At 49.8% G+C, this 113,788-nt stretch overlaps 2 protein-coding genes and 1 long non-coding RNA gene across 11 annotated transcripts; 1 reads left to right on the forward strand and 2 right to left on the reverse strand.

Annotated features, from left to right (window-relative positions):
• Positions 1-19,798: 19,798 nt before the first annotated feature.
• Positions 19,799-66,321, reverse strand: CRHR2 (corticotropin releasing hormone receptor 2). Of its 7 annotated transcripts, none has more exons than XM_057504629.1 (14): positions 66,124-66,321; positions 56,499-56,592; positions 48,853-48,978; positions 35,034-35,119; positions 33,513-33,622; positions 33,095-33,212; positions 31,110-31,263; positions 30,537-30,597; positions 28,926-28,998; positions 23,130-23,215; positions 22,812-22,947; positions 22,325-22,366; positions 22,005-22,144; positions 19,799-20,903 (listed from the first exon to the last, which is right to left on the reverse strand). In XM_057504629.1, exons 1-14 carry the CDS (start codon positions 66,208-66,210, stop codon positions 20,888-20,890), a joined length of 1,329 nt encoding a protein of 442 aa, XP_057360612.1. In that variant the 5' UTR covers positions 66,211-66,321; the 3' UTR covers positions 19,799-20,887. The 7 variants fall into 7 exon arrangements, with proteins under 7 accessions (XP_057360612.1, XP_036753286.1, XP_036753291.1 ...); XM_036897391.2 differs by lacking the exon at positions 22,005-22,144 and adding an exon at positions 28,032-28,094 and having other exon boundaries at positions 66,124-66,319; XM_036897396.2 differs by lacking the exon at positions 22,005-22,144 and having other exon boundaries at positions 33,513-33,619; positions 66,124-66,318.
• A 78-nt stretch (positions 66,322-66,399) lies between these two features.
• Positions 66,400-103,657, forward strand: LOC118918498 (uncharacterized). Of its 3 annotated transcripts, none has more exons than XR_008998523.1 (4): positions 66,400-66,584; positions 93,691-94,048; positions 100,603-100,724; positions 101,914-103,657. It is a non-coding gene; the product is annotated as an uncharacterized LOC118918498 (long non-coding RNA). The 3 variants fall into 3 exon arrangements; XR_008998522.1 differs by lacking the exon at positions 66,400-66,584 and adding an exon at positions 73,231-73,335; XR_005027162.2 differs by lacking the exons at positions 66,400-66,584; positions 93,691-94,048 and adding an exon at positions 73,231-73,335 and having other exon boundaries at positions 101,914-103,655.
• Positions 95,494-101,064, reverse strand: INMT (indolethylamine N-methyltransferase). Its single transcript, XM_036897397.2, has 3 exons — positions 100,821-101,064; positions 99,162-99,369; positions 95,494-96,172 (listed from the first exon to the last, which is right to left on the reverse strand). The coding sequence occupies exons 1-3, from the start codon at positions 100,972-100,974 to the stop codon at positions 95,743-95,745; spliced, it is 792 nt and encodes a 263-aa protein (XP_036753292.1). The 5' UTR covers positions 100,975-101,064; the 3' UTR covers positions 95,494-95,742.
• Positions 103,658-113,788: the final 10,131 nt, after the last annotated feature.

Below are 113,788 nucleotides of genomic sequence, written 5' to 3' on the forward strand. Positions count from 1 at the left end.
ATCAGTAAGTGAATGGATGAATAATTTTGCTGTGCCTCAAAATTCACCTCTTGTTGCCTCTTCAATAATTCTGGGTTATTGGGCTGCCTCTAAGCAGTAATTGTATTAAGATCATGTGGATGGAATTAATGTCTCTTGCAGAAACTGGAATGTAAGTCAGGAGCTTGGCCAGGAATTGCCTGAGAGCAGTCTGCGGCCCCACCCTCCTGCCCAGGAACTCCTCTGCTGGTGACCTGCGAGTCTCCCAGCTAGATGGCATATCTTCCTTTCATGTGAAAGGACACCTTTTTTTTTAACCTGTTGCAACAGTAAAACATGTTAAGGCAGCAGTTCTCAACCCTGGCTGCACACTAAAATCACTTAAGCTTTAAGAAATACTCATGGCTGTGTCCCCCCTCAAACTGATTTGATGAGTTTCTCCAGACTGGACCTGGGCATCAGGATTATTTTGAAAACATCTTAGGTGAACCACTGGTATAACACGCCCTCAGCTCAAGCTGTAAGGAGCCTGAACCCAACCTGCCACCACCTGCCAAGTGGAGAAGGGTCTGCTGAGGGAAGGGTTTTTTTGGACAGTAAGAGATCAAGTTGTCAATGCCAAAGTTTCCAGAAAAGATTAATTTTTATTGGGCATTATTTTCGTGTTACTCTTCTGAGATGACTGTAAAGTAAATGTGCTCTCACACACCCTAAGCATTTCTACAGTGTGTCTCCTGCTTCCCTTGTGTGGTGTTGGGGGATGAGTTCCTCTTCTCTGCCCAGTAGCACAGCCTGCTCTGCTTCCTCAGAGACTTCAGTGACGTTGTAGCACTGTGTTTATAGGCAGAAAGACACATCTGTTGGGTGCCTACATGTGTCAGGCTGTTTATTAAAAGGCCTCCTATGTATTATCTGTTTTCACCCTTACAGTGACTTAAATATATCATTATTGTCCTTTTACATAAAAGGAAAAGAAAGCCGAGTGTTTTTAGGTTCACTCAGCTAGTAGAGGGCAGAACCAGTTTTGAACCAAGTTCAAAGTAAATGATCACATCACACTATGCTACCATCTGTGTTTTCCTAGCTTCTGCCTTTTGTAACTAGGGATGAAGGTGACTTCAGAAAGAGGGCTTTGAAGGGTCTAGAAAATCTTCCCGTTAAAAAGAGAAGTGCTGCAGGATATCCAGCCTCAGTGAATGAGGCAATCCCCATGTTCTCTGATAGCAGTGGGATCTTACTTTCTCAAATGTAGGGAAAGCTTGAGCTCTCACAATCAAAAAGGCTGACCTTGAGCTGAGAGTCATCTGAATTACTCAGAATCTTGGAGTTGGCTTGTGGCTAACTGGACAGGCACTTCTGTGTTTTAAGGGATGGGGACTGGAGAAGACTGCTAACTTACTTCCTGTCCTTGTCAATATCCTAACTGTGCCTGCCTGAGCCACACTCAATCACTTACTCTACAGTTTACAAGGAAATTATTACTGGTATATAACTTTGCCCTACAACTCAAAACCTTTCCTCTTGTCCCACACTGGAGTTTGTCAAAGCAGATTCACAGCCAGGTTAGGGAGTCTACTTATATCAGCCATGAGTTACTTCAAGAGAAGCTATGTCTATGGATCTCTCCTTCAGGAGGGTGTTACTAACACTAGAGAGGAAGATGAGAGGGCGCAAGAAGACTATTCATAGGTCCCTTGTTAGGCTGTAGAACTGTTTCTGACTCCACACACCAGTTTCTGTCCTCAACCACTGATTTTGCTTAATGCCCTATTTCTTCCTTTTCTCTCCTTTCCTCTTATCCCTTCTCTCCTCCCCTCTCCTCTTCAGCCTTGGGTCATCTTCCTGATTTAATCTCTTGTCCATTATGCAATATTAGCTCGTTTCGGGTATTTTCCACAAGGCACATGCAGTTTTTACTTGGCATCAGGAGGTTTTTTTCAGAGCACACCTATTTGCCTTGAAACCTAGATTTACCAAAACCATTTAGGCATCATTTGTGAAGCCATTTAAGAGTTTCCTACCCAGACTAGAGCATGTGCCAGAGAAGAGCACGGTCTGGGCAGCTAGGGCAAACCTGTATGCAGCTGTATGTAGTATGCACAGTTCTGCAGGCGCACTGAGAGATCTGTTACAAAGGAACCACAGGGCCCTTGCTTGGAGCGGGGAACGTGAGCTGTCACTTGAGTTCATTTGGTCCTTTTGCTACTCTCCTTGAGGGCTGGTTTCCTTTTCTGAAGGCTGCTTGAATAGAATGATTTTGGTGTTAAGTAAGTCTGTCCATAAACAGCTGACTAATATGTCTTTCCCCCTCATTCTTTGGAGTTACCATCAGCTGGTTGAGAGGGAAGCTCCTGTTCTTTGCCTGACTTCTCTGTACTTGTTGATAGTTGGATTCAGAATCTGCAACCATTTTCCTGCCCAGCGTCTTTTCCTGCTGGTGTCATAATAGTTTGGAGGCTGACATGTACACGTGACACTACAGGTGGTGGTACCTTGGGAAATTTGTGTAATCAAAACTGATAATCCTTTACCATTAAAGAAACTGAGATGTTCTTATTTAAAAAGAAAGAAAGAAAGAAGATAAACCTCCATCAGCAGAGCTTCAGCCTATGGATCTGTGTTGGGCTCACTAGAGTGACTTGCTCTTGCATTATGTGAAAAAGGCTGATGAACAAGCCATTTCTGGCTTGATTTTTTTTTTTTTTTTTAATGAAATCTAAGGCCACTCCAAGTTGGCCAGAAAGGAAATTGCAGAACGATAGCCCTGGGCACTGGTTGGAGAAGCCTCAATCCTGGGTTGTGTGAGATTGGAGTTCAAAAAGTAAGGGGTCTGTTTGATCTAGCAAATGTGCACTGGCTGTCTATTCTGTGGGAGCCCCAATTCTGTGTATTATGTGTTGTGCGTGGGGGCAGTGTAGTTGAGATGACCTGTAGGGGATTCCTCAGAGGGGGTTGTCACTCCTTTTAGAGTGTTCTCTACTATTGCACCATTGTAAATTTTCTTGCCACATGAATTTCTGAACCCATTGCTCTCCTGAAAAGGGTTTCCCTTTGAGAATGTGAACTTCAAAGAACCTTGTATCTAGTGAGACAATTAAACAAGCAGGTGTGGGGCTTGAATGCAAGCAGTGGGATTTCAGTTTCCCTGGGTGATCTTGCTGGATGTGGGGGGGTGGGGCTGGAAACTCTGTGCAGGAAATAAAGTGGATCCCAGTTCTGACTCTTCTAGAATCTAGCTGTGATAGCCCTGTTCTAACCCTCCCAGCCTCTGTCCCAGGCCCCATCCCAAGCCTGAACCTAATGAAGTTTCACGAGCTTGAAGCTGGGAAGAGGGAGCCCTTCCTTCTCTTTGGGAGCCAAAGCTCTTTGCCCCCTTCTTTCAACGTCCAGGACTTGGTGCACAAGTGGAATTTTTCCAGCCATTTTCTGCATTTGTTAGGTCTCAAAGCTCAGTCACCAACAATTAATGCAAAAGCAGTTATGCCACATAAAACAATTTAGGCTAATTAGAACTTTTTCTTGGCTCTTCAAAGCCCACTGTTCTGCATCTGAGTGTGAGTTAATTGATAGTGAGATTAAACAGTGAGATTGTGGGAAACAAATAAAACTTCTGATGAGTTTAAAAAAAATATTAACAATCTTTTTAAAATTGAGACCAGACCTTCCATTTTTCTTTCTTTTTTTTTTAATTGACAGATCGTTACTACACAATCTTATATTGGTTTCAAATATACAGTAGAGTGGTTCAACAGTTACCCATATTATTAAATCCTCACCCCCACTAGTACAGTTACTATCTGTCAACATAGGTAGATGTTACAGAATCATTGCATATATTTTCCATGCTGTACTGTCCCTGTGACCAACTTATATTATGATTGACAATTTCTGTGCCCCTTTTCCCCCTCATTCTCCCCAGCCAGCCACCCCAGCCCTTCCCCCATGGTAGCCACCAGTCACTTCTCAGTGTCTGAGTCTACTATTTTGATTCATTCTGTTTTGCTTGTTTTTATATTCCACAAATAAGTGAAATCATATGGTATTTGTCTTTCTCCACCTGGCTTATTTCCCTTAGCATAATACCCTCTAGATCCATTCATGTTGTTGCAAATGGAGGGATTTCTTTCTTTTTTATGGCTGAATAATACTCCATCGTTCATATGTACCACATCTTTTTTATCCATTCATCTACTGATGGGCACTTTATCTTGGCTACTGTAAATAATGCAGCAATAAACAGGAGTGCATATATCTTTTTTTTTTTTTTTTAATTATTTTTTATTGAAGGGTAGTTGACACACAGTATTACATTACATGAGTTTCAAGTGTACAACACAGTGGTAGAACATTTATATACATAATTCTAGGTTCCAGCTATCACCCTACCAAGCTGTTACAATATCTTGACTATATTCCTTATGCTATACCTTACATCCCGGTTACTAATTTATTTTACCATTGGAAGTCTGTCCTTTTTTTTTTTTTTGTGAGGGCATCTCTCATATTTATTGATCAAATGGTTGTTAATGACAATAAAATTCTGTATAGGGGAGTCAATGCTCAATGCACAATCATTATTCCACCCCAAGCCTAATTTTTGTCAGTCTCCAATCTTCTGAGGCATAACAAACAAGTTTTTACATGTAGAACAAATTCTTACATAATGAATAAGTTACATAGTGAACAGTACAAGGGCAGTCATCACAGAAACTTTCGGTTTTGCTCATGCATTATGAACTATAAACAGTCAGTTCAAATATGAATACTCATTTGGTTTTTATACTTGATTTATATGTGGATACCACATTTCTCTCTTTATTATTATTATTTTTAATAAAATGCTGAAGTGGTAGGTAGATACAAGATAAAGGTAGAAAACATAGTTTAGTGTTGTAAGAGAGCACATGTAGATGATCAGGTGTGTGCCTGTAGACTATGTGTTAATCCAAGCTAGACCAGGGCAATAAAACATCCACGTATGCAGAAGATTTCTCTCAGAACGGGGGGGTGAGGTTCTAAGCCTCACCTCTGTTGATCCCCAATTTCTCACCTGATGGCCCCCCTGCGACTGTGCCTGTCTTAGGTTGTTCCTCCCTTGAGGAATCTTACCCGTCTCTGGCTAACCAGTCATCTTCCGGGGCCATACAGGGAAATGTGAAGTTGGTAAGTGAGAGAGAAGCCTTATTGTTTGAAAAAGTTAGCTTTTTACTTCTTTGCATATTTATGCCCTGTGGCTTCTATGCCCAGCATTTGTCTTGAGGTATCTTTACCACTTGGAAGAATTATGATACTCGGTAAATTTGATATGAGGCACGAATTCTATGTAAGGGTTGTAATTAGGAAGGAAGAAGAAAAGCTATAGAAGTAGCAGGCGGAAGAAAACATGGGAAGATTGATTATTTCTTTGATATATCTTCTTGTAGAGTAACTTCAGCATGTATAGGTTTTAAGCTACTACTTAAATTGCACACACACATTAACATAATAGGAGTATAGTTACATAACCAAAGCATATCTGTAATTACCAGCCATCTGCAGTGAAACCAAGAAAACCAGTTAGGCACCTTAGGCATTTGTGAAAACTTATCTATGATATGGTGGATATTGTCCAACTGAACTTGAACAGTCTGAGAGAAATCAGACAAATTAAAACAACCCATTCCTGGGGACTGTTCACATGCCATATGTTCTTTTAACAGTAAATAGTTTGTAGTTGTAAGACTTTGGAGCGCTACAATTTGCACTTCTCCAAATTCTTGGTTGAGTTCCAACAGTATAGATCCAGTCCAATTTTGTTGTTTTACTGTATGCACAGGCCAGCTTAGATATCTCCTTCCTCATTCCCATGGCAGGTCCAGGAACTGGTGGGATGAGTGCATCTACAGCTGTAGCAGTGCGTGGATCTTTGTTGGGGTTTTTTGATGATCATCTTCTGGCATGAGTCTTCCAGAGGGTGCAGATGTTGGAAGTTCTTTTTCATATCGTATCTTAGTTCATTTTCGGGGTAGCCCAATTAGGCTTTGATCCTCTGTATAAACACAAACAGACCCTTTGCCTACACTTTTATATGCCCTTTATACCCTTGTGTAGAACTCGTTGGAGGTTACCACACAGGAACTGCCCTTTTTTTTTTTTTTTTTTTTTGCTATCACTAATCTACACTTACATGACGAATATTATGTTTACTAGGCTCTCCCCTATACCAGGTCTCCCCTATAAACCCCTTTACAGTCACTGTCCATCAGCATAGTAAAATGTTGTAGAATCACTACTTGCCTTCTCTGTGTTGTACAGCCCTCCCTTTTCTCCTACCCCCCCATGCATGTTAATCTTAATACCCCCCTACTTCTCCCCCCCTTATCCCTCCCTACCCACCCATCCTCCCCAGTCCCTTTCCCTTTGGTACCTGTTAGTCCATTCTTGAGTTCTGTGATTCTGCTGCTGTTTTGTTCCTTCAGTTTTTCCTTTGTTCTTATATTCCACAGATAAGTGAAATCATTTGGTATTTCTCTTTCTCCGCTTGGCTTGTTTCACTGAGCATAATACCCTCCAGCTCCATCCATGTTGCTGCAAATGATTGGATTTGCCCTTTTCTTATAGCTGAGTAGTATTCCATTGTGTATATGTACCACATCTTCTTTATCCATTCATCTATTGATGGACATTTAGGTTGCTTCCAATTCTTGGCTATTGTAAATAGTGCTGCAATAAACATAGGGGTGCATCTGTCTTTCTCAAACTTGATTGCTGCATTCTTAGGGTAAATTCCTAGGAGTGGAATTCCTGGGTCAAATGGTAAGTCTGTTTTGAGCATTTTGATGTACCTCCATACTGCTTTCCACAATGGTTGAACTAACTTACATTCCCACCAGCAGTGTAGGAGGGTTCCCCTTTGTCCACAGCCTCGCCAACATTTGTTGTTGTTTGTCTTTTGGAGGGCAGCCATCCTTACTGGTGTGAGGTGATACCTCATTGTAGTTTTAATTTGCATTTCTCTGATAATTAGCGATGTGGAGCATCTTTTCATGTGTCTGTTGGCCATCTGTATTTCTTTTTTGGAGAACTGTCTGTTCAGTTCCTCTGCCCATTTTTTAATTGGGTTATTTGTTTTTTGTTTGTTGAGGCGTGAGAGCTCCTTATATATTCTGGACGTCAAGCCTTTATCGGATGTGTCATTTTCAAATATATTCTCCCATACTGTAGGGATCCTTCTTGTTCTATTGATGGTGTCTTTTGCTGTACAGAAGCTTTTCAGCTTAATATAGTCCCACTTACTCATTTTTGCTGTTGTTTTCCTTGCCCGGGGAGATATGTTCAAGAAGAGGTCACTCATGTTTATGTCTAAGAGGTTTTCGCCTATGTTTTCTTCCAAGAGTTTAATGGTTTCATGGCTTACATTCAGGTCTTTGATCCATTTTGAGTTTACTTTTGTATATGGGGTTAGACAATGGTCCAGTTTCATTCTCCTACATGTAGCTGTCCAGTTTTGCCAGCACCACCTGTTGAAGAGACTGTCATTTCGCCATTGTATGTCCATGGCTCCTTTATCAAATATTAATTGACCATATATGTCTGGGTTAATGTCTGGATTCTCTAGTCTGTTCCATTGGTCTGTGGCTCTGTTCTTGTGCCAGTACCAAATTGTCTTGATTACTATGGCTTTATAGTAGAGCTTGAAATTGGGGAGTGAGATCCCCCCTACTTTATTCTTCTTTCTCAGGATTGCTTTGGCTATTCGGGGTCTTTGGTGTTTCCATATGAATTTTTGAATTATTTGTTCCAGTTCATTGAAGAATGTTGCTGGTAGTTTCATAGGGATTGCATCAAATCTGTATATTGCTTTGGGCAGGATGGCCATTTTAACGATATTAATTCTTCCTAGCCACGAGCATGGGATGAGTTTCCATCTGTTAGTGTCCCCTTTAATTTCTCTTAAGAGTGACTTGTAGTTTTCAGAGTATAAGTCTTTCACTTCTTTGGTTAGGTTTATTCCTAGGTATTTTATTTTTTTTGATGCAATTGTGAATGGAGTTGTTTTCCTGATTTCTCTTTCTGTTGGTTCATTGTTAGTATATAGGAAAGCCACAGATTTCTGTGTGTTGATTTTGTATCCTGCAACTTTGCTGTATTCCGATATCAGTTCTAGTAGTTTTGGGGTGGAGTCTTTAGGGTTTTTTATGTACAGTATCATGTCATCTGCAAATAGTGACAGTTTAACTTCTTCTTTACCAATCTGGATTCCTTGTATTTCTTTATTTTGTCTGATTGCCGTGGCTAGGACCTCCAGTACTATGTTAAATAACAGTGGAGAGAGTGGGCATCCCTGTCTAGTTCCCGATCTCAGAGGAAATGCTTTCAGCTTCTCGCTGTTCAATATAATGTTGGCTGTGGGTTTATCATAGATGGCCTTTATTATGTTGAGGTACTTGCCCTCTATTCCCATTTTGCTGAGAGTTTTTAACATGAATGGATGTTGAACTTTGTCAAATGCTTTTTCAGCATCTATGGAGATGATCATGTGGTTTTTGTCTTTCTTTTTGTTGATGTGGTGGATGATGTTGATGGACTTTCGAATGTTGTACCATCCTTGCATCCCTGGAATGAATCCCACTTGGTCATGGTGTATGATCCTTTTGATGTATTTTTGAATTCGGTTTGCTAATATTTTGTTGAGTATTTTTGCATCTACGTTCATCAGGGATATTGGTCTGTAGTTTTCTTTTTGGTGGGGTCTTTGCCTGGTTTTGGTATTAGGGTGATGTTAGCTTCATAGAATGAGTTTGGGAGTATCCCCTCCTCCTCTATTTTTTGGAAAACTTTAAGGTGAATGGGTATTATGTCTTCCCTGTATGTCTGATAAAATTCCGAGGTAAATCCATCTGGCCCGGGGGTTTTGTTCTTTGGTAGTTTTTTGATTACCTCTTCAATTTCGTTGCTGGTAATTGGTCTGTTTAGATTTTCTGTTTCTTCCTGGGTCAATCTTGGAAGGTTATATTTTTCTAGGAAGTTGTCCATTTCTCCTAGGTTTCCCAGCTTGTTAGCATATAGGTTTTCATAGTATTCTCCAATAATTCTTTGCATTTCCGTGGGGTCCGTCGTGATTTTTCCTTTCTCGTTTCTGATACTGTTGATTTGTGTTGACTCTCTTTTCTTCTTAATAAGTCTGGCTAGAGGCTTATCTATTTTGTTTATTTTCTCGAAGAACCAGCTCTTGGTTTCATTGATTTTTGCTATTGTTTTATTCTTCTCAATTTTATTTATTTCTTCTCTGATCTTTATTATGTCCCTCCTTCTGCTGACCTTAGGCCTCATCTGTTCTTCTTTTTCCAATTTCGATAATTGTGACATTAGACCATTCATTTGGGATTGCTCTTCCTTTTTTAAATATGCTTGGATTGCTATATACTTTCCTCTTAAGACTGCTTTTGCTGTGTCCCACAGAAGTTGGGGCTTAGTGTTGTTGTTGTCATTTGTTTCCATATATTGCTGGATCTCCATTTTGATTTGGTCATTGATCCATTGATTATTTAGGAGCGTGTTGTTAAGCCTCCATGTGTTCGTGAGCCTCTTTGCTTTCTTTGTACAGTTTATTTCTAGTTTTATGCCTTTGTGGTCTGAAAAGTTGGTTGGTAGGATTTCAATCTTTTGGAATTTTCTGAGGCTCTTTTTGTGGCCTAGTATGTGGTCTATTCTGGAGAATGTTCCATGTGCACTTGAGAAGAATGTATATCCCGCTGCTTTTGGATGTAGAGTTCTATAGATGTCTATTAGGTCCATCTGCTCTACTGTGTTGTTCAGTGCTTCCGTGTCCTTACTTATTTTCTGCCCAGTGGATCTATCCTTTGGGGTGAGTGGTGTGTTGAAGTCTCCTAGAATGAATGCATTGCAGTCTATATCCCCCTTTAGTTCTGTTAGTATTTGTTTCACATATGCCGGTGCTCCTGTGTTGGGTGCATATATATTTAGAATGGTTATATCCTCTTGTTTGACTGAGCCCTTTATCATTATGTAGTGTCCTTCTTTATCTCTTGTTACTTTCTTTGTTTTGAAGTCTATTTTGTCTGATATTAGTACTGCAACCCCTGCTTTCTTCTCACTGTTGTTTGCTTGAAATATGTTTTTCCATCCCTTGACTTTTAGTCTGTACATGTCTTTGGGTTTGAGGTGAGTTTCTTGTAAGCAGCATATAGATGGGTCTTGCTTTTTTATCCATTCTGTTACTCTGTGTCTTTTGATTGGTGCATTCAACCCATTAACATTTAGGGTGACTATTGAAAGATATGTACTTATTGCCATTGCAGGCTTTAAATTCGTGGTTACCAAAGGTTCAAGGTTAGCCTCTTTAGTATCTTACTGCCTAACTTAGCTCGCTTATTGAGCTGTTATATACACTGTCTGGAGATTCTTTTCTTCTCTCCCTTCTTGTTCCTCCTCCTCGATTCTTCATATGTTGGGTGTTTTGTGCTGTGCTCTTTCTAGGAGTGCTCCCATCTAGAGCAGTCCCTGTAAGATGTTCTGTAGAGGTGGTTTGTGGAAAGCAAATTCCCTCAGCTTTTGTTTGTCTGGGAATTGTTTAATCCCACCGTCATATTTGAATGATAGTCGTGCTGGATACAGTATCCTTGGTTCAAGGCCCTTCTGTTTCATTGTATTAAATATATCATGCCATTCTCTTCTGGCCTGTAGGGTTTCTGTTGAGAAATCTGATGTTAGCCTGATGGGTTTCCCTTTATAGGTGACCTTTTTCTCTCTAGCTGCCTTTAACACTCTTTCCTTGTCCTTGATCTTTGCCATTTTAATTATTATGTGTCTTGGTGTTGCCCTTCATGGATCCTTTCTGTTGGGGGTTCTGTGTATTTCCGTGGTCTGTTTGATTACTTCCTCCCCCAGTGTGGGGAAGTTTTCAGCAATTATTTCTTCTAAGATACTTTCCATCTCTTTGCCTCTCTCTTCTTCTTCTGGGACCCCTATAATACGGATATTGCTCCTTTTAGATTGGTCACACAGTTCTCTTAATATTGTTTCATTCCTGGAGATCCTTTTGTCTCTCTCTATGTCAGCTTCTATGCGTTCCTGTTCTCTGATTTCAATTCCATCAATGGCCTCTTGCATTCTATCCATTCTGCTTATAAACCCTTCCAGAGTTTGTTTCATTTCTGCGATCTCCTTTCTGGCATCTGTGATCTCTTTCCGGACTTCATCCCATTTTTCTTGCGTGTTTCTCTGCATCTCTGTCAGCATGTTTATGATTCTTATTTTGAATTCTTTGTCAGGAAGACTGGTTAGGTCTGTCTCCTTCTCTGGTGTTGTCTCTGTGATCTTTGTCTGCCTGTAGCTTTGCCTTTTCATGGTGATAGGAATAGTCTGCAGAACTGGGACGAGTGACGGCTGGAAGGACTTCCTTTCTTGTTGGTTTGTGGCCCTCCTCTCCTGGGAGAACAGCGGCCTCTAGTGGCTTGTGCTGCGCAGCTGCGCGCAGACAGGGTTTCTGCTTCCTGCCCGGCTGCTATGGAGTTAATCTCCGCTGTTGCTGTGGGCGTGGCCTGGCTCGGGCAGCTACTCCAAAATGGTGGAGTCGCGTTGGAGCAGGAGCTGCTGGGAGGCTATTTATCTCCGTAAGGGGTCTCCCTGCTCCCTGCAGCCCAGGGGTTAGGGTGCCCAGAGATCCCGGATTCCCTACCTCTGGATTAAGTGGCCCGCCCTGCCCCTTTAAGACTTCCAAAAAGCACCCGCCAAAACAAAACAACGACCACAAAAAAAAACAAGAAAAAAAAATTTTTTTAATAAAAAAAAAAAAAATTTTAATTAAAAAAAAAAAAGGTGGTCGTTCGTTTTTCTTTATTCTCCGGTGCCAGCCTCAGGCCTCTGCTCACCGGTCTTTCTGCCCTGTTTCCCTAATATTGGGGTCCCTGTCCCTTTAAGACTTCCAAAAAGCGCTCGCCAAAACAAAGCAGCAAAAAAGCAAAAAAAAAAAAAAAAAAATGGTCGCGCGCTTTTCTTATGTCCTCTGTCGCCCAGCCTCCAGTGCCTGCTCACTGTTCTTGCTGCCCTGTTTTCCCAGTATCGAGGGCCCTGCACTCTGTCCCGGATGGCTGGGGCTGGGTGTTCGGCAGCCCTGGGCTCCGTCTCCCTCCCGCTCTGCCTGCTCTTCTCCCGCCGGGAGCTGGGGGGAGGGGCGCTCGGCTCCCGCGGGGCCGGGGCTTGTATCTTACCCCCTTCGCGAGGCGCTGGGTTCTCTCAGGTCCGGATGTGGTCTGGATATTGTCCTGTGTCCTCTGGTCTTTATTCTAGGAAGGGTTGTCTTTGTTATATTTTCATAGATATATGTTGTTTTGGGAGGAGATTTCCGCTGCTCTACTCACGCCGCCATCTTCCGCCCCACCTCCATATATCTTTTTGAATCAGGGATTTCTTTTCTTCAGGTAAATTCCTAGAAGTGGAATTACTGGATCGAATGGTATTTCTATTTTTAGCTTTCTGAGGAACCTCCATACTGCTTCCATTTTTCTGAAATAATTCTGAAGCAAGCTTGCAAACTGGTAGACTCCTTTGACCTGTCCTCTTGGTTAGAAACGCCTCAGTGCCATCAATGCCAGCACTGACTTGTCTTTCTCTTAACATGCTACATACAGGCTATCAACTCCATTTTTACTTGATCGATATGCAAAATCAGGCTACCATCTTGGTTCAAGACACCACCATCTCCCACCTGGTTTATTGCAAAACTCCTATCTGAATTCTTTGCTTGTACCCTTGCCTTTCACAATTTTTGACCCAGCAGCCAGCGATCCCATTAGTCCTAGAAACTCAATGACTTTCTTGCCACTTTTTTTTTTTTTTGAGAACACTCAAGAATAACACCCATGTGATGTCTCCTATGCCCCTTCCCTGCCAACCACACACACACACAGGGGCCTTTTTCTTTTTTCTGTTACTGCGTAACTAAAAGCAGGAGCTTGGTGTGTGCCATTCTGTGTCTGCGGAGCTCCCGCACCCTCCTGATCCTCCCAGATGCTCCCTCACTTCCTTCGGGACTGTCCTCAACAGCTTGGGAGCCCACCCCCACCCACTTTATCAGCATGGAGCCGCTCCCTCCTCCCCTCACACACCCTCACGCATGCACACATACATGCACGCGCACACACACACACACATACACACACACACATCGAAAGCCCATTCCTTGCTGGCTTCCTCAAGTTAGCCCTTGACACTTTATCGCATTATATACTTCTTTATCCTGTTTAACTTTCAGCCTCCCCATCAGAATGGAACTTCCGTGAGGACAAGGACTAGGGCTGTTCCAGTGATGGTTCTATCCTCCATGGTGCTCACTAGGTGCTCAGGAAATATTTGAAAGACTTATGAATGAATCTTCTCCAGGGCAACACCCACAGGCAGTATTTTGGTGTAAAAACTGGCTTACTTTGAAATGATTACTCCCTGATATACATACATACCTCAACCCTTGGCTCAAAGCTCATGTTCCCACTCTGCAAAAGCCTGGAGGCTGCTGAATACTCAGCCAGAGACAGGTTCTCAAACTTAGACTTGTAGTGGCCTTTGTAGAGGAAACAAAATCTCAAAACCCCCTGGAGAGCATTAGGGAATCCCCATTTTGAGAAACTTGGGCTAATGTTTTATACTATTAAACTTTTTCAGCTGACACTATGAAAAAGTTGTTTTAACATAAAATATTTTAAGATTACTAAATGTTTACAATTGTCACAAGATTTTAAGATTATAACTAAAATGAAATTAGTACATTTAAAAATTCTTATAAAACTTTAAAGCTCTGAAAAGAGGTTCCAGGCAGAGAATCTCTGGAAGTCAAAGCCTTTAAGGGAAAAGCGTTCCCAGGTCTGGGTGAGGCTCCCTAAAAGGAACCAGTAGCTCATGATAGCTCCCTTTCTGTTTTTCCTTTTTAAACAGAGTTTTTCCATCTTGCAGGATTTTTATAAGGACTAAATGAGAAAGCACATGGACGAGCTTTAGGTGCAGTCCATTCTGTAGAAGCATGAGTGTCCATTTCTTTCCTTTCTCCCTCCAAATTCAATGGGCTGATACACTGGGTCTACTACTTACACTGGTTTGCACACTGTCTTGTTTCATTCCACTGTGATTGAGTAGAAGGCCCCTTGAGCACTCTCATCTAGAAAACTGCTTCCTACCCCTGGGTGCTGAGAGCAAAGTGTTCAAGGGACTAAGATTGTGTAAATCCACTGGTTTTCACCCTTCAGACCCAGCCTTAGACAGTAGGTGAGTCACCACTGAGGAGTTCTTGGCCCCCCGGGAATGGAGTCACCCCCTCCTCCAGTGGGCACGGTGGGGGCCCAGCGGGAGGTATGGCTGCTAGCATGCAAAGGGCCTCGTGTGCCAGTGCCTCCTAGGGCCCTCCTGTGTGAAAACCACTCTTGGAGCTCATTGAAAGTGCAAGTCCACACCTCCTGGGATTGTGCTCAGGAGGTCTGGAATGGGCTCAGAAACCTATGCAGCTTAAAATATCTCAGTGCTTCTAATACACAGGCACGCTTGAGTACCCCACCTTAGGGAATTCTTATTAGCTGAATTGGAGTATTTTAAATGTATCCTGAGGTGGGAGCTTTAAACTTGGGTCCATGGTTCCTTTGAGGATTTCTATAAACACATCATGCATCATTTAACACATTGTATTTTTGTATTCTACACACTTATATTTTTCTGGGGAAAAGAATCCATCAGATTTCTAAGAAAGGACCTCTTTCAACCCCTTCCTTCAGATATAAGGACCTTACATTCATGTCTGCAATGTTGAGGGTGTGGAGGGGAGCCCAGAATCTGTTTTCAAGCCCAGGAATGAAATGGATATGAAGACACAGGGCTGGGGAGTTCATTTGCTTAGGAACTAGAGGCACAGACCGTGTTGTGCACACTTTGGAAAGCCCCGAAAGGACTAGGTATTTGGGCTGAGCTGGAAGAAGAAAAGAAGGCAACTGCAGGGTTGCTCATGGGCCACAAGCCTTCCCTAGAGGCATGGGGACCAGAACTGGGGAGACAGGAAAAAACAGTAAGTCTTTGAATAATCTCTGCCTTCTTGGGCACAGGGGCCTCCACGGGGATCCATGGTACTGGATGGTTTATTGCAGTTGGGCCTCGGGGAGCCAGAGGAAACCTTACTTGCTGCCCTGATGAGCTAATTAAGAGGCACAATTAATTACTTTGTTGTTTTCAGAGCAGAGGCGGAGGGACAGTTTTTTTCCGAAGCTAGAAGCAGCTCCCGCCTGCCCCTCCCTGCTCACTCATTTGTCCAACAAGCAGTTACAAGACCAGTCTCGGGGCTTAGCTTTGCAAGGTCCCTGTTACTCGGGTTTCTTTCCAAAGTGCGAAAGCTAACCTTCGGAAGTTTCTGTGGATCTGGTTTTCATCATTCACTTATCCAGGCAGCATTTAAGGGCCCTGACTGTGTACTCAGACAAATGTGGGGTTTAAGGAGGGTGATCACAGAGTTTATTATCCAAACCAGGACACTTGTGAGAACGAGGAGGGTGCTTTTGATTACAGCAGGGTGGCAAGCAGGCCTGCCCATCTTGCCTAAGGAATGCTGATGGACAGGCTCACCCTCCACCAGTAGGAAGTCAGGACCCATCAAGGTGTGGGCCCTGGCAGGAGAGTCTTGGAAGAATGTGACTCTCCTCCAAGTTTCTGTCTACATGCAAAGTGGAGAGGCATGGATGCCCTCAGTCTGGGCCTGGCCTTCGGGCTCTGTTGGTGGTGAGCTATGGAGAATGGATTTTCCTTCTGTGCAAATTAAATAGATCTCTGGGAATCTTTGTGCCTCTGGTCAGTCTTGCTAGTATTGGACCCTAGTGTGTGAGGTGACCAGCTCCCAGTGAAACAAATAGGAAAGGCCAGCTTATTCAGTGAATGTTTCTAGAGCTCCTCCTAGGTGCAGAGCTCTTGCTACAGGCATGAGGAACAGCAATTCCCAGCCTAGTGGTGGAGCCTGGCAAGGATTGCTGAGGGAGCTCCCAGAGGGGACAGCTCCAACTGGTGTTGGTAGGAAGGCTTCCTGAAAGAGAGGCTTCTTAAGCTAGGTCCTAGAATAGACAGGATTCGCCAGATGGAGGCCACTGTGATGGGTCTCTGGTAGAGGAGGCATGAAGCTCTAAGCAAAGAAATCCCTACTAAGAATATCTGGAGGAAACTCAGTCAACATGGGGCAGTGACCCTTCGCCATTCCTCCTGCCAGTTAACACCATTAAATGGGGCCACCCCCTCAGGAGAATTAGTGGCATCTTAGGGGCAGAGCCTGGAAGCCATACTGAATGTATTGATGAACACACTTACATGTTGTAAACTTGCAAATTTTCATGCTGCCTTTCCTTAGAGGTTTCCAGAAAGGCAGTCACTCACTTTCATTTTCTACAGTACACAAATCTGTGTGTGTGTGTTTTGGAAAGAAGAAACAAGAAATGTCTTCTTGCTTAGTGGCTCCCACACCAGACGACAACTGAATTACCTGGGAGGCTGTTAAAAGTGCAGATTCCTAGAACCCCCCCAGTCTGGAAATAAAGGTCCCCAAAGTCTGCTCTCCAGGAGCAGCCCCTCTGGTTCCGATGAGACACCGGCTGTGTTTGCCCTAGCAAGCTCCCCAGCTGAACGCTGCCCTGGGGAAGTACTCCCCTTGCCCCTTGCAGCCCGCAGGTGTGCCTGCATGACAGCCTCATGGGAAGGGGAAATGTGTTCTGGGTTCGCTGGTCACCTCTCTGCCCCATGACAGCCTTCTCCTCCAGCTGCCTCACTATGCATATGCCCATCTGCCCACGAGGCTCTGAAGATGCTCAGAAGTAAGAGCAGGGAAACTGGGCTCCTTTCCCAGGGTTGTCTGCTCTGCTGAAGCCCAGGAGGTCCCGGGCCTGGCCATGGGGAGCAGGAAAGGGGAGGGCAGCTGAGGTTCCTGTGTCCCCTAAACCTTGTCTGGCCTGGTGCCACCCTGGGCATGGGCTCAGAGATGTAGAGAAAGCAGGGGCCGAGGAAGGTGCCCACTGCGGAAGCAGTCAGTCCTCAAGCCTGACCCTCTTCTCCCCACCAGGCCAGAGAAATGGATGCTGACAGCTACCTAGGTGCAGAGGCAGAGCCCATATCCTTTCTCCTGCTTTTACCTTGTACCGTTTGGGAGTTGTTTCTTTGCAATTAGATTTTGAGTTTTTTGAAACAGGAACCTTACCTTATTGATCATGTTATTTCCACACCTGTCACACAGTGGTGCTCAGTAAATGGGGAATGACCAACTGGTGGATATGTGCATGTCTAGTGTCTGGGCCCACCTTTGGTGTCCCTTGGAGTTTGTGTCCATCTGGGCGCCCCCTGTGGCTCCAGGAGGGTCTGCCTCAGGTCTGTGAGCCTTTGTGGGGGTCTCCATCTCTACAAGTCCACATGTTGGTGGGCAGTTTCAGCTAGTCTTAACTCCACCTTAAGTCCATTTTCTTTTCAGCTACCATTTAGCCTTCTCCACAGGAAAGCAGGGGTCTGGAAGCTTCAGCCCTCAGGTCGCACTTCCACCACAGACGCTTCCAGCAGGGAGATGTCATCCTTGCCTTTCACGTGAACCTTGCAGCGCCCCACAGATGCTCTATCACAGGCTGCGCCTGCTGGCATACTTGTCATTTACTGGCTCATACCCCAGCAGGCACTTTATGGCCCCATTTTGATGCTGGGGTCCGGGCTCTGCCTGTATTTTCTCACTAGGAGTGGGGCCAGGAGGCTAGTGTGAGGGAGACCACTGTGGTCTCACGCCTTCTCCGGCTTTATAAGTCAGGGGATGAAAGTTAAACAAGCATCCTAGGGACCTGGTGCTGTCACCGGCTGAAGAGGAAAGTCTGCTCATGAGGCCACCTTCCAGGAAGGCCAGCTCAGAAGGCTGCCTACACTGGAGAGACACTAACAGGGACTGGCTTGGCTGTGAGGAATAGGTGCCTAATGAAGTTAACAAGTGGGGGACCCAGAGATATGGCCTAATGGTGGCGTTGCAAGGCCAGAGCTCAGCGGGTGCCATGACCCGAGGCCCCAGGAATGAGGGGAGACAGGGTCAGTGCAGGTGCGCAAGGGGGGACCTCCTCCGAACTAGAGAGAGCAGGTCACACTGCTTGCTGATAAAGGGTTAGGGCCTTCGATGCTCTTCGGGGTAGGCCCTCCAGGGAACAGGGCCCGCGGGATAGGAAGCCGGGTGCTGCACATGAGGAGCAGCGACGAGAGCCCTGAACTTCTCCCTGAGTTGCTGTGGAGGACCGAGTTCTGCTGCAGCCACTCTGATGAACGCTCAGTCTCTTCCGGTGGGCAGAGCTCTCCTAGCGCCTTTTGGGGCCAAGCCACTTGTAGCTCCTTGCCTACAAGAACCCCAGGGTGCTGATGGAAGCAGCCACTGCACCCCTCTGTGTGCGCAGGAAGACCTTCCCAAACATACAAGAGCTGTGTGACTCAGGAAAGCAGAAAGTCAGAGCACCCCACCCAGTGCCAGCTGGCACCCCGCTGCCTGTGGTGAAAAGCTGAATGCATGCGTGCCTGGGGCAACAAGCCCTTGGCAAGTCTGATAGTTGTTGTTGTTTTTTCAGCCACATTTAAAGAGAACTTAATTGAGTGGCCAGATGAGAGATCACTTTTGATGATAGATCACTACACAATTTTTGGCATACATCTCAGAAGGAGTTCAGAGAATTGAGTGACATCTACTTATTTATATGACATCTAATTATGTATGTGAAAAGGCTTCTCAGCATGTAGAGCTATAAAAATGAAAAAAAGAAATGATGCTGAGTCCTGATTCATTCTAGCAAGAAATATTCATCCATGGATTCATCAACAATTAAATTCCTATCCATTCATTAAGCTATGTTTTCAGTAAGTTTTCCTTTTTAGGCTTAACAATTATTTATGAAAACTTTTAGTGTCTGTGGTATTATTGAATTGTCTGCTATATTTTATACCAAAAATAGCTGTAATAACTCAATCCAAGTAATATAAAAAAAACCTCTCAGACTCTTTGGTCATAGGAAATTAAATATTTCTATTTCAATTTCTGAGTATATTTTTTGTGGCAGTGAAGTGTGCTAAGGTGAGCAGAAAAAAGACTTTCAGCCATAAAAATACTGCATTAGTATAAAATTGTATAAGGGAAATGGAAAGAAGATACAAGTTCAAAGAGAAAAGGGACAATGTAAAATTTCCAACTGTTGAAGAAGAGCTGGTTAGTGTGTTTTTTTTAAATAGATGAGGGTGGATATTAAATCACTCTGTGTTTGGATTCTGTATGATGTATTTTAGAGTTGTGGCAGTTTTATTTTAAAATGTAAATATTTACCAAATGCCAGAAATCACATCTCTTGCAAGTTTCAAAATGTATGTAAAAAATATTAGATGTCAACTTAGAAACGAGCAAGATGGGATACATAATTTTTTAAAAAATTGGTGGAGGGAGTCTCTAGAGCAAAAGGCCTGTTGAACTCTGGCCTAATGGCTGCTCCCCCACAGCCTCCCATCCTTTCCCGGGAACTTCCTCATGGTTGCTGCTCATGGACACTGCAGGGCCTTGTCTGCACTTCCCCCAGATTCCAGAGACTTGGTGTGCTGGGTGAGCTGTACCTCTCCTCCATGCCCAATAAAGCTGCCCTCGGTTGGGAAGTAGGGGCAGATAGTGTCCTGGGGAATAAGGGACAGACCTGCTGGTGTGGAGTTCAGAAAAGGAGAACCAGCCTCAGGCCAAGGCCAGCCAGAGTCTCTCCGCTGATCCGTGGCCCACAGCACCCTTCCAGGTGTCTGGTCAACTTGACCTGAGAGGAGGCCATTTCCACAGAGGCATGGTTTATTTCACAGAGAGCAGAGATGCTGTTGCTGAAAGGGAAGCTGAAGCCCAGGCTGAGGTGGGGGCTGGGGCACTAGTTCCAGTTACCAAAGACATACTTTGGTTTCCACTATTCCAACCCTTGCTTCTCCCAGCCTCCCCCATGCTTCTCCTCCTGTTTCATCCTGCAATATGTATCTGCTTGGCTTAAGAGCATATGGGCACACTGGCCACCTCTTCCTCCCCACCTGCCCTTTCCCAAGGCCCCAATCTGTGGACTAGGCTGAGAAGAGGTCTCCCAGGAGAGAAAGCAGCATCCTTCCCAGGGCCCCAGGGGCAGGAGGATGGCTGGGGTGGGGTGAGGGATGGCTTGGTCAGGGGTGGAGTGTAGTTGAGGCTACAGGTAAGATGTAGGTCAGGGCTCTAGGCGACAGCCCCTGGGATGAAGCCCACCAGAGTAATCCTTTCCAGGAACAGCAGAGGACAGCACTGAGTGTGGGGGCAGAAGGCAGGGAGCAGGGCCAACCATCACCTACACCTGGTGGAAGGCCTGCACCTTGAGAGGCAGAGGAGCCCCGGGGCAGCCATGAACTGTGTGACTTGGGCAGGCCCCTCCTGGCTCCAGGCCTCAATTTCCTCATCTGTGAATGGGGCTACAGTGAGGATCCAGCCAGAAAAACTGGTGGGGGAGAATGCTTGAAGATGGATGATTGGCTCTTCTGGTGGAGGGGGTCCTGTGACCCCACTCTGCTCCCTCTTGCACTGAGACTTGGGGCCCAGCCAGCCCTGGTTCCTGAGAGCCCCCTGTGCTGCTGCGCAGCCCCTCCTGCTGGACTGGTGAGCTGGGCTCTCCCCTCCTTTCTGCTCCCACCAGGGCCCGTGAGGCAAGGAGAACCCAGAGAAAGGCGCGGGAGATCAGAAAGCTGTCCTGGCGGCAGAGTGATGCACACGTGGGGCGCCTGGGGGCTCACACAGCAGCTGTCTGCTTAACACTGTGGAAGCTGATCCGCGTGGGCGACGTGGGGATGGACATGGCTCCGGCCACTGGCACTCGGAGGGAGTGATGGTCCTGCCAGCGGTGCCACCTCTTTCTCACGGCAGAGCGCACCTGCAGGGGCGACAGAGGCTTAGCTGGGGCTGAATGGGCCAATCCTGGGACAGTCCTCTCTCTCTTGCTGTCCTTGCAGGGCATTAAGGGAGGCTGGGGTGTCCTCCCAACTGCTACCCTCACACCCAGGGCTTATCTGGTTCCAAAACTGGGGTCCTTCCCTTGATGCTGTTAGCTCTGGAAGCTGCTGCCTACTCTCTGGGGCCCCTCCTTCCTCACCCCTCTTCTTGAGAAGCTCCCTGCACACTTCCTTGGGATGCTCTGCCTTCCCAGGCTGAGCTGCTGTGCCACCGAATGCCTGTGGCAGGACTGGAGCACCAGCTTCCTGGATCTGCTCCTGCACTCTCCCAGGCACCTGCTGCAGTGTGTGCTCCACTCGGCACACTTGGCCACCTCCCTCCCTGCTGAAAGGCCTTCTCTGGCCTCCTAGGCAGCCAGGACCTTTCCCACCTCCTGACAGACCCCGCCTCATTTGCCAGAGCATGAACTGCTGAAATAGAAAGCTAACAGTTCTGTTTTAAAGTCTGATCATCACAGGTGCCATTTTATTCTCATTTGTACTCAACAGAGGAAATTTTCTCCTAAATGGATCATGTCCCCCACATGCTAACCTAGAATGTGGCCGAACAGAAGAAATGCCCCATAAGCGTTCATTGTCTGCTTGCTCTAGTGGCTCCTCTCCCTGCTCTCCAGCCCATTCCAGTCTCCACTGTTGGACTTTCCCGTCTGGGCTCTGCTTTCACTGTCACAGACCTAGGAGCGCAGAGACACCCTGCAACAGGCAGCTGAAGTGGCCTCAGGGTGGCACTGGCATTCCTCTGGAGTGCTTGCAAGCTCTCAGGCCCTGGGAACTGTGTCTGCTCTTTGCTGCAGAGCCCACTATGTGTCCTTACCCCACATGGGCCTGAACTGGCTACTCGGGCTCTGGGCCTTCTGAGTTAGCAGGCTTCATCTGGTGCCTTAGTCCGGGAAGCCCACCCCCTGTGTGGTCTTATCTGTGGTGGGGGCATGTGCCGGTGTCTTTTCTGCTCCCTGGGTCCATCAGGCCTGGATGCACACTCCCACGGGACTTGCGCCTAGAAAGCTTCCTTCTGCTGGCACCTGTGTTCTGGCCTCTTTCTCCTGCAGCCTGGGCTCCCCTCCTCATCCATCTTTCCAAGGGATTTGTGGAGTGCTGGATTCTTGCATTTGGCGTGCATTGTTGACCTTCTAAATTGGCTCGAGCCCCTCAGGTGGGATTCCTGTTCCCCAAAAGCTGAGTGGTTTCCCTGGCCTTCCCCTCCCGTCTCCCTTCTCAGGGCACAGCTGAGCAGAGCCAGGACTTGGGTGCTCCTGGAAGGCTGGGCAGCCCCATGCATGCATGCATGTGGAGTGGGGTCCACAGGCCTCAGAGCCCAGGCCTCCCAGGGCTGGTCTCATACCTCTCCATTGAAGAAGCAGTAGAAGACAGACACAAAGAAACCCTGCAAAGGAAGGAGGGAGTGGTCAGCGATCTTCCAAGTGAGCTGCTCTGCCTCCCCAAGGGATGGAATGTGGGCAGGATGGCTGGGGAACATGGACCCAGGACCCCAGAGGCTCAGGGCTAGGTAGGGCCCCAGCCCTCATGGTGCAAGTGTGCCAGACAGGGTCCACGTGAGTGACAGGCTGCCATGAGTCCTCAGAACAGGTGCTGGGCTAGTGTAGGTGAGGGTGACTGGGACCCAGCTGAGGGGTGGGCTCACCTGGGCTCTGGGGTGTGGGTAGTAGGGGCCAGGGTTCAGGCTCAGCATGCGCATGCACTTGTATTTCAGTGTGTGTGTAAGGGATCCACGTTCGTGCCAGTCCTGTGTGTGAACTCTTTGTGGAGACGCGGGCGTGAGTGCTCCAGCCCAGGAGAGCCCGTAGCCCCCACCCAGCCATGTGCCCCACCTGGAACGACTGCAGGAAGGAGTTGAAGTAGATGAACACAATCTGCGACAGGTCATCCTCCCCAGGGTTGACGAAGAAGAGCATGTAGGTGACGCCCAGAAGGGGTAGGAGAACCAGGGTGGCCTTCACTGCCTTCCTGCCGGGCGAGAGGGACAGGACCAGTCTGAGCCACGCTGCAGGTGGGCCTCACCCAGGTGGCGTTTCTTCGGCAAGCCTGAGCCTCCCAGGGTGAAGACTCACCCATCCTGGAGGCAGGGGAATGGCCCAGATGGCCTCCTTATTTTTCCACCGCCGGGGACCAAAGCACCCCTCACTTACCTATACTGGATCGCTTCCGATGTGGTGGACGCTCGTAATTTTGTCATTAGGATCCTGACGATGTTGAATAGAAATACAAAATTGATCTGGAGAGAGGGAGGTGGGTGGAAGCAGGGAGCGTGAGGTGGGGATGAGTGAGGAGGCAGCCACCTCCTATGACCCACTGAGAATCCTGTCCCAGGCACACACCTGTTCCTCCCGTCACCCCCAGAACCTTCTGTGTCCCAAGGCCTCTGCTCCTCTCTTGTCGAGGCAGGCAGGCACCCCACATGCTCAGTGCCCTGTCACCTGAGGGCTCCACCCTAGCCCTGGTGGAGGAAAAGCAGCCTTAGATTCAGTGGGCAGGAGCACAAGGGCCACTCTCTGGGGTCACGACTCCTCAGAAAGTCCCTGAGCCCCTGCCCCAGGCAGGGAAGCCACAGGAGCTGAGGTTCAGCCTGAGCACCTTCCCTTCCCTGTCACAGGGACCCTACGTGTCAACTGAGGGTCTCCTGAGGCCCTTCTGACAAAGAGGAGAGCCTGCCCTGCAAAGTGGACCTGGCAGGAGGCAGTGATTAGTAACTGCTGCCTAAAGAGTGATTAACCTTTCACCATCCCTCCCCTGCTCCCAGAAAACTCCAGAACCTTTGCAGACATGCCTGAGGCAATGAAGATGAATGGGCTGCTGGGATGACTCCGAAGCTCCTGGAAGGACCTCATGTATCTTCATTCTGAGCCTTCTCTCACCTTCAGAGCCCACTGCACCCAGTCACCCCCTAGGGCCTGCCTGTGTGGCGCCTGAGTCAGCCTCATGCTGGGTCTCTGGGGGCCTGAAAGTGTCCTGTTCATGTGTCACCCAGTCTATGTGGTTGTGCACTGCCTCCAAACACTGGGCATAGCTGCGGGGCTGTTCTCTGTGCTGGTGTGCATGTGTGTGCCTCAGGCTGTGGTCATGCCTGTGTGTCTCCTCATCCATCTCCACGTGTTGAGAAGACAGAAAAGTGAGTGTGTGTACACCTGACACACTAGGAATTTCTCCCAAGAATGTGCCCGTGAGCCACAGGAAGATACACATGAGCCCAGGGGTGTCTACTGGCTCACATGTGTGCCCACGTGTAAGGATGTGTGTGTCCTGGATCCCAGGCTGGGAGTGGAGGGACGCAGCAGACCTCATGGGACAGACATCCCTGTGGCCTCTGGGTGACCCCTAAGCTTGAGAATGCTCTGGGGGCCTGAGAGGTCAGACTCCTCTTCAGCCCCAGGCTTCTACTCTCCTGCGCACAGCAGCCTAACGAGCCCGGGCCAGTGGTGGGATAGGAGACCTCAGCCCGGGCTGCCCATGGCCTGCTGCACCTGCTTCCTCTTAAGGCTTATCTAATTTCTAGCTCCTTGGGTCATGAGGTCACCATAACACACAGGTCAATCCTAATTTTCTCATACAAGTGACGCAAAACACCTGACCTTTTCTGATTCTTCCTGACATCTCTGGGAGTAGAGGCTGTTGGAACCAAAATACATTCTCAATTCTGCTGCATTGCCCTGCATTAAATCTTATTCACCCATCATCCATCAACCCACTAACCAATTCATTCAATTATCCATCCACCCATCCAAATTTATTCACCTTATCCATTCAACAGTTCATCTACCCACACACCTACTCACCTATTTATTTAATGTCTAACTTCATCCATCCATCTAAATAACCATCTACTCAACAATCCATTTATCAATTTATCTGCCTACTTACCCACTCACCCATTTATTTGTTGGGTAACACACATATGGCCACCTATCCATCCATCCATCTATCCAGTCAATAGCAACTGGCAGCTCAGGCCCCACCCCAACCCCACCTAGCACATTAGCTCCTCAGGGGAGCCAGCTTCAATCCCAGTGAGGCTCTGTGGGCCAAGTGCCCCACCCTGGTTAAAGCCCAGGCCTGGCAGGTGGTGGCAGGCATCAGGCCACGGTGCGATCTGACTAGGGGTCAGGATGTTATAGTTGCTACCAGGAGAGACATGAGAGGCCTAGTGTTTCTGAACGTGGGTCTGGTGCTCACACCATTCCAGCTTTTGTTCTAAGTACTTTGTGACTGTTCCTTAAGCAGCAGCCTTCTGAGGTAGGTAGGATCATTATCCCCATTTTACAGATGCACAAACTGAGGTTCCAATAGGCTACATCACTTGCCCATGTCACAGAAGCAGGAGGCATTTGTGTCAGGATTTAAACCAAGGCAGCTGGCCTCAAAATACTTCTCCTGACCCCTGTATCATGCTGCTGCTCCTACAGGGTTAATGAAACTTGGGCCAGATGGAAGGAACCAGAGGGAAGGCACTGTTCATACTACCAGTGGTGGGTGATTGGAGCTCAGGACAGCCCATCAGCACAGGATCGGAACCTGTGGCTCCAGGTGCCGGGAGCAAATGCTGGAGGCAGGGCCCTAGAGCTGCCAGCATGTGTGTGACCCCCATGAAGTACCACCTGGTGCTATAGATGGGAAACGGAGGCTCCAAGAGGACAAAGAGCTCCCTCAGGGCCACGCCACAAACCCCAGGTGGCTCCAATCACTGCATGTTCCACCACGCCACACAGCACATGCCCCCTACCCCCAGGGTGAGAAAACAGACCCAGTTCACGGGTTCTTGACCTCCAGCGCATCGGTACCATGAGCCCTCCCCCACCCCGAGAGGGTGCTTGCTAAGTCATGGTGCTCAGGCGTGGTGCTGGGTCCCAAACCTTCACCACAGGCAGGTGGAGAGGAGGACTAACATCTCTCCCTCCTTGGCTTCAGACACAGCTCCTCCTGTCCTTTTAACGCAGGCTGGGAGGGGAGGCCCTAGACCTTGGGACTGTCCTCTGCCCAGGTATCAAGCAGGGTTATTGGGGTGCTGCCAGTTCACCTTAGGTCCCTCCTCTCGCCCCTCCCTTGCTCTCAGCTTCTAGTACTGCCTGTTCACCATGTCCACTAACATGGCCAGCCTGCCTGTCCCACTTGGGTCTGTGGATCCCAGTGATGTGTCTCCATGGAGCCCCACAAAATGGAACTGAGGGTGCCCCATAGCAGTCTGGTGACCAGACTGCTTCACAGCTCTTGGAAGCATGGTCCTCAGTGGGCACCTCAGTTTTCTCCTGTTGTCATTTTCTATGCTGGTAAAGACTCAAAGGCCCAAATCCTGAGCCCTGCCAGGTGCAGGACTGTGGCTGGGCCACAGAGAAAGCCAGACAACACACAGCTCTGATTGGCAGGTCCCCTAGACACCATGGTTCTCTGACTAGCGTGTGCACATCAAAGGCACCTGGGGTGCTTGTTCCAAATGCAGGTCTTGGGGCCACCCCAAACATTCCTAGTGGCAGGTAGGAGCCCTGGAATCTGCATTTGGAACAGGGGCAACTGGGATGCTGCTGGGAGGAGCGCTGAGCAAGGAGACACCATCCATGGAATAAAGAGCCAAGGCTTTGGCCCCGCAGCCCTGATGAACCACATCGTATATGCCCAGCCTGTGTCCCCTGGGCCCCTGCATTTGCTTGTACTTGCCGGGGACAATTTCCAGCATTTGCTTGTACTTGCCGGGGACAATTTCCAGCCTGAGGCTTTCTCTGGTGACAGGGAAGATAGCTCAGTTCAAAAACAGGGGGCCTGGAAATGTGGGGATTTCACAGGGAACCTCCGCTAATGAGACTGGAAGTGTGTGGATAAGTAGCCCAGCTTTCCAACACTCTGCAGGCACCTCTGAGAGTCTCCCACGTGGTTGCCTCCTCGAGAGCCTGCTCCTCCCCTCGCCCTGTGTTGGCCTCCTCCCTTCCTTGTCTTCCGCTCCCGCCCTTCCCTGTGCTTTCCGGAACCACCTCCAGACCAACGCCTAGCGCCAAGTCCTTGTCCCGTGGCTCTCAAATTGGCTGTTTCACTTGGCATTTGAGTGGCCTTGGGCAAGTTGCTTAATTAACCTTGCTGAGCTTCTGCTTCCTCACCCATCCAATGCGGATATCCAGAGTGCATTGTGGAAGGTCAGCACAGGTCAAAATACTTATGGAGAGCACCGAGCCCCGTACCTGCGCCAGAGCAGAGCGCAGTAAATGCCGCGAGCCTTTCCCATGACAACGGCGACAGCAGCCTCCTGCAAACTGAACCAGATACCTCACTTCCCGGAACCCAGAACTACACGCATGTCTTGCAGTGGCAGAAGTGCAGCCGAGGACCGCTGGGGGAGGGCAGGGGTGGCAGGGACACCGAGCACGTACCCCCAACGGGATGGCAGACAGGTGGGTGACCTGTCCCTGAATCTCAGTTCAGCTAGCTGTTAGTGTGAGAGTGGGCAGGCTGATTCATCTCAGTTTCTTCACCTACAAAATGGGGAGCATAACCCCTACTTCCAGGTACCAAGGACGTGAGGATTGGGAGCAAGTAATGAAGATAGAGCTTCTGGAAAGGCTCAGCCTGAAACCTGGAAGCCCTGTCAGTGCAAATAGCTGGGTGTGGGCTGCGCACTAAGGAAAGACAAGCAGGGTCCTCCAGTTGAGAGGTAGGGTGGAACCAGAGAAGGGAGCGTGGAATAAGGGGCCGGGAGTCGGGTCTTGACAGCCAGACCTCCTTGCCTGTCTCTCTTTTCCATTCATTTCCTCACTGCTGTCCCACATCCTTGCAGAAGGGACTTGCTCCCTACTATCCCTGGTTTCCCATTCAGGCCAGCCTTCCTTGCCGGGGTCCAAGGCTCAACACAATCCCTAACCCTGCAGGGTGGGCTGGTGGCAGCTGGGGATGGATCTCATGGGCCCTCTGTCCATGCTGGGGGGTGGGTGAGTCACTGCAGCTGGGACTCCAAGGACAGTCGTTCCCCCCCACTGACTGCAGACAAGGACTGGCTTCTGACTCTGAAATACATGGCGCCCTAATGGTGAAATTTCAGGCAGTGGGTAGAAAACCTTTCTAGTCATCTCTGGTTCATATACATCAAGGACATTCCAAAGATGAGGGTCAAGTGAATCCTGAAGAAGTCACAAAAAGGAGAGTCAGGGAATAAAAGAGATAAACCATAATTGTTTCCAAGGTGTATCAGAGAACCCCTCATTAGGCACCTGGTGTGTGCAAGAGGGGGATGGCGCCCTCTCTCAGTTCCCACAAGGAGCGGGTGGCCCTTTAAGGAAGCTGGTGCATACCAGCAGAAATTACTGAGCCTGAAATAAGTCTTACGTAAATGCCAATTTCTTATGGGGCATTTTTGTGTGTCTCTTTTTAAAAAATGTATGATATATAATGGGTTCGTTTTTGCAGAATGCAGCCTCTACTTAACTCTACCTTAATTAGAGCTCGTTGTGGATTAAAGATGGGGAGGCAATTATACCTTAGATACGAATACATTTGGCAAAGGGCGGAGAGCTGGACAAGGAACAATTGCTCATTACACTTCATTCTGGTACCACGGCTCCAAGCTGGGGGCGGTGGGCTGGGCCCGGAGGGGGATCACTAGGGGTGGATGGGCATGCAAGTCTGGGCTGAACAGATGCTTGCACACCCTTCTTTTGCCACCAGCTGCCCCTTTGCTTGGCTGTCTCAGCATTGTGCCTGGCAAGGGGACATCAGACATGGGAGGAACTAGAAATCTGCCCATCGGACCCATTCTCCACCCAGAGACAGAACCTGAGGGCCGGAGTGGTGATGGTGTTGCAGTAGGGCATGGAGTGTGAAGGGAGAGCTGGAAGGGGGTGCCAGCCAGTAGGTGTCTTGTACAGAGTGCATGCAGGGTCCTCCCCAGGCCTCATCCTTCCCTACCTCCCAGTGCCCAGCCCTGTTCCAGGTCCCAGAGAGGGAGGACCTACCAAGAGCACAAGGATGATGGGGCCCTGATAGATGTAGTCCACCAGGTCACCAGGCTCCTTGCCAAACCAGCATCTGCAAAAATGAAGGGGCTCTAAGCGGCCTGCTGAGCCAGAACCTGGGGGCCACTACAGTTCTTGGACCCAGGGTCCTCTGGATAACTCTCCCTGAGACCCTATCTCCATGGCTGCACCTTCCCTAAAAGGCTTGGGGACAGCTCCAGCTGCACTCACCACCCTGGCTTACCCCTGGGCTGCCTTTTGCCCTACATGGAGAGTCTGGTCTTGCCAGCTGGACTGAGGACAAACCCTGGCTCTCCTCCTCCTCCTCGCTCCCCAATCCACCCCAGACTACAGGGCCCAGGGCTGGGCGTGCAGGAGGCTCATCAATGAAGGGAGAGTCAGCTCCCACTGGTTGGCCCAGGGCCCAACCACCTGGCACTACCTGTTCCTACATTGCTTGGAACCCACTGCTCCGTGTGCCAGGCACTCAGCTGCATAAAGCAGCAGATGTGGAAGTGGGAGGCTTTTCCCAGCCTGAACCCTGGCCTTTCTCCAAGTTGAGGCTTATTCACCCAGCAAAGGGAGCTCCTGTTACCAGAGTCTTGGGTGCTCTTGTGGGATGCTGGTGGGCTGGCGAGGCTTCTGCGTCTGGGGAAAGAGCTGGGCCAGGACCCAGTCTGGCTCTGTCAGCACCTCCTACTACACTTCATGAGGGCCACCTAGGCTTCTGGACATTGTGGAAATCCTGTGCCCTCTGCAGCCTCAGAGGCCATCCAGTGCACCCACCTCAGACAGGCATCTGTCCTGCTGCCTCCCGGCACTAGACTCTCTGGTCTTTGCTTGAATGCCCCCATTGACAGGAAGCTCACTACCTCCCAAGGCAGCCCTCTTATTCTTGCAAAGCCTTTATTGTTAGGAGCTCTTCCTAATGTTGAGCTCCCGGAATGCATCCATTCCTACTCTCCACCAAATCCCATTTGTTTTCTCCAGCTCAGAGACCCCTGGCAGATTTGCATACAGAAACTGACGTTCTACAGTTCCTTTTTCTCTCAGATGGTGGCACCCAAGTTCTCAGCCACTCCTTGGCTGATCTGTGGCCAGATTTGCCAACATCTGGGTCATAGCTTAGTATATCAAAGTCTCTGGTGCAGGGAGTGTTCCAGGACAGAACACTGCACCCCAGGCAGAAACTGGGTGCCTGAATAAAACAAGCGCCCACTGCCCTGGCCTGGGGGTCTGTGAAAGGCTCATTAACACAGCCTTGGATGTGCTGTGAGCTGAAAGCCTCAAGTCCTTGGCCTCCTCCATATACCCCAGGCTGGACCTGCCACATTAAACTCTGAGGAGGAAGCCTTACCAAAGGCTAAATGGGTCATGCCTTCGAGCACTTAAAGGAACAATGATTCCTAACTCAGTTCACGAAGCTTAACTCAGTTCACAAAGCTGACTTGACACCTACCACAGGAGACCTGAGGGCTGGCGATATTTTTCAGTTTAAGGATGATCATAAAGTGAATTTGTCCTTGCACAGATGCTCTGTGGCTTGGCTGGGGTCCGTGTCTGACCTGACCTAATATCCATCAACCCCCATGGCTGTTTTGTCCTACTTACTGTTCATTCTCAAAATAGAGTTTGCTGATGGCCCAGGCGGTGATGATTGGGCAGGGGACACCTGAAAGAGTATGGACATGGGCTGCAGTGGACAGCCAGATAGACAGGGTACCCTCTGGGAGAACACAGGGTGGGGTGAACACAAGGGACCTGGATCCCGTTTCCAGTCATCCAATGGCTGGCCATCCATGACTGCAAGGCCCCTGTCCCTGGGCCCCGTCTCCACCCCTCCCCCATGCTCTGCATCCCCTCCAAGCAGTCAGAGAGATGAGGGGACAGTGTGATTTTACAAGATTTTTTTGATAGGGAAGTGGAGGTGGCCAATTTCTTTTCTGAAGCCAAATACAAAGGTCTTTGGATTGGCCATGTCAAGCAAGGAACAGAGGGCTACTGTGGGATGTCCTTTAGGAGAGACTATCTGATTCTTCCTCAGGCATATGGACTGCATGTTAGGACTATCCTTGGGATGGCAGGTAGAATTGAGGATCTGCCCTTGGACCTGAAAGGAGGCAACATTATCAATAGCGCAGGGGGCTCCCTGTTAGGCCCCACTGGACCCCTTGGGACCCTCACACCATCCAATGAAGAGGAAGAGCCACTTGGGCAGGCGCTCAGTGGAGTAGGTCATGACAACGGCCGTGTGCAGGTAGCAGCCCTCCACGAACATCCAGAAGAAGTTGGTCACCACGAAGTAGTTGAAGATGGTGGTGATGCAGCGGCACCAGACCTGCAGGGGCGGGCGGCGGTCAGAGGCTGCCAGGGGCCAGGGCCCATGTGCAAGGCATGGGCCCTGAGGAAGGGAATGCCATTTTAGTGGGTTCATGCACATGGCATCAAACACCCTCGAGTCTCATTCTGGGACGTTTCATCCTTCCTCACCCTCGTTCAGTGGTTCGGACTAAGTTAAGGTGCCAGTCTTCACGGGTCCCAGTGTGCCTGTGACTTCTCCTCAGCTCTTTCTAATCTCCCTTTTCAATAGAGAGAGAGAGTCTGGCTCTGAGCTTTCTGCAGGCAGAGACTAGAACTGAACAACAATGTTGTTCACATTGTCATTTTTCTGAGGGTCACCTTCAATCCACAGCAAGTCAAACTGGTTTCCATTTAACGATGGAATATGCAATGTCATGTAGAAAAAAAGTGGTGAGTCAATTAAAAGAATACTGTTATATAAATTATAGCACTGGGTCTTAGAAGGTAAGCTGCAGCCATGGAGGTGATTCTCCAAAACCTCTTATTTTGAGGGATTCTGGGCTTAACACGGTCATTACTGGTGCTGAGACAGATTCACCAACTCTGGCCTCTGGCATGTCGCTGCACCTTGCTGACCATGACATGGAGAAAATGGTAATGCCGACTGCAGGGTGGTTAAAGGAGATGAAGGATGGCAAAGGCAGGCACCAAGAAGTGAATGTTGTTGGGGAGTTTCTCCCTGTCCCCCGGAGCAGGGTTACCCTCTCAAGCACCCTGCAGAAGGGAGATGGGATTTGGGCAGAGGAAAAGCCCACCCAGAGCCACAGTGAGTCACAGCCAGGGCTCAGGCCTCCAGGCCAGAGCGCTTTTCAACAGATCCCACAAGGCCATCTTTCCCAGGGGTTTGTCCCCAGGGAACCCACAGAACTGAGGCTAGGACACAGGGCATGGTGGTCAGCGGAGCCGTGTTGCTGAGGAGCTACCAGCCCCCGTGCACAGCCCACTCCCTCTCTAGCTCTGGTAGCCCTCACTGTCAGGTAACCCCCCCTGCCCAGCTGAGCACTGCCCCTGTGGCCTTCCCCATGCTCCCAGCTCTGATCTTGGACCCCACGTGGTTGTCTCTCTCCTCTGTTCTGATAAAGTCCTGCTGAGGTGGGAAGCTAAAGATTCCCTCCTCCCAACCCTGCTTTTTCTCCAAGTTAAGCAATGCCTTATCAGTACAAACCAATTTGGGGCTGCAGAACCCCCAAAACTGGATTGAACTCAGTTGGTGCTGATGCTGGGTGTCTGCTCAGGTCCAAACATCCAAAGAAGATGTATTGGCAAGTCTCTAATGGTGTGCCAAAGAACTCTGTGTGGGGCTCCATTCCAGTCTTGGGTTTTACAATGACCTGGACACAGTACAACAGCAGTTGATACAAATCCAGGATGAGGGCAGCTACCATGTGGGATGGCCTGCTCAAGAGTCTGCTGGCCCAAATGTACGGGCATCACTACAGGGTCACCTAACCACTCTGAGCCTCAATTTCCATATCTGTATAATGGGAAAATAATCTCTACAGGTCTCTCATTGGAATTAAGTGAGATGATCTCAACAGATTAATTTCAGCGTCATCTTCTCTGAATTCACAAGATGGGAATGCAAGAGGATTAACTAAAGTCTAGTATTAGGTTTGCACTACTCCCAAGATCCCCGTCGGGCAGGCCTCCCCTGATCCCCCAGCCCTGACACTGCAGGGATAATGATTGGGGTGGAGGTGAACTCAGGTTCAGGTATGTACCTGAGGATCAGTAAAGAGAGGTGGGTGTCTTCTAGAACCCAGAGCCTCCCCCACCCCCGGACCAGCCCCAAGCCTCTGCCCAGTGACCTCATTACTCTCATGCACTTCATGATCGATGAGCTGTAGCAGGAACCACATGACATTTCGCAGGATAAAGGTGGTGATGAGGTTCCAGTGAATCACATTCCGCAGGCAGCGAATGCTCCTGTGGGAAGACCAGGTAGGGATCAGCTGGGACAGGGTCCCTTGAGGCCAGGTAGGGACTCAGCCTGGGGTGAGGGTAGGGCTGTACCAGGAGCCCAACTCCCACTTGTGGAGGCCACAGTGGGTCTCTCAGAGCCAGACCCCTTTCTGTCCTGCATGCCTGCCAATGGGCAGTGCCCTGGCACCTCCCCAAACCCCCATTGTCCACTGGCCTGGAGTGGAGGTGACAGTGTCTGGGAGAGGTGAAGGGGCCACTGTGGGAGCAGGGGCAAGGAAAAAGCAGGGGGTGGGGGAGACTCACCGCAGGGTCAGGAAAAGTAGGAAGGCAGCCACCAGGGCTGCCACAGAAACACAGTGACCCAGGTAGTTGACAAAGAGGGCAACACGGTAGTGCAGGTCGTACTCCCTCTGCTGGACAGACAGATGGACACACAGGCAGACGGAGGCAGGGGGCAAGTGGAGAGGCTGGGTGTGCTAGTGATGGCCACCCTGCGTGTTCTGACCTTGGGGACAGAGTGGCTCCAGGCGTTATCACCACGCCTGGCTCCTAGAGCTCGATCCTATTCACTCTGTGTGTGGGGGGGGGGTTGGTATAAATGGCTGTGGCCAGGCCTCCTACCATGCAATTTTAGGGCAGATTTGGATACAGTGTATTTTGAGATATGCCAGAGATGTGGGTATACAGATTTTATTTTCTTTTAACTTTGCCCTGAGAGCTGCCACACCTGTGTTTAATCTCAGCTCAGACCCTAGCTGGCTGAGCGACTCAGGGTGAGTTGATACATATATCGGGGCTTCAGTTCTGACATCTTACAGTGGAGCCAACCTGCCCTCTGCCTCAGAAGCAAAGACCTATGGGGAGTCTGGGGCACCTTGGGATCACTCTGCCCTGGGTGCAGCAATGAGGGGGTGCATTGTCTATAGAGAACTTAAAAACAACATTAAAACCATATAAAAAGCAGTCTGCTTTTTATTATTGCCACGTGCTTGCAATTCTCACAGAGGCAGTGATAAAATACCCCTTCCTGCCAGAGCAAATGATTCCCCAGCCCACCCCTACTTTGGTTTGCCACTGCTTGGAGGAGGCTGTCAGATGGAGGGTGAGGACAGAGGTCTGGGAGGAACCTCTGTCTTTCCCTCGTGACTGGTCCTGCCTGCCACTCTTACGGCCTCACTGCAGACCTGCTCTGGCTCACATTTTATAGAATCACTATCTCAGGGTAGACACATATTTTTCCTCTGAAGTTGAGCTCCCTTTGGGAAATGTTCCAGCCCCACTGGAAGCTGTAGTAGGTGAATGAGGAAGGAGATGGAGGGGGGACGTATCATTCTGGGTCAGAACAAGGCGTAGTTCTAACGGCACCACAGGCAGAATGGAAATCCAATTCTAGGACAGGGGGCAGGCGAGGTAAGAGTGGGACCCAGCTCCCCAGGGCTGCCCTGTTGGAGGTTGCCCTTGTTTCCACGTGGAGTCACAGAATCAGAACGACAGATGGGTAAACTGAGGCCCAGAGGAAGAAGGAGGTCACAGAGTCCATGGGGGCACTGCTTACATGTTCATTCCCTTCTTGTGTCTTGTGCCGCCTGGGTTGGGTCTGTTGCCAACCTGAGCTCTCCTGAAGGTGGTGCTCTGTGTCCACCTTCTCTACCCCACCACTGGGTCACTGGGCACAGGAAGGAAATGGGGGCAGGGGCAAAGAGGTACAGAAGGAGTGCTTGGGTGGCACAAGGACTGATCCTACCACCCTTGGGATCCTCTGTACTCAACCTGAGTCCTAATGTTTACATGAGGACCAGGGTCAGGCAGGTGGGGGCCACTCACCTTATCATCCAAAATGGGCTCACACTGTGAGTAGTTGATCCGTGAAGCCCACGTCCCATTCTCCAAGCACTCTCTGTAGGCATTCCCTACAAAAGACACCAACCACCGAGAGGCAGGTCACTCCCCTCCTCAAGAACACTCTCTGGCACCCTGGTGCTCCCAAGATAAGGTCCATACTTGTCAGTCTCTCTAGGCCAGGAAATATAACATGTATCTGAAAGTTCACATGGAAATCATTTATGTGAAAATTGAACAAAAGGCCTACTACACATAGTAGCTGAAAGGCATGATAAAACCCATTTTTGATACAATCTTTGACGAACATTTCACACACATTCTTCAAGTTTGGTTTGAAACTGAACCCAATTTTGAGACCCTGGGTTGTGGCTGAAGACTCACTGCTTTCAGCATACCAAACAATTCAATCCTTCTCTCAATCACTTTGTGCTTATGAGATAGATATTTCTTCCCACCAGTACCAGCATTTCCATTTTAACGACAGCTAGCATTTACAAAGTAACTGTTTACCACACATCAGATCCTCTATTTTATATATGCTTGTCCATTTAATCCTCATAACAACCCCATGAAGTAGGTACTAATATTAACCCATTTTACAGAGGAGGAAACTGAGGCACAAAGAGATTTAACCTACTTTCCAAAGATGTCAAAATGAGAAGAGGGAGAGCCAGGATTCAAACCCACACATCATGGCTTCAGGTTTTGTGTTCTTAACCCCTAGGCCACTGAGTAGTGGTACACAGGAATGAGGGGAATTTGGGGAAATTTATGCTGCTGACCTTGAGCTACAGTTGCCTGGGAGACCACATGTGATAGCTCTAAATGTTTGAGAACTGGCTTCCATATTAAAGTTGGAATGTGATGTGTGAAAAGACATTTCAGAGCATCACTGTCTGATGTGCAAAAATGGAAGTTTTAGTGAAGGTCAAAGAATGCCATTCTTACCTTTCTTTTCATCCTAGCTTGCTTGTCGAAGTCTAGCTCCTAAGCCACCCCCTAGGTAGCCCACCCTCCCCCTGAAGTCAGGGAGAACCGCTCCCATCTGAGAAAGCCAAAGCCCTGTGGTGGCTCCGCTCTTCACTGCACCATTAACATATATCTTACCTCCCCAACTTGATTGCAGATTCTCAGGGTGAGCCCCTGGGGGTGATTTGTACTAAGGTTCTGCTGTCTGGCTAACGGACAGTTGCTTGTGGATTTTTCTTTTGGGTTGATGTTACATAGACAATATAAAGCTAATTAAAACAAACAGCTCACAGAGTACAGAGTTACAGAGTTCGGGAGGCATACTTAAGGCTGTGTATGGAAGCAGTGAGTTCTGAAATAATTAGGTTACTTTAAAAATCTACTTCCGTTGAAATGACAGTGAGTTAAAAGCAACAGAATTATTAAGAAGCACTTGCTGAGGAGCAGAAACAATGGGGGAGATCCTATTAGCTTAATTGTTTTTTAATTTGGTGCTCTGAGCTCATAGGTCTTTCAGATTCAGGGTTGTCACTGGCCTATCCCTGCCTCTCAGGCCCATCATCATGAGGCCTGCCCCTGGGAGGGACTGGGCCTTGTCACCAGTCAGCCAGGCCAGTGCTGGTCTGAGGCCAGTTCTGACCCCAATGTGAGGACCCCACTCCTTACCCCTAATCATGGCACTATACTCCCCCGTTGGGTTTTCTCTCTCCTCAGGATTGTTTCACTACGTAAGACTTGTGTGTTAAGAACATTTGACACATGGGATCAATGGTGTTCCTGAACTAAAGGACAGGGTGTGGGGTGAAGCAAAAAGTACCCACGTAAAGGTATCTTGGGAAGGGTAGGTCCTTTTATAAAATAAACAATCTTATATTGATAGGGGTTTAGAGTTCCTCTCAGCAGGCCTGTGTGAGATGAGGCAGACCCTAGTCCTGGTTGTGGTTCAAAGGGCAGAAAACCTTTTTATCTTCTAAGGATGTGTTCATAGTTATCCAGCTTTCCTGAAGTTCAGTGTTAAGGCCTTTCCTCCAGAAATGTCTCCTTGATTGCTCCCGTCTCATGGATTTCTCTCTCCTGAAGCCCTCACCCCCGGACTCCTGAAAGCCTGAGCTTCACACTCCAACTCTTGCTCATGACCTGGCCTGAGTTGTCCAGACATGACTGTCTTCTCTCTAATCAGTGTGGGGCTCCCCAAGTACAGGACCTCAGAATACCTATTTCCCAAGTTTGATATCTCATAGTGGTACCAACCATGAGGCAGGCTTGCGGATGAGAGGGAGTCAGAACACAAAGATTGCAAATGTGAGACCTTGTTACATCAATGCCCTTGGGGTACAAGTTCTGTGGATTCTCTCTCCTCATTTTCTTCTTTTGGAGTCTACAACCCTTCTGCCTGTCCCTCTGCCTTCTCTCTAGTTGTCTTGCCTGTGCTGGCACAACGGCCTTCTGTCTTGCCTCCCTGCCTCTTCTCTTGACCACTCTACTCTCTCTATCCTTCACCCTAAATGCCCAAGTGATTGAATAAAGCCAAACTTTCTTGGAGTGACATTCAAGGCCCTCAACACTTGGGCCCCAGTCTAACTTCCTAACCCATCCCACCACTCTACACGGCAGGTGTCACTTGCACTAGCAGATACCAGCTCTATGCTGAACCACCCTTTGAAGTACCCTCCTCACTCTCACCCATTGCTCACAGACAAACTCCTGCCTTTTATTTTATTTATTTTTTATTTTTTTATTATTATTATTTTTATTGAAGGGTAGTTGACACACAGTATTACATTAGTTTCAGGTGTACAACACAGTGATTCAACATTTATATACATGATAATTCTAGGTACCAGCTATCACCATACCAAGTTGTTACAATATTTTGACTATATTCCTTATGCTATACATTACATCCCGGTTACTTATTTATTTTACAATTGGAAGTGTGTTTATATATATATATATATATATACATATATATATATATATATATTTTGTGTGTGTGTGAGGGCTTCTCTCATATTTATTGATCAAATGGTTGTTAACAACAAAAAAATTCTGTATAGGGGGGTCAGTGCTCAATGCACAATCATTAATCCACCCCAAGCCTAATTTTCGTCAGTCTCCAATCTTCTGATGCATAACAAACAACAAACTCCTGCCTTTTAAACTCCAGCTCAAATGCCACCTCCTCCTGGAGGCTTCCCCAACACTGTAGGTTTTTAAGCAATCTCTTCTTTTCTGCTAAACATCTCCCCTATATCTTGTCTCCTCTTAGAACAGGCCTTGACACTCCATTGCGCTTGAACCACAGCAACACATGCACTTCGTATCACAACACAGACACACACATATTAGTGATCTAGTTTCACAAAGCAAAATCTATTTTGACCATAGCTATGTTTTTTATTAGATTCTAATTAATTCTATTTATTTCATACACAAATGCTGGTCATGTCCCACTAAATTGAGTTCACAATCCTCTTATAAAAAATTTGAAAAACAAAAATCTATTTTAGAGCACTTACTATAATTCACTATGGACTTCATCTCTTCAGACCTGATCCTTTTTTTTACTTTGCTCCTGAACTTAAGCTCCCTGGAGACAGACGAGTAGGCAGAGACCCAGTTGGAGTCACCAGGTCCCTTCTCAGGAGTGAGCCATCGAGTACACGTGGGATGAATCAAATTGACTCAGATGAGCTGAAACCTTGCAAAGCAGGGTCTGAGGCCTGAGATGTGGTGGTGGGATGGTTCCAGTCATGCCTGGGGATGAAATTCAGGCTATAGACACTGGGTACCAGAGGACTGGAAGACAGATGGTCCCAGCTGTCCAGGGGAGCTGGCTAATGAGGATGCAGAGCCCTCAGGCACAGCTCTGGACATGAGAGAGTAAGATACAAAGAGGTCCCCATTCAGAAACCATGGAATTCTGAGGGCAGGTGGCCAGGCTAGAATCATGGGGATGGATGCAGTGAGGTGGGTGCCTGTTACCATAGCAACACAGGTGCCCCTGCCAAAGATCGATGCTGATGGTGTGCAGTGTGGCCTGCCATGGGCATTAGGGTCTGGAAGATGTGGGCAGGGTCTTCTCTTTCAGGGCTCTGTGGCCCGGGAAGCTTGGTCCCTTCCCCATCAGTGTTCCAGGACTCTTCCCCCAGAGAGACACTGGCTTGTGGGAAGTCCCCATTACAATGGGCTCTCCCTCTTTTAGATGTGGACATTTTCAAAAATAAGAGTTATTGGTTCAGGGAGTTACCTGAGGGATTCAAAAGCCTAGCTGAGAGAAGATGGGGCTCTATATTCTAGATGTAGTATTGCCTCTGGATGGCTAAGTGACTTAGCTACATCCCTTCCCTCTTAGCCTCAGTTTCCCCTCTCAGAAAAGGTAAACTGTTTCTCAGTGATGCTATTGGCATCTCAGGTGGGTCAAATATTTGTTGTGCAGGACTTTTCAATGCACTAAATGCCAGCAGTACCCTTAAGCCATTGTGATAATCCAAACATGCCTAGTGTTCCCTAGGTTGGCATTTCTATCTCTGATTGTCTAGTTGACAAGGTACGGGAGACAGGTCATGCGAAACAGAGAGCATGAGGGACCATATTTGGTGGTAGTTATAGGGAAAGGAGTGCAAGGGGTAAGTTGGACATGCGGAGTGAGTGGGACAGAGGGAAGGGCAGCACCATGGTCATTGGCTATATGAAAAAAAAGGACAAGAAGTGAGGATGTGAAGGTGCAAGCAGAGAGGTGAGAAGGACTAGAAGCAACATTTACTGAAGGAAGGAGGCCACTGTGTGGAACAGGAACTTTCAGGACCACGGACAGCAGAATACTATTCCCCATTCCCTGCCCTACATGCAGAGGGGGAACCCTGGAGAGCTACAGCTCTTCTACCTCCAAGTGCTTCCAGGACTGCTTGGGGGTTTGGTTGCTCACTTCTAGTCATGCTAGGTCAGGACTGTTCTCTCACTGACCCCTCTAAAGGGGTCATGCTTGCCCAGCTAGCCCAGGGGGCAAGGCCTTTACCCTCTCCTCTGGCCCTTTCTTAAGGGCTACACAGAGCTGAGTACACAGGGGCTAAGGATGGACCAAGTTTTTGCTGTTGTCTTGTTACTGCAGAACTCTGAGCGATGATGAGAGGGCCAAGAGGGTAGTCTGCCACCCTAGGAGCCAATCTACACAGCAAATGTAAAATAGTCACACATGCAGGAGGCATCTAGGGTCTTGTGCACATGCCATAGGAAGGCTGAGTCCCACTGCCAGGACTGCTGGCACTGTAAGTCCACCCCCATGAGGTGTAAGCGTGTCAGTCTAAAACAGCAAGCCTGTGATCAGCATCCTCCAGATCCCAGGCAAGAAAGCCTCAACTTTCCCAGGAAACACAGCACACTGGAAACTGAGGCAGCAGGCATCTTCTTGGGAATTTAAGAGAGGGAGGCAACTTCTCCCTCATTTGATCTGGAGGGGTTCAAACAGGGAGGGTGATGTGGTGGGGGTCACCTAGAAACAAAGAGTCAGAACTAGATGTCTCTTCCCTGGGACACACTTCTCATGGGAGACCCTGGAGTCTGTTTCTGGAAGGGAGAGGCTCCCCTTGCTGCAATGGGCTCCATAAGATGCAGCCAGCTGTGCTCCGTCGGCAGTATCTTAGCCACTTAGCATCCAGATCCCCAGAGCAGAAAATGCCCAGGGAGCCAGATATCCCACCTCAGTACCCTTACTGCCCTTCCCAGGAGTCAGGCTACTACAGACACAGCCATCTCCTTCCTGTTTCGTTTGGGACCTTGATGGGAAATCTTCGAACTTCACGTTGGGTCACCTTTCTTACCTTTTGTGGGAAAACTCTCCACTAGCTGGACTGGGCAGTGAAGCTGTGGGGCATGACTAATTTTTGTTACCTCCAGTCAAGAGACCATATGAGGAAGTGTGGCATAGTCATGGTGCCAACAGTACAGGTCCCCTGAGCTTCTCAAACCAGGCCCGAGCCAACCCTCCCACCTTGTGTAGATACTGCTGCAGCTGACTAAGGCTGGCTCACTCTGGGGCCCAGTTTGAACATTTCCTGACTTGGTCTGATCATAGCATGTTGGTGGTAAGGGTGGTTAACAGCTGGCAATGATCGCTCAGGCCCAGAACCAGGCTGATCTGGAAGGAGTGCTGGGTCGAGAGACTGAGAATCGGCCATCAACAACCCAATCACCATGTTGGGAAGGCCCTCCCCGGGGTCACCTGACTGTGAGATCTTGGATGAGCAATCCCAACAGTCCATTCTGGATCTCCAAAAACCGTCACCTCCCTATTTCCAAAGGACTTTTCACCCATGACACCCTTCCACACTTGAGTAGGCATGGCAGGGGTAAATGTCCATCTTTAGGAAAGACAGTGGGGAAACTGAGTCAGGGAGCCACAGAGCAGTTTAATGGAGACCACACTGGGTCCGTGAAAAAGGGAAGGGATGTGACTGGAATCCAGCTCATTGTGTGAGATCACTGCCCTCCCCTGGGGAAGTGCAAGTGGGGAGAGGTGTCCAGCTCCAGCACCAGCCTCTATTGTATAGGGTTCCTTCTTTGCTGTCATCCCTAGCAACACTCAATGGCCTTGTCGCCATGACACCAGCGTGCAGTCTGCAGAGGGAGGCAGGGAGGAAAAGGCCAGTGGGGAGGACCCCTGAGGCAGAGGATGCTGTGGGAAGGAGGAACCTCAGAAGAAGAGGGCCATGAGAACTCATCAAGCTCACCCTTCATGTAGTATAGAGAAACTGAGGCCAAAAGAGGAGAAAAACCTGCCCAAACATGAGAAAAGCACTCCGTGGCTCAGCCAGAATTAAAACTGGCTCTCAACCATAGCTTCTGTGAGGCAATGTGAGGCGAAGACACCTATGGTGGGTAGGACCCAGCGTCTTCCCTTCAAGAGTGGCAGCCCTCCGAGGGACCAAGGGCTACCTCTCTCCAGAGGCCTTCGTTGTTCAGACCCTGTAGTGCAGACAGCTGCCACCTCCCAAGAGGCCAGGCTGTGGTGGCTCATGGAAGGCCATACCACCGGAAGGAGGAAAACCGTTGTTGGCCCGAGAAGGACTCTCACAGACACGACCCCAGGGACAAAACTGCTGCTTGCGGGCTGCAGGCCATCCTCTGCTCCCCTTGATGACGACACCCTGGCTGTCCCCAGGAGCCTGAGAAGCATTGTGACAGGGCCGCACAGGGTCGTGTGTTTTCCATTCCTTTCACACAGGTAAGGAAGCCGAGGCCCGGATGAGGGGGGCCTCCCCATCAGGAATCACTGCACAGCCAGGACTTAGGCTGGGCCTCCTGAATCTGAGCCTGGGGTCCTCCTGCTCTCCCTCACCCCAGCCCCAACCACCATGGGTGCTGTGAAAGAGAGCCCTGCAGACTCTGGAGCACCTGGCAGAGGTGGGTAGGCCGCACTTGGGGCCTTTGCGGTGCTCCCCAAGAGTCACTGCGGCTGGGGCTCTGCTGTGACGGCTCCAGACTCTGCTGTGGTTGCTGGGGGTGAGAAGGGAGTGGGCAGGGAAGGATGCTCCAGCCTCTGACTTACTGAGAAGAAGGGAGGAGAGAGAAAAGGCAAGGTCAAAGTTCACAGCCAGCCTGGATTTAGATTTAGATGGTACATCCTGAAAATCAAGCTGCCTCCTTCCAGAATGTTCTGGCCTTGCACCCTGGGGTTCTGAGCAAGCAGCCAGGGGCTCTAAAGCCATCCAAATGGAGGCCCATTCTCTGGTGTGGAATTCAAAGCCTCCATGATTCAGGCCTGTTCTCTGTACCTGCCTCTCCTCTCCATGTCTGTTCCCACTCTCGCTTCCAGCTGGCACATAATTTGCCCACTTTTTCAAGGCTCTTTGCAACAACACTACACCCATGAAGCCGTCCCAACTTGCTTTCCCCTCCTTTTGGGATCAACTTCCTCCCATGTGATCCTACAGCCGTGGCTGTGCTATTTCACTTAAGGGCAAAGTCAGTCTGTCTCTTTCTCTCACAGGAGCCCCTGGAAGGCAGGCTCAGGTATTCTGCCTCTTTGCATAGCTCCTTTCCACTGGGGAGAGGGCAAAAGACCCACAAAACCACGAACAGGTGAGCCTGGAGGAAAAGGACCATTAAGTGGCTAGAGGATTCCTGGACAGGGAGGGAGGGAAGATCAGGGGATAGTTGTTGCCTTTGTTCCTCCCTAGGATGAAGGGTTCCTAGGCACAGGGACAGCTAAGTCTTCACCACTATGCTTCTCGGCTGCCTAGACCCCAAGCATGCAAGGGTGGAGAAATGGGAGAGCAAGGGCCAAGGGCTCCCAGAGCCAGCAAAGGCCAGTCAGGGCCCCGGCTTTCTGTGGGACCTGAGCCAAGTGCCTTTTCCTCTCTGGGCCAGTCATTTCGCACCCTTAGGCAGCAGGGGAGGGCAGGCTGGGCTCAGCACAGAAGGCCCTGCGTCTGGGAAGCTCTGGGGTGTGTGACGGCCAGAGGGCAACCACTTCTCTTCCTTCCTTCTCCTCTTAACCAAACCCTCAGTGATGGCTATGGGTGTCCCACTTTCCCTCTCTCCCCGTGGGAAACAGTTCTCACACACAGGGTTACTCCTGGCTGCTGGGCCTTAGGGATCAGAGTATGATCAGGTTTCACTGGGCGCTGAGAAGGCAGACCTGAATTTCTGGATTCACAGCACCCACTTCCTCAGCCCAGAGGCCAGGGTCTATCTAGAACCCTACGAGAAGTTGTATCCCTGCACCAGGCTTGTCTTCAACAAACATGACGGCCCCACTGTTCGAAGAACCACTCCCACCCCTCCAGGAAGCCTTCCTGCAATGCTCCCGTGCTCAGCAGGCCCCTCCTTCCAATCCCTGACTGTTGATGTAAGCAGCCTGGTCTTTAAGCAGCCTGGGACTCTCTGAGGGCAGGGCACCTTCCCTGTCACCCCTGTGCTCTCAGGGCTTGAGAGGGATTCCTGCACAAGCAGGCAGACCCAGTGGGAAGATCCCTCTTCAGGGAGACCACTCAGTTTGTTTCCGTTTTAACCAGTGCTTCAGCATGTGTCTGGGTTCTGTAAAGTGGGGACCTTTAGCCCTCCTCATGGGGTTGGGTGAGGTGGGATGTCTTTTCTTCCCCTGTCCTGGCAGATGCCTCAGTACAGATGTGCCTGGCTGTTCCCAACAGGACATCAGGGGAGCCTGAGATCAAGGAGGCTGAGGCTGAGCTACACTCAGAGGGGACACAAAGCAGGACCCTCCTTTGCAGCCGTAAAGACCACAGGAACAGGCGACAGGGGGTGCCAGAGTAGGGCAGGTAGAATGAGGGATGGGAGGAGGGAGAGACAGAGGATTTGGGAAGCGGGGAAGGAGGGAGGATGTGGGGGGATATGGAATGAGACTGAGGGAGAAAGATGCAGGGACGGAGGGAAGGAGAGAGAAGTACAGATAGCAAACAGGAGAAAAACTGAAGACAGAGACATAAACATAGAAAGAGACAGAGAAAATATACCCAGAGACAGAGACAGAACCAAACATAGACAGAAATAGAAACAGAAAGACACACACACACACACACAGAGATGGGCTCAGAAGAGTCCCTGTAGAACAGTGGGAGGTGGAAGGGAAATGGAATACAGGGCCCACCTCTGGCCAACCATTTCTAGCTAATCCATTTCCCTTCTTTCTACAGACAGGGAGATGGTGGCTCAGGAAGGGGGTGACACTGGCCCCAGGTTATACTGTGTATGGACATTATGATAGTTTTGCATGGCCCAGTGCTGAGCCTGCTTCTCGTATGGGCTTGAGGAAACCTAGGGCAGGCAGAGGTCATCTCCTGCTACAGAGCTGAAACACCAGGTCCTCACCTTCCAGGCTCCCTGGTGGCAGAGCTGGAGTGTGTGACCTAGGGTGCACCCTCTCCACCCCGCCACCCCAACAACATCAGATGCATCTGCCCTGAGCGAATTAGTGAGTTGTGGGCCACAAAATGGAGATGGGGGAAAGCTTCCTGAGAGCCATGACAGGAAGCTTAAGGCCCCAGGGCAGTGATCGCAGCAGGGACCAGGGAGAGTGAGGGTCCTCTTGCTGGGCCAGCTCTGCCCTGAGTTCTTGGCTAGGGGCCCCAAATCTGGTTTTCCAGCCCACTCAGTAAATCCATAGCCTCCCCAATATCCTTTCAATAAATTTCTTCTCTGTTTAACCCAGCAAAATTACTTTCTGGGAGGCAACAGAGGCTGAGTTAGAATTCCTGTTCTGTTACAAGCTGTGTAATTTCAGGAAAGTCTCTTAACTTCTCCGTGCCTCAGTTACCCACATGTAATCTGAGGATAATACTGTATCTCCATCATTGGGTGAGTGTAGGGTTTAATGAGTTAACATAGGTCAAACAACAGCACAGACACTAGGAACCTGGGCCACTGAAGTGGCAGCATAGGTGGTGGGGAGAACCCTGGAGGGAACTCAGACACATGGATGCTTAACTTGGTTCTGCCATGGACTAGCCTGTGTGACTGTGGACAAGTTCCTTCCCTTCTCTGGGCTGCTGCTGCATCTGGAAATAGTCTCTGAATGAAAATAATCAAGAGTCCAATGGGGCCTCTGAAAATTCCTATCTGTGGCTTCACATCTGAATTCCCCAAAGCCTTGTATGCAGCCCAAGGCACCCTCCTGGGCTCTTCTCCATCCAGCCAACTGTGTTCTGTGCATTCCCACTCAGATGTCACTCTAGCTCCTCCCGACCAACATATCTCCACCTGTCCTCAGCATTTTCCCAGTGTCATCTCTGACTCCACTCCCTTCCTGGGCCCACCCCAGTCTTGCCAATTTCAAATGCCCAAGGTCTCTTGCATCCATCCCTTCCCTGCTCTGCAGCCTCCACTTGAACTGGGTCAGCTGCAGTAGCCTCTGAACTCTTCCTCTTGTCCCCAGAGTCTCTAGGCCCAAAGCTGAGGTCTCCTGCTCACAAGCTCCCCCGGCCCCCTCTTGCAGAGGTGAAGTCTTTTGTGATACCCTGCATCATCTGACCAACATCCACCCATCTCTGTTTATTTCTCCTATTACTGTGCTCCATGCAATACTCACCCCTTCCAGGGCACAGAGCATGGTCCCATCTCCTTCCTTATACCTATCACACCGTCATCTGCTAAAATCCCACCTGTGTCCAGAAGTCCAGCTCAGAGGGCTAAGCCCTCCCTGGTCCCCCAGGGCAGAGGCATGAGTCTTTTTTCTGTCTCTCTGAGCTCTCCTCACAAACTCTCAGGGAGGCAGTACTGACCCACAGTTGAGAGTGAGGTCTGTGGATTTCCCTGGCTGCACTGGTGCATAGGAACTGATTATAATCTTGTAAAGTTACTTCATGTCTCTGAACCTCAGTTTTCTCATCTGCAATATGGGCAAAAAGTACATATCTCAGGGCGTCTCAGGGAGGTGGGGATGAGTGGGGTCATGTGTGCAAAGCTCTCTTGGTGGTAGCTAGCACCTGGAAAATGACCCACACTTGGTAGCTTTGTGGCAGATTCTCTGTGCTCAGCTGAATGAAGTGAAAGTTTCCTGGGACTAATGTCTAAGCTACTGTCCCCTCCGGGAGGGCAGCGCCTGTCCTCTAAATAATGAGGCTTCAGTGGGGGGTTGGCTGTAGCACAACAAAATTGGGCAGGAAGAGGAGCCAGGACCTTCCTCCTCTTCCTCCAGGCTTCCTGTAGGAGCTGTGTCCTTCTTTCTAAAGGAAGGATCCCACTGGAAAGGCAAACAGAGCAGGAGGAAGCAGCGGCCAGGAGGCAGCGGAGGAGAGAGATCAGTCCCCACCTTTCCATTAGCAGCCTCTTCTCTTCCCCCCTCAGCTGGCAGAACAGGTTAATGGCAATGCTCCCTGTGCCCCATGCTTCTCCCCATCCCCAACAGTTAGAGGGAGGGCAGCATTTTCGTTCAAATGAATGAACTTGCTCATTACATACCGGGGCGAACTGGCACGAAATGAGCTTGGCGGCACCCTGTCCTTTTTACAGTTTCTCATTTGACACGAAGTGAGTAGTCTGGCATGCGCTCTGGCACCAACTTGGGAAGTCTTCCCTGCCTCCCTTTCCCCCTTTCCTCCCCATCCTTCTTTTGTTCCAGTCCCCTTGTATTCCTCATCAGGGCATTTATCACTTTGTATTCCTTTTGTCTTTTGCAATTGTGAGTGAGGGCCTCAATGACAGTACAGGGGCTGGCATATAGTAGCTGTTTAATAAATTGGTTAAAGAAATTCTGTGCTCAGCTTGGCCAAGAGGAGACCCAGGCACTACCCTTGGTTGCTCCAGGCTAGTTGGGGAGAACAGGAGACAGCCCAGGCTCGGGTAGGACACAGCCAAGCTCCCTCAGGTCCACAGTCTGCAGGATTGAGATGCCTCATCACCTCATTTAGCCCTTAGTCTCCATGCGTGGTCTGAACCAGGAACGTGATCTCTACTGCCCCACCTGCACAGCTCACAGCATCCTAGAAATGCAATTTTCTAATCAGAGGACTGCGAAAGAGCAGGAAAACCATTCCTCCTGCTTGCACACCTTCTGGGGCGAGGACCTCACTTCCTCCTAGGTCTGTTTTAGCCATGGATAGGAAGCATGTCCTCAGATGATGCGGAAATCTTCCACAGCAGCTCCACTACCTCTCCCACTCCCTTCCATCAGGAGCACCTCTGCTGTCGGACTCCTGGGAGTACAGCAGCTCTCCAGGTCACCAGAGCCCTCTGATGGTGCAGACAAGGGAGTGCCGCTTAGCATCATGTGCAGGCACTGCTGTCTGGCCCTCTAATCATCTCTCAGTGAAGGCTTTAGCCTCTGAGAGCTTGGACAGGCATGCGTACATATGTGAGAGCTGATGGGGCACCTCTATCACCGTTCAGACACAGGCATTCAGAGAGAGGTTGCTATGATGTTTCTAGGATGTGGGGCTTCAGACAAATAGCCCCTCCACGCTTCCCAGGTCTTGGGAGGCTCTCTGCTGGTGGGCTTGGGCTGGAGATATTAGTGACCAGTCAGGGCGGGCCAGTGATTACTGCATCCTGCAGCCTCGCTCCTATCAGACCTTGCACAGGGCACAGACTCGGGCACCCCCACTCCCAGAGCCTGTACTGAATTGCTGCACCTGGATGCTGTGTGACTCCAGCAGCCTCTGCTGCCAGTCTTGCTCTGAGTGTCAAGCCAGCCAGTGATTTGCCAGCAGGAAGGAGGGCACAGGCTGTTCTCCCTGGGAGGTGCGGGGTAGTCCTGATTCAGACAGCATACATTACCTGGGTAGCAGGAGTAATGCTGCGCAGAGTCCTGACTCACAGTCGGAGGGCCAGCCCAGGGACATCCAGGTGGGGACAGAGAGGACACCCCACACTCTGCCTCAGAAGCACCAACGCACTGCATGCTTCCCCCAGCACAAGCGCTCACCCCATCTTTCTTGCTTCCTGCTCCCCTTATCTTAGGTAGTAAAGAGTTCGATAACCGCACCCATCCTAGGTGTTGGGAACTTAGCATATGCGTCCCCGCAACGCCCCCCACCGCCCACTAAACAAAGAGAATGAGGGAACTTCAGGCACCCAGAATATATAAGGTGGGAGGGAGGTTAGTCCTCAAAGGGAGGAAATATTTCCTTCTCCCCTTTCTGGGCTCTCGAAGCACCACGGGAATCGTGGGCAAACACTGTTTTACCAAGGTCTGAAGCTACGGTGGGTAGGGACCAGGGGAGCGCTCCAAAATAAAAGGTCTTTAACGTCTGCAGTGTGACGGTGCCGCGGCCCTCGGCTGCCCTCCGACGCCGGGTCTGGAGCCCTCCCCACTCCCTAAACCGTTCTCCCGGGAGGCGGGCGCAGAGCCCGCGGCGTAGAGTCGCGGGGCACTCACGGGTCGTGTTGTACTTGACGCCGTTGAAGTACTCGGGGCACGGCCTGTCCACCAGGGCTCCGGCTGCGCTCTGGGGCCAGCACGTCCCGATCTGGTCCAGGGTCGTGTTGCAGTAGGAGTCGGGACCTGGCGGCGGGGGATAGGAGCGGGGCTCAGCTGGGTTGCCGCGGGCGCGGGGCGCTCGCAGCGCGGGGCCCTGGGCGCACCTGGCGGGCCAGCCAAGGAGCGCGCGCCGCCCTGACCCGCTCGCCTCCGCCTACCCTCGGGGACCGGGGGCAGCCCCCAGCCGTCCGGGAGCAGCTCTCCGGCCAGCGCCAGGCTGCAGTTGGCCTCCAGCAGGCTGTGAAGCAGTGCGGCGTCCATCGCGCCGCGAGGGAGTGTGACTGCGCGCGGGGGCTGCGAGGGGCGAGGTGTGAGCGAGCGCGTCCGAGAGCGCGGGGTCCCGGTCCTGCCCCCCAGCCCCGACCTGCCGGGCAGGCTCCAGGAGCTGCGCCCGACACCCCGGAGCCGCGGGGTCCGGACCTTCGCTGAGAGAAGCTGCGGGGCGCGCGGAGCCGCGGGTCCACCCGCTCGGTCGCGGCCAATGGCGGCGCCAGGGGGCGGGGCCGGGCGGCTCCCCTGGGCCCGGCCTGGAGTCGCCTTCTCAGGCCCGGGCACGGTCCAGAGGAGGGCGGCGGGGATGGAGAGCGTGCAGGCGCCTGGAGGGCGGAACACCCGTAATCGCAGGCCCAGGGCTGCAGAGGGCAAGAAGGCGCGCCTGCCCCGCACTCCACCCCTGCCGGCCCTAGGAACCCACAGCAGCTCGCTAACCTCTAAGAGCCGGGATTGCGGGCCCGCCGCCCGAGTTCTTTCAGCCTGACCGAGGACTCTGGAGAAGTGCTGCGGAGGTAGGGGAGTCCCCGTGCATATCTGCGCTCTAGAAAGTCCCCGTGACCTCTGGGAAGTGGATTGGAGGGCTTCTAGGGGAGCAAGGAGGCCTCCGAAGGGCCGAGAGCAAGTGGCCTGAGTGGGTGACGACCTGGACCAGGCCGTGGGAACTGGGATGGAGAGGATACTTCAGATGAGAACAAGCCCCGGTGAGGAGGGACTGGAGAGGAGTGTGAATGGCTGGCTTCCGGAGGGAGCCAGTAAGGCAGAGTTAACCAGGTCTCCTGTTCGGGTGACTGGAGGGTTAGTATTGCCGTTTAATTAAATGGGGAAGTCCAGGGTAGAAGCTGGTTCAAATTATCTGGAGAACTTCCAACACCTAGGTCTTAGTGCCCTGACTTTCAGACAGAATAAAATGGGAAGTGAGAACCTGTCTGCCTTCCTCCTGGCTTGGGCAGGGCCACCTGTGTGTGTGCGCGCGCATGTATGTGGATAGGAGATTTGGCCACAGAGCAAGTGTGGAGGAGCTACAAACCTTCATATGGTATTTGCCCAGGCCCCCTCAGGACTGCCAACCCCATAACCCATCATGGCTCCACTGTCAGAGTACTCAGGGTGGGTCAGCTGCTCATGCCTGCTGAGTGGGGCATCTGGGCTCGGGAGACAGGGCTAGGGTATGGCACGCCCCAATTTGGGCTGGTTCTGGTTGCCTGTCTCTACTCTCCCTGCATGTTATCCCAGTTGTTGCCTTCTCCTCTGGGGCTGTTTTTCCTTCACTGAAATGTTCTCTGAGGCCCCTCCCAGTCCTGAGTCTTTAGGTCTAGATCTATGAGGCATGAGATGCAAAGGCTGAGGAAGATGTGCATGCATGTATGTGTCATGTGTGTCTATCTTTAGAGGTCAGGGAGACCTGGGATCCAGTTCTGTCCCTTCTTGCCAGCCTCCACTGGGAACAGAGCTGCCCAGGAAGGCTGAGACCACCATGGGGCAGCACCAAGCCCTGAAGAGGGAGAGAAGAGGCAGGCTAGGGTACCTTTGTGTGCTCCAGTCTCACCAGCCCCAGATTAACTGTTGTCACTGCCCAGGCCCAGCCAGAGAGCCACAGAGCACTGAGACCAGGGATGAGCTCTGGAATCACTTCAAGGCCAGCTGACTGGCAAGTGCAGGGTGCAGACCAGCCAGCCAGGTCTGTCCTCTGCCTCCTGAATGGACAACTGAAGCCCTTGGCTCAGCTCTGGCTAGCTGTAGAAGCAAGGTCCCTTGGTGTCCATAATTAACCAGTGCCAGGAGCAGGGGAGGTTAAGTTGAGGCCCAACCCCAGTCTCAGTCCTGAGTCCCAATCCCAAACCTAGGCAGAGCCCTGTCCCCAGTCCCAGGCTCTGAAGTGTGGCTGGCAGGGTCAGCCCATGTCTTCACTGGGAAATAGTCTCATTCATGCACCAAGGTGGACTCTGGACACAATGATCACAGCACAGGGGAAAAGGGGAAAATCAAGTTAAGTTATTAACTTGCTATCACCAGAGCCACTGCCAAGGGGAAGCAGCTATCTCAGGGGCTGGTGAGGGCCCGAGGACTGGAGGCCAAGGACTTCTTGTCTCACGTGCAGCTTTTTGCAGAATAGAAGACTGGCCTGGGTGACCTGGATTGCTCTTAATTGAGAGAGCACATGTAATAACGGTTCCTCTGGGAAATGACCATTTCGGTGGCACAGCTGAAAGCTGCTCTGCATCTTGACTGGACATTCAGGGCCTGAGCACAGACCCACAGACCCAAGGTCCCCTGGTTTCCAGAATGCAGGACCATTTCTTCAGGGATCTTATTACTACAGGCATGATTGTCTGTTACTCTAGATGTAACACAGAGGAAACTGAAAAAGGTAGAAGCTTTAGAACAAATTGATTTTACAGCTCACCTTAGTGTTTGCAAGTAGGTAAATGCAGAAGACATTGTAAAGAGCTAAAAATTTCCTCAATTAGATTGGATCCAACTACAATAAAAAGAAGTCTGCCCCTTTTTGCTAAGGAAGCAGAGGTGGACAGGAGACCCCTGGGATGGAGGTGGGCTCCCAGGCCCGGCACTGGGAGAGAGATATTTGGGACAGTCTCTGTGCCCCCAGGCTGGTGGAACACATTGCAGATAAGTTCAGGGATGTGTGACAGGTGTCTAGGGAAGATACCTCTGTGTCATGAGCAGCTTGGGGTGAGGCGGGAGCCTGTGATGTCAGCTGTCATGGCGGTGGACAGATCCAGGAAAGCTCAGACTCACATCACGGTCCTCCAGTGCACAGTGGAGACACACATGGTGTCTCATACAGTCACATGTCTTCACAGCATCACACATTCTCTCATTCATCCTACCACCCACCAAACGTCAGCTGGAAAACAGGATTTAAGGGAACAGAGTCTATGTTGGCATCTCTGAGGGGCTGTGTCTGACCAGACTAAACAGACAGGGAGTATGCAAGCTGGGACAAGGCTATGGGGCTTACTGGGATTTACAAGAGGGCTGCTGAAGGCACGGAGGCATGGGAGAGGCCAGGACATGCCCCACTCTTGCCCTGAGGCACAAGGGACAGTGCCCCCTGGCCAGACACTCCCTCCCAACCACCCTACTCCACCTGGGCACAGGAGAGATGGCAGTTATCTTCAGGTCAAACCATGGGACCAGGAAGGGCACTCAGTAACCTTCCAATCTCATGTTCTCATTTATAGATGGGCAAAGGGATGCCCAGAGAAGGAAAAGGCATTTCCCCCTCCAACTCTTCCCAGGCTGTCCTCATCTCTGCCACAGGCCAGCTGGGGCACCCTGTCTACTCCACTGGGCAGATGAAGTGACTTTTCTATAATTAAGATCCTATCATGTCTAATATGGGTAAATGTAGTAACCACAATATTTTTTCATGTGAAACCTTCGTAAGAGTGTATATCAATCATACCTTAATAAAAAATTAAAAAAAAAAAGATCCTATCATGCCTTCTCACAAGAGGCTCCCCATTACCCTCAGGATGGAGGCCAGTTCTTCAGCACTGCAAAGAACATTCTTCAAGATTGTCTATCCCCATTCTCTCCTTCCTGCTCAACTTGAGATAACCTTTGGAAGAACTTTCATTCCCTGGAGTCATTCAATACCACTGTACCTTTACATGTGCTATTCCCTCTGCTGGGAACACCCTCACTGCTCTATATTCCAGTTAGCCTAGCTGGTTCTCACTCGTCCTTCCAATATTCTGTTCTGTTCTCACCTTCTTTGTCTTGTCTGGGTTGGTGGCCCTCCTCGGAGCCCCTATCTGCTGGGGCTGGTCTACATCATACCAAGGTTGTTAGTTCTCTACTGTCTCCTCTACCAGCCTGCGAGTCCCCAAGGGCAGGGCTGGTCGTGTTTACTAACCAGTCCCCAGCACCCACCAGAGTGCTCCAGGCTTGTGCTCAGGGAGTCATGAATGCAAGAACAGGTGCCTTGGCAGCAGCCCTGCCTCAGAGGCCAAGGCTCTCTTTCCATTGGACCAGCTCTAGGGTATGTGTGTATGTGTGTGTGTTTGTTGGACTCGGGGAGTTATTAGAAGGGATTCTGAATCTACTTGGACCCTTATATTGCCTATGGATGGAATAAATACTATGCCTTACAGTATTTGCCTTATTAGATGCCTCTGTGATGCATAAAACATAAAAGAATCCATTTAAAGCCTGTCTGCATTCTCTGGTAATTAGGTGTGTTTTTCCTTTATTTGGGCCTCAGAAGCATGCAATTCATGACCCTTTGTCATCATTAGCCCATACATGGCCTAACTTTATTTTATTTCAGTCTTTTCTTCTATGGAAGTTTGTACGTAGTAAATATAATGAATCTACCACCCAATACAAAATAGATCATTACCAATCACTTACGTATTAATCTATATACTTCTTCTCCACAGGGGGAACATGCTTTTGAATATTTCATTTCTTATCCCCTTGCTCTTTGTTTTCTCAGTTTTATCACATATATGTATCTTTAAACAACAGATTGTTTGGTTTTACTTGTTTTTGAGCTTTATGGTAGTTATTATTCATTTTCTTAATCAGTGGACACTAAAAAGGAAATCACTCCAGTGGGGGGACCTGAGAAACTATTCCGGAAGCCCATCCAAGGGCACCATAATGGCCTGCACATCCCAGCTCGGGGGTACAGTTAAGGAAGGATGATGTGTCCCCCCAGTGGCATGCCAGGCCACATCACCATCCACGTGGTAGCTGGATATTTAATGACATGGGGAAGTGTTCACTCTGAGTTATAAGAGGAAAAAGAAGGTTGCAAAGCTGTGGACAGTTTTGTGAAAAAACAAAAATGAAAAAACATGAGGCTCTATGAATTGATAAACTCTTGGGTGCTATAAACAAACATTTCTGTGTTGGGGGGAGCCCTCTTGCACTGTTGGCAGGGATGTAAACTGGTGCAGCCACTATGGAAAGCAGGATGGGGACTCCTCAAAAAACTGAAAATAGAAATACCACATGCTTCAGTAGTTCCACTTCTGGAAGGAAGGAAATGAAAGAAATGAAAACATGAATTTGAAAAGAAACATGCACCCTATGTTTACTGCCCCATTATTTACAATAGCCAAAATATGGAAGCAACCTATTTATGAAGATAAATGGATAGAGACGATGTGGTACATATATGCAATAGAATATTATTCAGCCATAAAAAAGAACACAATCTTGTCATTTGTAGCAACATGGATGGGATCTTGAGGGCATTATAAGTGAAAGAAGTTAGACAGAGAAAGAAATAATGCATGATCTCACTTACATGTGGAGTTAAAAAAACAAAACAAACATTAAAAAACAAAAACAGAAACAGACTCATAAATATAGAAAACAAATTGGTGGTTGCCACAGGGGAGGAGGGAGAGGGGATGGATGAAATAGGTGAAGGGGATGAAGCAATACAAACTTCAAGTTATAAAACAAATAAGTCCATAGGGAATATAGTCAATAATATTGTAATAACATTGTTTAGTGACTGGTGGTAACTATACTTATTGTGGTGAGCATTTCATAATGTATATAATTGTTTAATTACTATGTTGTACACTTGAAACTATGTAATATTGTATGTCAACTATACTTGAATTAAAACAAAACAAAACAAAAATTCTCCAGTTGTGGGAAAACAAGTACTTGTCATCTTCTTTGATTCTTAAAACTGTTTTTCCCATATGTAAAACACATATTCTATTTGAAAGCAGGTAAATATTACAAGTTAACAGAGAAGGTCTTGTGTTTGCAGAAGTGGAGACCCTCCCGCCTAGACTCAGAGGAGGGGAGGGTGGAGTACCATCTGCCAACGTCACCGGGAAGGCAGGGGTCTGCGGCACTTCCTGGAGGGTTGGGGAGAGGAGGACAGGCAGAAGGCGGGGGGTCTGCTGATAAACTGGTGTTGCCACCAACTGCAGAGAGCTCCAATGAGGAGAAGGCTGGAGCTTTCCTGAAATGGTGGCTCTGTTTCCTGCCTGGTAGCTACTCAGCATGGCCCATGAGAGGTGTCTCCATGGTTTCTTGTTCAATATGCACAGTAAGGCTCTGAGGTCAACTTAGACTCATTTCTAACAGATGGGGAAACTAAGGCTCAGATGGTGTTAGGGGCTGAATTGTTAAAAATCCATATTTTGAGGTCCTACTCCCCAATATCTCAGAATGTGACTTTATTTGGAGATAGGTCATTAAGTTAAAATGAAGTCATGAATTCGGGCGGGCCCTAATCCAATGTGACTGGGGTCCTTTAAGAAGAGGAGATGAGGACAGACACATACAAGTAAGACCACATGAAGACACAGGGAGAGGACAGTCATCTGCAAGCCAAGGAGAGAGGTCTTAGAAGGAACCAACTCTGTTCATGCCTTGATCTTGGACCTTTAGGCTCCAGAATCATGAGAAAGTAAGTCTGCTGTTTAAGCCACCCAGTTCGTGGGATTTTCTGGCAGCCCTAGCAGACTGATACAGATGGATTAGGTGACTTATCAAGGTCCAGCTGCTACTAGGTAGAGGAGCTAGGATCCAGACTCGAGTCTGACCCCAAGACCTGAGCTCTTCACCACCCCCACTGAAAGGAGGGCGGGGACCAAGGCTTTCCCCTTCAGGACCTCACCTGGGCTGCATTTGGTGCCGGGTTCCACTGCTGGCCAGCACCCTTATCTCCTTGTACTTTGGCAGCAGCTCCAGATCCCAGCAGCACACCCCAGCCCTCCTCCTTCCCTGCTGCTTCTGCGGGTGCAGCCCTGGGGGCCAGGATGCTAGACGAGGCCCCCGGGGACATCTCTCCAGAGCCTGGGAGAATGTGATGTTTGGAGATATGCTGTGGCTGACTCTGACTCTGAATCAGCTGCTGGAAAACTGAGGGGTCTGAACTCAGGGGCCTTGCTGTTGCTTCGCGGGTCCTTACCAGGAGCTGACACCTGTAGCCACGGCAACCAGGGAATGTGTTTTACACCTTCTGCTGGTCTTGCTCGAGTTTGAAAGCAGGGGGATGCCCCCTCCTCAGGCTCTTGAATGCAGCCCAGCCAGCTTCCTTTGGGTGTAGACGTAGGGAGCTGTAGGACTCTCAGCCGAGCCCTTCATCATCAGTGAGGAGCCTGAGCCCCAAGGCCCAAGGCTAGATAGAGCCAGGACCAGAGGCCAACCACTGCCCGCCACCCCACTTGGCTGGGGCTGGCCCAGGATAACTGTTTGCGCTCCCAAGCCCTGGGGCCCAGCCTCATCTCCTGGGGTCTACTGCAGGGTGGCGGCAGGGGGCTGCTTACCGGAGAGGTTGGTGAGGGTGGTGACTGCATGGCAGTACTGCTCCAGCAGTGCCCACAGGGGCTGGTCTCTGGGTGCTTGGCCTGGCCCGGCAGCCTGGGAGGTAGAAAGGGTGAGCATTAGGGGTCAATCCCTGGCTAGCCATCAACAGCACATGTCCGTTTCCCCTGTCCTCTTCTGTTACTCATCCCTTACACCTCGTACCGCTACCATACAGAAGGCATGATGACTGTGCACTAAGGAGGGTGTGTTATCATGAGTCATAAGAAATACATATTTGGTCATTCATAGGACCAAATATATGTTTCCCAGGTATTTTTGGTCTTCATCCACAGTTCCTGAAAACACTGCAGAGTGTTTTCACTTAAGGTGAAACTTAAAGGTGAAATGGGTGTTTGGTAGTGTTAATGAGAAACTTTTGGACCCCACCCAAGGGCAAGGCTGGAGGTTGTATCAGCCAATGGCCAATAAATTAGTCAGTCATGACCACGCAATGAAGCCCTCACAAAACCCCGGAGAAGAGCTTATTGCTTCTCCCAGATCCTGCTTCCCTGTTGGAGAGTGATCCGTGCCTGGGGAGCCAGAGCTCCTCCACGTGCCACCCAGCCAGGCCCCGAGCTTCAGGATAGAAGCTCCTTTACTGGAGACCTTGCCCTATTGTATCTCTTCATCTGGCTGTTAACTTGTATCCTTTACGGTATCCTTTATTAAACTGGTAAACATTAAGTGTTTTCCTGAGTTCTGTGAGCCACTCTAGCAAATTAATTGAACCTAAGGAGGGGGTTTTGTGGGAACCTTCAATCTGTAGCCAGCAGATCAGAAGTCCAGGTTAACTGCCTGGGGCTTGGGATTGGCATCTGGAGTTGGGGGTGGAGGGCAGTCTTGTAGCACGGAGCTCTTAACTGGGGAATCTGGTGCTGTTTCTGGGCCGACAGCATCAGAATTGAGTTGAGTTCTCAGACACCTTGCTGGTGTTTGAGAATTGCTTGGTGGTGTGTGTGTGGGGAGACCCCCATCCTCCCAACACTTTTGAATCAGGTCTGGGAACCCGAAAGGAGTTATAATACTGTTATACTGCCGTGTAACACTGTTATATAGAAGAAACACCATCACAGAGGGGAATGCCATGCCACACACTGGACAGCAGCCTGGCCAGGCCTGGAACCCCGAAAAGGCCTTAGAAGTGGTCACTGCATCTTGACTGCCAAGGTGGGAATCTGCTTTGTCCACCTCTCGTCCACTAAAGTTCTCCTCCTCAAGATGCGACATGCCCCATCTCCTTCTGTCAATAAAGCCAGGGGCAGGGTTTCCATCAGCTGTTCATTTATCCAACAAATATTTGTAAAATGCCTATTGTGTGTCTGCCTTGGTTGGGAGACCAAATGGATGTCCTTGGGGTGGTCACGGGCCAGGTAGGCTCCGCAGACTTAGAAGATGCAGAAAGGAAGTGAGGAGAGTGGATCATTTATTTAGGTTTGTTTCCTGGTCCCTTAGGTGAGCAGGCAGTTACAAGAATGGGTGTTAGCTTAATACTTGAGAGGGATACCTAACCTGGACTTGGGAAGACAGGGAAGGTCTCTGGAAGAGTGGCACTTTGGTGGCAAACAGAAAGATAGCAGGGCAAAAGGAAGGTATGACTGTTCCACAGGGCACCCAGCAGGGAACAGATGTGGTTGTTGCAACAATGGCAATTCCACCCAAAAGACAAAACCCACCCATGTTCACATCTGAAAAAATCATGGAGTGAGTGCAGGACATGGAGGGGTTAAAGTGGATGTGGTTATCTCTGCTCTTGAGGAAATCACCTCTGGTGGGTAAGATGGATGGTGACTAACTTGTTAGAATGTCTACAATTTGCCGAGGAGGAATGGGGTAGCATCATCACAGAGGAGGTCTTCCTGATGTGGGCTTTGAAGGTTCAGTAAGAGTGTTTGCCCAGCTAATAAGGGTGGTGCCAGTAAGGACATCATAGTACAGTGTGTGCAAAGGCAGAGAGGCTGGTAAATGCACGGTGTGAGACTGAACCAGTGTAACGCATAATAAAATTCTAACTCTTGTCCCCTATTCCTCCTAAGGGTACCATTTTTCCTACTGTGTTTGTGCATGTGTGTATGCATTTTGCTTCCGTTCCAACCCTGACATTCCTGATTCTGGGACTCTAGAAGTCATTGCCCTATTAGTGGGCAGCCCCTCCCCTCTTCCCTGCCTGTCAGATGTTCCCTCCCAGCAACTGGGTCAATGTTTGCCCCAGGATGTCCCCAGGGCCAGAGCCTGACAGCCCTCAAATATCACATTCCCGTTGCTGTATCAGGCTCAGTCCATTTCCTGTGCCGGGGCTGGTGGCCACACACTTAGCTTTCCCACACTGGTCTGGAGTTCCTCACTAACGACCCTGCCTGGTCAGCTAGGAGAGTGCTGCCCGCTGCTCCCTGGAGAGGAGCAGTTACAGGCACCACCATGCCTGGGGTCTGCCAACTCTCTCTCGTAAGGCTGGGTATGGAAGGACATGCTGGGGAGCAGGGGCATGTGTAATATGTGGGTGTTCAGTGTGTGTGCAAGGTGTATGTGTGTGAGGTGTGCATTATGTCTGTGTAGCATGTGTGGTTGCGTGTGTGAGTGGTGTGTGTGTGTGTGTCAGGGGTGGTTCAGGGAATCCTCTGCCTGGACTCAGGCACTGTGAGGCTGTCCTTGAATCAGATGCTGTGGTTTGGGGCTGTGGCTGAGCCTCCTTGCTGAGCAAAGCACTGGGGCCCAGGTTGCTATGCTCAGAACTAATTTGTGCTATTTGCACCTGGGCAAAATGGGCGAGCAGATAGGAGGTGGTTTTCGAGTCATTCCCAGGCCTAGTCTCCTTCTCTAACTGCATTGGTCTGATAAGCTGGCACAGCTAGGGATGTTCATTCTCTTGAAGGGGCCAATTGGGTGGATTTCACTCAGTTCAAACCCACAACACACCCTAGAGATGCCTATTTGGTGCAGAGCTGCTGATGTTGCTGGTGGGTAGTCAGGGAGAACGGAGAAGAGGCCGCTACCCTGAGACCTCACATGATGGGCCAGGGAAAGCTGAGACGCGGCCCTGAGGGGTTACACACTAAGGCTGCGTGATAAGCTCTCAAGGCCAGCAGATTGCAAACATTCAGTGTTCAGGGCTCTGGGTTGCTGATTCTTGGCTCTGTGTCCAAGTTACTTTGCTTCTCTGAGCCTTGCTCTCCTCATCTTCAAAACGGAGATAATACAAACCCTGTAGGGTTTTGGTGTGCATTAAACAAATTACTGTATGTCAAGAGCTTGGCATGTAGAAGGCATGTGTTGAATGGTAGCCCTTGCCAAGGACTTTAGGAGGGGTCCAGTTAGGGAGCTCAGATTTGGAAGAGTTCACATGCTGCTGTGGGGAGCTCAAGCCCTTCTCCTCCAGGAAAGCTTCCTAGAAACCCCATCCTCCTTCCCTTGCTCTCCAGCTAGTGTGGACCACCCCCCACACCCCGCCTCAACCTCAGCACCCCTCCAGTGGACACTGGGCTCCTGAGGACACAGCCCGTACCGCCTCACTGGTCTCACCCCTCAGCAGTGCTGCAAGAGCGCTGGGTGAGGAAACTGAAGGCCCCATGGAGGACTGGACATTGCGGCAGAGCCCAAAGGGACAGACGGACTTGGTCTGAGGTAGGGTGACAGGTAAGAAGAGCAGAAAGGGATCCTAGGGGCAGGAGCTAAGAAGCAAAGCCTCAGAGGCAGGAAAGCACAGGGCCTGCTCAGATAGCAGGGAGCCTCAGATTTAGGGGTACCAGTAAGAGGGTCCCACAGGGAGGAGACAGGTAGGAAGGACAGGTGCTTTGATGTGAAGTCAGCACTTACTACATGCCCAGTCAGAGCTCCAAGTGCTTTACAAACTGCTCATCTAATCCTCACAGCAGCTTGTAAAGTAACTGTGAATAACCTCATTTTATAGATGAGGCAGCAGAGGCTCAGAGAGGCAAAGTCACCTCCTGAGGTCACACAGCAGGCAGGGGGCTGAGGTAGGATTGGTCAGACAGTCGGGCAGATTATGGCTTGTTCTGGGTCCTAGCTGAGGAAGTGAAAGCCTGTGGCCCACAGATGCTGAGAGGACCCTAGCCCCAAACAGGGTGGCCAAGGGGCCAGAAGGCTGCTCAAGTAAGAAGCCACTCTCACCAGTAGAGTGTGGGCCTGTCTCCGCACCAGTGGAGAGCTGGGTCACAAATGAAGTGAACGCTGACCCAGCAAGCTGGGAAGGGAGTTGCACAAGACAGATGAGAATTTTGGATTCTATTTCTTATTCTGAGGCCCCTGGAGACTCCATTATGCTCTCTCTCTCTCTTTTTTTTTTTTTCGGTATCATTAATCTACAATTACATGAGGAACATTATGTTTACTAGGCTCCCCCCTTCACCAAGTCCCCCGGACATACCCCTTCACAGTCACTGTCCATCAGTGTAGTAAGATGCTGTAAAATCACTACTTGTCTTCTCTGTGTTGTAGAGCCTGCCCTGTACCCCCCACAAACATTATACATGCTAATCGTAATGCCCCCTTTCTTTTTCCCCGCCCTTATCCCTCCCTTCCCACCTGTCCTCCCCAGTCCCTTTCCCTTTGGTAACTGTTAGTCCATTCGTGGGTTCTGTGATTCTGCTGCATTATGCTCTTCTGTGCAGTGGACAACTTGGGCTTCTGTACTGATCACTTCTTGGCTGTCCTAGGGGAAGAGAGCTGTCCCCCATCTCTCACCCATGGCCCATAAAACCACAGGTTGCTAGAGCTCAGGGCCCACATCTCTCTGATTCCTATCTGTGACTCCAGTTCCCAGTCCAGAGCCTGGTACATAGCAGGTGCTCGATAAATGTTTGCTGGCTAGCTGGCTGGCTGAGACCACAGCCACCTCAGCCAGGTAGAGCTGAACCCATACCTCTATTTCTGGGAGCTCAGGTTCTGGGCTTTTCCTGCTTGTCAGATTTCTCTCTCTCTGAGTTATCACTTTGAGGCCAGCCTGGGTCCTGGTTCCAGCTTCTGTGTGCCTGGAATTGGAAGCCCTCACCTTAGAAGAGGGCAGGGGAGGAGGCAGCAAGTCAGAGCCAAGAGGCCAGTGGCTCTTCCACCGCCTTGGGGCCTGTCCAGGCAGAACCTGTGCCCAAGGGCCAGCCAGGTCTCAAAGGTGCCATCTCCCTGGAGCCAGGGGGTCTGGCCTCACTGAGTGCTCCCTCATGGCCTGGCAACAAAGCTTCCTCTAAATTTAGCCCTTGGTCTAAGCCTTGGAGATTTACGGGACCACAGTTCCTGTGGCTGGGCTGCCATCACCAGAGGGAATGGGATGAGCACCCTTTCTGTCCAAGGTCAGAGAGGACGCCTCTGGGAGGGAGAGGATTCCTTCGCACTGTTGTCTTTCATTCACTGGTTTCACTGGGCCTGAGCAAGGGCTAGAGGAGGAAAAATTCAGGCCCTGCCTTAGGGGAAGGAGGAGGGGGAGAAGAGGGGAGACAGGGAAGGATGGGGAGGAGGGAGAAGAGGAGGAGACAGAGTTTGGGTCCTGAGCAGGCACAGAGGAGGCAGTACCAGAGCTGAGGCTGGTGGAGGTAGAGGGTGGAGGATTGGATGTCATATGAGGGAAGTAGGTGATGGTTTTCTGGAGCGTCTGGGAGCAGATTCCTGTGGGGGGAGACTTTAGAAATCTGGTTCTAACTTATCAGGACCCCGAATGAGGGTCCCAAGAGCTGGCAGACCCTCCCATCTCTGAGGTTCCAGCACGTTCCTCTTCCTAAGATGCCCCTCTCTCCCATGTAGTCCTAATATAGCCACCAGCTTGCCTGAAGAAATGGTTCTCTCTCACCTCTGAAAGCCTGCGGCTCTTCTGTCTCTCTCCCCTTACCTGCGCCAAGCCCTGGGCCCTGTATATAGGTGTCCAGGGGTAAGAGGATGGGAGAAGGGGGCCAGGGAGGGAGAGAGGAAGGGAAGTACCATGGCCCAGTAAAGGGAGAGGGAGCTGGTCAGCAGGAGATCCTGACACAGGTCACTAGGCTTAAAATTACCTACCTAATTACAACTCACATAACATCCAGTTTGCCTAAAAGTCACCCCTTTCTGATTTGTTTCAGCATCTGAGCGTCCTAATTTAATTTTTGTAAAGGAAAGGAAGGGAATCTGCAGTCAGGCTGCCTGATTTGTATGCTTGCCCTGCCACTATCAGATGAGTGACCTGAGCTTGCCTTAGTTTCCTCATCGGTGAAATGGGGATAACGATGGTCTTATCTGCTAGGGTCATTGTGAAGCTTTAAATAGGTCATGCATATCAGTGCTCAGAACAGTGCCAGCCCTGGTAAGCCCTATGCAGATGATAAATAGAACAAACAACATAAGCTTATTGAATAATCTGTCCTTCCCTCTGGCAGATTTGAAGAGACATCTTAAAAAAATTAGAATCTTGAATGAAGTGACTTTAGGCAAACTGGCAGAGAAGTCCTAATAATGGTTAGAAATAGATAAAGTAGAAAATGACAGCTAAGAGGATACAGTAATTTGTTAAGTGTTATGAATTTGAGAGTTACTGGGAACACAAATTAAGTAAGCAGTGCCCTCAGACAAATCGGTTATTTAAAAAATACTCAAACATCAACAAAGCAGCAGAAACAGACTACATTAGCTGATCAGGTTGGAAAACACTCAGAAAGTAATTGCATTTGGGGGAAAAGTTATTTGATGAATTAATGTCTGGCAAGTGGCCCTTGAGCCCTTGCCCCTGCCCTGCAGACCCTGGGTGTGTGTGGGAGTGTGTGTGCAGCGCCCTGGCCTTGGTCTTGGGGATGCCTGTGGTTAGGGAGGGTTCAGGCTTCAGGATGTAGGGGCTTCTCTTTGCTGAGCCTTCACAGGACAGATGGCCCCACCAGAAGCCAGGGCTCAAGGCAAGAGGCCTCAGGTGTGCTGTCCCTAAGACCCTGTCAGGGGATGCATATCAGTGCTCAGGCTGCCCAGAGGTCCAAGGGGCTGGACCTGGCCAAGAGGGGCTGGTATACTACTGGGGTCTCAAAGAGGGGAGCCAACTAGATCAAAAGGTTAGAACTGAGGTTTTTGAAACCCAGCAGCCGTATTACTCAGCCGCACCAACCTTTCAGTCTGGAAATAACTGTTGCACCTTCCTGGTGTTCTAGGAAAGCACTAATCCACGGTGCCTGGTGCACAAGATAGGCTTCCTGATTACAATGCTGCCTCCTGAGGCAGTTCCCAGAAGCCTCAGAGGGCAGCCGGGTAGCACAGGGGAAAAGCTGGGCTCGTCCAGGCTCGAGTGGTGTGGGCGGGGCCAGGGCTAGAACTTTCACGTGCAAACCGGGTCAGGCCCCTCCCCTACTTAGTGGCTCTCTGGGCCTTGCGTTGGAAATCAGATCTCACCAGGAGTCACTGTGCCCCCTCCGCCCCCCACCCCCACCCCCGCAGCCTCACACCAGCTCTTCTCAGGGTTGGGGCTCAGGGCCTTCCCCTTCTTGCTCTCCCTTCAGCCTTCTAGGACTGTCTCATCTCCACCCTGTTATCCTGAACAGACATCTCCCCTACCCTTGTCAGAGGCTCTCCACACCTTTTTCTTAGTTCCAGCAACTGAGAGTTTGTAAATACACGCTTAATTCTTTGCCATTATTTTTTCCCGGCCAGTATCTTCTTCTAGGCTATCAACACCATAGGGTGGAAGCCATGGGCTGGTATTTCCACCCTTGTGTCCTCACCATGCGTGGTCCTCCTTAAATACTGGTTGAATACATGGAAGCCAGGCCCCTCCTGGATCACCTTTCATCCCCACTCCACCGCTGGCTCTGGGTCTCATATTGTCTTTTTAATGTAAGCAAAAAAAATCTCAGAATATTGGACAAGGACCCAGAAATGAATTCTGTTACCACGAAGACCCAGAGCAAGGAAGCCTTTTGGGCCAGAGAGACCACCAAGGCTTAGTTCCTCTTAACTGGTTCCATGCCTGTCTCAGGCTGAGGTCTTCCAGGGAGCTCAGGGCAGGGCCAGGGCTGACTCTGAGAGGAGTGCAGACTGTTGCCTCTGAGTTTCTGGGTTCTGATATCCCAGAACCCAGGATACCCTCCAAGAGACCCCTCCACGTGACCTGGCTGACACTGTGGGGTGTGAGAGGGAGGGGTGTGCCAATGAACCCCCACAACTTCCACCCACCCCAACAGAGCCTGCAATGCCATTAAAAGGGCTTGGCCACTGTCTGCCCACTGGGGCACTGAGCCCATGCTGCACGGTGTCCACCCCTTGCCATCCCCGTGCTTCCCACCAGAACTCCTTGGAGGGCAGGGCCCCTGGTGTCATCATGCTTTATCTTTAGTGCCTGGCACAAAACCATAGTTGAATTTACTGAGCACTTACTCAGTGCCAGGCAGGGGGCTAAGAGCTTTACTTTTATTATTTCAATTATTACTTATGACAACTGTGTTCTATAAGCACCAATGTCATCCTCATTTGACCAATGCACAAACCGAAGTTCAGAAATTCTGAGTAGCCTAAGGTCGCACACTAAGCAGCAGAGCAGGGAGTTTAATCAGGTCTATCTGCAGAGCCACTCCGCCCATCAGTGGGTGCTTGCTACCTTTCTGTTGAATGAATGAATCCTCTGTGTATATACAGGAATATTGACACCCAGGAAACGATTCCCAAGACTGGCCTTTCCCAGAACAGGAAAGGACCAGGCCTCCTGATTTCAGCCTCACTCTGTCACCTGCACTGTGCGGCTGCCGGGCCCCTCTTGGCCCTCTGAATCCTTTTAATGTCATGGCTCTTTATGAGATACAGCTGAGGACAGGTCATCCTCCCTCTCTGAGCCTCAGTTTCTCCATCTGTAAAATGGGGAGAAAGATTCCTCCATATCTGTTCTGGGACTCACTCCCTCCAACCTCACCCCTTCTTGCTCAGCTCTTTCTGTGTAGCCCCTCTTCTTTCCTCCACCCCAGCTACTACCCGCAGACCCCGACTCTGGCCAAAGGGCATAGGGGAGGGGCTGCGGGAGGGCGCCTACAACTCTGAGAAACCCTTAGCAAGGGTGGTGGTCCCAGTACTGCCTCTGCCCAGTCGCTCATTTGAAAAGGGCAGGGCTGGGGGTGGGGGCTAGCTGGTTCCAGGCACTGGGAGGAGGGTGGGAACAGGGCTGCAGGAGATGGGGGCAGCTCTCTGGTGGTCTGTTGGGAGAAAGGCCCAGAACTGGGGTGGGGGAGGAAGGAACTGGTGGCTCCTGCACAGGAGATGGATTGGAGACAGAACAGATAGGGGATAGGGGATTTCCGGACCCGAGGAAAGGCACGTCCTGGGCACGAGGGCGTCACCCAGAAGGAGCTGCTCATCCACAAGGATCTCCCTGTCCCATCCTAGCTGGTGTTAGTTCATCTCCCCTCCATCTGCTCACCTCATCCAGGCAGCGGATCTCCATCCCGTCATCTGACACAGGGATTCCCCAGCCCCACCCCGGCCAAGCCCTGAGACCTCCCCCACCCACTCAACCCAGCTGGACCGAGTGAGTCCGGGCCCAGTAACAGCACTGAGGTTCGCCCCCACCCGCCAAGTCAGAAACCACGGAGCTGCCGGCTCCTGCGCGCCCCACCCTGAGACCCGACTCCCACTCTCCGGACTTACTTTGAGCAGCTGCGGGAGGAGGCAGAGCAGCCAGAAGAGCGGGTGTGGGACGTGCGGGAGGCGCGGGGGTACCGCGGGACGTCCCATGGCCGCGGTGGCCGGGCACCAGAGCGCACCTCCGCAGCGCGGCGGTCCCGCCCCGCCTGCCCCTCCTCCAGCTGGAGCCCAGCCGGCCCCCTCCCTCCCCTCCGCCGGTGGCCAAGGTAGGGCCCCGGACAGGGGGTGCTCTCCTCCTCACCCTCAGGCGCCGGTGACACCGCCCACAGCCCGCCCCGCTCCAGGTTATTTACAGCGGATCCTGGGGAGCCTCTTCTGCCCCAGCAGCCCCGAGGCAAACTCCCTCCAACCTGCTTAGAAGGGGTTAATGTCTTATCTAGCCCTACACCTTTGCCTGGGTTGGAGCTATCCACTTTAGGCACCGAGGAAATGAGAAAGCGAGGAGAGGGCCTCCAGTAGGCTGGGTGGGTCTCATGGTTTATTCTAATGATCTGGTGAGCTTTTACCAGGCGCCAGTACCTATAGGGGCAATTTAAATTTGAATATGGAGCCTGGATTAAATAATAGTACTGTTCCTGTCCTGTATTTGCCAGTTTTGTTAACTGCACTGTGTTGTGGGTAGGTAGGAGAATGTTCTTGTTCTAGCAAGTACACAGCAGGGAGGTCCACACTAAATGGGCTTCGTGTTTCTAACATTTTCAAGTGGTTCAGAAATAAATACAGGTTCACAGAACAATAAAGCAAATGGGGCAAAATGTCAATAATCAGTAAATGTGGATGATGGGTATATGGCTATGCTTTGGATCATTCTTCCAACTTTTTAAATTTGAAGTAAAATGCTAAAAAAGATATTTAAAAAATCAGACAAGGAGAACAAATGCAGCAAAATCAGGCCCCGCCCAGAGATTCTGATTACATAGGGTGGGGCGGGGTCCAGGCTTTGGTGCATTTGGATGACTTGCGCAGGAGCCCTAGGGCTGGTCCAGCAGTGCAGGCTTTGGATGAGGACTGGTCCACCCTGGGGCGGGGTCAGGGCTCAGGGGCCACTAAAGCGGCCTCTAGAACTGTGCTAACAAGCTGGCCTGGTGTCCGGAGTTTAAAAGCTTAAGCAGCAGTTTCAGTCCCCTTAGGATCTGAAGAGAAAGCATCTGAGGAATGCGATTAGTGGGCACTGAGCTTTTCCCGTAGGTGCAGCCTTGGTGGGGGTGCAGACAAGGTGAGGACAGGCCCTGGAGAGCTCAGCCTGTTCAAGAAACTCAGACACCCTGTGTTCACTCTGAGCTCTCTGCCTGGGATACTTTTCTGACCCCTAGGTCCCCTTCCCCTCCACCTCTTCCTCCAGGTAGTCTTTCCTGACTGCACCAGCTCCCATGTCACACCCTCCCCAGAAATCTCACAGGCCTGAGTCTGAACCCGTGACTCTTCCTCCGTGTGGACTCTAACTGCCCCTTGGATGAGAGAGGTGGGTTTCCAACCACTTGGTGGGGACTGGACAGGGGGTGTGGGGTGTTGGGGAGAGGCACTTCCTGAGGGCAGAGCTTCCCCCTCCACACCCACCGCCCTTTCTGTTTCTTTCCACTTCCCTCCTCTGTTGCACTGTGCCTAGCTGCAAGGAAATCTTTACGGGAAAAGCTGAGGAAGAGTTGACCCAGTCTCCCTGATTTAAACAGCTGGAGACAGGGAGACCTTTACTCCAGATGAAGGAGTCAGTATGAGCAGAAGCAAGGGGCTATGCAAGTACAGGCTGGCCCGACAGGGGGTCTTGCTGGGGTGAGGACAGGGTAGGGGCAGGGAGTACAGGACAGGCTGGAAGGAAGCTAGGTCCACTCTAGTTCTAGAAGGGTGTGCAGTGCAGGCAAATAGGTGGTGTTCGACCTGATTCCTCCCTGGCAGGGCATTCTTATGCTTCCTGATAGATCCCTCCCCCAACCTGGAATGCTCTTAGGAGAACTGCTTATACACAGACTGGTTAAAAACAAACAACAATAAGAATTCATACAAAGCCCTTGAGTGTCTGGGATGTCCTCTGCACAGCCCTTCTCAACTTTCCGAGGCTGCTGGTGGTAGAAGAAAGCTTGCCTACTGTGATCTGGGCAGGCTCATACAAAATTGTTACTTAGAAGCTTGGTGTTCCTAAGGGCAGACTCCAAGGGCTGATGAGCCTTCTTCTTTTTGAAATGCCTTCAAGGTCCCTTTTGATTATGGGAGACAAATTCAGGGTGGTTTAAAAGGGAAGTGAGTGCTTTGCTTTGTGAAGTAAAATGGGTAAAATTCCTAGATTTAGGTTGGCATTCAAGATAAAGGAGGGGTACAAAGGCTTGGACCTGGGCTGGGGTTTGTCCCAGATTCTGGGAGAGAAAAGAGGGGACAAGGACTGCAGGGCTGGCCAGGTCCAAGGAGAAATGGGCTGAAAGGGCTTTCCTGAGGTGTGAATGAACATCAGTGAGCAGTCTTCACTATCCCTGCACCTTAGAAAAAGTCCACTGTGCTTGACAGTCTGTGTCCTGGTGCCTGGGGAATGAGGAGGAGGTATGTACCCATGTGAGGATAAAGGGCTGGAGAAGGCAGCTGCAGGCAGTGGCAGGGGTGCTGGACATTGTTTTGTCCATAATGGTCTTGTCCTTCTAAGAAATGCTCCATCCTCCACTCCAGTGTTTGTATCATCTTTTTAAAAAATTTTTTATCTTACTTCTGTAAGAGACCTTTTAGGTTTTTTTCCGTAATTTCATCCTCCCCCCATGAAATTTTAATACCACAGACATTCCGTATATCAAGTATGTACTCTGGTTCTTTGAAAGGCCACAAACCATTGTAATATCTAAGACAACTAACTACCTGCCAAAAACTGCTTCCTGCCTCCTTGAGAGTGCATGCTCTACTCCAATCATGTGATTTGATTGGCAGTGGGCTGCTGTGGGTCGGCCCAGTGCAATCTACCAGGCTGGGTAGGTGAGAGGGCCTCACCCCACTAGCTGGTTGGAACAGAACAGTAGATCTGAACTGGTTTAATCAGGGTCTTCCCCTGGGACTTTTTTAATTTTGGTGTCATTAATATACAATCACATGAGCAACATTGTGGTTACTAGATTCTCCCCATTATCAAGTCCCCACCACATACCGCATTACAGTCACTGTCCATCAGCATAGTAAGATGCTGTAGAGTCACCACTTGTCTTCTCTGTATTGCACAGCCCTGCCTGTGCCTCCCCCCACATTATACATGCTAATCGTAATGCCCCCTTTCTTCCCCCACCCCCTTATCCATCCCTTCCACCCATCCTCCCCAGTCCCTTTCCCTTTGGTAACTGTTAGTCCATTCTTGGGTTCTGTGAGTCTGCTACTATTTTGTTCCTTCAGTTTTTGCTTTGTTCTTATACTCTGCAGATGAGTGAAATCATTTGATACTTGTCTTCCTCTGCCTGGCTTATTTCACTGAGCATAATACCCTCCAGCTCCATCTATGTTTTTGCAAATGGGAGGATTTGTTTTCTTCTTATGGCTGAATAATATTCCATTGTGTATATGCACCACATCTTCTTCAACCACTCGTCTACTGATGGACACTTAGGTTGCTTCCATTTCTTGGCTATTGTAAACAGTGCTGTGATAAACATAGGGGTGCATATGTCTTTTTGAAACTGGGCTCCTGCATTCTTAGGGTAAATTCCTAGGAGTGGAATTCCTGGGTCAAATGGTACTTATATTTTTAGTTTTTTGAGGAACCTCCATACTGCTTTCCACAATAGTTGAACTAATTTACATTCCCACCAGCAGTGTAGGAGGGTTCCCCTTTCCCCACATCCTTGCCAACATTTGTTGTTGTTTGTCTTTTGGATGTTGGCCATCCTAACTGGTGTGAGGTGATATCTCATTGTGGTTTTAATTTGCATTTCTCTGATGTTAGCAATGTGGAGCATCTTTTCATGTGCCTGTTGGCCATCTGAATTTCTTCTTTGGAGAAGTGTCTGTTCAGATCCTCTGCCCATTTTTTAATCAGATTATTTGCTTTTTGTTTGTTAAGGTGTGTGAGCTCTTTATGTATTTTGGATGTCAACCCCTTATTGGATATATCATTTATGAATATATCCTTCCATACTGTAGGATGCCTTTTTATTACACTAATGGTGTCCTTTGCTGTACAGAAGCTTTTTAGTTTGATACAGTCCCACTTGTTTATTTTTTCTTTTGTTTCCCTTGCCCAGGTAGATACGTTCATGAAAAAGTTGCTCATGTTTATATTCAAGAAAGTTTTGCCTATGTTTTCTTCTAAGAATTTTATGGTTTCATGACTTACATTCAGGTCTTTGATCCATTTCGAGTTTGCTTTTGTGTATGGAGTTAGACAGTAATCCAGTTTCATTCTCTTACAGGTAGCTGTCCAGTTTTGCCAACACCAGCTGTTGAAGAGGCTGTCATTTCCCCATTGTATGTCCATGGCTCCTTTATTGTATATTAATTGACCATATATGCTTGGGTTAATATTTGGACTCTCTATTCTATTCCACTGGTCTATGGGTCTGTTCTTGTGCCAGTACCAAATTGTTTTGATTACTGTGGCTTTGTAGTAGAACTTGAAGTTGGGAAGTGAGATCTCCCCTGCTTTACTCTTCCTTCTCAGGATTGCTTTAGCTATTCAGGGTCTTTTGTGGTTCCATATGAAATTTAGAACTATTTGTTCCAGTTCATTGAAGAATGCTATTGGTATTTTGATAGGGTTTGCATTGAATCTATAGATTTCTTTAGGCAGGATGGCCATTTTGACAATATTAATTCTTCCTACCCAAGAGCATGGGATGAATTTCCATTTATGGCCTTTATTATGTTGAGGTACTTGCCCTCTATACCCAGTCCAGAAGGGGGTCTGAGGGAAAGGCAGGGCCTGCACCACCAAGGGGACATTAGCCAGACTCTATCTCCTCCTTTTTGGGGCCACCACAGCAATCCCACTTCTCATCTAGGGCTGAGACTGCTCAGACCACATACCGCAGCTCCCTGCCCACCTTATGCAGGCAACATCTTGTCCCCTAGCTTTATGCAGCCATCACCTTATTTTAGCCATGGTCACACCAATTTAGCTTTAGACTGCTTTTGCAATGCAATTTCAGAAAACAATTTTATGACACTGCTGAAAGAACAGGCATTGATTTTGCTCATTTTTATTTTTGTTTTTTTCCTGTGGTTCTGTGGGATATTGCTTTGATCTCTCTCTCTTTCTTTTCCTCCAAAATCCTGGCTCACAGAGGCCAGGTCTAAGTATGAGTTATGATCAGCTCTGCTGTCACTAGTCTCTAAAGAAAAACAAGTCGTCATGTTTGATTAATAGGGATTAAGTGAGCTCTGGCAGAGTTTTTACCTGCTCATGAAGGAACCTTGAACTTTGTGCCTAGGGAACAGCTGTGGGGTTTGTATTTTCAGGAGGAGTTGGGGCTCCAGTGCAGAGTGGCATTCAGTGCCTGGCTCCTGTCTGTCATGTCTGTGGTTTCACAGCTGTCCTTCTCTCTCCCCCAATCCCCTGTGCAGGCTCCTCCCGGGAGCAGGTGCCATGGGCTGGGCTGGGCCGAAACCCACAGAAGGGATCCAGAGGGCGGTGTGGGGCAGGCCCCTGCTGTGCCCTGGGGAAGTTGCCTATGGGGCCCCCTGAACACCTGCTCTAGTGCTTGTTGTGGCTGCTATGATGTCTCCCTCCATCCCCTTTTTCTCCTCCGTTTACCTGCCTGTGAAATGAAACATAACACCTACCATGGAGAGACACTGTGAGGGTTGTGCGAGAGCAACCAGTTTGTGAGAGAAAATCATCAGGGTCATTTTGTTCCTCCCAGGTCAAAGTCAGTGAACACTGGGGGCCCCCTATGTTGGGGACCCTATGCCAGGCACAACCATGGGTGCCTTGAGTGGCATAGTGTCTGTTTTAAAATTTATTTATTTATGATTTTCAATTTGAGGTGCAATTAACATATAACTATATTGGTTTCAGGTGTACAGCATAGTGATTCAGTATTTGTACACATTGTGAAACAATCACCACAAGAAGTCTTGTTAACTTCCATCACCTTACATAGCTACAAAAACAACTTTTTTCCATGTAATGATACCATTTAAGATAGATTCTCTTAGCAACTTTCAAACCTGCAATACAGTATTGACCTTGATCACCATGCTGTACGTTACAGCCCCGGGGCTTACTTATTTTATAACTGGTTGCTTGTACCTTTTGACTCCCTTCGCCCATTTCTCTCACTTCCCAACCACTGTCCCTGGCAGCCACCACCCTTAGAACTGAGCAGGTTCTAAACAAATGTCTGTCAAGTAAACAAATGAATGGGGATGACATTGGGGCAAGGGGCTTGGAGTGGTCCAGGACAGATCAGAGGGATCTGAGAAGCCCCTGGCACAGTGGGTAGAATCTAGATGGTTCCATCCAAGTTAACCTTTCTGGGACTCCTACAGGAGCACTGGGCTGGAAGGCAGAAGATAATCCTCACTATGAATTCAAGGTGATTTATTGAGCACCTATTAAGTGCAAGGTGCAGGGAGAGAAGATGCAGCAGCTGTTCTAGTGTGTTGGGGGAAGCAGACTAGTGAACAGGCAAGGACTCTAAGGACAAGTGAGTATGGGTCACCAATGCCACCCAGCCATCAGTGGCATGGAGGATGAGCTGAGCTCAGCTGGGTGAGGGTGAAGGTGTGGAGGCTGGCAAGCAGAGGCATTCAAGGTGGAGAGTGGACCTCCCAGAGGTGAGCAAGAATGAGATAAGCTGGGGAACACGTGGGAGTCCGTGGAGATGGAGACGATCATGGTCGGGTGGCAGGGGCACTGCTGAGGTGCCAGGGCCTGTGTCGCTGGGTAAGGCAGCGACTGGCAGGATTCATTAGCGGTGGGGATGACGTGGTCACACTGGCCTTGTAGGAAGCACTGGGTGGAGAAGGGCTGGGCTGGGACATGCCCAGAGGTTGTGTGGGTAAGAAGGAGATGTGGCCTGAGTTCTCATTCTGGTGCTGCTCCTCAGAGCACATCAGAGCTGGAAGGAACCTCGGCAGCCACTTAGTTCCCATTCCTATTTTACAGGCAAGAAGCTGAGGCACAGTGAGGCCCGATGCCTTGCCCCTGGTGGGGGCCACCCCGGGACAGCCCGCTCTCTTGCCCCCTCTGCCTGCAGGGTGAGATGAACCGAGGACACATGTCCCGTCTTCCTGACCAGACTGCCTCCTCATGAGGTGACTTGAGGGTCCCTGAGAGGGCAGCAGCCTGAGACACAGGCTAATAAAAGGTTGGCAGGGCCTGGATTCAGCCTTTTGGCAAAGGTCAGATCCCGTGGCTGGGCAGCTTGGGAGTCATCTGACTGAACCTGGGAATGTGAGTGAATGTGGGGACAAGGCCAAGGCTGGGCACTGCCAGCTGGCAAGGCAGGGAGGTGCCTTTGCTAATGGAGTCCCCTTGGGCCACGGGAGGACAAGGAGTGAGTCAGAGGAAACCAAATTTGAACCCCAGGTCTACCTGACTGCTCTCCTGGAGGCCCACAGGCCTGGGAGTCTGTCCTCTGCCTTACTCAGTTGGCCCCAAGCCTGGACTCGGAGAGAGGGGTCCAGTCCTGCTGCATGACTTAGCAGCTGGCAGCCCAGGGGGAAAAGCTTCATCCTATGGGCCTCAGGCTTCCCATCTGCTGAGTGGGGGCATAAGGATCATCTCTGTGGCCAGGCTGCCTTACATTCCCCCTCGTTATGGAAGGAGCTGGTGAAGTTTGCATTCCCAGGGGTGTGGCCTCCCTTTCAGGGTTCCCAGGTTCTGTTTTAGCCACTCCAGGGTCTCCTGGGCAGACACTCTGATACCACCCTGGCCTGGTGGTGCGTGGCAGCTCTGCTTTGCTCTCTGAGCCCCAGCCAGCCTGTCAGTGTCATGGGGTAGAATCCATTTCCTTCCACTCTGATCACCTCTTCTCCTCAGTCCTCAGCTGTTCTTGGAACAAGTCAAGGCCCTGAAGGGTACAAATTAGGGGACATGGAAGTTATGACAGCTAAAAACTAGCACTTCCTGATTCACCTTCCTGAGATGTACAGAAATCATCAACAGTGCTGAAGGCTAGATATAAGCCAGGAACAAGGAAACATTTAATCCAAGCTCAATGAAGGATTCAGGGCCACTCTATGCCCTCCTTTCCAGCCAACATGCCTTGGCCTATGGAGATGGGGGAAGCTGGGTCCTGACTGTGTGAGGGCTGCTTCCCCCTTGACCTCTCATCCATATCTCTTTCCATGTGACGACAGCTGTCCTCTGAGATTTCGCTCAAGTTGGTATAAGCACGCTATCCCACGTCCCCTGGGAGGCTCAGTGACCTCTGGGCAGTTACGTATTCCAGGGAGCTCATGTTCTCATGGTCGCCTCTGCTCAGAATCCCAGCTTTGGCTGGCCTCTTGTTCCCACTCTTGCCCTCTGTCTCTGACTTGCAAAGGCACACGTGGATTTTCCCCCAGCCCCTGACCACGGAGTGGAGTGCAGCTGCTCCTGCCGTGTGGAAGCTCTGCCACAGATGCTCCTGCCCCGTGCTGGGAAGCTAAGATGTGCTGCTCCGAGCCGGCCACACCTGGGTCTACGCCTCTGACCTCGCTCTGCCAGGCCGCTGCCCGGCTTGCCCAAGCTTGGGGGACAGACTATGTCAAGGCCAGCACATTGCTGACTGTGCGGGCCACTGAGTGCCCTGCAGTCCGCTGGGAAAGAGGGAGGGAGAACAGTCTCCTCCTGCCTGTTTTCCTCTGTCAGGGCCCCACAGCAGGGTACTCCTGGGTTTGTTAATGGGACAGCTCCTGTAGTGATGATAGAGGTGGAGTCGAGATGGTTCAAATAATGACCACTGTGGCACATTCAGGCCTCTTCTTTCCTTTGGCCTCTGGCTCGCTGTGACTTTCCCTCAAGAGTCTCAGAGTACCCCTGCCATTTCGCTTTTGCCTGTGTTAGGGTTCGCCAGAGAAACGGAGACAGTAGGAGATGTATATACACAGAGAAGTTTATTTTCAGGAATTGGCTCATGCAGTTGTGGGGCCTGGCAAGTCTGGAATCCTGGCAGGTTGGAATTTCAGGTAGGAGTTGATGTTGCAGCCTGGACTGTGAAATCTGCAGGGAAGGCCAGGTGGGCTGGAAACTCTGGCAGGGTTTCCATGAGGGAGTCCAAGGCCAAATGCCTGCCTCTTTGGGAAATCTGTCTTTCTTCTTAAGAACTTCAACTGATTGGATGAGGCCCACTCACACTACAGCATGTAGTCTGCTATTTTCAAAGACACTGATATTAATGTCAGTCACATCGAAAAAATACCTCCGCAGGAACATCTTGATAGGTGTTTCACCAAGGAACTGGGCACCATAACCTAACCACGCCGATGTATAACGCTGACTGTGACACAGCCCAATACCTGTTTATCTCATATGCCTGTGTGTGTGAACCCTTAGTGTGGGCTTGGTTTTGAGTTTTTCTGGGAGTCTCCTAGACCACATGTAAATACTCACTGCTGCCATTGTGGGTAGAGGTACAGAAATCACACCCCAGCCAGCTTCTGCACAGTCCCACAGGCATCAGAGAGGAGAGCCAACCCTCCTGGCATTGGTGGAGGCCGTGCTGTGTAGACGGCTTTGCAGATGAGCTGCGGCTGGCATTTCACCTGCGTGTCTTCCCAGCAAGCTTGCTTCTGTGGTCAGTTGATAGGAGTTAGTCCGCTCACTGATCCGTTTGGTGGGCTCAGCCCTGTGTCTGCTCTTCTCAGGGAGGATGGGAAGAGGTGAGCCAGGCCAGTCAGGGGCATAAGAGTTTGTGGGAGGAGAAGCAAAGGAAAAATCCAGACTGCATTCTCAGGGAAGCTGAGTCCCTTGCAATCAGGGAACCGTCCAGCCTGTAAGCTTAGTGAGGAGGGTTGGGAGGCTGTGGGACTGGGACAGTCAACGAAGGGGAGGAGACAGGAGCCAAAGATGAGTACATATAGATGGTGGAGGGAAGAAGGGAAAGAAGTCATTCCTGTTGCGTTGCATTCAGGGAAGGTTATCACACCATTCTCAGCAGGAAGCATGTTGAATGAGGAAATGGAATCCCACACTTACACCCTTGCCTTCGGCATTTCCGAATAGCGGCCTTTGTGAGTTACCTGGCATCATAATAATAACAGCTAATGCCTATGTGGCCTTGTTCCCTGCTAGGCATAATTCTAATCCCTTTACATATACTATATGGACTTACATAATCTTCATAAAATCTTCATAAATCTTGCTGTTGTCTAGGTTTCAGGGTTGAAGAAACTGAAGCATAGAGAGAATTATGTAATAGGCTCAAGGTCACAGAGCCAATAAGTGGTGGACTCAAATTGAACCCAAGCCGCCTGGGTCAGGAGGCCATGATCATAACTACCATGCTAGGTGTCTTCTGCAGAGAGGACCCCCTAAGGTCAACAGGTCCTTACAAATACCACTCTTGTTTTCTCAGGGTTTGCTACAAAATGAGAATATGGGCTCTCCTGTCACCTACCCACCCACCAAATTTCAGAGCTCACCTGGGAATCAACCCCCTGCCCCTGTGGCCAGTCTTGCTGGAAGGCTGTGAAGGGAGAGTCAGAATTTCACTCAAAGGCTTTTTCTTTCCTTAAGAAAGACAGGGCTCTCAAACTGAGCACTGGAGCCACTATTTGGTGATAAAAGGTGGTATTTGTGCAGAGAAGTGCATCTCCTTGCACAGCTGATGAATGTCCTTTTTGGCATGTAAATAGAATGTTGACCCAGGAAATCCAAGTTGTCTTGCATTTCCCTTGACTTCTCAGGAAGAAGGTGAAATTGATTTGTGAACATAACATAAATACCATCACAGCTGTCTCCGAATACTGATTCTGCACAGGGTCTTACATGCACATAGTAGGTGCTCAATAGAAATTGACTGAAGCCAGACTGTCTGGTCCAGTGTATTCTAGCTACATGACCTTGGGTGAGTTACTTCAGTTCTCTGGGTCACAATTCTCTTTGTAAAGTGGAGCTCAGAATAGTACCTATTAGAGTGCCTACCTCCTCAGATTGCTCTGAGATGGCATGGCTTAATCAAGGCAGAGTGGTTAGTTCACTGCACACTGGCTTAATCAAGGCAGAGTGGTTAGTTTAGCTACTGGTGTGACAGGCTTTACATGGGAAAGTAAATGAGAAATATGGTCAGGATGGAGGAGATCACTCTGGCCACCCTGCTTCTGACGATCCGAGCCAGAAGTGACAAGGTTCTTTTAAAAATGTTTGTATTGTGATAAACGTCAATCAATAATGACTTTAGAGAACAATTTAGTTTAATTCCCCTCATTTTAGATGTGGAAACTGAGGTCCAGAGAGGGGAAGGGTTTGCTCAGACCCCTGTCAGAGCTGGGACTTAAGTCCGTCTAAGTGAGAGGCTGCATTGCTTCTCCTAATTCATTTCTCTGTCCATGGCTGTGACCTGATCATGGGTCTGGATGTCACAGAATCAACAGACGGCCTTTGGGAAAAGGCAAACACAACTCAGGTTAGCAAGTTTGGCACTGGATTCACCTGGGGAGGGACAGCAGCCATCAGCTTAATCACATGTTAGCTGTGTGACTCTTGAACTGGGGAATTTTTTCCAAGAGGGTCTCACCACGGTTTCCATCCAGCCATCGATGGCTGAATCTGTGGGGCAATAAGCATTTTTCAGATCACTGGAACCACAGTGATGACATTGCAGAGCTGAGATGCCTTGCTGCCCAGTTCACAGGGAGAGAAAAGCGACACCCAGAGAAATATTATTTGCCCCTTAGCTAGTTGATGACAGATTTAAAACCAGCACTCAGAACTACTGGCTTCCTAATCAGGCATCTAACTGCAAGGAAACAGTGTTTTTCTCAATGAGCTTACTCTTAGTGATTTTCCCAGTAGTAGTACTTTTTTTTTATTAAGGTAGTATTGATATACAATCTTATGAAGGTTTCACATGAGCAACATTGTGGTTACAACATTCACCATATTATTGAGTCCCCCCCTACATCCATTGCAGTCACTTTCCATCAGTGTGGTAAGATGCTACAGAATCATTACTTGTCTTCTCTGGGGTATACTGCATTCCCCATGACCCACCTACATTATGTGTGTTAATCACAATGCCTCTTCATCCCCTTCTCTCTCCCTCCCCCCACCCCCACCTTCCCCTATCCCTTCCCTTTAGTAACAGGTAGTCTCTTCTTGGAAGTCTATGAGCCTGCTGCTGTTTTGTTCCTTCAGTTTTGCTTTGTTGCTATATTCCTCAAATGAGTGAAATCATTTGGTACTTGTCTTTCTTCACCTGGCTTATTTTTTCTGAGCATAATACCCTCTAGCTTCATCTATGTTGTTGCAAATGGGGGGATTTGTTTTCTTCTTATGGCTGAATAGTATTCCATTGTGTATATGTACCACATCTTCTTTATCCATTCATCTACTGATGGACAATTCCATATCTTGGCTATTGTAAATAGTGCTGTGATAAACATAGGGGTGCATATGTCTGTTTGAATCAGGGATCTTGTTTTCTTTGAGTAAATTCCTAGGAGTGCAATTCCTAGGTCAAATGGTATTTCTATTTTTCTTTTTTTGAGGAACCTCCATATTGTTTTCCACATGGTTGAACTAATTTACATTTGACCAGTGGTGTGGGAGGGTTACCAGTAGCCCTGTTCTAAAAAATATTTCAGAAAACCCTCCAAATCTGACCCTTACAAAGACAGACCCTGTAGACATGGAAAAGAGGATTTGCTGCTCATCCAGATTTGAGAATTGTAGACATACAGAGAGGTAAGATTGCTGATTCCTCAGGGGAAGGTAGGGTTAAGCTATTGGTCATCTTTGTCTGGCTGTGACTGACCCTGAGAGGTAACCGGGGGCTCTTGCCTAAGGCTACTCAGAGAGGTGTCTGTGGATGCTTCGTCAGTTTGTGTTTGTGAACTTTTGGCTACTAGTGTGCAATATGTGCAGAAATTGAGAGTAAGCATATGGAAGCTTTTATGGCAATTGAGAGAGCAGTTTTATGCTTGCTGAATTTAATAAGAAAAAGGTGAACATTTACTTTGTGTATATTAATGGTTTATTTCATTTTTTCTATAAATCTATTTTTATTGTATTTCTCAAAAGTGTTCATCTACAATTGATTGACTATAAGAAGGAGAAAATATCAGTCCTTCAACTAGGTGAAGTATAAGGAGCTCCACTGCCTGGTCTGTTCCCCAGAGATTCTGATGGAATTGGTCAGGGCAGCAGCCTAGGCACTGGGTGGTTTCAGAGCCTCCTGGGAGGTTCTGAGCTAGGACAAGACCACTGCTGCCCCAGAACAGCATCAGCATTACTGGGCTCTTAGAAATGTAAACTCCCAGCCCCACCCAGACCTTCTGAATAAGAAAGTTAGCGTGGTTTTTCAGTCTCTGAGGTTCTGATGCACTGAGTTTGGGAACTGCTGCCTTTGCCTAAGTTCCTGAAAGTCAAGGTCTGTTCACCTCCCAAGATGTGCACACACTGACTCGGTGAACATGCAGATCGGAAGCTCAAACACATCCTCCACCCGACCCTTCCCCTCCCCAGCCCCATGCACATGCCCCCCCTCCCCCCCCCGGGGTTTAAGGCTGAAGAGGAGGGCAGAGATCCACTTTTACATGCATGGGGAAGACAGCTTCTCTCTTCCCCTTTCTCTTCGAAGAGAAATTCAGCATTGCCTATTTTTTACTTCATCATCACTCATTTATTCATTTATTCCACCATTGTTGAGCCAGAACGTTTTGATCTCTCTGGGCACAGGTGCAGTGTGGGTGCTGGGTTACAGATTGGAAAGGCAGATAAGGATGGCAGAAACTGGACGTGGGGTGGGTGGGGGACCTTCCTCATCCCAGTCTGGCCCTGCCTCTCTGTGCAACCCTGGCAAGTCACGCTCCTGCTCTTCTCTATGAAACGGATGAAGTTTGGACCAGATGAACTCTGAGGGCCTTCCAGCTCCAGGAACAGGCTTCTAAAGGAGGGCAGGGTGCTGAGGGGGAGTGCTAGGCCCATAGGCACATAGGGAGTTCTCATTCATTATTGGATGGGCAGGAAGTGGATGAATGAACTAATAAAAATATGCAAATGAACAGGTGAATCAACAAGGGGACATGCAGATGAATAGGAAGTCTTCCTGGGGAGTAGGAGATGCGGTAGTGTCCACGTCTGTGTATACGTGCATGTCTGTGTATGCATGCACGTGGTACTGAGGCTTGAGTCATGGGGACATGTCAAGTCCTACATCTTTGCTGTTCTGATCTCTGGCCCCATAGCCTCACAGGCAGAGCAACCAGGACTCATCAGCCTTAAAAGCCAGAGCACAGGGGAGGTGGGGGCAGGACACACCCTCTGGGGTTATCCAATCCCATTTCCTGTCTGGGCCAGAAGGTCCCCACAGAGCTCCCCAGCGGCTGGGCACCTAGCATTTGCTTGGACAGCTCCTCCTCCTCAGCATCACGCAGGTCTCACCAGTCTTTAGAGGGGGGTCCCTCCTTTAGGCGGCCTTCCTAGGCCATTCCAGCCCCCAGGGATCTCCCCACTCCTGTGCTCCCACAACCGCCCACATCTGAGCCTCAGATGCCAGCCTTTGCTCTCTTCACAGCCTGGACTCTTCTCAGCTGCCCACAACAACTTAGAAGTGCCTGTGGGCATTTATAAATACCTATTTTAAAAATTATGTTTAATAACATAAGAAACACCCAAATACATTAGCATTATTAGAGGGATTGAAAATAAGAAGGATAAACACTCCCTTGGCCCTCCCAATACCATCAGCCTTCCCAGAGAACACTTTATCAGTTTCCCGACCTCCTTTTCACACCTTAAAATTCGCATTTACAGTGAATTTGTGTATTTCTGTTTTTCGTGAGGTGGTTCACACAAGTATCATACTGTACGAGGCCCTTTCACATTAACAATATGTCTTAGAGGGCTTTTGGTGCCAGAAATTTTGTGCCGTGTGTCACTTATGTAAGTCATCTCCGCTGTGGCATAAATGTGGAATAAAATGCCATGTATGGGAACAGCTGCCCTGTGTACCAGAGCTGGGTACACTGCTCTTGTTGGAGGTGTGGTTCATTTCCAGAGTTTCACAGCTGTTGACAATGCTGCAGAGAACACTTCTGCACATGCCTCTTTGTGTAACATGTGCAAGTATTTCCCTGGGGTACAGACTCAGAAGTGGGACTGCTGCATTGGAAGGTGCAAACATTTTCTATTTTAATAGATGCTGCAGAGCTGCCCTCCAGACTGCTTGCTTGCCAGCACCTGAGACCCCTCGACACCTGTCGACAGCAGTTTTGATTAATCTTCATTTGCCAACCTGATAAACAGGAAGGTGCATCTCATTCTCGCTTTAATTTGCATTTCCCTGATTACTCATGAGGCTGAGCATATTTTCATATGGTTGGACCATTTGTAGAGAAAATGCTCATTGAACGAGTAGAGTCTTAGTAAAGATACTGCTAAAGAAGGAGAAGAATAATGTGGCTCAGAGAAAGTTCTGTGAGGTTCCAGATCACTGGACTGGTCTGGGAACAATGCTCACAGGGCCTGGGTGGGGTGCAGAATGAGTGAGGTATTTCTGACACTTAGAACAATAGAGTCACACAGCCAATCTGAGACAAGGCTTAGCCTGAACCCAAGGCCTCCTCAGCTCATGGGGTCTCACCCAAATGGGGTGTCCATCACTCCCAGAACTGTCACTACCTGAGCTCAGGAGATGGGAGTGGCCTTTTGCTGCAGTTTTTTTCAGTTATCTATTCTTGTGTGACAGACTACCCCAAAATATAATGGTTCCAACAACAATCATTTGTTTACTCATGCTTCTGCAACTGGGCGAGGGCCCGATGGAGCCCCCTCTGCTGGGGCTGGAACATTGAAGAAGGCTTCTTCTCCACATGCCCAGAGCCTGGGCGAGGATGGCTGGACCAGCTGGGCCCTGGATGGCAGGCATCTCTCTGGGCCCTCTCCAAATGGCTTAGCTCAGGCTTCCTCCCAGCATGGTGGTTTCAGGGAAGTAATGTTTTTTTATGTGGCAGAATACACAAGGAGAAGCTGCCCAGTCTTCTTAATGCCTGTACCTCAAAGCCCTAAAATATCACTGATGCCTCATTCCACTGGCTAAACCAGTCACAGGGCCGTGGGAGGGGAAATAGACTTCATCTGTTGGTGGGGAGAGGCAAGGCCCATTGCAAAAGTGCTTGTGGGCTGGGGGAGATTGCTGTGGCCTCTGGAAACACAACCTACGACACAATTGAAATCCTCTCAAAACAGATTGAGAAAAAAGAGAATTTACTATAAAGGACACGAGGTATTTCAGAGAACTCTAGGCCAGGAAATTCAGTGGAGGAAAGGTCTGTATTGGGAAACCCCACCAAAAATGTAAGTTGCCTCCCCCAGCCTCCCTGAGTGCACCACCGTCTCTCCACCCCAACACCAGCTTTCTCTGCTTTTCTATGTTCATGGACCCTGTGAGGGTGTCCCAGGGTAGCACCTACACCCTCCAGGCCCTCACCTACCCCAGGTTTTTATGAGTCCAGCTGGCCCAGCCCAGCCAGGTTTTCTCCCCTATGTGGAAGATGAGGCTCAGAGACTTTGAATGTGTTGCTAGCACCAGTAAGTGGCAGGGCCAGGTTCTGAACCCGGAAACTACCACCTGACTCCAGTTCCAAGGCTCTTTCTGGGCTTCCCCTCTGCTCCGCCCACACCCCTGTCAATCTCAGACCTGTGGGAGCTGTGCGGGGATTGGCCCTGACAGCCAGGCCTCCTCCCAGTCAGCAGCCTCCTCTGCTCCCTGCTTGGAGGGGGCGGCGTCCTGCCACGCAGGGTGCGTGGGGGCCACTCCGGGTGTAGTTCATCTAGAGTGAAGGGCTTCAAGCACCCCAGCGGGCTTCCTGCCTTCCCCCTTGAGCTCCAGTGTGGGCTGAGAATGCAGAATTTCGGAGAAGTGCAGAAGGGGCAGGCAGTAATGTTCATTTCTGAGCCTGCTCACTGAAAGCAATCCATCCTTGCCACAGCTTTGATGAGAAGGCTCCTTATACCTCCTCCGGGTCTGGCTGCCTGACTTGGGTGGGACTTCCCAGGGCTACCTCTGTCCTCACACCCTCCCCCAATGCAAAAATCTGGTTTGTGGCCTCAGGATCACATATACCACCTTCTTGCCCTACCCAGGGACTGACCTGCTTCAGGAAACCCCTGTGTGCTCCAGATCCCCAGCCCCTCTTCTCTGCAGGGTCCTTGGCTATTATCCACCCACAGCTTGGAATATCCCCCTCCCCCACTACACCCAAGCATATTCTTCCCACAACCAAGGCTCAAGGCAAAGTCCACCTCCTCCACAATGCCTTCTTCAGGCTCCCCTAAGAACTATTTCTACCTCTGTTTAGACAGTTATCGTCTCCTTGCACCTTGGATCACTGGGATTTTGGACATAAGCAGTAAGACCTGGCACATCCCCATGACACTTATTTAGTCATTCAACTACTGTTCATTGAGTGCCTTCTCCGTGCCAGGTACCGCTGTAGCACTGGGGAACAGAAGGGATGCAGATCAGATCGCTGCCCTCACAGGTCTGGGATTCTGTTGTGGGAGGCAGGAGACAAACAGGATGATTAAGTCAAGTGGGAAGTAAGTCACACAGAGATGGGTGCCACAGGGTGCACTGGGCAGGGGAGGAAGATCAGAGAGCCATAGATGGGACCAGATGGTACAATTTAAAAGGGGGTGAGGGAAGGCCTCCCTGAGAAGGGAACATTTGAGCAGACTTTAAGGAGGTGAGGGAGTGAGCCATGAGATTCTCTGGGAAAGAGCCTGGCAGGGAGCGGGTGCCAAGGGCCTAAGGCAGGAACATGCCTGCCATATCTGAGGCATGCTGTGGCAAGAGCAGAGCGATCACGGGGAGAGAGGAAGAAGATGGGGCCAGAAAGGAAATCAGGCAAGGTCACACGAGGTCCTATGGTTTATCATAAGGCCATTGGCTTTTATGCTGAGTGAGATAGGGTTACTGAAAGGTTGCCACTGTAGTCTTACAATTACAAATAAGGAACAGTGCATGGTAAGTGGACAAGAAATTAATCATTTATAGTAATAGCCAGTGGTATTATTTTTTAGGTCTTTTTATATGCCAAGCACTGTGTTAGCACTATACATAAGTAATCTCATTTAATTCTTGCAACCACCCCTTGAGTTGAAACTCTCATTATCCACATTTTACAAATGAGCAACTCGAGGCTCAGGGAGGTTTAATAACTTTCCCAGCATCACCCAGCTAGCAGGTCCTACAGTAGTGATTTCAATCCAGGCTGGCTCCTGAGGCCACACTCTGGACCATGTCTTACACTGCCTTAAACTAATGAGCAGGTGTTCATGGACTCCCTCCCAGCTCTCATGCTGTTCTGTTCAGTTTCAAGATGAGAGCATATAACACATGTCCTGACCCTACTCAGAATATTTCAGATGAGTGCCCATCCCGCCATCCTTCCATCTAACTGCTCTTCATGCCTTTCTCCATCCTTCCCTCCGTCCCTCCCTCCATCTATTCATCCCACATTCAGCACTCATTGAAGCTTCCTAGGTGCTCAGGCCCCATTGGACCAGCGGTCCTCAGTTGTTTTCTGTTGTCATTTTCTTACTTAGTGGAGCAAGGCAGCAGGAACTGGAGATGAGCCTCAAATTCCACAGTAGCTCTACTCTAACCAGCTCTGGGACCTCTCTGGGGCTCTGTTCTCTGCCTGTTGCCAGCGGGGCTCAGCCCTGTCGTTGCCCCCCACTCTGAGGTTCTGTGGGGGAGGGGGCTGCTCATTCGTGGCAGGTGAACTCTGACCCGTGTTGCTTCTGCCACCTGCAGGTTGGGGGTGGGAAGGACACCAGCTTCTTAGTGGTTCAGGCTCCTTCTGGAGGCCCAGGTAGGGGTGGCACTTTGTTTTGTTCCACAAAGAGCTTTTTGTTCTGCCCTCTGCTTGGAAAACCACGCTCCCCTTCCCTTCTGTCTTCCCTTCGTGTGAGCCCTTGGTGGGGACATCCATTGCCACAGAAACCAGCCCCAGTGTGGACTGGAGCTTCCTTTCCACTCCTTTTCCCCCATCCCCAGCCCTACGCTGGGAGCTGGGCCCTGCACTGGGGCCGATGTGGACAAGAGGCTGCCCACTGAGGAAGAGACGGGCCCTGGGTAGCCTCTAGCCTCTGGGGACAGAATGATGGATTTGAGAAGGAGGAGAGGTGGCCCTGACCTCACAGCCGGGCTTACATTTCTCTGTCTTGGAGAAGTCTGATACGAGACAGTAAGGAAGGGTAGTACACTTGGCTGTGGCCTGAGTGGCTGTGTCCCCCCGAGTTCATACAGTGAAGCCCTTGGCCCTGGTGTGATGGTGTTAGGAGATGGCCTTCTGGAGGTGCTTAGATTCAGATGAGCCATGAGCTCCTATCATGGCACTGGTATCTGATGGCTGCTGACGGGTGATAAATTTGGAACTTCAGATGGGTTCTCAGCTATCTAGAAGCAGGGTTTCACCTGGTGTCTGTTGGTATTTTTATGTTGCATAACGTAATTCCACCTGAAATGTGCATAGCCATTTTTTTTTCTTTTTGAAGCCCTGTTACATTGTTACACCATGCCCAACTGTTTGATGCCAGCACCTCTTCTTGCAGCAGAGATCAGCCAAAGCTCTCCTCCTATTCCCCAAATGTAAGCTGAGGTTTCCGGAGGCTTGAGACCCACAGAGTAGCCCATAGAGAGTCCCCCACCCCCAACAGAAGCATGACTGATGAATGGGGGCCTCACTGTCCATATAACCCCCTTTCCCACTGGGCCCAGAGTGTGAGAGCACAGCTGCCCTGGAGTGGCCTATTAGCATAACCACACTCTGGTCCACAGGCATCTTCAAGACGCCTGGCAGCTCACTGGCAGCCTGAGAGCCGGAGTCAGGCAAATCGCTGGATTTGGTTTATTTGCAGATGAATATCCCTCCCCAGAGGTAGGAGGAGAGGGAGTGCACAGTCTCTTTTTAATTACTCCAGGCATTATTTACAAAGCCCTCTGGGGTGAGGGCTGGGCCTGAGGGGGATTCTGATCTCCAGCGGGTATCCACTTGTCTGCTCTTGGACTTGCCCAAGACCTAAGTTTGGCCCAGGCTGAGCCCAACCGCTTCCTGCGGGTTCTGCCTCCCTTCGTCTTTGCAGGGAAGGTGAGTGAAGGGCTTCAGGGGCACACTAGGCCCTCAGGGTCTGTCCTGCAGCGCAGTTCTCTAGGCTGGAAATTGCACAGGGCACTGCTGATAGGTATTTCCTTCCGTGGCAGCAGGGGGCAGCTTGGGGAAGCAGGAGGCACTTCTGAAAGGCAGACAAGATCTGCCTGCAGGACTCTGCCTCCTGCACCCCAGTCCTTACCCAGACCCAGCACCGTCCAGGGAAAGAGAGCACCCCTTGCCTGTGCGCCTGGCCCAGCAGCCTCTCTTAATCCTCACAAGACACGAGGGGAGCGATTTTTATGATCTGATTCAAACCCAGGTCTGTTTTGTCTGTCTTTCTGTGTAGCTAGGCAGACTCAGGAAATCAGCTTCCTGGCCCCTGCAGAGCGTCATCTGAGCACCAGGCACGTGGGTCAACTGCACTCACCACCACCCCTTCCCCCTTTGTGGGTGTGATGGTGCAGCCAGGTGGAATCCCAGCCTGCCACTTACTTACTGGGTGGCCCTAGGCAGGTTGCTTCACCTCTCTGAGCTTCAGCTCCCACATCTGTAAATGGGGATACTTTGAACCATTCAGCAGTTATTTATTAAGCACCTATTATGTGCCAGGCATTGTACTGGATGTTGGGGAAGGTCTCAGTCTTGCCCTGTGGCCCCACTGCTCCAGCCTTCAGTACCTGGCCCTCCTGCCATCCTTTGCACATACCCACTTCTCCTGCCAGAGCCTTGGATGAGAACAAAGACTTCCTTTGTGTGGGAGAAGCACTGAGGTGGAGAGGAGGAGACCTCAGGCCCCGGAAGGAGATCCCATGCAACATGTCCCTTTGACCACCTGCATATCAGGGAGGGCCTGGCATCCACGGCCCCGCAGCTGAGGAGAGGTCAGCTGGGCCTGGAATCCAGGGTTCCTGGCCGCTGGCTAAAACTCTGCTGTGCATGGTTTCCACCAAGCCTCACGCCCTGGGGCTGCTCCCTCCTCGGTGTCCCAGCTTTTTCCATCCATGAATTGGGTGGCCGACTCCACGCTCTTCAAGGGCCTGCCTGCCCCGGGACTCCCCTAGCCTGCCATCTCCTGGGAAGGGCCAAAGTGGGCAGGTGCATCCATGGTGCCCTCTTTCCAGTGACTTTAGCGTCCCCATCACACCTTCCCACCCCCACCTCCACAGCAAGGTAGTCACATCTGAAAGTCAAACGGCTGGGCTCTCTTACTGGGGTTCCAGAAGCTTTCTGCCTTTGCTGCTGCGGTAGAAAAGATTTGCTTCTCTGCGGTGTTGAAGGAACAACAAACAGTTAATGCCTTTTGAGGTCTAAAATGGCCATTATATCTCCAGGGGAGAGGTAGGGCGGGTGTTTTGCTGGCCCGCAGAATTGACAGCCAACATCTTTCTCAGATCCAGAAGTTATTATTACAAAGAAAGACACATTGCTTTCTTTTCAGTGTATTGGGTCATCTAACAGCAGCAGGAAACGGATTTCTCACTTAATTACAGATGTGCACTCTCTCGTCTGTAGCCATGCTGGTCCATGGGGTGTCAGCTGGGCTAGCCTCTGCATAGCAGCATCTGCATAGTATTTCCAGGCCACGTGCCCCTGGGAATGCCCCCATGCTCCCTTCCTGCTGCACACAAGTCTTGCCTGCTTACCCAGGCCCAGGCCAGTCCTTGCCACCTCCATCAGAAAGTTTTCCATGTTCCTAAGAACATGCCCCTCCCTCCTCCACAGACAGGGGAGCATCTCACCCTGACTGGCTCCTGGCACCCCCTTTCCCAAGGAAGAGGCATCAGGAGTCCTGGCATGAGAGACCCTGTTTATTTAGATCTATTCTGCTTCTCCACCTCCCATCCGCTGAGCTTGCACCCACCAGCTGCCCAGACTCCCTGATCCAGGCATGGCACTCCCACCCCACTTCCAGCTAGCTGCCTTGGATCACACTGGCCCCCCTGCCAGGACTGTCAGCCCCTCCCCACTGCCCCTCCCCGCGCCCTCACCCCCTTGCCCAGCACCTCTCTGCACTCAGCTGGCATCTGGCTGTGCTGATGGTTTGTGAAGCCCTCACTCATATGGCTGGCAGTTGACTTGGTGTCGGCTGGGCAGTAAGCTTGACATGGTGCTCAGTATCCAGAGGGCCTCCTGGGCTTTTCCACATGCTAGCAGCAGACTTCCCAAGAGCAGCAAAGAGGAAATAAGTTCCAGTGTACAAGCATTGTTTTGAAAAAATAGACTTAATTTTTTAGAGCAGCTTTAGGTTCACAGTGAAATTGAACAGAAAGCACAGAGAATTCCCATATGCCCCTTACATTTCCACAGCCTCCTCCACTATCAGCACCCCCGCCAGAGGAGTACCTTTGTTGTGATCAATGAATCTATATCGATTCATCATTATTACCCGAAGTCCACAGTTTGCATCACAGTTCACTCTTGGCTTTGTGCATTCTGTGGATTTCGACAAATCTATGTAATGACATGCATCTACCATTATAGTATCAGACAGAGTAGTTTCACTGCCCTGAAAATCCTGTGCTCATCGTGTTTATCCCTCCCTTTCCCCAACCCCAGCAAATACTGATCCTTTTACTGTCTCCGTAGTTTTGACTTTTCCAGAATGCCATACAGCGGAACCATACAGTATGCAGACTTTCAGATTGGCTTCTTTCATTTCTTGATGTGATTTAAGTTTCCTCCCTGTCTGTCGTGGCTTGAGGGATCATTATTTTTTAGCGCTGAATGCCATGCTATTGTCTGGACGTACCACTTTCTATGCACTGAGGTTCTCTCCAGGGACACTCTGCCGCTGGGGGAGGGGTAAGTCAGGGAGTATCACACTGCCCTCACCTCACAGAGATGCCAAAACGGGTGTTTAAGGATCCCTGGGAACCATTTACGATGAGAACAGGTTGGTGAGTGGCTCACTCCTTTGGGCAGTCAGCATTTGTCAGACACCCCCTGTGTGGCAGGCCCTGCACGTGGTGAAGACCTACTGTGCCCCAAAGGGCTTGTTGGCTGGAAGAGAAGGTGGAAACAGGCACAAAGTGGTGGACACAGAGGCCAGGGGCCAGTCAGGAAACCATCATAGAACTGAGGTGAAGATCATACAGCTGGAGCTGGGGCAGCAATGGGGAATGGAAACAGCTGCATGGATTTGAGACTGTTTAGGGGGTGACTTCAAGAGGCCTGTGTGAGACAGGGTGGGCATCAAGGGTGCGAGAGGGAGGAGCGTGTGGGGGTGAGGGTATGGACCCAAGTGTGGGATTTCTCACCCAGATGGGACCGTGGGAGGGAGAGCAGTATGGGGGATGGGGAGTTTGCCTTTGGACTTGCTAAGTTAGACAAGCCACAGGCCAGGCAGGGGGAGGCAGCTGGACACTGTGGTCAGGAGGGCAGGGGAGCAAGTTGGGCCAAAATACAGTTACTCTATGGATGACTTTCTAGAAGCAATAAGTGATTCTTGGATGCTGTCAATGACATATTAGTAGAGGCAGAATATGGAGATCTGTCCTTGATGATCCAGAAGGCCTTTAATTAGGGGTCATTAGTCTCTACTTGAACCACTTTACTGTGTTCCTTGAGCTCCCTTCTGCAATTAGTGCGGTGCCCAGGCTGGGGAACGTGGGTGGCAGGCACCCCCTCTGTACTCTCCTTATCCACACTGTGTTTAGATCAGCAGCACAGGCACCACCTGGGATCAGGTTAGAAATGCAGATTCTCAGCCCACCTCAGACCTAACAAACCAGAATCTGCATTTTTAATAGACCCCCAAGTGGTTCCTGGGCTAAATAACATTTCAGAGGCACTAGCCACAGCCCCTAGTACTCAGTCTTGGCTACACGTTTAAATTGCCAGGAGAACCTTCTGAAATACTGCGGCCCAGGTACCCCCAAGAAGGCTTCGAATACAGTTGGGTGGGGTAACTCCAGCTGTGTGATCTAATACATCCAGGCTGCAGGATGTTTACAGTTCCCTGGGGGATTCTAATGCATATCCAGAATGAGAACTCAGGCCCAAGCCCCTTGTGTAGCCTTCAATGTCACACTGGAGCTTGGAGTGTTAAAAGTGAGTGACTTTGGGAAGAAGAACCAAGATGGCAGCGTGAGTAGAGCAGCAGAAATCTCCCCAAACCACATATATTTTTGAAAATACAACAAATACAACTAATCCTAAAAGAGAGACCAGAAGACACAGGACAACAGCCAGACTACATCAACACGTGTGAGAGCCCAGCACCTGGTGAAAGGGGTAAGATACAACCCCCGGCCTGGCGGGACCCGAGCACGCTTCCCCCCAGCTCCCAGCGGGAGGGAGAGGGAGCCCAGGACTGCTAAACACCCAGCCCCAGCCATCCACACCAGAGCGCAGACACAGTGCGTGCGTGGGGTGCTGGAAACTAGGGAAACAGGACAGTAAGACCTGTGAGTGGGTCCCCGCAGCTGGCGCACCTGGGACAAAGAAAAGCGACTGCTTTTTGAAAGTCTTAAAGGGACAGGGACCCCACAGCTGGACGAAAGTGCCCCAGGACACTTAGCCCAGCAGCTGGGAATCACGGAAAACTCTGGGCACCCGAACCCCCGCAGCACAGCGCAGAGGCCCCTTACTGCGATAAACAGCCTCCCACCTGTTCCCCCTCCAACGGGGCTCCGCCATATTGGAGAAGCAGCCTGAGGCAGGCCACGCCCACAGCAACTGCAACGCTAAACTCCATAGTGGCCAGGCAAGAATCAGAGGCCCCGTCTACACGCAGCTGCCCAGCACAAGCCACTAGAGGCCGCGGTTCTCCCAGGAGAGGAAGGCCACAAACTGGCAAGAAGGGACTTTCTCTTACACAACACACGCGCTAGCTCCCCACAAATATATCTATCACCATGAAAAGGCAGAAGAAATTGATACAGACCAAGATCACAGAGGCAAACCCTGAGAAGGAGATAGACCTAACCAGTCTTCCTGAAAAAGAATTAAAAATAAAGCTCATAACCATGATGATGGAGCTGCAGAGAAATATGCAAGAGCTAAGGGATGAAGTCCGGAAGGAGATTACAGAACTGAAACAATCTCTGGTCTGGAAGGATTTATAAGCAGAATGGATAAGATGCAAGAGGCCATGGATGGAATAGAAACCAGAGAACAGGAACGCATAGAAGCTGACACAGAGAGAGACAAAAGGATCTCCAGGAATGAAACAATATTAAGAGAACTGTGTGACCAATCCAAAAGGAACAATATCTGCATTATAGGGGTACCAGAAGAAGAACAGAGAGAGAAAGGGATAGAAAGTGTCTTTGAAGAAATAATTGCTGAAAACTTCCCCAAACTGGGGGAGGAAATAATCAATCAGACCACAGAAGTGTACAGAACTCCCAACAGAAAGGACCCAAGGAGGACAACACCAAGACACATAATAATGAAAATGGCAAAGATCAAGGACAAGGACAGAGTTTTAAAGGCAGCTAGAGAGAGGAAAAAGGTCACCTACAAAGGGAAACCCATCAGGCTATCATCAGACTTCTCAACAGAAACAATACAGGCCAGAAGAAAATGGCATGATATATTTAATGCAATGAAAGAGAAGGGCCTTGAACCAAGAATACTGTATCCAGCATGACTATCATTTAAATATGAAGGAGGGATTAAACAATTCCCAGAAAAGCAAAAGTTGAGGGAATTTGCCTCCCACAAACCACCTCTACAGGGTATTTTAGAGGGACTGCTCTAGATGGGAGCACTCCTAAGACTAAATAGATGTCACCAGAGAAAATAAAATCACAGCAAAGAAAGCAGACCAACCAAATACTAACTAAAGGCAAAAAAATAAAATCAACTACCCATAAAAGCAGTTAAAGGAAGCACAAAAGAGCACAGAATTAAACAACCAACATATAAAGAATGGAAGAGGAGGAATAAGAAGGGAGAAAAATAAAGAATGACCAGACAGTGTTTAAAATAGCTCAATAAGTGAGTTAAGTTAGACAGTAAGATACTAAAGAAGCTAACCTTGAACCTTTGGCAACCATGAATCTAAAGCCTGCAATGGCAATAAGTACATATCTTTCAATAATCACCCTAAATGTAAATGGACTGAATGCACCAATCAAAAGACCCAGAATAATAGAATGGATGAAAAAGCAAGACCCATCTCTATGCTGCTTACAAGAGACTCACCTCAAACCCAAAGACTATAGGAATAAAGAAAGACTGAAGGAACAAAACAGCAGCAGAATCATAGAATCTAAGAATGGACTAACAGTTACCAAAGGGAAAGGGACTGGGGAGAAAGGGAGGGAAGGGAGGGATAAGGGTGGGGAAAAAGAAAGGGGGCATTATGATTATCATGTATAATGTGGAGGGGGGCATGGGGAGGGCTGTGCAACACAGAGAAGACAAGTAGTGATTCTACAGCATCTTACTATGCTGATGGACAGTACAGTAATGGGGTTTGTGGGGAGGATTTGGTGAAGGGGGGACCCTAGTAAACATAATATTCTTCATGTAATTGTAGATTAATGACAACAAAATTAATTAATTAATTAATTAATAAAAAAAGTGAGTGACTTTGTAGAAGTCACTTTGTATCTTTTGGGGCCTCAAGTTGTAAATCTGCAACAGAAACCACCCTGTATCCCCTGCCTGTTAGGAGCTTGGAGAAGGGCAGGGGATGTGGGAAGGCTGCATGGCCAGGAAGAGCTGGCTGGCAGGCATCTATGTGTCTCAACTATGTCCAGGCTCAGCAGCAGCAAGCCTCCCCAGGGGTACCTATTCTCGTGGAGCATCCTGGGGGGCTGCTGAGGTGAGGAGTCTGTGGGATACCCCAAGTCTTTGCCCCAGGGGTGTTCCATCTTGGGGAGAAGACTGTCAAAGACCAGAGGGAAGCAAGCCCACTGTGCCCAGGGCACCAGAAGGGGATGGGGCCCTCCTCCCCCTCTCACCAGGAGAAAGGGGCCAGAGAAGTCAGGTCTGTCAACTCCAAGATGTGCCCAGGAGCCCCATTAATTCAGCGGAAAGTCAGAATTCAAGATGCCTCCCTCACTGCCTTGCTGCTCAAAGGGTGGCCCTTGGACTAGAAGCATTAGTGTCACTTGGAAGCTTGTTGGGATTCAGGCCGGCAGGTCCAGAACTCAGTTGAACATGCTCCCCAGGTGATTCACATGCATATTATTTTGGAAAGCATTGGTCTCCCAGGCCCTAGCTGAAATGCAGTGTCCGGGACCCACAGACATAGGAAGGGTCTGGGTCCAAGCGTTTCCAGGCTTCTCTGGGTGGGCGGGTTCATGATCTCTCTGTTGGGTGAGGCCTGCTGAACCTCAACAGGCCAAAGGTGGCAGGATTGAGTTTTCTTTCATAAGGAGGCCTCTGACATCTCTCCCTGTATCTCTGCAGGCAGCTGTCTGTCCTGTACTGCCATCTGGTGGCTATAGGAAGCCATTGCCATCTCACAGCTCCTCATCTCTGCAGCCAGGATCCCAAGACCAAGCTGATGATGGAAGAAGGAAGACTTGCCTGTCTCTGACTTCTGACATAAGGTTCAGGGACCACAAGAACACAATGGAAGCAGTTTGGAAAGCACTTGACTTTAGCATAGTAGCAAATGGAGGCTTCCCTTTTTTCTGTGCGAGGGGTCCTGGCTCAGCTCTTCTCCCCATCACAGCCCTTTCCTGCACACCTGTTTGGAAGCTGTTCAGAACTGGAACATGGGTTGGAGAAGACATACAGGGTTCATTGTAGCAAGGACATGCAGGTAGGAGGTCGCTAGTCTGGTTCAGGGAGCCCTGTGGGGTGGCTGCAGGACATGAGGCAGCAGCTGGTTTGTGGATGGTCTTGTGGGCTGCTGTGTGTTGGGACCTTATCCTGCCAGCCAAAGCTTCAACAGGGTAGAGGCATGACTGCATTTGCTTTGGGAGGCTGCTTGGTGGAGGATGGACTGGGTTTGGGACACTGAGGATGTACTCAGTGAGGGGCCTATGTCACAGTGCAGAGAGCATTAGGGGCTTCATGTGAGCCAGGCTTAGGTGGAGAAAGGCTGATGACTCTCCCACATCCCAGAGAAAAGATGTCACCCTAGGGCTGGGAGCTGACTAGAATGTGAGCTGACTGGCTGTGCGGGAAAGGAGGTCTTGAGATACATATGGCCTTGTAAGGTTCTTCTAGGGTCGTGTTCCGAGGCCTTCCCAAAGGTCTGAGAGCCCACGTTTTTGGCCACTTGGATGGAGCAGCCTGACTGCCTGCCCTGCCTCGTCTGTGTTAGCCGACCACTCCCTAAGGCTTTATTGCCCACCAGGCCCACAGTTACCTGGACTCACAGGTACTCTGGGGGACCACATTGGAGGCTCTAGTTCTCCTAAGTCCAGGATGGCTGGGCTCATGGGATGACCTCAGGAAGGAAGAATAAGGGACATGGAGTCCACAGGCTGGGGCAGGCCCCTGCCTCCCTCTGGAGCTTGCAGGTGCTACCTTGCACCCTGCTCCCTGGAAGCTCCATCTCCCCTGAGGTCCATCATAACCTGGACCCAGGCTCCAGCTCTGGCTCTGCAGCTGACTCACTGAGCCACTGGGAGCCAGTCATCTCTCCTTCCAGACCTCAGTGTTCTCACCCAAGGAGAAATAGGAATTCGGCCTCAAAATCATCTAGATCTTGCATATACCTTTGGGCTTTGAGAACCTGAGGTCCTATTCCTCCGGCAGAAGAGCCAGGCTGCTCAGAACTGATCTCACCCTCCAGCCAGTGGCATGTCTGGGTCCGTTGGAGATGCTCTTGGAGCCTCCTTCCTAGCCCCTCAGCTGCTGGCTCAGCTCCCAGGGACCAGCACCGGTGCTGGCAAGTCCGCCTGGGGTTCTCTTCCCGCTGAGCATGAACAGGGAGGCTGAAGATGCTGGCCAAATAATGCCCGTGGGGCAGCCCTCAATCATGACGGCGGGAGTTGGTAGACAAATGCCTCTGCTAACCGGGTGGGGTGCCTCTGAGGAGTGTGCCTGTCCCCCCAGGCTCCCAGAACAGCTGAGGTCCGGTTTCCCACGGTGTTAATGAGCTTGCTGACACACCTTTTATTGCCTGCCTGCCCTCCCTGCTTCCCTTCCCATGTTCTCATTGGCATTTTCTGGGACCACCTTTTGTATATAAACTACTTGCACTCAAATCCTTGTCTCGGGGTCTGCTTCTGGTGGAACTCAAAAATCAGGACAATATACATCTGAGCTGCTTTATTTTCCTCATCTTTAGTGCAGAATGAACAAGAAAGGCGGGTGACGGGTGACAGACTTCTGGGCCATGCTCAGGGGAGACCCTTGCTTTTCATCTGTGAATTTGGGACAAAGTAGTAAGACTGAAGGGTAGGGATCAGGCTCCATTTGCATTTAGGGGGCTGTGGAATGACACTCTAGAGATGCTGATCCGCACTTCCTCTCTGGTGCAGGCGCTCCTTTGCCAGGCAGGCCTCAGGCACTGCGGCCTTTGCGGGCTACCACAAAGCAGATACCATCACTGGTACACAAGGCCTTCGAGTAGCTGTTGGGGCAGTAGTCGCACTTCAGTACCTGGCAACCGGCCTCTTCCACGGCCTTCTCTACTGTCTCCTTCTCCAGGTAGAGCCCAAAGAAATTCTTGGAGCCCACCATGTAGCTCTCGGCATGCAGGACCACCACGGTGACCAGGTGCCCGCCTGGCTTCAGCAGGCTGACCAGGCCCTGCACAGCTGCCCGGTAAGTGTCCACATCAGGACATGCGCTCTCCAAGGCCAACAGGGACAGCACGCAGTCAGCTGGTGGCACCTGGGCTGTCCCCAGGGGATGTGGCTTGGTCACATCGCACCTCAGCAGCCGCGTGACTGTACTTCGGAGCCGGGCCTCCTTCTCCTGCCACCTGCTCCTTTGGAAAGCGTCATACAGGTGATGATTAAAATCATGACAACAGGTCACCACCCTAGCTGCCATCTAGGCTGCTTCCTGTTGACAACGCTCCTATTTTAACCTGTTCAGTAACTCTTTGAGGGAGATATGATTTCTGCCATTACACAGATGAGGAAGTTGAGTGATTGGCTCAAGGCTACACAGCTGGTAGGTGACTGTGAATTTGATATTTGATTACTCCAGCCCCTTCTTCCTCTTCTTCCTCCACCTTCTTCCTTTTCTTCTTTTCAATAATTCAAAATAATTCAATTTTTAGTATATTGCATTATAGATTTTTTTAAGTTGTAAAATATATATGACAAAAATATTTGCCACTTAAATCACTTTTAAGTGGACAATTCAGTGGCATTAATTGCATTCACAATGTTGTGCAACCATCACTGTGGCCTGCTTACACAGTGTCTTGTCGCCCCGCATAGAAGCTGTGTGCCTGTTAAGGAACACCCCCCATTCTTCGTCCCTGTGCCTTGACTTTTCAACCATGCTTCTCTCCGACATGCGGCTCCTGCCATGTCACTTCCTCCTCTAGTGACCACGAGACTCATGGCACAGCCTGCACACCTTCACGTGGCTCTCCGGGGGTGTGGACTGGCCGCCTCCCTGACTCCCGACTCTCCTCTTCAGTCTGCCCCATGCACTGGGCCCCTCCTCTGGATCCCCTGACACACAGCCAGCTCTCTCCTCTGGCTGGGTCTTTGCCCATGCTGGCCCTCTCTCTGACACTCTCCTCCAGATCTTCACGTCCTTTCTCCCTCACTTCACCCAGGAAGCTGCTCTGAGGGCTTCTCCTTGGAAAGGCCTTCTCTTCCCATCTGCCATGGACTGAATTGTGGTCCCCCCACTGCCGCCTCCATTCATATAGTGAAGCCCTAACTCCCAGAGTGATGTCTGGAGGTGTAGCCTTTGCGAGGCAGGGAGGGTTGCCTGAGCTCATGAGGGTGGGGTCCTTTTAAAATAAGAGGAGCCAGAGAGCTTGCTGTCCTCCAGTGAGGCCGCAGCCAGAGGCAGCTGTCTACAAGCCAGGAGGGGGGTCCTCACCAGACCCTGGCTGTGCCGGCACCCTGACCTCAGGTTTCTGGCCTCCAGAACTGTGAGAAATCAATGGCTGTTGTTTCAGCCACCCTGGCTACGCACTGCGATATAATGAGTCATAAGAAAAACATATTTCGTCATTCAGAGGACCAAATATGTGTTGCCCAGGTATATCTGGTCTTTATCCAGTTTCTGAAAACACTGCAGAGACTTAAAGGTGAAATGGGTGCCTTGTCGTGTTAAAGAGAAACTTTTGGACTGGCGGGGAGGTTGAATCAGCCAATGGCCAATAATCTAGTCAATCATGACTAGGCAGAGAAGCCTTCACAAAACCCCCTGAGAAGAGGTTTTTTCCTCTTTCTCTCTCTCTGCTCTGCCTGCCCTTCTTGGTTGGATTCTGCTTCTTGGTCGGAGAGAGCTTCTATGCCTGGGGAACCAGAATGCCTCCACATGCCACTGAGCCAGGCCCCAAGTTCCACCAGGATAGATGCTCCTTTATTCAGGACCTTGCCCTATGTGTCTCTTCATCAGGCTGTTAACATGTATCTGTTTTGGTATCTTTATTAAACTGGTAACCATACGTGTTTTACTGAGTTCTGTGAGTTGCTCTAGCAAATTAATCAATCCCAAGGGGGAGGTCCTCCAATCTGTAGCCAGTAGGTCAGAAGCACAGGGAACTGCTTGGGGCTTGGGACCAAATCTGGAGTCGGGGGTGGAGGGCAATTCTGTGGGATGGAGCCCTGAACCTGGGGAATCTGGTGCTGTCTCTGGGCTGATAGCATCAGAACTGAGTTCTCGGACACCCTGATGGTGTTTGGGAATTGCTTGGTGGCGTGTGTGTGTGGGAAGATCCCCCTACCATGCACACACATGCACTGGAATTGGTCTGGAAACCCGTAAAAGGGTACTGCTATTATGCTGTGTACGATGCTACTACTATTGTTATACATATGAAAGAACACCCACAGGCAACAAAAGCAGACTGATTTCCCCCTACCTAACAGCACTGCTGCCTCTCCCTAGGCCCCCAGCCAGCTGAAGATTTTCTCAGAAAAAGTGTCATATCTGAATTTCTTTATCTAGTTGTTTATTGATGTCTTAACTACTAGAAAGTGAGCTCCATGGGGGGGAGACTGTCTTGTTCACTATGGTGTCTCCAGTACCTAAGAGGACAGAACCCTCCGTGCGCTCTGTGGGACGGAGGGCAGGAGGCAGTGAAGCTGTGGCTGGGCCACCGTGGAGCCCCCCGTGCTCAGAGCCCCTCCAGCCCTGCCCCACTTGGCGCTTCCCCACCTGGAACTGGGTCAGGCCCCCAGGGCCCAGTGGCAGGGATCTTAAACCCTGGTCACTCTTCAGATCTGGGCTTCAGTATCCTCAACTGTGGAATGAGGGCCAGAATCCTGCTTGTCCCCCCTGGGGCTCCAGTAGATGCAATTGCTCTCTGTGAACTGGCTGGGAGGAGGTCTGAGGGGGGTCAAAGTCTGTGGGGCATGGCAGCAGTGCTGAGGGGACCAGTGTGGGGGGATTCCCTGAAGCCCACATCCTTCCATGATAAGTGCCTCTCCAATATTAGAGTAAAAGAGAAGGTGAACCACTACTTTTCAGAGGAAAGTGATCTATGTGGGCTGGAGCAATCATGGGAGGCTTCTAGGAGGAGGTGGAATTGAAGCTTGTTCGGCAGCATGGGCGGGATACAAAGAAGTGGAGAAAGAGCAGAGCAACAGAAGCGAAGAACACAGGCAGCTCTAAAGCTCGAGGCAGGACTCATTCAAAGGTGAAGGTGGGTAGGGGCTAATGAGACCCAAGTGGGGCGGGAAGAAGGTAGGGAGATGGCAGATGAAGCAGGTCGGTGGGCTCATGCTCTCTTGGTAGGAGTGGGGAGACCTCGTCTGGGGAGGGCGGTGGCCTGTAGGTACCTGTCTCCTTCCAGCTCACACACGTATTGCACCACTGGGGACCAGTCGTAGGCTCCTGGCTCCTTCTTCAGCCACCTCTCCAGCTCCCGGAGGTTCTGCTCAGTGTAGTCTGTGGCGATGATTTCTCGGAAGGCCTCACAGGCAGAGAGCAGCTGGTAGATGGTGGGGCCTGTGCCAATGTCGATCAGGATGTCGCCCCCCACTCCTCCTGTAGGAGACAACATCAGCCAGATCTGTGGTGGGGGTCACCCCAACTCCATGCCCAGTCATGGTACATGGAGAAGACCCCTAGGCTCCACCCTTCCCCACAACTTGCCATCTGTGGGGGTGGGGTGACACCCAGGAGAACTGGCCCTGCCTTTGGGTAGCCCCCAGGCTGCGGGGGTAGACCAGGCTCACACACCTGGGGTTCAGGTGGGTGACAGCTGGAGGGTGGGGTACAGCCAAGAACATATCAAGCCCTTCTTGCTCCCCAGGGGTTGCTCCCCAGGGGCCTGGTAGGTCAAGTTCTGTACATCTGGGCAGGTTTTAGGGTGCCTTCCCAGTAGGAACTGGTTTATTTTCACCAGTGTTCTGACCCTGGATTTGAAGCAATGGGGAAGTGACACACCTTGTACAGAGGACAGGGTCTTGGCTGAGGGCTGAGACTGGAGCCAGTGGGTTCGTATCTGGCTTGGCCAATCAGGGAAGGCAAAGGAAAATGAAGCTGCGTTGCGCGGAGGGATCTTGGCCTCAGAGTAACACTAAGCGCACTGCCCTCTTCTCCTTGCTTCTTGCCTCCCGCATCTTCATTAAAACCCACCTGTCCAATTTTTCAAGGCCTGTGCCAATATCTCCATTGCAGGAAGTCTTCTCAGAGTTCTCTGTGAGCATTAAGCTTTCTTGCCTCTGTACTTCCGTGAAGGCTGCTTTATAAATAAACCTTTCTTGGCACCGATCACATAACTAGGCAAGCTTCACTGTGTAACTGAGTAACCCCTCCAGTTGTACAGCACACTCCCTGCTCAGCTGTGCACAGATCCTTGAACTGGTCTTTAGCCTTGCTGTGCTGCCAACTGGCTGTCTGACCTGAGCTGGGCACCTCTCCCTCCCCTGCCTCAGTCTCCCCTTGTGTGCACTCAGGACCTTGGTGATAATCTCTGTCAGTTTACCTAAATCTGATGCCTCGGAGCAGGGATTTATAAACTGAGCTCTGTGGTTTGGCTTTGGGTATCCATGAACTCTTCCAATTTTGTGTAAAATATTATATATGTGTGTACAAGAGCTTTCATGAGATTTTCAGTGGGATTCATGAGCCTGGAAAGGCTGCAAAGCCCGGCTTTAAGGCCACCGCAGGGGAGGCAGGCAGAGACAGGCAGGTGCCCACAGTGTGCTCATGCTGTTCTGTGGTTTCCTCCCTGGATGAGCCCCCCAGGCTGAGAATTACCTTTCTGTTTTGCAGGTCAAGAAATGGATGCTGACTGTCACAGACTCAAGACCAGCTTTTGGGCCTCCAAAGCCAGTGCTCCACCAAGCAGAGGTCCACGGGGGTCTACAGGTGGGGCTGCCTTTGCATCATTCTTGGTGAGCAGTGGCCCAGAAGTGGTTTCCTGCCACCACCCAGCAACTCTTCCTGTCAGGTGCAGCCCTGTACCCCTGAGAGGGAGACCAGCCACTCACCTGAAGAGAAGGTTTGGAAGAGGTTTTGCAGGTTAAATTTGAGGACTTCATTTTCATCCACGGTGTTTGAGTCAAAGGAATAGTAGGTCTTTAAGTAGTCCCGAGGGTTGAATTCTTTCTCATAGTCCTTTCCTGCGTACAGCTTTTTCTCCATTTTGGATGAGGACCCCGCTGTGTCTCCCCAGGCCAGCAGCCTTCCTGTATCTGTCCCTGCTCTCCCAGCCTCTCCCCACCGGGAGTTTCATAACCTCCACAGACCAGGCCCTCCTCAGGGAGGAGCTTGGCTCGCACACCAGTGGCACCAGATCATGGAGTTAGCTCTGCTGGCTGGCGTTTATCTGGCTGCTCATTACCAGGAACGTGGGAATACAGCACTGGAATGTGCTCTCGGGTATTCCCGAGGCTCGGGTCCTGGGAGGTGATGTCCTGAGTGTGGGTGCTGCTGGGGGCAGGGAGAGGGAAAGAATGAAACAGAGGGACAGGGACACAGAAAACACAGAGCAGGACAGGTGAGCAAGAAGAACGACAGAGACAAAGAGACCAAGTGTCTATAACAGGTCAAGGGTGCTCCCCTGTGGGGTTTGGTGGGAGAATGAGAACCAGAGTGGAAAGAATCTATGGGTGAGGAAACAGGATTTGGAGATTGCTCAGCTTTCCTAACCAAGGTCCGTGACTATGCTTGGGAAACAGTTTGTCTTGGATTTGGTTGAGCCTTCCCGGCGTTTCCAATCCTGTTTGCTCTCCCCGTTTGCTTTAGTTAATCCTTTTATTTATTTAGGCAAAGTAAACAGGCTGGGCCCCTGAAAATCCTGAGAGGCCTCTGTTCGGTCAAACCATTTGAAGACTGTTGCCATATATAAAACGTGATTTGGTGTGTGGTGTGAGATGAGGCTCTGCATGGCTGCTCACAACTCACCAGACAAAAGTCTTGTTTATACGTTCAAGTTCTTCTTCTGGATTTGTTTCTTCACTCCGTACGGCCAGTGGGAATAACGATAACTCAGGTATCAGAGAGCATGGAACACTGAGATGGCAGTTTTCCTAATCCTGAGAAGGGGATTAATCCTGTTTTTGTCTTCTGTTTTCTGGACAGGTACCTTGACATTTGCTCATTTGCTTGGAGTTAAGGCAGAAGTCTCCTGGCCTAGAAATCTCCTGGAGCTATTCTGAAGTCACAATATAAGGACTGAAGCTGCTCTGCATGGAGTGCTGTTGACCTGATGAAGGCCAACTTCAGGACAGTGGTTCTCAGCCGGGGGCACTTTGCTTCCCAGGGAATATCTGACTGTGTCTGGATACGTTTGGGTTGTCACGTGGGAATTGGGTGCCACTGACATCCAGTGGGTAGAGGCCAGGGATGCTGCTAGGTGCCCTGGAATGCACAGTTCAGCCCCCTTGCCCCACTAAAGAATTTTTTGCCCTGAAATGTCAATGGTGCTGAGGTTGGAAAATGTTTCCTTAGCATTTATCCATAAAAGACTTGACTTTAGCAGATTCCGCTAGCTCTGTGAAGACCCCTGGCCAGGCCAGAGTCAGGAGGCATGTTGACAGGGAGAGGCTGGAATGTGTGGAGATGTCACTGAGGCCAGAGAGTAGAAGATCTGGAATGCCAGGGGGTTTGGATTCATCCCTCTGGGCAGCAGGAGGCACTGGACACCCTGATTTGCAGTGGTCCTCTGTCCATCCAAGGATGGCCAGTGGCAGCAGGAGAAATGGTTTTGGAAAGAGTGATTTCCTGTCATCTTGCTGCGCAGACTCCTGGATGCCCACATCCCACTGCAGGGGCCCTGGATATCCCTGGGACCATATGTAGATATTCACAGCTCAATTCTGTAAGTGTTAATGGGCTGCTGTCTTGGGTATCTTCCATGTGTCCCTCAATACCCTTTCTCTATTATTCTCCATCCATCCACTTGGGAGCCCCAGGAGGCTGACTTAATGGATGATATTAGTGGCTCACCAGCCCTCTGGGTTTGGCAGATACTGGAGGCAGGTATGAGGGTGAGGTCTGGGTATTAATTCTTTGGCTTCTTTACTGTTGGCCACAGGAGGCCCCCTCCATAGCTCTTTGTCTCAGGTCTAAGAAGATAATGGCTCTTCCCTGCTATTGGCCCTGGAATACTATCCTGGTTAATTTTGTGCATCAATGTAACTGGGCCATGGTGCTCAGATATGTGGTCAAACCTTATCCTAGATGTTTCTATGAGGGTGTTTTTGGATGAGATTAACCTTTAAATTGGTGGACTTTCAGTAAAACAGATTGCCTTGCATAACGTGAGTGGGACCTCATCCAGTCAGTTGAAGTCCTGAACAGAAATAAAGGACTTTCCCCACCCACGAGCAAGATGAATTGTGCCCGCAGATGGATACTGGACTTGAACTGGCCCTTGAACCGACTTTCTGGTCCTCCAGGCTGACAGCCTTCAGATCTGAATGGCAGTACTGGCTCCGCCTCGGTCTCTAGCCTGATGGTCTACCATGTAGACCTGGATTTGCCTGCCTCTTTAATTGAGTGAGGCAATTCATTAAAATAAAGCTGATTATACACACACTGTGCGGTTTCTCTGGAGAACCCTACTGCAAGTGTTTTGTGGTTCCCTATACCTGTCCTTCCATTAACATCTTTGATAATGCTGTTCCTTTATTAAATGTTCCTCAAATTATATACCATGAGAGCTCTAGCTTCCCGCCTGCTCACAGTGCCTTTTGCAGGTTGGCACTGGAGTCCCAGGCCTCCTGGACACTTCCCAGATACCTACCCCTTGGAAACCAGGCCCTGAATGGCCACCGGGTGTGCCTGATTCTGTGGAGCCTCATTCTGTCAGGGCCATGGGGCCAGAATTACTTGTTTACTTGAAGCCAGACCAAGACATTCTTGTCCTTCTCACTTTGAGGGCGGGAGGCCTCGGCCTGCAGTTCAGCAGATTTCATTTCTGTCTGGTGTATGACCAAGTTAGAGCTGTTTCCTGGTGCTAGAAAAGGAAGCCAACCTTTTCTCTGGCTGTAGGAGGTTTTGTAGCCCATTGCTATTTCAAGGGAAGAACTCTGAGGCCTGGGCATTGACTTGCCTGGGGGTCACAGGGTGAGTCAGCAGTTTATGTTTTAGGACAAGGCTCCCTTGTTCCAGTCATGGAGGATGGTGGCTGTTTTCTGATCTCACAGTAGCCTGCACAGTGATGCAGCTATCCTGTTCTGATCTGAACACTGTCTTCCAGACAGGTGGGATGTGAGGCATCTAGTCCCCTTGTCTGGGGAGAGCCACTAGGCTCCTCTGACCACCAGGGGCCCAATGGGGACCTCACCTGTGCTACCAGGCTCAGGACATCTGTGACCTAGCAGAGTAACTTTGATTCTTACAGCCTGTGAAGTGGGCATGCAGATGGGGAAACTGAGGTCCGGCACCTGCCCAAGGATACATAGTCACTCATGGCTGGCATATTTGAAAAGAAGACTTAGAATTGGGCACCATCGACTATCCCTGATGGACATGGGCCTGTCCCCAGATGAAGCAGGGCCAGAGTGACGATGGCATCAGCTGTCGTGGCTCTGGGTTTAGAAGAGCTTCTGTTAATGCACGCCAGTGTGCTGGGGGGTAAGCGTCCCTGGATCCCCTTCTGTATCTCCCAGAAGGGTCAGATCAAGGAGAAACGGGCATGGGAGGAGCCAGAGGACAAAGACAGAATTCTGGGGGCAGAGTCCGGAGCATCTTGAGGCCTCCTAAGACCCAGGCAGGCAGGATGGGCAGACGCTCAGAGACAGCATGGAGAGCAGCTGAACAGAATGTGAGGTGTACCAGGAGTACTTCCTGCCCAGGGACTTACCTGGCCCCTGCTACAGCTTCCACAACAGCCCCTCACACAAGGCCAAGGTGCTCAAGTTTGACCTGGAGTGTCTCCACAAGACCTTCCACCTAGGGAGCTGAGGGGGGCCCTTTCCCCCTGCAGCGTGTTAAGCCTCCTTCCAGGGACCCTGGGTGGGGAACGGGGAAGGTGAGGGGGCTGCCAGGTCTGGTGGAAGCCTGGTCTTCTAGGGGCTGCACAGGGTGGGGGTTGAGGTGGGGACCTGGTGGGGCACTGCCCCTCTCTTTGGGCAGATGTCATGTGGGAGGTTAGGTCTATCTCCCTATAGCTCTGGAGTGACCAGGAAATGCAAGGGGCAGAGTACCAGATGCTCTTGGTTAGCCCCTAGATCTTTGGGGTGGCGCAGAGAAAGCTCTCAAGTTCATTAGCTCAGTTCTGTTTGTGCACAGCCAGGCCTCAGATACCCCGAGAAGGCCAAGGGCGAACAATAGGATTGTGGTGGGATCAGGGTGTGGTTGTAAGGAGGTTGGAAAAACCCTACACAGGGAGTCAGGAATATTGGGTCGGGTTTCAGTTCTGTCACAAATCTGCTAGGAGGGCCTTATCTTCAAGGGTCTCCACTGAACCACCTGTAAAATGGCTCATAGCATCTACCTGCCTCCCAGTGATAATGACCATCCCCACGGTGGCACAGTGATTTAGCAATATCCCTCCTAGCTGTTATGGTGGAGCCCTCTCTCTGGGACTTGCCTGAGGAAGACGGGGGGATAGACTCCCAGTCAGGAGGGCAGTAAGGGGTTAAGAGGCTGCTGAGCGTGGAGTTGCAGGCTGGCTGGGGAGGCAGAAATCAGAGAATAGCCTGGCTAGGTGTGACCCCACAGGCTGAGGAGAGATGGCCCCAAGCTTGAGCTCCGGGAAGAAGCTGGAAGTCACGCTTCAGTTCAGCTTCCAGACAACCCTCAACTCACCCCTGGGCTGTCTTCCCATGTCAACTTCTTTTCAGCCCTGGCTTCCTGTTCCTGCCTGCCCCCACAGAGGAGGCCATCCAGGCAGGGCTGGACATCAGGGCATGCTCCCAGCCAGCCTGGAACCTCAGGGGTCCAGCCCCCGACCAGCTTCTCTGAACACTCCAGCCAGTGTCTCCGGAGCTGGGCCTGAGTGCTCCACTAGGTGGCCCCACACGCTTGGAAGGGCGTGGAGGCCCCTCTTCCCCAAATGTGTGTCTATCTAAAGTAGAGCCCTCTGTGGACTTGTCTGGAGAGGCAGCACATATGGGCAGGTTTTAGAAATACTTGTAGTGGCATGATCAGCAGACAGAGGGAGGTGGGGTACCCAGCAGACATGGAGACCCTGCAAATCCATGAGGGGCTAGAATGAGGTCAAGTAGAGAAAATGGACTTTGCAAGCAGAATGTTTTGGGCACATAGGAAGTTTCTGCTGAAGCAGCTAAAAAACGGACGGCTTTTGCAAGAGGAGGACAGACAATGCCCAGGAAAGGAGATTGCTAAGGAAAGGAAGCTACAAATGGGTCCCTCCTTACATACAAGGTCAGCACCTCCCAGTGTGCGATCTGGCCTAAACAAAGGCAAAAGAAACAGAGCATTAAACTAGGGGCCTCAGTCCTTGCGCACTGGGCAGCTTAGCATGCAGACCTGATGGCTGCCTTGGAAGGGAGGGCAGGGATGTGAGGTAAAAGCACCAGGGCTCGTGAAAGCTGCCTAGCTCATTAGACTGGGCCATGTCAGATTAGTGATCTAAGTAGTTTGTCCACCTGAGGATTTACATGCCTTAGTAAGACATTTTGTCTCACCTTCTCCAGTGGGCAGAACCTGTGATGTGCTCTGGGGGGAAGGGGTCTTTAAAGAAGAAAGTCCCACTGTGGCTGGAGAAAGGAACCTTCTCTTTGGGAACAGGGGCAATGACCTTGTGGGTCAAGATTCCTTTTGTAACCATTGTAAATGTATGATTCAGTGGCATTAAGTATATTCACATTGCTGTGTAACCGTTACCATCATCCATCCACAAAACACTTTTCAACTTTCCAAATTGAAACTCTGTACCCATTAACAAACAACACCACGCTCCCCTTGTCCCCCACCCCTGGCAACCACTCTTCTCCTTTTCATTGCTATAAATTTGACTCACTCTGGGTACCACACGTGAATGGAACCATGCAGTATTTGTCTTTGTGACTGGCTTATTCCTGTTAGCATAATGTCCTCAAGGTTAATCTATGTGGTAGCGTATTGCAGAATTTCCTCCCTTTTTAAGACTGAATAATATTCCATCGTATGTGTAATACCACATTTTGTTTATCCATGCATCCGTCAATAGATGGACGCTTGGATTATTTCCACTTTTCGGCTATTGTGAATAGTGCTGCTATGAGGCCAGCCACTTAAAAAAAATTTTTGGAGTATTGTTGAAACACAATCGTACATTGGTTTTAAGTATACAACACAGTGGTTCAACAGTTATCCATATTGTTAAGTCCTCGCCCCTTCTAGTGTGGTTACTATCTGTCAACATAGGAAGATGCTATAGAACAACGGGCTATATTCTCCATGCTGTGCTACCATCCCCATGACCAACTTATATTATGATTGAGAATTTTTGTGTCCTTTTATTTCCCCTCACCCTTTCTTCCCATCCACTCCAACCCCTCCCCTATGGCAACTACCAGTCACTTCTCAGTGACTCTGAGTCTACTGCTATTTTGTTCATTTTGTTTTGTTTTGTTTTGTTTTTATATTCCACAAATAAATGAAATCATATGGCATTTGTCTTTCTCCACCTGGCTTATTTCACTTAGTATAATATGCTCTAGGTACATCCATGTTGTCATATATGTCAGGATTTCTTTCTTTTTTTATGGTTGAATAACATTCCATGAGTGTATGTACCACTTCTTTATCCAGTCTTCTGTTGATGGACACTTAGGTTGCTTCCATAGCTTGGCTATTGTAAATAATACAGTGATAAACATAGGGGTGAATATGTCTGTTTGAATCAGGGATTTTGTTTTCTTCAGGTGAATTCCTAGAAGTGGAATTACTGGGTCATATTTCTTTTTTAGTTTTTGGAGGGACTTCTTTTTTGGAGGTATTTCTTTTTTAGTTTTTGGAGGAACCTCTATACTGCTTTCTACAGTGGCTGCTCCAACTGACATTCCCACCAGCAACATAGGAGGGTTCCCTTTTCTCCTCATCCTCACCAACACTTGTTATTTTTTGTCTTTTGGATAGTTGCTATTCTAACTGGTGCAAGGTGATATCTCTATTGTGGTTTTGATTTGCGTTACCCTGATGATCAACAATATGGAGCATCTTTTCATGTGCCTGTTGAGGCCAGCCACTTTTTAAAAACCATGTAAAACTCATTTAATTCTCACAACAGACACATGTGGAAGGTATTGTTAGGGGGGAATTATGTATTTTCCTCAGTTCTTGTCCCTGCCACAGCGAAGAATTGAAGGGCAGAGACACAGTAGTGAGGTAGAGTAAAAGTTTTATTTAAAGTTATTTACTTAAAGAGAGAAAAAGTGCAGGTAACCTCAGGGAGGAGAGGCGCCCTGAAAGGTTAGAGAGAAAGTTTAAAGTTACACACTTAGAAAGTGTGGGTGACCTCAGAGAGAGGACACTGAAAGGTTGGGGGTTTCCCCTTGTAAGGATTTTTCAGGAACGTGACAAAGGGCTGGGGGTGCAGACTTGTTAAATGGTCCCTGAATATTTAAAATTAACTTAACACAAGAAATTTACTGCTCTGATTTCTCCCTGAGATACCAGCTTCTTGGTCTGGGAGCATGTCAAACAAGACCACCTGCCCAGTCCCCAAGGTGGGCTGAGTTATTGTCTGTTTGCTAAAGAGTAAGTTAAGAATCTTACTTCTTAACTTCCTGGGTTTTAAAATGCAATCCTTAAGATGGAATGTGGATAAAATGAAGGTTCCTGTGGCCAGGACTCTCACCTGGCCCTGGTTGGCTAGCTCACTACACACGTGTGGGCAATGCATTGTTATTGACTCTATATAGAGAGCTCTCCCAGTGCTCTGGGTGACACTGTGGTATGGCTGCAAGGCTGCAGGAGAGCAGAGCAGAGGCTGGAGTAGTGGCAGTGCTAAGGATAGAGGCCCAAAGGAGGGCTGTGCTGGCAGAGAGGCCCAGAGACAGAGACTGGCTTACTGCATGCAGACTCGCTCTGAGTGGACAAGATTTTAGTGAATGACCTGCCACTATGGAAATAAAGTTGGGTATAACCCTTTCACCCCAAGAATGTTCTACTGTCATTTCTTTGGTCACATTGGATCCATAGTGAACTTACCCAGAGCTGAAACTCATTGGCAAGACAATGGAATCCTTCCTGCCTTTTACTATGTTGTTTAAGGCTGGGCCTGCTTGCTAAATTAGTTGCCCAGGTTGCAAATTACTTGATTAGGTCTGAAGTTAGGAAAAACAGCATACAGGTAAAGTTAAAAAAATAAGCTGAGCCTGCATGATTAACACAATAAAGACATGGGCTGTGCTGAGATACTTTCCTTTATCTGGGGAATACTCAAACATTCAAGCCAAGTTGCTCCTGGACTTTTGAGCTTTAACTGATTAATTCATTAACTCTGAGTCTTTTCTGGGTTTCTAGTTTTAACTGGTTAACTCTGAGTCCATTGTAGTGAGCTTTACTGGCCTTAATTCTCTCTCCACCCTGCTCATATTTATTTTCCTGCATAACAGTATTATTTTTAATATTCATTTTACAGGTGGGGAAACTGAGGCACAGATGTCAAATATTTGCTGAAATCACACAGCTGCAAAGTAGCTGAACCAGGCTCCTGAATCCAGGCAATAGAGAGCAAGAGCCTGTGTACTTCACCTGTAGCTCACTCTGTCATCCCATAGAGTGCCAAGAGAATGGTGAATAGGATCTGGGGGAATTCCAGGAAGGCTTCATGGAGGTGACCTTTGAGTGAGTTTTAAGAGTGAGTAGTTTTAGTAATGTCTAGTGGAGAGAATAAGGGCTAGCCATTTCTGGCAGAGGGAAAACATTGTGTGTTGAGGCTATGTATACAGACCCATATCCACTTCACAATCATGGCCCCTGTGGCCCCTGCAGTGATATGGGTAAGAAAACAGAAGACACAGGCTCTTGGTTCTAGAATCTCTGGAGATTTTCCTATCTGTGAAGTGCCCTCTTCCCCACCCTTTCACCCCCGCCATGCTATGGGAATCAAGGAACATCCTAGGCCAAGCTGGACTTGGAACGAAGCGTCCCCAAGACTTTATAAGCTCCAAAAGCATATTAACTTCTCAGTCTCCTCCCACCACGAGACTGTAAGACCCCACATCCTTTGGGGGTGTTGCTGGAGATGGTGGGTGGAGTAGGGACGAGGAGGAGATCCTTTTGCCCTATAAACACAGACCTGTCTTGTTCTAATGCCTTCTGGTAAGTGGTATTCCTCAAGCTCCATCTGAACACTGGGAAGTACCACACACCTTACTGCCCCATGTTAATCCTCAAAATCCCCAAATCTCTTTTTTTCCTAGAGCTCTGAAAAAGTCCAAGATCAAGAGAAATGGTTGTTTACCAAAGACATGTCAATTTGCTTATCTAGGAAGGGAGAAACAAACAAAGGCAGGCCATTCTAGTCATCTCAGTGTAAATTAGTTTAAAGTCAGCATAGAGGCCATGGGGGAGTTTCCGTAGGCTACTGCCCCTCCTTATAGAAAATGATATTGAGACTTTACCCTCACAGGCACAGAAACGGGATAGGCCTGGACGTATCTGGGGATAAAGGACTCTGGGATATCTGAGCTCCATGCACATGTGGGCGTGGGCGTGTTGTGTGTGCAGTAAGGGTTTTGAGTACTGTGATTTGAGATGCAAATAAAAAGAACCACCATTGTAGGACATACCTTTTGAAGCAAAAGAACACCAGTGTTCCAAAGCCTGTTTCCAAAGACAAATCTGTAGGGCAAGCTAGAAATTTGGGGAAGAGTTGATACTGCAGCTTGAGTCCAAAAGTAGTCTGGAGACAGGCCATCTTCCCTGGGAGGCCTCCATCTTTTTCCTCTTAAGACCTTCAACTGACTAGATGAGGACCACCCCATTACGGAGGGTAATATGCTTTACTTAAAGCCAACTGTAAATGGTAATCTCATCTGAAAACTACCTTCACAGTGACATCTAAAATGATGTTTGACTAAATATCTGGATATTGTGGCCTAACCAAGTTGACCTATAAAATTAACCATCACAGAGGTGAAAGAGAATTATACATACTTCTTGGTTAAAGTAGACACATTCTCAAAAAATCTCACTAGATACTTCTGCTTCCCTCCTCACCCTCTGCCTGGGGGCTCTGCCACACAGGCCTGCTTGGATGACCTGCCCAGTTGGATGGACCCCATCGCTCCCGAGAGTGAGGAGTTCTGGGGTGCTCTCAGCTGAAGGAAGGGCTGGGAGCCTCGCTAGGGCTGCAGCTTTCCCCTTCATCCCTCTGGAGCCTGGCTGGGGCCCAGGTCCTTCTATCTCCAGGCTCATGGAGGTAGGCATGTGGATTAGAGACTGGGACGTGGCCAGTGAGGAAGGGCTGTGTGAGAGTGTGTGGGTGAACTGTTCCTCCTGTTGCCAAGGACAGTGATTTGACCTGACTTCTGGGAGTGGTACTCAGACATCTGGGAAAGACTGACAGTCACATCATTAGAGTGACTTTTGTGGTGCCCTTCCAACCCAGCTGGTTCAGACATGTTGCACCTGGTCAAATCCATGCTCTCACCTCCCTGACCTTGGACAGCATGTCTTTAGGATTCTAGAGACAAGCATATATGCTTCTGTTCTCTGGAACCTGCTGACCCAAGTATATGCCCAGCCCTGTTCTGCCATCAGGGAGCCCTAGGTTGGAGGGAGATCCATTCAGTCAGTCCCCTCCCTAAAGCATCCCAGAGGAGGCACCACATGACCTTTAACTCTCACAGAACGGTGCAGCAGGCCCACCTCCCTATTCCAAGGCTCATGCCACGCTGGCTGAACCCTGCTGCCAGCACCCAACAGGGCACCAGGCAGAATAAACGGACCCCATAAACTCCTGTGGTTAGACTCACACAGACGCAGGAGCTCACAGACTCATAGATGCATAGAGCCACTGCTGTGCAGTGATGTTTATGATTTTACACACAGACATTCATGTACACACATGTATGCATGCACACACACATGTCTGCAGAACCCTTTCTGTGTTATGAGGCAAGGCTGTCTAAATTGACCCTCCAATGTACAGTCTATTGAATCTCTCTCTGTTCCCCTTTCTTCCCCCTCTTCCTGCTGGACCTCAGGGCCATAGAATTAATAACATGCCTTGGTTCACGACATCCTCTTATCATTGGTCACTGCAAAGCCATCTTTTAATAATGAATGAATCCATAGAAATACTGTAATAAATGCTTATGAAACAAATGCCCCAATGACATTCAGAATACTAATTCCCTGGCTCCCCCTTGCAGCAGCCACTGTCCTGAATCATGTGGCCTTCACTCCCTTGCTTTTATTTTTATAAAGCTTAACTGAAGCTATATTTTCCCACAAATTAGGATTTTTTTGGTATAAGTTGTTTTAAGTACACATAGATATGCGGTATGTGATCTTTGGGGAGTTAATGCTCTCACTTTGGTTCCACTGCCAAGTGCAGCGAGTAGTCAGTCCATTGACTTTCTGAATAGGTGACTGAAATGACAGCCCACCGCTCATGAGGCCAATGCCCATCTTGGCCAGCATGGCTTTGGGCCAGTGTGTGGCATTGATACATTGTATTTGCTGGGTATTAGGCAGGCATAGCTCTTGTTTACTCACTCAGTTTATTCCCATTTATGGAACTTGGAAAAACATTATTTTCTTTTTAAATGACTGTAAATATTTATGGGTCCTCTTTTGATGGTACTGTTGCCGCATGTCCAGCATATTTATTTTAAGGAGTCATTTTTTAGAACCCCTCACCATCATTCTCATTCTGGTGGGAGAGCTGGGCTCCCTTACAGAGCTCTGTGGGATTCTCCCACTCACAGGAGCCCAGCGCAGAGGAATCAGGGTAACTGGCAGGGATCTGTGCACAGAATGGGACATATGATGCAATCCAGCCCCTCCCCCAGATTGCTGGCAGGACATCCTTTGCCCTTCCCATACTGATCAGATTGTTCTCATTTACTTGATATCTTAGGTTATCTTAAGGTTACTGTATCCCCAGGAGCCAATTTTGTGTCTAGAAAAAGAACACATTCCTGTGCTTCTCTTGCTTGCGGTTCTGTTGTAATGTTAAAAGGTTCAGCATCAGGAAAGTGTAATGCCCCCACACACTTACTGTGTCTGACCTAAACTTCGCTCAGATTACTGATTGTTATTGTCTCCTAACCAGTCCCTCTGTTTCCATACTTGTCCCTCTATAGTTAATTCTCAACACAAAGCCAGATGTATCCTATCAAAATCAAGGTCAGATCTGTCTCTCCTCTACTCAAAACCCAGCTTAGGGTAAAAGCCGGAGTCCTCCCAATGGCCACAGGCCTTCACATCTGGGCCCTGTAGCCTCAGTCCCTCCTTGGCCCTTTGGCCTCTGTTTCATGAGTGCTCAGGCTTGATGCTGTCTCAGGACGTTTGCGTTTGTTCCCTCTGCCTGGAGTACTCCTCCTCTGAATAACTGCATGGGTCTTATCCTCTTTTCCTTCAGGTTTTTGCTGAAATATTACTATCTAAGTGATTGTCAGGGTTTGAATGTTTGTGTCTTCCCTCTCTCCATGAATTCATAGGTTGAAATCCTACCCCCGGTATGATGGTGTTAGGATGTGAGGTCTTTGGAGGTATTTAGGTCATGAAGGCACAGCCATCGTGAATGGGGTTAGTGCCCTTCTGAAAGAGAACTGTGAAGCCCCCTCACCCTTTCTGCCATGTCGGATGCAATGTGAAGATGGCTATGTAGCAACCAGGAAGCGGGCTTGTAGCAGACAATGTGTTGGTGCCTTGATCTTGCACTTCCAGACTCCAGAATTGTAAGAAATAAATTTCTGTTGTTTCCAAGTCACCTAGTCTATGGTATTCTGTTATTGCAGCCTGAACACAGCAAGACAGTGATCTTACATGATCACCTTTTAAAAATTTATTTATTAATTTATTTATTTTTATTAAGGTATGA

This window comes from Manis pentadactyla, chromosome 7, assembly GCF_030020395.1.
Source record: "Manis pentadactyla isolate mManPen7 chromosome 7, mManPen7.hap1, whole genome shotgun sequence".
In the NCBI taxonomy this organism is placed as follows: Eukaryota; Metazoa; Chordata; class Mammalia; order Pholidota; family Manidae; genus Manis; species Manis pentadactyla.

What these genes read in the sequence shown, in the direction of transcription:
- CRHR2 (XM_036897391.2), bottom strand. Translation starts at nt 66,210, where the DNA reads ATGGGACGTCCCGCGGTACCCCCGCGCCTCCCGCACGTCCCACACCCG. An exon ending in AGCCCATTTTGGATGATAAG is followed by an intron (nt 33,623 to 35,033) that starts GTGAGTGGCCCC and finishes CTGTCTGTCCAG; the next exon opens with CAGAGGGAGTACGACCTGCA. An exon ending in ACTGCTTCTTCAATGGAGAG is followed by an intron (nt 20,904 to 22,324) that starts GTATGAGACCAG and finishes TCGCCCCTGCAG; the next exon opens with GTGCGCTCTGCCGTGAGAAA.
- INMT (XM_036897397.2), bottom strand. Translation starts at nt 100,974, where the DNA reads ATGGAGAAAAAGCTGTACGCAGGAAAGGACTATGAGAAAGAATTCAAC. An exon ending in CTTCCAAACCTTCTCTTCAG is followed by an intron (nt 99,370 to 100,820) that starts GTGAGTGGCTGG and finishes TGTCTCCTACAG; the next exon opens with GAGGAGTGGGGGGCGACATC. An exon ending in TGTGAGCTGGAAGGAGACAG is followed by an intron (nt 96,173 to 99,161) that starts GTACCTACAGGC and finishes CGCTTTCCAAAG; the next exon opens with GAGCAGGTGGCAGGAGAAGG.